Source organism: Helianthus annuus, chromosome 17, assembly GCF_002127325.2.
Source record: "Helianthus annuus cultivar XRQ/B chromosome 17, HanXRQr2.0-SUNRISE, whole genome shotgun sequence".
Lineage (NCBI taxonomy): Eukaryota > Viridiplantae > Streptophyta > Magnoliopsida > Asterales > Asteraceae > Helianthus > Helianthus annuus.
The window spans coordinates 82,223,991-82,368,169 of NC_035449.2; positions in this window are offsets into that span (position 1 = coordinate 82,223,991).

Below are 144,179 nucleotides of genomic sequence, written 5' to 3' on the forward strand. Positions count from 1 at the left end.
GAGACTATCGCAGCGTATAGCCTTTTTGAAGTGACAGCGCATGAGTTGTTCACTGACGCCGCCTATTTCCAGACATTCTTTGTTAAAACGCGTGATGAAGTCCTCCAGACCTTCACCATCTCTTCGCCAAATATCTTCTACTTCGGCTGTGTCGCGTTGGTAGCGACGTTGTTGGCTAAAGTAGCTTAAAAATTGCGTCTTGAAATCTGTCCATGATTTAATCTTCCCAGGCGGAAGGCTGTTAAACCAGGCGCGAGTCGCTCCGGTAAGAGTTTGAATGAACAGGTGGCACCACATGGGCATGTTCCAACCTCCCATGCAGCCCACACTCGTGAAAGTTCTGACGTGATCGTCTGGGTCAGTCAACCCATTGAATTTCCCGACAGTTGGGGGTAGCTTCTCTCGTGAAAGCAGCGCGAGCGCAATTTTTGGGATAAACTTGGAGTGTTCCGCAGCTTCCGCTGGTCTGTATGCCAGGCGGAAATCTCTTTCAGCTTCTTCTGTGTAGCCAATGTGTTGTCTTGGCTTGTAGTACTCATGGTTTTTTGGTAAACGATTGAAGACTGACGATTCCTCGTCACCTTCCCATGTGGGATCATACGGGTCCGTTTCTTCCCATTCGTTGTTCATGTTGCGCGGCGTGAGCCGGCTGTGAACAGGGCCTCGTTGAAGGTTCGACGGATAGTCGTAGTAACTATCCGTTTCCCCTCTTGTATCGCGCGTGTCTTGTACGCTTAAACGTCTTGTAGGGGAAGGCCTGTTGGTTCTGCCTTGTAGATTGGCTGGCGGGGGCATTTGGCGCACCCCCTGACTCTGAGGGGTGACCAAGGACGGTTCTGCCGTCAAGACTGCTTGCTGCGCGATCAGCGATTGGTATGCTGCATTGATGGTGGCGATGTTCTTGGCATACCACGAGGCTGGGGTTTCGCCTTCTGGTAAGCCTAGTAATGCAGATACATTTTGAGGTGGCGCTGTGTTCGACGGTCCTTCACCGTTGTTCCCTGGGGTGACCACTTGGGTGATGTGGTTAATGCTCCCGCGCGGACCCCCAGTATTGGTAATTTCAACTTCGCCGATTTCTTCGATTTGTTGGGCTTGGAAGTTTTGGATTCCTTCACCCAACGCCATGTTAGAGTTGGTTCCGAAACCGAACTCTGGAATGGTTCCTTGACCAGTCATAGTCGAAGGATGAAAAAGATGTCAAAGGCTCAAATAAAAGAAGATGAGGGTGGTTATAGAAAAAATCGGTGGGCGCCAATGAAGAAACAGTGATCTAATTAGATTGGTTTATGTTCCTTTCATGATGGTTAATCTTCTTAAGGATATTTGAGCTCCGACTTGGTGATCAATCCTGCAAAACAGAACAACGTTACTCGTTAAGAGGGGAATGTGGGGGTTTCCCTCTTAACCAGGCTCCGGCGTGAGAATAAGCGACAGCTTTGAGAGTAATTAAGTGTAAGGAGTGAGAGTAGAGGGAATAGAATGTTTAACCTGTGGAATGAGGTCTCTATTTATAGCCGGAGAGGTGTAAGGGGTTATGGGCTGATGGGCCTTGGGCCAGAAGCGGACAACAAAACGGATATGCTCTTTGTCTCACTGGCGTCGACCGCTTAGTGGCTTCTAGACGTTCATCGATGCTGGCGCACCTTAATTGGAGCCACGTGTCATTGTTGTCGGCCTTGTTGTCCTTCTGTCATCAGCAGACAAGTGGAGATCGTGGGACAGTTGTCTCCGTCCTCTGATTGGTGCCACGTAGGCGTCCTTGTGTACTTCTCGTCAGGCGATCGTGGCGCACGATTGTCCAGAGCCTGCTAGACGCTCATTGGCTCCTTTTACTGCCACTTGTACCTTATGTACCACTGTGGGTAGCTGTGCGCTTCCCTACTGAGTGGCTCTTGTTGGACAGCAAACTAATCCGCGCGGGGTTAGTATGCTCATTTGTTCCATTGTTTTATGCTAAGTGCTGATATGTGAGCCTCTTGTGGGCCTTGCCTCGCGCGGGATAAACTACAACGCGTGTAGGCCGCGCGTGGATAGTATTAATAAGCTTTCTGAAATAAGGAGTATGGTTTCGCGCGCAACCTGGGCGGAGGTTTGCGCGACTTTTTGGGACCATACCCCTTCACGATGATAGGCACTTACTTCTTTCTAACCGAGGAATGAACTATGTGCAAGAACAAACAGTTAACGCATTGAATGCGTTGAATATTGGACCTATCAAAGCTTTAATATTATGAGGACACTTTATGGTGGGTTAACCAGGTTGGGGCAACAAAAAACTGATTTTAAAAATTTTAAAAGAGATCTGAACAGGTATATATCGGAGTTTGACGCTGATATGATGATTAAACGGAGGAAGAAAGAGTACATGTCAAATTTTTCCATGTGAGTATATAACCATAGAAGATGGTATTTTAACGGCTTTATTTTGGGCAGATGAGGATGCCAAGAGGAGTTTTTCAGTGTTTGGTGACGTTGTTTCATTTGATGCAACATATCAACGTAACAAGTTCGTTTACTATATATCTTTCGCTTTTGGTTTTACAACTATTTGATTTATCAATCTTTGAGTTTATGATGTTTTTAATGTTTTGTTGTTAGGTACAAACTGATTGTTTATACCATTTACTGGTATTGACAACCACAATCGTAATGTTACTCTTGGTACGGCTATTATAGGCAAAGAAACGGTTGAAACTTATAGGTTTGGTTGATTAAGGTGTTTCGTGAAGCATTTGGGCGCGCCCCTCTGGTGATAGTTACCGACCAAGACCTAGCTATGAGGAAGGCGGTTGAAGACACATGGCCTGAGAATAGGCACATTTGATGCAACATATCGACGTAACAAGTTCGTTTACTAACTATCTTTCGCTTTTGGTTTTACAACTATTTGATTTATCAATCGCTGAGTTTATGATGTTTTTAATGTTTTGTTGTTAGGTACAAAATGATTGTTTGTACCATTACTGGTAATGAGAACCACAATCGTAATGTTACTCTTGGTACGACTATTATAGGCAACGAAACAGTTGAAACTTATAGGTGGTTGAATAGTTGATTAAGGTGTTTCGTGAAGCATTTGGGCGCGCCCCTCTGGTGATAGTTACCGACCAAGACCTAGCTATGAAGAAGACGATTGAAGACACATGGCCTGAGAATAGGCACAGGTTGTGTATGTGGCATATAATGGATAAGTTTACTACTAAGGTGTTGACTTATTTTAGTTCTTATGATTTTTTATTTATTATTTCCATATGTTTTTGTACGTCTTGTTTTATATGTTGTTCAATGGCGTTTTAGGTTGGTGCTACAATATGTAATAGTACACATTTCAAAAAGAGGTTGTGTGCTATTGTTTTGACCGATTCAATCCTACCTGAGCAGTTTGAAAGCGATTGGGCTACCATACTGAATGACTTTGATTTCAGTGAGCATGATTGGTTACATTCAATTTATCAGATTAAGGATACCTGGATACCAGCGTATTATCGCGAGGAGCACATGTCCGGGCTTATGCGCACCTCATCTCGTTCCGAGAGTGAGAACCAATCTTGGGCAGTTTTATAACCCGCAGTGTACCCTTGTTGGATTTTTTTTGGGCATTTTGATTCTGCCATTAAAGCTAAAAGACATGAGAATAGGAAGAACGATCATAACAACAGAAACCTGAACACTTACATATGGGCAGTAGACTTTATATTGGAGAATCAAGCGGCGAGTATACACACACACACACACACTATTTTTTGATGTCCAGTTGGAGATACAAATTGTCTTCACAGATGTGCTACAGGCAAGTGGGAAAAGATGGATGCTTTTGTTAATTTTTTTCTGAAGGATCGGGAACAACCGTGCACAACATTCTTCAAGGTAAATACAAAAATTAAATATCTAAGTTTATTTTTTTATTGCGTCTTAAGGTGTTATGTAAAAAAAAAATTCTTACAGATTTACATAGAGTATAATTGCGAGAATGATAAAATATTTTTTTGTTTGTTGGTTTTATAATGTAATAGGTTATGATCTGGGAGGATGACACGACTGTATACTATACATGCAAAACATATGAACAGTTCAGATTGTTGTGCTCACACATCTTTTGCGTTCTTAGGATGCTTGATGTCAGGGAGTTCCCACAACATTATATACTACGACCCTGGACCAGGGAGGCTGTTCCCAATAGTGCTCCTGGAGGTATTTTAGGTCTGAATGAGAGTGGCGATCGTTATGATGATGTTAACCGTGTTGTACGTGAGATCACATACTCTACGGAGTCGGTTATTAACAAGCTAGTTAATAACTACGTTGCGTTACGCTCGTTTAGGGATCATGTAGTTAAGTTTTTCGAAAAATGCTGATAACCTAGTGCTTAATGCACCACATAAGCGTCGACCTTAATACACAACCATCTTCTGTAACCGTTCGTGTTTCCTTTGGAACTAGATACAAAGGTATGGGTGAGCCCAAATGGATGAAGTCTAAACGTAAAATTGCGATAAGCCAATCAGGGAAAAAGAGACGTCAGTGTCAAAACTGTTTTAAGTATGGTCATAACATACGTACTTGCAAATACCCCACAAAGACAAAAAGAAGATGCTAGTTCGGAAGAAGAAGCCATGAAGGGGCTGAAGAGGAAGAAGAGGAGGACTAGGAAGTTCCAGAGGACGTCTAGCCTGTGTTTTTAATAACATTTTTTTTGTTTCGTACACTGTTTTTTAATGGTTATTGTGATAGGTTGAACACTCATAGCTTGATTTATTAGTCAACTTTTTAGCCCTTATGCCAAATGTCTTATATTTGTGTTTGTTTAGCCATCATTGTTTTCAAATATACAAATGACAGTACGTAAAGTTTTAAACTCACAGATTGACGAAAAAAAATTAGTACATTACATGGCGTTGACACTATTTTTCTTGCTTATTTTTAGAGTATTTAACTCCGAATTAACTAAATACTGAGTACTCCTTCATAAGTACCTAGTTTTCAATTTCAACTGGATTTTTTATTAGAAACGAACATACAAGTTAAACCTTTCAATTCATGCCGCAGTTTTTTTTACCTGTTTAACCTTACTAATTAATGGTGTAGTACATTATATGATATTGAGTGCTTTATATTTTATATACGATGTTGTGTTACGTTATAAAGTGATTTCCCAATCAGTTTTACGATTCAGTAGTCGGTAGTTTATACTTAATAATCTAAGAAACATGTAGTATTTTTTATACGTCGACAAATAAGTAGATAAGGATTATACTATATAGACACAATCCTGCTAAAAATTGTATTCAATCAGTTAACTACATCAGCATAGTAGGTGTTATTTAGAAAAAAAGCCAAAAACAATAAAACGTTTGACGATAGTTAAAACCATTAGCAACAAAACAAAACAAAACAAGAGAAACAAAATGTTAGGTCACGAAAGTTAAATTTCATAAATTGTTGTTCTAACAAAATAACGATGTTTTATCCGTCCACCTACAGGTGACCATCCAACCTTTGACAAATCCTCCAGACCGCATTCTCTTCAAGTTTCACCCTGTTATCCTCGTCTAAATCTACAAAACGTTTTACTTGTTACTCTACCTTTGCATGTACGGTGTTCACGTCACTAAGAAGCATTTTAGAGATGTACTTCCTACGCAGATCCGTGATTTCCTTTGCCGGATGTAACACCCTTAGTATTTGGACGGAATATAATTAATAATTATATTAGTTAAGGTACAAATTAGAGTTTATAAAAACTTTTTCTTCTTTTAAGGACCATACATACTTGTTGAATTACCAAAACCTTGTACAATAGTGCATAACAAGTTAAAAGTTAACCCTTGCTAGTAACTAATCACTAGTTTAAGGGATTTAAAACATGATTAACAAAAGTATTTACAGCATAATAAAGTTCTAGACATAGTTATATTTAGTTCGGAAGCTAAAAAATACGTGTTCGGTTCTTGACAACATACTTGATCACCATCCGGGGGAAACTCATCCATACCTAGGGTCAAACACTAAATACATTAGTTTTGGCATTGATTCATTACATATAAATGGATTCTAACAACACAAAGTAATAAACAAAATATGATTTTTGTTCTGGGTTCCACCGTAACTTACGGTGTCACCGTAAGTTACGGTGGACCTGGAATGTCCCTGGTTCTGCCGTAAAACAGGGGCTTCTCACCGTATCATTTTAATCTCCACCGTAACCACCGTAATTTACGGTGGACTCTGCATTCTTTCCCTTTAATTATTTTCCAACTTTTAAAGATCATAACTTTTTACTCGCTTGTCTGTTTTAGCCGATTCTTTTTCCTATGAGTGCGTAATAAAATTACGGATTCAACCATGTAAATTTTTCATCGCAGAAACCGAGATACCGACAATCGGTTCACAATTTCCTTGTCTCAATTATCCAACCCATTAGTGAAAATGCATAGCACCTCCTCTCCATTCTTAAAAACTTTTAGACATAATTACCCAAATTCCCGGGCTCATATATTTGGTGTATTCGCGCCATTCCATGGCTTTGCGTTCCCTTAGGACTAATTACTTGTTTCTTCGGAATTCAAGCATTCCGTTTCAAACGACACTTTCATAGAGCTTCTATTGTTTGACCCGATATCCCGGGTTCTTAGTATTAAAATTAATATAGCCAATTTAATAGCGTGGTACAATCCACCACTTAACGAAATATGAGACTTTCAAGTCTCTATTCTCATGATTCTTTTTATAAAAGCATCTTTTGACCTGTTTGGCTATTCAGTGAAAACTATCACTTTGTTGACATGCCAAACTAATTTCCAAGTCCTTATTTTGACCCGTTTAATGGTCGAGTGTACTTCGTCACTTTAACGACACATCAAACGCATCCTTTACACTACAACATCAATTACATATCAAACCAAAGCATTTAAGCATAATTTAACGAGACTAAAGTCACGTACCTTTAAAGCACACATTTTCCGCGGGTATCACTTCCGGCGTGTCCACTTGACGTTCCGGATTCCTTGCCTAAAGAGTTCAATTCATAGCAAGATTAGAACTCTTTCATAAGCTGTTGATGCACGAAATGTCTGTTGACTGCGTCTACAAAAAGTCTGAAGTCAATATTGGTCAATAGGGGGTCAAAGTGTAAATATTAGGCTAAACATAGTCAGGATCGCTTTTGTGTCAATGTGTATATGTGAACCGCTTTTATGTCAATACCCTGGATCGCTTATTAGTTAGGTGATCAGGATCGCTCATGTGTCATGTCTTAAGAGCGACCCAGAGTCACTATATATAGGGGTAAGCGGTTCATAGTTGTCATAGGTGTATGTGTGTGCTACGGTGCTGAAACTCTGCCAAATTTTTATCAGAAAGCAGTAGAAACAATCGGAATTGAAAGGATATGCTGTTGTAACTTCATATATGTTGATTCCGCCTTCATACATGAAGATGAACTACCTTGACTGACTTTTCGGGTCTTAGAACGGTCCAACAAGTGGTATCAGAGCTCAGGACGAGGAGTTCATACTACTACAGCATAGATCTGCAGAAATCTCTCTTTTCTACTCACTTTCTCTCATACTTTTTCAGTTTCTAGTGGTTCCTACGGTCAAAATTGTCTGAAATTCGATTATAACGTGTAAAACACACTAATTTCAAACCCTAGAAAGAATCAGGTGAAAATACGGACTAAAAATGGTAAAAACAGGCTAAAACAGTGGGTCGCGTATTCGAACATTCAGGATCGCTCGAAATTAAACCTTAGGATCGCTCGAAATTTAGTTTTTGAATCGCTCTTTTGGACAATTTTACCATCAGAATCGCTCGAACGGACGTTTCTTGGCCCGCTCGAACGATTATCTTCTGGACCGCTTATACAAAATTGACTGAACGGCTCGAACGATCATATTCGGACCGCTCGAACGATTACAGTCTGAACCGCTCGAACAGATTCTTGTGACTCGCTTTTTTGACACTTTGTGGTACGCTCGAAAGGACATTGTTGTCTGGACCGCGTATTTGGACATTTATTGATCCGCTTTTCTGTCAAGCTGTACAAACAGGATCGCTTTTGTGGTTCTGTTATTTTTTTAAAAAATCAAAGCTTTTCTAAGTGTTGTCTGATTTTGCAGGTACGTTCACGATGGATGATATGTTCTTGAATCCATTTAGCGATATGTACGCATTCACGGGAAGTTCAGGAAACAACGATTCGACATCGAACAATACGAACGAGAATCAACCAAAAGAGAAAAAGAAAGAAGCTTGGGAGTCCGAAAGTGCATTTGGAACGTTTAACAAACCTCCTAAGCTAATGTCTATAGAAGATTACAGCAGGTGGGCAACAAAGTTTGAGGATTGGTTGATGGCATTCGCCTTTCCAAGCTGGAAAAGTATGAAAACTGGATATGCTAATGGAAAGAAGAATGGCGAAGCATTGAGATCAGCTGAAGAAATTGAAGGTTTTGTCGCCGAGCAAAAGTGTGTGGCATTATTGTTTCAATCGGTGCGGGAAGATATCATTTCGTTGATAGACTACTCCAATGCTAAAGATTTATGGGAAAAACTCAAGAAAAAGTGTATAGGGAGTAATGAGATTATAAAAAATAAGACGAAACTGCTTAAAAAAGAGTTTGACATGTTTAGTTGTCTTAAGAATGAGTCGGTGAGTAAAATGATTGAAAGGTTTGGTCATCTAAAGCTGGAGCTTGCACGACATGACATCACTTATCCAAAGGAAGAACTTGTTGACAAGTTATTTGATTCATTACCTGATGATATGGATTGGAGGTATTATGCGTTGATGTTAAAGAACACTATTGCTCCAGCAAATCTGACTCCAGTTGTGGTGATTGAAAGACTTGAGAGTCATGAGCTAGAGTTGAAAAAGACGTATAAAGTCAATCACTCATCCTATCAGCAGAATCTGGATCTGTATTATCCAAAAAGCTTGATCCCGAAAGCTACCTCTCCGAAAACTGCATTTTCTGCTGAGAATGTTTCTTCAGCAAACAAAGAAAGTCAAAGCAGTTCAAGCAGCGGAAGCCACAGTGGTTATCACAGTGGATCTACGTCTTCTGCAAATCGTTCTGATGCGAAGTTTTCTTGTAACATCGCGATAGATCTAAAGAACGCACAGAATTTTGATGAAGAGTCGGCCAAGCAACAAATGGTTTTTCTGGCATCTGTGCTAGAGTCCTATGAAGGTTTGGTGGCTGGAAAGATCGGGAATACAAATCTGACAAAAGAAGACTACGATCAGATAGACCCCGAGGAAATGGAGCTTATTGACATTCGTTGGGCAATGGCAAGTGCTGTTCGACGTGCTCAACGTTTCATGGAAATTACTGGGAGAAAAACGATTGGTGGTCCATCCACAAAGTTGGGGTTCGACAAATCAAAGGTGACATGCTTCAAGTGTAAGCAGAAGGGTCACTTCAAACGGGAATGTAGAAATACGTATGCTGATGAGTCAGAGAATCCATTTCGAAACGACTACTACAAAAAGGCAATCTACCATCAGAATAAATCCGAGCCACCTAGATTGAAGCAGTCTGAAGATAACAGAGATAAATCAAGGGCTTTGGCAGTGATTTATGATGACGAGGGGTACGATTGGAGTAAAGAAGTGTTACCGGAAGAAGATGCGGTTGGTTACGCATTCATGGCAAATGATGATGAACCAATTCCATGGAAAGAAGATAGAACAGAAGAGCAAAAATATTGTTATCGAAAGATGATTGCTGAAAACAGAATTTTGAGGATCTCTCGTGTTTATCTGGAAGCAAGACGAGCAAATAGATGGGATCCAGATAGGGAATGTTATCTTGATTGTTATGGAAACATTGCGATTGATGACAGCACACTTGATATGGAAGCTATAATCAAGGAGATTAAAGAAGATGATGAGTATTGGCAGCACAAGTGGTGGGGAACACCAACGTCAAAGATGATTGAAGAAGAAAAAGAGAAAGAGAGAAAGGAGAAAGAAGAGAAAGAGAGGAAAGAAAAAGAAGAGATTGAGAAAGTAAAGAAGGTTGATACTGGTTTGATCGATACTATACAGGAATTGACAGCTGAGAACCTGGGAAATATGGCTGACAAGGTGCTAGCTGCAAAAGCACTCGAGGTAGATCCTGTTTCTGTTACTGAGTCAAAGGATCAGGTCAGTCAAAATGTGTCAACGAATGTGTCAGGTATAGATGGAAATGCTGATTGCAAAAATTGCACTAAACAATGCAATTTTTGTAGCACTGTCACGTACCTGAACAGTGAGAAAATTAAGAATCTGACAACGAAGGTTAGAAATGTTGAGGATCAGATTCTCAGTCGTGACAGAACAGTAAAAGCTTCAACTGAACGAATCAAAGAATTAACAAATCAAATTGAAAATGATAAAACTGAACGAGAGAAAATTAAATGTGAAAATGAAAAGCTAATTCTTGAGAATCGACAAATTTCTGAAAAATTTGAAAAATTAAAAAGCATTGTCAAAGATAGTGATGATCGAAATGGTAAAACGTATAAAGAAAATGAACATCTGAGAGCTGTTTTGAGATTAAAAGAAGAATCAATTAACAAACAATTGGATGAAATTGCTAAACTAAAACTTAAAGTTCAAGAAATTGAAATTGAAAATGAAAGAATTCAGTTAAAATTAAACAGCTATAGCTCAGCTAGCTTTGTTTTGCAGCATATTGTTCCCAAACCTATAGGGAAAAACAAAGCTGGTGAGGATGTGTTTTCTGATGGAACGGGTGTAGGGTTTCACAAAGTTCCACCGCCAATTTTAGACAACTACACGAAAAAGCAGTCTAGTTTGGTGGAAATAGAGGAAGAAAGTGATGTTACACTTCCTGAGAACATTGATGTCACGTTCACGTCTTCCAATGAAGAGGGTGTCCAAAATGATGTGGTGAAAAGTGTGATAGACAAAGTTCTTAAGTCGGATTGTGACACTTCTGAGGAGGATGGGTGTTTTCTAGATAAATACATTCCGAAGCAAAAGTCCAAAAACAACTTACATGATGAATCTGATCTTGTCATGTACAAGATGTCGGGATCGGATAAGTTGTTTTCGGATTCTGAGTTTCCCTTAGAGAATGTTAATTTGAACAAATTGACAAATGTTTTCAAACTGGTCGAAGTCGAGTTGTCAGCAGTGAACGATCTGAGTCGAAAGAAAGAGAGGGTTTACAACAAGAAAACTATTTATCAACCACGTTTTTACAATAACAACAGAAACAACTGGTCGGGTGGTTATCAGGGGGTAAACCATATCAGAAAAGAAATGTTTCAAACAAGAGGTTTGTCGAAAAGAAAAAGTTTGTGAACAGTTCAAGTTCACTTGCTGATGAAGAAAAGGAAATTTTTACAAAATCAAACAAAGAATTTTTTGAGAAGAGAGCTTCACAGGCTTAGTCTGAAGGCACGAGTAGGGTAGCTGATACTCGTACTTGTTTTAGATGTTAACAGGTTGGTCATATTGCACGAAAGTGTACATATGTGAAGCCTAAGACTGAAGCTGTGAAGGTTCAACAAAAGAAAGTTGATGTGAAGGGTAAAACACCGATGTATGTTGAGAAGAAAGTTGTTGGGAAGAAAAATGTTCAAATTGACAACTTGACAGTAAAAACTGAACCTGTAAAGAAGTTGGTAAATCAAAATGATAAATTTTATAAGAGGGTTGCAGTAGCTCAACAGGTGTGGAAACCTAAAATTGAACCTAAAGTTGAGAAGAAAGTTTCAACTTCTGAGGTGAAAAAGGCTGAAGAATCAATTACGGTTGATTATGATGCACAATTTCCACCTCTTAAGTCTAAGAATTTCAAAATTCAAATTGCTAAAGTCACGGTTACACCTAAGGCTGATGAGGCCTGGGTGGACACCATGTTTGACTAAACAGTTTGAATTGCCGGAGCTTCCTAGTTCGCGAAGCATGAATCGGCATCTTTCTTGAAGTTGTTTTAAATGATGATTTGTTATGTGCAGGATCTTCCAAAACTTGTATCCAGGTGGATAATGGATAGTGGAGCGTCAAGGCATATGACAGGGAAGACCGCATTGCTGTATGATGTGAATAACATTAATGGTGGTTATGTGGGTTTTGCGGGTAATCAAGGAGGCAGGATCATAGTTGAAGGAACACTGTCAAATGGCGTTATAACGTTTGAGAGAGTTAACTACATCGCTGAGTTGGAGAACAACCTACTGAGTATCTCCCAGATCTGTGACAAGATGTATACTACTCATTTCACCGACAAAGAATGTTTGATCTTGAAACCGGGATTTGTGATACCTGAAGAGTGGATCATCATGAGGGCACCAAGAGTCAACGATCTGTACGTGTTGGACATGAGCGTTGCTACTACAACCACGGGCCAGGCTCATTGTTTTGTGTCCAGAGCAACGGAGAAAGAGTCAAGGTTATGGCACCGAAAGATGGGGCATATTCACCTAAGGAAAATGAATCACTTATTGCATAACGACTTAGTCACTGGAGTGAATATTAAAGGTTTTCATCTGGAAGGGGAGTGCATAAGTTGTGTCAAAGGCAAACAGAAGAAAAAGTCACACCCTACAAAGCAAGTCAATTCAGTTTCAAGACCTTTGGAAAGACTTCACATGGATTTGTTTGGTCCGGTGAATGTCAAGAGTATAACAGGAGATTTCTACTGTTTGGTCGTGACTGATGACTTCTCCAGATTTTCGTGGGTCATGTTTTTGAAAACAAAAGACGAAACCTTTGATAGTTTGATGGTATTGTTTAAGAAAATTGAGAATCTGTACCAGAGACCGATTTGTAGAATTCGAAGTGATAATGGTACTGAGTTCAAAAACAGTAAGATGGAGGAATACTGTGATGAAAGAGGTATACTGCATGAGTTTAGTGCTCCGTACACTCCTTAGCAAAATGGAGTTGCAGAACGCAAGAACCGGACGCTAATCGAGACAGCCAGAACGATGCTTGCAGATTCTAAGTTACCAATTAATTTCTGGGCTGAAGCTGTTTCTGCTGCATGCTATACTCTCAACAGAGTTCTTACTGTGAAGAAGTTCAACAAGACGTGTTTTGAGCTAATCAATAAACGCAAGCCGAATTTGAAGTATCTAGAACCGTTTGGGTCACCCTGTACGGTGATAGAGCCTAATGGCAAGTTTGGTTCAAAGAGCTTTGAAGGAATATTTGTTGGATATTCAGGTCCTACATGGCGTGTCTTTGTTCCAAGTGAAAAGCGTATTATTGAAGCAGCAAATGTTGAATGTCAGGGTTACACTATGCCGCCTCAGAATCCCGGTGATTCATGGCGTTATCATTATGACAAACTTTGGGAATCGTTTGACATGAGAGAAGAATCAGAGGAAGAGGAAGATTTCTTTGATGAGCTGGATATTTTACGAGAGTATGAATCGTCGCTCAGGTTTCCAGCAGAGTATTCTAGAAGACCTAGGGAGACTTCAAATGATGATGAAGCAGGTCCTAGTAACGCTGGTGAACATGATGATGAAGTTGCTCCTGGTAATCAGTCGGAGGTGAATGATGATCAAGAAGCTAATAACATGCCAGTTTTTGACCATGGTGATTCAGACGTTGAGGGGGAGCAGATCCAGTTGTCAAGTTGCTCCAGCTACTACCCCACTTGCGACTAATCATGGGATTCACCCAGATCTCACCGGAGACAGGGTTGATGAGACACTTTATAGATCCATGATAGGTTCTTTGATGTACCTAACTGCTTCACGTCCTGACATCATGTACCCAACGTGCCTCGCAGCAAGATTTCAGTCTAACCCGAGAGAATCGCACATGATTATTGTCAAGAGGATTTTACGTTACTTGAAAGGCACACCCACATTGGGGTTGTGGTATCCTCGCAAAGGCGATTTTACACTCGAAGGGTTTTCCGATTCAGATTTCGGATGCTGCAAAATCAACGCGAAATCAACAACTGCAGGATGCCAGTTCTTTGGTCCAAGATTGGTTACTTGGCAGTGTAAGAAACAAGCATCTGTGGCGCTATCTACATGTGAAGCGGAGTATGTTTCTGCTAGCAGTTGCTGCTCTCAGATCCTGTGGATACAGCAACAGATGCGCGACTACGGTTTGTAGTTTCTTAACACACCTCTGTTTGTTGATAATGAGGCCGCAATTAACATTACTAAAAATCCAGTACATCACGCTAAAACTAAACATATAGAGATTCGTCATCACTTTATTCGCGATTGCTTCGATAAAAAGTTGATACGAATTGAGAAAATCCACACTGACGAACAAAAAGCTGATTTACATACCAAAGCTTTTGATAAAAATCGGTTTCAATATTTGTTAAAACTTAATGGTATGAAATTGCTTTCGGTGTTGGATGGGGTTGTGAGCGTTGATAAGAGTACTGTTGCGGATGAAGATGAGAAACAATCTGTGATGGTTTGTCGGTTTTTTACTTGTTTTGGTATTTAGGGGGAGATAGTTAGTTGTACATAGTTTATTTTCAGAAAAATACAAAAACAGTAAAAATTGCAAAAATACAAAAACATGATAAAATTGAAAAAGAGCTTGTGTATATAGGGAAAATGATAGTACATCAGCTAGACAATTACAGTATGCTAAAGATTTGGAAAGACAAAATGAGTTAAACAGTCTCACTAACGATGTGTCGATAGGTTTTCGTACACTTAGTAGATTTATTCGGGATATAAACCTAAAATTTCAAACTTGTGAAATTCGTGGGGAACACTACTTGGATATATAGGTAACCCCTGAAATCTCGTTTGAAAGGTCTCGTATTCTGATATACTAGGCGTTTGTACTCTATGATGTCTGGGGTATTATTCCGGGACTGCTGCTGAACGGTAGTTCTGACCTAGTCCTTGGCTAATACTTTATCCAAAATGCTTGAAATATAGCATAAAGCCCTCAGCTGATTAGACAATAAAATTGATAATCAGTTGTTGTAGCTGAAAAGATCCTCTAAAGGGGACACACTGCTAAGTCGAAGCTGATATCTCTCTGCTGAACGGAAGTTCTGACCTGAGATCACTCAGTTCTCGCATTTAACCCCTAATTTATGTACAGACATCATTGTAGTATTCTTGCCTGTAAGACTGAATATTGGGATTCTGGATACGGGAGTATATTCAAGAGGTGGGACACATGAATTGATCTAAGTTCTTAAAACACTTAAACGATATCTTGAATAGATTGAAGTTTGTATGAGAATTTAAGATGGATCAGTATATCGACAATCGAGGTGAATTGTTTAAATCTGAGTATGTAATGTAGCTTAACGGTACTTGTAATCTGTCTGAAAAGTACATATGATTCCCTGACACGCTCGCCAAAAACAAACCTGTAAATAGTTTATTTTCTGCAATTTAAGTTTTCTGTTATTTCATTTCTTAGTTTAGATCATTTTAAAATCCAAAAAGATTTTATTTCTGTTTTATTTTAGACAAACCAGAGTGGAAAGTTGATTGTCGAATTCTAGAAATATGAAGCAGATGCAGGAGATTCTGAGCTGAAGAATGAGGAGAGCTTACATTGTTGAAAATGTGTTTGTTTTCAAAGTCAAAAACAAGTTCATTAAGTTGATACTTGTTATTTTCAGAAAGAAAATTGGAAAATTGTTTTACTAAATCAATTTGTTTCGTCAACAGGTCAACCAGGGTCATTAAATTGAACTTGGTAGATTAATCAAGTATTCAGGGTCATTAACTTGAACTTGAAAACTTGAGTGGATTTCTAAAAGCTGATTGAATTTGTGTTTATTGTTTGAAAAGATAGATTATTGGTTGAGTAACAGGTTTGGACATTATTTCCCAATGGAGGCAAATTGTAAAAGCTTGAACCAGATATCTCAAGATTCCAGCATACTGAGAGGGGGAGTCAGTGAGAGGGGGAGTCTGGATCAACAGCTAATGGGAAGTTTATAGATAGAGCTAGGAGACAGTCCTGGAACCTGTGAAGAATGCTTATGAGGAGAAGACAGAGTTTGTGAATAGACAAAGACTGAAGACTATGGAACTGAAGACTGATAAAGACTACGTCAACATCCAAGGGGGAGTCTGTTGATGCACGGAATGTCTGTTGACTGCGTCTACAAAAAGTTTGAAGTCAATATTGGTCAATAGGGGGTCAAAGTGTAAATATTAGGCTAAACATAGTCAGGATCGCTTTTGTGTCAATGTGTATATGTGAACCGCTTTTATGTCAATACCCTGGATCGCTTATTAGTTAGGTGATCAGGATCGCTCATGTGTCATATCTTAAGAGCGACCCTGAGTCACTATATATAGGGGTAAGCGGTTCATAGTTGTCATAGGTGTATGTGTGTGCTACGGTGCTGAAACTCTGCCAAATTTTTATCAGAAAGCAATAGAAACAATCGGAATTGAAAGGATATGCTGTTGTAACTTCATATATGTTGATTCCGCCTTCATACATGAAGATGAACTACCTTGACTGACTTTTCGGGTCTTAGAACGGTCCAACATATGCTTTAACGCATTAATTCATAACATATACAAATCTGCGTTTTTAGCAATCTTTAACACTTTAACCCTCATTTAGGCGTTTTATCAAACACCTTGCGGGTTAGATTTCTACATGATCTAAACCAAGTTCATAACTTGAAATTATCACTCAAATTAACTTCAATTAGACAATATACACATATTTTAACATCAACAATTTCAGAGATTATCTCACAATTTCAGTTTTCACTAGAACAAGAGTCTTAATCCTAGTGTTTATCAAGTTCTACTAACTTACTAATCACCCACTATAGTGATTTTGATCCTTACAACTAACATGCAAGATTTTGACAAGAAATCATCCAGTGTTTGTCCCTAGACTTCACATTACATCCAATTTCATGTTTTACAACACATAATCAATCTCAACCTTCAATTTCAATCACATGCAAGAATTTGAGTTGTATCAAAACAACCTAATTTGACATACCTTATGAGCTCCTTGACGAGGAGATCACGATTCTATGTTCAGATTTCGATTACGACGTGATTTGAGCCTTCAATTTGAGAGTTTAGTAGAATTTAGGGTTGTGAAGGTGTGGGTGTCGCCCCTGTGGTTTCTTGATCGACCAGGAACTCCAAAATGGAGTGTTTGGTCTTTATTTTACTAATTATTAGTAATTTAAGTTTCAATTTTGACAACCTAGGCCCCTCCACTCTTATTTAGTTTATATCTTTGGCTTTTTAACTCATTCCTATGTTACTACAAGACTTCTAACTAACTGAGTTATTTATCCTAGTTAATTTATTCTTGTTTATTATACACTTTATAATTCTAGTATAAAGTTTTGAAATTTCGGGATGTTACAAGTCCACGCCCCTTAAAAAGGGTTTCGTCCCCGAAACCGTAATACGTACCAAATAGTTTAGGGTAGAGCCGTTGCATCTCTTCTTCGGATTCCCACGTGGTATCCGCACCCTTCCTATGCTCCCACTTAACCTTCACTTGGTTAATTATCTTGCTCCTCAAACTCTTCTCCTTACGATCTAATATCGCAATTGGCTTAACTGCATAGTTGAGACTGTTATCCACCTCGATATCATCATAGTGAATGCGAGCGGTTTCATCTGCCAAACATTTTCGGAGATGTGACACGTGGAATGTGTTATGAATCCCACTCAACTCATCGGGTAGTTCAAGACGATATGCCACTTTACCAACCCGTTTGGTGATTCTGAATGGCCCAATAAATCTTGGGCTCAATTTCCCTCTTTTTCTGAACCGTATTATTCCTTTCCACGGAGATACTTTCAGCATTACCTTATCGCCCACTTGAAACTCAATAGGCCTATTTCGCTTATCCGCATACGACTTTTGTCGATCCTGAGCTGCTTTTAGGTGAACTCGGACCATATCGATTTTCTCATTCGTAGTTCGGATTATATCAGTAGGTGCTAATCCTCGTGGTCCCACTTCTCCCCAACACACTGGGGTTCGACACTTTCTACCATATAACATCTCATATGAGGCCATTTTAATGCTCGATTGATAGCTATTGTTATATGAAAATTCGACCAAGGGTAGATGGACATCCCAACTACCCCTGAAGTCGATGATGCAAGCCCGCAACATATCTTCCAGCGTTTGTATCGTTCTCTCACTTTGCCCATCTGTTTGCGGATGATAAGCAGTGCTAATGAACAGTTTAGTTCCCATTTGCTCTTGGAATTCGCGCCAGAATTTAGAGGTAAACCGAGTATCTCTGTCTGACACAATAGATATCGGCACCCCGTGACGTGCTATGATTTCATTGGTGTACACTTCTGATGTCACACCCCCAAAATCCACCTGCGGATAACACCCGCTTCGAGGGCGTGACTGACCAGGATCCAGCCACCAATTATACCGAAAACTTAAGTTGATAACAAAAGTAATACTTACTATTCATAACTTAGCAAATATTAAGTCCAGAGTTTAAAGTTTTAAGTTCAAAATAGTAACAAGTAGCGGAAGCATAAGTAAGGGAGTTTAAAACAAAGTTCATGATTCAAAATAAGGTAACACCCAACACAAGGGTGAACAGACACTACACGTTCCCAAGCTGCAAGCTCCTTCGTCACTGGTTACCTGCAAAGCATGCAGTAAGGGGTCAACAATAATGCTGAGTGAGTTCACTAGTTGTCCAGTTTTAATTACTAAAAACTTTGTTTCACCGGTTAAATTATCCGTTTATACATGCCCTGGGGAGCTACCCCAAAAGTTAGCGACTAAACTGTTTTTCCAATACCGAACACTAGGTAACCGTTGCGTATCCGCAGGATGCCCCGATGTCAATGTTCTATCATCATTGACGGATTTCTGAGTACATTAGTTCACGACCGTCCCAAACCAGGGCACGGTGTGAGGCTGGTAAACACCTAAATAGCGCTATCAACTAAATACCCGTTCGCCTAACCCGACGACTAATCGGTATTTGTAGTAGGGACTTGAGTGATAGAGTTTCGTTTAGTGCCGTTAGTTGCAATCCGTATAAACAGTAATTAACCAAAAGGTTTCCCAATACCCGGGAAGGAAAAGTAAGTTTTGTTCCCAATAACTAGGGAAGGTATGTAAATGGTATCCCCTTTTACCAGGGGATAGGGTTGTTAGTCTCGTGTCCCAAACCACCGGGACGCATGCTTTTAAGTTGTGAACTCACCTTGGGTTGCTCGGTAGGTTTAGGTTACTTGTCAATCACGTTGGTCACCACGTCCTAACATGGTTACCGGTATAGGTCAGGTTCGGTATACAAGCATTCACGTAAAACACATACAGGTACGTAACACGCATACAAGTAACACAGTCAAACAGAACACAGCAACACATAGTCCACTTAACAGCTAGCCCAAGTTAACACAGAATGGCCCAATAACCAAAATGGACAGCCCACTCGCAACCAGCTGGTCTCGAGTCGCAACCAGGTGGTCTCGGCTTGTCACGCTGTGGTTGCGAGTCGCAACCGTGGTCTCGAGTTGTCACGTTTTGGTTGCGAGTCGCAACGGCGTGGTCTCGAGTCGCAATCTCGTGGTTTCGAGTTGTCCTGCTATGGTTGCGAGTCGCAACCGTGTGGTTTCGAGTCGGAGTGCTGTGGTTGCGAGTCGTAATGTCGTGGTTGCGAGTCGGAAACTGTCATTTTCATGTACACGTGATGATGCAGATGCATCAGTCCATTATGTACCAAGAATTCAGGCCCAAATCCGGAAATAACCAATAAGATTTCTACAAACACTTTTCCTAATTTTGACCATTAAACCATATAGATCAAACTTTGCCATTTTTACATCTTCAAACCATATTCAAACAAGTTCATGTAGTGTTCATAGTTTTCTAGGGTTTTTATATCCAACAAATCCATATATTCATGAACCAAAAATCACATATTTTTAACAAGATCATGATGCACAAACAAGAAAACATACATTTTATAATCTTGAACATAGTTTTGGTTGGCATAATCATTCCTAAATCACTATACTTTAGCCATCTTTAAACATGTTATATGAGGGTTTTCACATATGACCAAACTTCACAAATCCTCCTAAAAATCATGTAAAATACTACTAACCAAGCGTTTTTCTAGTTCATATACATATCATTCAAGCAAGAATACAAGGCATTTCTAGTTCATAATATTTCACAAATCTTATACACTAAGAAGATAACACTAACCGGTTATGAAAGGAGGGCCGAAAACAAAGAGAAGAGAACCGAGAAGATGGAGTATACGAGTGATGGTCTTGACCGAGTCCTTGTCCGAAATCCTTGCTTGAACCGAAAGAGGAAGAAGAGTGGTGTTGTTGTTGAAGGTTACTAGTTGAGAGAATAGAAGTGTTGTGGGTTTGTGTGTTGTAACAAATGAGGGAAAGTGAGGAGAAGGTGGGATATATACATGGGGTGGTTTTCGGGTTGGGCTTGGGGTTTCGGCCCAAGCCGGTTACGGCTCAACGGCCCACTCGAGACCGAGTGGCCCACTCGCAACCGCCCGGTTGCGAGTCATGGTCTCGGGTCGTGGTTTCGGCTCTTATATATATATATATAATACATACATACATCACATATCATGCACAAAGGTCACGTTTTCATTTAATAATATTTATATACACAAAATATTACAAGGTGATCGTTCGGAAAAACCTCGAGTGTCACATTATCCCCAAGTTTTAAGAACTTTCGTCCCGAAAGTTGAAGCAGCCACTGCCAAGCTAGCGTGTTTCAACGGGGTGTCACATCATCCCCCCGTTAGTTTGGAATTTCGTCCCGAAATTCGGTTGTAGCTTCAGTGCTGGGGTTTTCGTTTGGGAATAACTGGGGATACTTGGACTTCATCTGGTCCTCCCGCTCCCAGGTAAACTCTGGGCCGCGCCGTGAGTTCCAACGAACTCGTACAAGGGGTATCTGGCTACGTTTGAGGGTTTTGATCTCTCGATCCGTGATCTCAATCGGTTCCTCAGTAAAGTGTAGCTGTTCATCAATCGTCAGTTCCTTAAAAGGAATCACAAGTGTTTCATCCGACAAACACTTCTTTAGGTTAGACACGTGAAAAACGTTGTGCACTGCACTCAGCTCTGCAGGCAAGTTCAATCTATAAGCCACCTTACCGATTTTCTCGGTAATTTCGAATGGTCCAACATACCGTGGATTCAGCTTGCCCCGTTTACCGAAACGAACCACACCCTTCCAGGGTGAGATTTTAAGTAGAACCCGGTCCCCGACTTGGAATTCTAACGGTCTCTTACGCTTGTCAGCGTAGCTTTTCTGACGGTCACGAGCTGCCGCCATGCGTTGCCTGATCTGGGAAATCTTTTCCGTTGTGTCTACCACTAGTTCTGGACCTGTGAGTTGACTGTCACCTATTTCCGCCCAGCAAAGAGGTGATCGGCATTTACGACCGTACAATGCCTCAAAAGGTGCCGCCTGAATACTAGTGTGATAGCTGTTGTTGTAGGAGAATTCCACCAGCGGTAGATGCTTCTCCCAGTTCTTGCCAAAATCGATCACACATGCTCTAAGCATGTCTTCCAGGGTTTGGATGGTGCGTTCAGACTGCCCATCCGTTTGCGGGTGATAAGCGGTGCTCATGTCCAAACGTGAGCCAAAGGATTTGTGCATAGCTTGCCACAACTCGGAAGTAAAACGAGCATCTCGGTCGGAAATAATAGAAGTTGGCACCCCGTGCCTGGAGACTACTTCCTTTAAATAGATTTCTGCCAAGGTAGAAAACTTGTCCGTTTCCTTAATGGCCAAAAAGTGTGCAGACTTAGTCAATCGATCTACTATCACCCAAATAGTATCATTCCCGCGTTGAGATCTAGGTAGCCCTGTAACAAAATCCATGGAAATCTGTTCCCATTTCCATTTCGGGATTTCGGGTTGCTGTAGTAGGCCTGCTGGTTTCTGATACTCGATCTTGACTCTTGCGCAGGTCAAACATTTGCCAACATAGGCTGCTATGTGGGCTTTCATGCCAGGCCACCAGTAAGTGGTTTTCAAGTCGTGGTACATCTTATCTGCACCAGGATGTACTGAATAACGGGACTTATGGGCTTCGTCCCTTACAAGCTCTCGTAGATCTCCGTAGAGTGGGACCCAAATGCGCCCTGCCACATAGTAGGCGCCGTCCTCTTTCTGTTCTAGTTGCTGTCTCGATCCTCGCAGGGACTCAGCCCTGATGTTTTCTGGTTTCAGAGCTTCAATCTGAGCATTTCGAATCTGGGTAGGGAGACTAGACTGGATGGTAAGTTGTAATGCTCGCACGCGCCGTGGTATAGTGTCCTTTCGGCTGAGGGCGTCTGCCACGACATTGGCCTTGCCCGGATGATACTTGATGGCGCATTCGTAATCATTCAGGAGTTCAACCCATCGATGTTGTCGCATGTTTAACTCCTTCTGCTTAAAGATATGCTCGAGACTCCTGTGATCGGTGTAAATGGTGCACTTGGTACCGTACAGGTAATGTCTCCATATCTTAAGCGCAAATATCACTGCTCCTAGTTCCAAGTCGTGTGTTGTGTAATTCCTTTCATGTGTCTTAAGTTGCCGAGAGGCGTAAGCAATAACTTTCTCGCGTTGCATCAACACGCAACCGAGTCCATGAATAGACGCATCACAGTAAACCACAAAGTCGTCAGTGCCTTCAGGTAACGAGAGAATAGGAGCACTGCAGAGGTTATCCTTAAGCCTCTGAAAAGCAGATTCCTGTGCTTCATTCCACTTGTAGGTGACGCCTTTCTGAGTGAGTGTAGTGAGGGGTTGTGCAATCTTTGAGAATCCCTGAATGAATCTGCGGTAGTAACCTGCCAATCCCAAGAATTGGCGAACTTCAGTGGGAGTCTTAGGGGTAGGCCAATTCTTTATAGAGTCGATCTTAGCTGGGTCGACGTGGATTCCATCCTTGTTAACCACGTGCCCAAGGAAATGGACTTCTCGAAGCCAGAAGTCGCATTTCGAGAACTTGGCGTACAGTTGCTCATTGCGAAGGAGTTCGAGGATAAGGCGTAGGTGCTGTTCATGCTCTTCCTGACTTTTCGAGTAGATCAAGATGTCGTCTATAAACACAATCACGAACTTGTCGAGGTAGGGTTTGCATACTCGGTTCATAAGATCCATGAACACTGCAGGGGCGTTGGTCATTCCGAAGGGCATAACGAGGAATTCATAATGACCATAACGAGTTCTGAATGCAGTCTTGGAAATATCTTCATTACGGACCCTTAACTGATGGTAGCCTGATCGCAGATCAATCTTAGAATAGTAGCTTGATCCTTGCAGTTGATCAAACAAATCGTCGATTCGCGGGAGAGGGTAACGATTCTTGATGGTAACCTTGTTCAACTCACGATAGTCTATGCACATTCGGAACGTGCCATCCTTCTTCTTAACAAAGAGTACCGGTGCTCCCCAGGGTGACGAACTAGGGCGGATAAACCCTTTATCCATAAGTTCCTGTAGTTGAGTAGAGAGTTCCTTCAATTCTGCGGGGGCTAGTCGATAAGGCGCACGAGCTATAGGCGCTGCTCCGGGAGCTAGCTCGATTTGGAATTCGACCTGACGATGGGGAGGGAGTCCAGGTAATTCCTCAGGAAATACCTCGGGGTAGTCGCGTACTACTGGAAAGTCTTCAATCCTCTTTTCCTTTTCCTGCGTGTTGGTGACAAGTGCCAAGATAGCGGTGTGCCCTTTCCGTAAACACTTCTGGGCCTTCAAGAACGAGATAATGCCGGAGATTTCTCCACTTTTGCCACCTTGTACAATGAGGGGTTTGTCAGAACGGCGAGGAATACGAACTGCTTTCTCTTGACAGAGGATCTCAGCACGATGCTTGGATAACCAATCCATACCAATAACGACGTCGAAGCTTCCAAGAGTAACAGGGAAAAGATCGATACTAAATGTCTGACCAGACAACTCTAGTTTGCAGCTTTTGACAACATGCGAGGCCTCGATGTTTCTACCATTAGCTAACTCGACGATATGAGGAGAACTTAGTAACGAAAGCGGACGCTTAAGCTTCTTACTAATACGTAGGGATACATAACTAGCATCGGCACCGGAATCAAATAACACAGAAACATAACGATCATCGAGTAGGAACTTACCCGCCACGACATTGGGGTCATTCCTTGCTTCACCAGCTCCAATCACAAAAGCTCTTCCTCTAGCACCATTCCCAGCATTGTTGTTCTGATTGTTGTTCCCAGCTCCCTGATTATTGTTGCGATTCTGGTTCAGCTCAGGACAATCCTTCTTAAAGTGCCCCTCAGCTCCACACTTAAAACATGCCCGGTTGTTTCCCTGCTGCTGTTGCTGTTGAGGTTGTTGCTGGTTCTGTCTAGCTGGGAACTGACTTCTACAATCCTTGGCCTCATGCCCCATTTTGTTACATCGCTGACACTGGCCCTTCACACACTGCCCGCTGTGATGTCGATTGCACTTGTTGCACTTGGGGTGGTTTCCACGATAGCCACCCTGTTGTTGAGCGCCCTTGTTGTTTTCGGTTTTCCTTTGTTGTGCTGGGGCCTGAGTGGGGTTAGCATCCTTGCTTTGACTTCCTTCCCACTTACGCTTGCTGTCATTAGAAGTTCCGACAGTAGCACCGATCCTTTTGGGCAACCTGCCCTCTTCTACAGCCTGATCAGTAAGTTTGTGAGCAAGTCGAACAATCGGCTGAATGGTAGTGTGGTTGGCTGAAGTGACATGGCTTCGAATTTCTGGAGCCAAACCCTTGATGTACAGTTCGATCCTTCGGTACATTGGTCGAGACATGTTTGGGCAGAGAGCAGCATAGTCGTTGGACAGCTTGGTGTAAGTCTCAATCTCTGACCCAACCATCTTGAGCTCATAGTACTCATTCTCAAGCTTGTGGATGTCATCCCGGTGACAGTATTCATCCTTAATCATATCCTTGAAATCCTCCCACGCAGTAGCATTTGCAGTTTCCAACCCAAACATCTGAATCTGCGCCTTCCACCAAGAAAGCGCGCTTCCTTCAAGCGTAGCAGTAGCAAACTTCACCCAGTTCGCAGGGGGACACTTGCAAACAGCAAAAACAGCTTCAATTTTCTCAATCCAATGCAGAAGACCTATGGCACCCTCAGTGCCGTTGAAAGGGAGAGGCTTGCAATCCATGAAAGTTTTGAAAGTACACACTGGTGGTTGCGCAGGCGCATGCTGACCTGTTCGTGAGAAGCGAAGCGTATAGGTTTAGAGGCGAAAAGTCGATGTGGCGGTAGGATCTAAACATCCTAAAACAACGAGCTTACCTATAGGGTGAGCCGCAAAAGCCGCAGCCACTGTGTTGAGCAGGTTAGTGAACTGAGCCTGCGTCATGTTAATGTTTCCTCTTCCACGTCCACTCATTGTCTTCATAACCAGAAAACACAGTATGAGTGTGATGCCGTAGTGTAACGAGAATGAGATAGAAGAGAGAGGTGTATCTATCTAGTTTAGGCACACTAGTACGTATAGCATAACAGGAAACATAAAGTAAACAACAAGTAAACACTGGTCCGAGCTATGAGGTCAAAAGTGTCGAGCCTTGCACTTGGAGTGTAGTGTCGTCGCGAGTCACGGGTTATAGTCTGGTTTTCTCCAAAAAGATTTTCCCCTTTTTAAAACCAAGTTCACTATAACCAATGGCTCTGATACCAATCTGTCACACCCCCAAAATCCACCTGCGGATAACACCCGCTTCGAGGGCGTGACTGACCAGGATCCAGCCACCAATTATACCGAAAACTTAAGTTGATAACAAAAGTAATACTTACTATTCATAACTTAGCAAATATTAAGTCCAGAGTTTAAAGTTTTAAGTTCAAAATAGTAACAAGTAGCGGAAGCATAAGTAAGGGAGTTTAAAACAAAGTTCATGATTCAAAATAAGGTAACACCCAACACAAGGGTGAACAGACACTACACGTTCCCAAGCTGCAAGCTCCTTCGTCACTGGTTACCTGCAAAGCATGCAGTAAGGGGTCAACAATAATGCTGAGTGAGTTCACTAGTTGTCCAGTTTTAATTACTAAAAACTTTGTTTCACCGGTTAAATTATCCGTTTATACATGCCCTGGGGAGCTACCCCAAAAGTTAGCGACTAAACTGTTTTTCCAATACCGAACACTAGGTAACCGTTGCGTATCCGCAGGATGCCCCGATGTCAATGTTCTATCATCATTGACGGATTTCTGAGTACATTAGTTCACGACCGTCCCAAACCAGGGCACGGTGTGAGGCTGGTAAACACCTAAATAGCGCTATCAACTAAATACCCGTTCGCCTAACCCGGCGACTAATCGGTATTTGTAGTAGGGACTTGAGTGATAGAGTTTCGTTTAGTGCCGTTAGTTGCAATCCGTATAAACAGTAATTAACCAAAAGGTTTCCCAATACCCGGGAAGGAAAAGTAAGTTTTGTTCCCAATAACTAGGGAAGGTATGTAAATGGTATCCCCTTTTACCAGGGGATAGGGTTGTTAGTCCCGTGTCCCAAACCACCGGGACGCATGCTTTTAAGTTGTGAACTCACCTTGGGTTGCTCGGTAGGTTTAGGTTACTTGTCAATCACGTTGGTCACCACGTCCTAACATGGTTACCGGTATAGGTCAGGTTCGGTATACAAGCATTCACGTAAAACACATACAGGTACGTAACACGCATACAAGTAACACAGTCAAACAGAACACAGCAACACATAGTCCACTTAACAGCTAGCCCAAGTTAACACAGAATGGCCCAATAACCAAAATGGACAGCCCACTCGCAACCAGCTGGTCTCGAGTCGCAACCAGGTGGTCTCGGCTTGTCACGCTGTGGTTGCGAGTCGCAACCGTGGTCTCGAGTTGTCACGTTTTGGTTGCGAGTCGCAACGGCGTGGTCTCGAGTCGCAATCTCGTGGTTTCGAGTTGTCCTGCTATGGTTGCGAGTCGCAACCGTGTGGTTTCGAGTCGGAGTGCTGTGGTTGCGAGTCGTAATGTCGTGGTTGCGAGTCGGAAACTGTCATTTTCATGTACACGTGATGATGCAGATGCATCAGTCCATTATGTACCAAGAATTCAGGCCCAAATCCGGAAATAACCAATAAGATTTCTACAAACACTTTTCCTAATTTTGACCATTAAACCATATAGATCAAACTTTGCCATTTTTACATCTTCAAACCATATTCAAACAAGTTCATGTAGTGTTCATAGTTTTCTAGGGTTTTTATATCCAACAAATCCATATATTCATGAACCAAAAATCACATATTTTTAACAAGATCATGATGCACAAACAAGAAAACATACATTTTATAATCTTGAACATAGTTTTGGTTGGCATAATCATTCCTAAATCACTATACTTTAGCCATCTTTAAACATGTTATATGAGGGTTTTCACATATGACCAAACTTCACAAATCCTCCTAAAAATCATGTAAAATACTACTAACCAAGCGTTTTTCTAGTTCATATACATATCATTCAAGCAAGAATACAAGGCATTTCTAGTTCATAATATTTCACAAATCTTATACACTAAGAAGATAACACTAACCGGTTATGAAAGGAGGGCCGAAAACAAAGAGAAGAGAACCGAGAAGATGGAGTATACGAGTGATGGTCTTGACCGAGTCCTTGTCCGAAATCCTTGCTTGAACCGAAAGAGGAAGAAGAGTGGTGTTGTTGTTGAAGGTTACTAGTTGAGAGAATAGAAGTGTTGTGGGTTTGTGTGTTGTAACAAATGAGGGAAAGTGAGGAGAAGGTGGGATATATACATGGGGTGGTTTTCGGGTTGGGCTTGGGGTTTCGGCCCAAGCCGGTTACGGCTCAACGGCCCACTCGAGACCGAGTGGCCCACTCGCAACCGCCCGGTTGCGAGTCATGGTCTCGGGTCGTGGTTTCGGCTCTTATATATATATATATAATACATACATACATCACATATCATGCACAAAGGTCACGTTTTCATTTAATAATATTTATATACACAAAATATTACAAGGTGATCGTTCGGAAAAACCTCGAGTGTCACATCTGACATCTTCTCGGATGTATAAGTCTCACGAATCGGAATGAAGTGAGCACTTTTTGTCAATCTATCCACGACTACCCATATAGCATCAAATCCGCGATTGGTTTTGAGCAATTTGGTTAACAAATCCATCGTGATTTGTTCCCATTTCCAAACTAGGATATCCAGCGGTTGCAACCTACCATATGGCTTTTGGTGCTCCGCTTTGACTTGTAAACAAGTCAGGCACTTCTCCACATATTTCACAATATCTCTTTTCATTCCGGGCCACCAATAGTTTTGTTTTAAGTCATTATACATTTTGGTCGCCCCCGGATGAATCGAATAATGAGATTTATGGGCCTCGTCAAGTAGACGCACCTTGGCCCCACACGTATTTGGAACCCAAATTCTCCCAAATCGAGTTTTCAATCCTTGGTTATCATCCTCCAGGTCTTTTAGCTGCCCAACTATCCTTTCCTTCTTCACATTTTCTTCCTTGATTGCTTCAATTTGAGATTTTCGGATTTGTTCAAGCAAACCCGATGTCATAATTAATTGCATCTATCGTACTCGAATAGGCGTATAATCTGTCTTTCGGCTCAACGCGTCTGCCACTACATTAGCCTTCCCGGGGTGGTAATGTATTTCACAATCAAAGTCTTTGACAGTTTCTAACCACCGCCTCTGCGTCATATTTAATTCCTTCTGATTGAAGAGATACTTTAAGCTTTTGTGGTCGGTAAAGATAGTGCACTTCACCCCATACAAGTAATGCCTCCATATCTTCAAGGCAAACACCACTGCTGCCAACTCGAGGTCGTGGGTAGGATATCTCTTCTCATGAGTCTTTAGCTGCCTCGGGGCATAGGCTATAACTTTGCCCCGTTGCATCAAAACGCAGCCAAGTCCCGAATGCGATGCATCCGAGTAAACTACCATATCCTCCGTCCCATCCGGTAATGACAATACCGGTGCATGGGTCAATTTCTCCTTGAGCGTTTGGAATGCCCTTTCTTGATCCTCGGCCCAAATAAACTTTTCATCCTTTCATGTTAGTTTGGTCAACGGCATAGCAATTTTGGAGAAATCTTGTATGAATCTCCGATAATAACCCGCAAGCCCCAAGAAGCTTCTGATTTCCGAAGGATTCTTTGGTGGAGTCCATTTTGACACAGCTTCTATCTTTGACGGATCTACTAACACCCCGTTTGCACTAATAATGTGCCCAAGAAATTGCACTTCTCGTAACCAGAAGGCACATTTTGAGAATTTTGCATACAATTTCTCTTTCCTGAGCGTCTCCAACACTTCACGCAAATGACTTGCGTGTTCCGCTTCATTCTTGGAGTATATCAAGATGTCATCAATGAACACTATTACTGACTTGTCTAGCATGGGTTTGCAAACCCGGTTCATGAGATCCATCAAAGCCGCGGGTGCATTAGTTAACCCAAAGGACATCACGAGAAACTCGTAATGCCCGTACCGTGTACGGAAAGCCGTTTTTGGTACATCCTCCTCTTTGACTTTTAACTGATGATACCCCGATCTTAGGTCGATTTTTGAGAACCAACTTGCACCTTGTAATTGGTCAAATAGGTCATCAATCCGTGAGTTTATTCAACTCCCGGTAATCAATGCACATACGCATGCTCCCGTCCTTCTTTCTCACGAATAATACCGGTGCACCCCATGGAGACACACTTGGCCGAATAAATCCCTTATCTAGCAATTCTTGATTTTGGGACAACAATTCTTGCAATTCTGATGGCGCTAACCGATACGACGCCTTAGCCACGGGTTTCGCGCCCGGAATCAATTCGATTCCGAACTCTACCTCCCGCTCTGGCGGTATTCCCGGTAATTCTTCCGGAAACACATCGGCGTATTCACGTACCACTGGTACGTCTTCAATTCTCGGCGTCTCTTTATCAGGTTCGTTAGCGTATATCATAAATGCTTTACATCCTTGCCTCATAAGTTTATGAGCTTTTAATATTGAGCACATAACGGGACTGCCCCCTTTTTCGCCATAGATGGTGACTTGCTTTCCACTTGGAGATGTCAATTTTATCTCCTTACGGGAACATATCACTTCTGCACGATGTCGAGCTAACCAATCCATCCCGACCACTACTTGGAATTCTCCCATCGACATAGGGATCAAGTCTATTAAATATTCCTCACCATCAATGTTTATTTTGCAATCTTGACAAACATCACATACAAGGAAACTTTTATTATCACCTATTTCTACCTCTAATGGCATAGGCAATTTTGTTAGCACAAAAGAAGGATGTCGAATAAATCCATGTGAAAAAAAAGATTTATTCGCACCCGTATCAAATAGCACACGTGCAGGAATTGAGTTTATAGCAAATATACCTGAAACCACATCGGGTTCCACCTTTGCTTCTGCTGCTGTTAACTGGAAGGATCTTGCTTTTGCTCTTGGTGTCTCACTACGCGTATCCTTGTCATCTTTCTTTCCAATCAACTCCGGGCACTCAGATTTCTTGTGACCCAGCTGATAACATTTGTAACACACCGACACCTTCCCCGAGCACAACGCAGCCGTGTGCCCGGTTTTCCCACAAATAGGACACGGCTTGTCCTTAAACCGGCACTCACCCTTGTGCCCTTTCCCGCATATCTTGCAGCTTGATGACCCACTTTTTCCTTCTTGTCTCTTTGAGGATTCGTTCGGACGTGCCTTTTTCGTTGGGCTTGGGTTGACTACCTGTGCCCTTCTTTCGCCTCTTTCTATCTGTTTCTTCAACTCTATCTCCCGTTCCCGAGCAACGTTTATAATTTCGGTGAGAGTCTCATACTTAGACGGAGTCATAAACTCCCTATACTCGGCGCTCAGCATATTATAATAATAATATATTTTCTTCTCTTCATTCGTTATGAGATCATCACAAAACTTCATTTTATCCATGAACGTTCCCGTGATTTTATCGATAGATTCACCCTTGTGTCGAAGCTACATAAATTCTTCCTTGATTTTGTTTATGATTGCCTTGGGACTATGATGTTTAAGAAACGACGTCTTAAACTCGTCCCATGTCATAGCCTTAGCCGCTTCACTTCCGATCTCTTTCTTCTTGTTATCCCACCAATCTTTCGCCTGACCCCTTAACTGACCCGTGCCATAAGCCACGAAGTCATCCTCATCACAATGGGTCCTTTCAAATACTCCCTCCATATCACTTAGCCACCGTTGGCATATTATCGGGTCAACCTCCCCATTGTAGATTGGCGGTTTACACACCATGAACTCTTTATAAGAACAAGATTTTCGTCCTCCCGACTTCTCCTTTGCTAAATTGGTATTATCCTCCAATTTCTTGATCCTTTCTTCCACCACTGATAATACCGTGTTTTGGATTTTGTCGATGAAACCCGACAAACTATTTTCGATTGCCTTTCCTACCTCCTCAGCAATCACTTCTCTTGTTTGTTCGGTGACTCTTGGCACCGTATCATCATTACCTTTATCCGTCATCTTTAACTGAAATGTTTACATAGAGCGTAAAACATTTCATCTATGGCATATGATTTATTTACTTCGGTTTATTCAAGTTCATAACTTGTTTTCACCGTTCTCATTTAATACACTTTCCGGGTTTGAGTGTGTTAACACACTCTTCCCATGCATATCAATTCATTATTTCCCTTTTTATACTAAGTAATTCTACTTTAGAACAATTAACTCTTACCGGATGCTTGATCAAGCTTGAACCGAACACACTTGTTAACAACCTTGAGCTGTGATTACCAACTTGTAACACCCTTAGTATTTGGACGGAATATAACTAATAGTTATATTAGTTAAGGTACAAATCAGAGTTTATAAAAACTTTTTCTTCTTTTAAGGACCATACATACTTGTTGAATTACCAAAACCTTGTACAATAGTGCATAACAAGTTAAAAGTTAACCCTTTCTAGTAACTAATCACTAGTTTAAGGGATTTAAAACATGATTAACAAAAGTATTTATAACATAATAAAGTTCTAGACATAGTTATATTTAGTGCGAAAGCTTCAAAATGCGTGTTCGGTTCTTGACAACATACTTGATCACCATCCGGGGGAAACTCATCCATACCTAGGGTCAAACACTAAATACATTAGTTTTGGAATTGATTCATTACGTATAAATGGATTCTAACAACACAAAGTAATAAACAAAATATGATTTTTGTTCTGGGTTCCACCGTAACTTACGGTGTCACCGTAAGTTACGGTGGACCTGGAATGTCCCTGGTTCTGTCGTAAAACAGGGGCTTCTCACCGTATCATTTTAATCTCCACCGTAAATTACGGTGGAACCGTAATTTACGGTGGACTCTGCATTCTTGCCCTTTAATTATTTTCCAACTTTTAAAGATCATAACTTTTTACTCGCTTGTCCGTTTTAGCCGATTCTTTTTCGTATGAGTCTGTAATAAAATTACGGATTCAACCATGTAAATTTTTCATCGCAGAAACCGAGATACCGACAATCGGTTCACAATTTCCTTGTCTCAATTATCCAACCCATTAGTGAAAATGCATAGCACCTCCTCTCCATTCTTAAAAACTTTTAGACATAACTACCCAAATTCCCGGGCTCATAAAATTTGGTGTATTCGTGCCATTCCATGGCTTTGCGTTCCCTTAGGACCAATTACTTGTTTCTTCGGAATTCAAGCATTCCGTTTCAAACGACACTTTCATAGAGCTTCTATTGTTTGACCTGATATCTCGGGTTCTTAGTATTAAAATTAATATAGCCAATTTAATAGCGTGGTACAATCCACCACTTAACGAAATATGAGACTTTCAAGTCTCTATTCTCATGATTCTTTTTATAAAAGCATCTTTTGACACGTTTGGCTATTCAGTGAAAACTATCACTTTGTTGACATGCCAAGCTAATTTCCAAGTCCTTATTTTGACCCGTTTAATGGTCGAGTGTACTTCGTCACTTTAACGACACATCAAATGCATCATTTACACTACAACATCAATTACATATCAAACAAAGCATTTAAGCATAATTTAACGGGACTAAAGTCACGCACCTTTAAAGCACACCTTTTCCGCGGGTATCACTTCCGGCGTGTCCACTTGACGTTCCGGATTCCTTGCCTAAAGAGTTCAATTCATAACAAGATTAGAACTCTTTCATAAGCTTTAACGCATTAATTCATAACATATACAAATCTGCGTTTTTAGCAATCTTTAACACTTTAACCCTCATTTAGGCGTTTTCTCAAACACCTTGCGGGTCAGATTTCTACATGATCTAAACCAAGTTCATAACTTGAAATTATCACTCAAATTAACTTCAATTAGACAATATACACATATTTTAACATCAACAATTTCAGAGATTATCTCACAATTTCAGTTTTCACTAGAACAAGAGTCTTAATCCTAGTGTTTATCAAGTTCTACTAACTTACTAATCACCCACTATAGTGATTTTGATCCTTACAACTAACATGCAAGATTTTGACAAGAAATCATCCAGGGTTTGTCCCTAGACTTCACATTACATCCAATTTCATGTTTTACAACACATAATCAATCTCAACCTTCGATTTCAATCACATTCAAGAATTTGAGTTGTATCAAAACAACCTAATTTGACATACCTTATGACCTCCTTGACGAGGAGATCACGATTCTATGTCCAGATTTCGATTACGACGTGATTTGAGCCTTCAATTTGAGAGTTTAGTAGAATTTAGGGTTGTGAAGGTGTGGGTGTCGCCCCTGTGGTTACTTGATCGACCAGGAACTCCAAAATGGGGTGTTTGGTCTTTATTTTACTAATTATTAGTAATTTAAGTTTCAATTTTGACAACCTAGGCCCCTCCACTCTTATTTAGTTTATATCTTTGGCTTTTTAACTCATTCCTATGTTACTACAAGACTTCTAACTAACTGGGTTATTTATCCTAGTTAGTTTATTTTTGTTTATTATACACTTTATAATTCTAGTATAAAGTTTTGAAATTTCGGGATGTTACACCGGATTACCCATCACTTCTCCCCTGTTGTTTCTCTCAAGCCAAGAAACCACACCGTCACTCTTTCACACTTGTTCCTATACAAACAAAAACCACGATGTTCATACTTGTTCCTATATATATATATATATATATTATATACATTATATCCTTGATAGGTGATTTTTTATATATGAAGTGACATGTAGCTTACAATTGTAAGTTTCCATATGCCGCATCAGGAAAATACCACGGTCGATGCCGTTATAAAGCATTTGCCATGGGAATTTCAGTCTACCTGGTTTAGTAACCCTTAGTTTTGCAGCGACAACTGGTTGTATTTGACTAAGGAACGCATAAAATGCACTTATCTACAATGATACATTTTTTAAACATAAATATTATCAATTTTATAACTCTATACACACACACATATATATATACATATATATATATATGTATATATATATATATATAGATATATATATATGTATGTATATATGATAGGGTTCATTTGATAACCACTCTTATTGCGAGAACCATGAGAACCAACATGAACACAAAAAAACCTAAAAATACCTAAAAAACACACTATTTTTTTATTATTTTTAATTAAAAATCGCTATTTTCGTTACCAATTTTTTTTTTCTAGCAACAACTATCAATGCACATGTGCATATGTATCATTTCTTTGACAAATTTCGTAATACACTATCAGTATTAGACAATTGCACTTTCATTTAAACTACCATCCGTAATACACTACTTTTTACATTAGCAATATATAAAATACACATGTGCATCTATATGTATGAACATGATATAACGTGTTTTGGTACAAAAAAGTTTGCGATTTTGAATGATGAAGTAGGCCAATATACATGATATTTGGTTAGTTATATCTAGTGGTTGATGGTTTGGTTATATTTGTCACTTTATTATGTAATATGTTGTTTGGTATGGTATTCAGGGTGTTGATTCACATGTGCATAAAGTGAAAAATACTATACATATTGGTAATGGTAGTTTATTATGGATGGTAGGAGGTAGTGGTAGTGTATTATGGATAGTAGGAGGTAATTATAGTGTATTATGAATGGTATGACAGAAGAAAATGAAAGTGTATTCAAAGTAGTCTACCAAAAACACGTTATATCTTGTTCATACATATAGATGCACATGTGCATTTCTAATATTTGTAATGTAAAAAGTATTGTATTACTGATGGTAGTGTAAATGAAAGTGCAATTGTCTAATACTGGTAATTTATTACGGAATTTGTAAAAGAAATGATCCATATGCACATGTGCATCCATAATTATTACTCGATTTTTTTTAGAAACTAAAAGTAGCGATTTTTATATAAAAAATAATTAATTTTTTTTGTGTGTTTTTAGGTATTTTTGGTTGTGTTCATATTGGTTCTTGCGGTTCTTGCAATAAAGGGTGGTTCCTAACCATCATTATCCTATATATATATATATATATATATATATAGGGGATGGTTCAAATGAAAACCACTTTTATTGTGATAACTCGAAAACTAATTAAAAAAGCCTAAAAAAACCTAAAAAACATACAAAATTTTTTTTTTTTTTTACAATTTTTTTTAGAAAAACCGCTACTTTTTATATATGGAAAAAAAATTCAAAAAAAAAAAAAAATTTTTTTTTTGGTTGTACTGCACATGTGCACTAATACGGAAAGCCTAAACCACTTAACCCACCCCCCACCGACACCCCCCAAAAACCTAAACCCCCCCACCCCCCCCCCCCCCACCTCCCCCCCCAAAAACCTAAATTCACCCTCCCACCAAAAGCCTAACCCCCCCCCCAAAAAAAAACCTAAACCCCCCCACCCCCACCCTCCCGAAAACCTAAAACTAAACCCTAAACATAAACCCGAAAAAAACCTAACCCCCCACCCCCACCCCCCAAAAACCTAAACCCCCCTCCCCCCCACACCCAAAAACCTAATCCTAATCCTAAACCTCCAAAAAAACTAACCCTAAAAGCTAAACTAGAATCAAAAAACTAATTTTAAGCATGTAATGCACATTGTAGTACATGTTATATTGCACATGTGCACTACTATAATAATAGTATTGAAAACAAGACGACACCATAAATCTTTTTTTATGTCATATAAAATATGCTCGAATATACTTGAATGAAAGATAAGAAAATTTGTGATCTTATGGTGTCATTTTTGTTTTAAAATGATAACGTATGGAGAAATGGGAAATGTTTGAAAAGTTATATATTTTTTGTTCCAATTTTACCCCTCCTTCATTAAAAGTCTTCCCTCCCTCCTTTTTAGTGGGTTTTAGTTAGTTTTCTAGTTTTCACAATAACTAGTGGTTTTCATTTGAACCTTCCCCTATATATATATATATATATATATATATATATATATATATATATATATATATATATATATATATATATATCTAATTCAACCTTACCATCTTCTCCACATTTCCGCCGTATCTTTCTTCTGCTGGCACATCACCTTCTATGTTGTCAATAATCAATATTTGGGTTGTTGACAAGTTGAAAAAGACTAGATAGTAGTGATCCCATTCAAGATAGGTATAAATACCATCCGGAAACCTTTAAACGATTTTGGTTTCGTCCCTGCCAGTACAGAGTTCATGTTTTTAGTAAATTCTTTTATTCAGTCCTTCTCAGGTTTGTTAAATCTGCCTCTAGCTGTGTTTTAAAACATTTTTTTTACAACAAAATACATGTTATGGTGTTCTTATCACTTGGGCAATATATTGAATCAATGCTAATGAATGAATATCATACCAACATTCCAGCATTGCAGAACAATTTTGGGGCCGTTCCCATTTTCCTCATCTTTTCCTCGTAGTTTAAAATTACAGCCCAAGCATTAATCGCATCCACATGTATCGTGACGCCCGGTATTATGGACTCGAACGACCCCCTCCTTACCGAGGTGCCCCCGTCATTGCTAAATAAGACATCCCTATCATCCAAAACACAATTCAAATGAATATAAATTTGTATACATTTGGATTTATGAATCATAAACAAATAATGTTACCGTATCATACTATATATTAGATAGATACATACCACTTGTTACGTACTCCACAGAACATGCACTTTGCAACTTTTTCTTTAGCCTTTTCTCGCTTGTCTCTCAACGCGATAAAGTTAACTAAACGCAAATCGAACTAATCTAATCAACATCGCACTCGCAAACTCGAATTACGCATTTTGGTGATTATCATACGTGTGTGTGCCTTATGTGTTACTTGTGCATGTTTATTTATGAATGTATGGTGATCAATCGAAACGCAATGAAACTCAGTCGCAATTGAATCGCAAATGCAAAACGAATACGAAATAAGGATGATTGTATGTTGATATAGTACGATAATTAGTGGAGAAGAGATAGCGCGAGATATAAGTAGTTGGGATTAAAAGTAATTTGACTAGGAAACTCTATCGCATCGCAATGCTCGCAATCGAAATCGAAACAGCAAAACTCGTCGCACCGAACACTCAAAACATGCGACCGATCGATCAGGCCACCAGCCGATCAACCAGTCGTCCGTTCGGGCTGCCGTCCGATCGGACAGGCTGTCTGATCGAGCTGCCTGGCCGATCGGCCAGCCTTTTCCTCTTTTGGAACTCTATAAATACCCCTGTCACTTTCACACTTTCTATTTCTGGAAACTCTCTGTCCGAACAGCACGCTCTCGTCACCTTTTCTTAGATTTCTCTCGATTCCGGTAAGATTTCGTCCTAAATCTTGTACTTTCTTGACCTACACGCACTTCTACACCTTTCTATCTTTTGATTCTTAACTTTTAACCGTGAAATCACCCAGATTTAAGATCTTCTAGGATGACGTCATCATGTGTTCTTGAAGAACTTCATGTTTTGGCCTCAATCCACCAAGAACAACTTAGATCTAACCGATTTCCACATAAGCTAACAAAGATCTTTCATAGATCTAAAAATATTCACAAAGAAAAGGATTTAAAGACAATTTTCTAACTTTCTTTCAACTCTTTTACACTCAATGCCTTCAAAACCGATAGAATCGGAACTGATGCCAACTTACTACCGATCTGTGGTCGTGCTTGCTCAAGATGTATCCACGAGGTTTACCGATTTCGGGTTAAACGTGAAGCACCGTGTCGAACAGTTCACTAATCGGATTTGGGTGATTCCTGTCCGGTCAGGAGAACCAAGTACTGATAAGGTTCCCGTTGTTTGACTTGTTATCAAAATGCCTCGATAAAATGAACAAACAAAAACAACCAAGTGTGAGACGACCAGGACGAGGTGCCGTCCGATCGGACAACTGTCCGAACGGTCGGTCAGCCGAATGGCTTGCACCTTGGGTCCCACACATAATCAACTTTATCTGAAGTTTGAGTTTTGAACGAGCTGCTACCCGATCGGACTACCATCCGATCGAATTACCCTTCGAATCATGAGATACTTGGGCTTTAACACTTAATCGATTTTTCAACATGTTCAATGCACTAGGAATGCCACCCGATCGAACTGCTGTCCGATCGAGTGACATCCTGCTGTGAACTTGTTTTCACTGAAGTGCCCAACCGATCGGGTTGCCAGCCGATCGAACGACCGTCCGATCGATCGACCTGAAAGGTAGAGATACTTCTATGTTTTCAAACGCTACAACAAAAACTTCAAAAGTCAAAACCATTATACACAAACACATCCTTCCTAAAGGAAGAAGCAATCCACTCGAACGACCATCCGATCGGACAGCCGTCCGAACGGATTGTCACTCACACGGCCAACTGTCCGATCGGACTACCAACCGATCGACCAGCTGTCCGACCCACTAACACTTATTCTCGTTTTGTGCGTCACTTATCGTTATGCTATCGAACTATTCAGGCTAACCTTACTCTCAAGCGCTCCCTTCAATCCATTAACCGCTGTGAGTATACTCGATCTCTTTTTGCTTTACGCACTTTTGGGTGTTACATACGCTACTTATTCAAAATCACAATCGAACACACTACGCAATACTTTAAACGCTAACCGTTACCGCATGTTATACGTGACTTAATGAATGCTTGTTTGTTATGTTTACACATGGAATGCTGTCTACCTGCCTTAACGATGATAGTACTATTAGTTTGGACTCAGCACCCGTTCACTCGGGGGTTGTTAAGGATAATTATTTGCATGGATTACGGTGGTGATCATGTATTACGAACTGCCTTGGGCAGTCAACCTGCAGTCATTGGTATCGATAGGTTCATGTCGATAACTAACATGCTTCATTTTCCTATGTGTACGTGCTGGTTATGCGTAAACTATTTCGAACTCTATATGCTATTATCAAATTTGTATGCTCACCTTTACACTATGTGTATTGACTTTTATTTTAACGTATGTGACAGGATCTTAGGATGCTTATCTGCTAGGAATCGAGGCTAGAATAAAACACTAGAGGCCAACAAATAGTTGTCTGTACAAATGAAATCAAGAGTCTCTAGAAGCAGATAAACAATTGGGCTATTTGAAAAGTCTGAGTTGTCGGAATAGAACTATTTGCCTAGATTTTTTCTGTAATAATTTGTTTACCTTTGAGACATGGTATGGGACATCTTCCTTTAAATTGATTGGTAATAATAATTGTTATGGAAACTTCTGGACAATCTGTTTCGCTCAGTGTCGCGCCCCGATGATTCCGCCATCGGTTGGGGTGTGACACTTCGACAAGTTCGAAGCCTGAAGTCCTTAACATTTAACTGTGTTTCAGGTGTTTTATCATTATGTCCCTCTTCGATTGCTTTACCTACCTCTGCTGTAACACCCCAACCCGGAAGGGCTGACGTGTCACAATAACGGTAACATAAACAAAAGTCATAATTCCATTTTTATTTGATAAGTATACAACCACACGACCATAAAAATTTAGATTATTATACAAGCGGAGACAGTTGTCTTAATTAACTAACATCTTCAGATTTATTCCTAGACTTTATTCTTTCTCTCTTTTCCCCTCTCAAAGTAACCTGTGGACCTGTATATACAAAAAGTTTACGGAATGAGCCGAATGCTCAGTACGGAATTTAGACTCAAATAACAAATAATGCTTCATATGAAATCTTATCCGGATGGAACTTTAGGCGAAAATGATACGATGCAAGAACAAAATTTCATAATCATATCTTACGGATGTACCCATGAGCAAACTTAAAACGCGACAATACACAGGTAGCTACTCCTGCATAATTATCACATGAGATGGCGAATTGGCATACCCGTTATCCACCTCCTTATACTTAAATTCTAGGATCGATCCATACGCCTCCTAATAGCCTTATGTACCACACTTGTACTTAAGAGACGCCGTGAACTGATCTCTCCGTCACGGATGGAGCACATGATGTTGATGCCACAACAACATGCTCGTGGGACACTCCACGAGAAGCGATACTCAGGGTATCAGAGTACAAATGGTCTTATTCACATAACTTATAAAACTTATTTTCATAACAAAACAGAACATATATTGGAACATGCGATAATGAGTATAACAACATAATACTATCGCATGACATGCAAGTTAAATCAAATGATTAGGATAGGAATCGAACGGACTGTCAAATGAATCGATAATCAAAGACGTGAGGAGTTTTTAACAGATATAATAATTTAGTGGTTTTATAATAATTTGAATATGAAGCAATAAAGAGTGGGGTAAGGATCCGTACCTTAATAACTCCAAAGTGAAGCTACCTTGTGCTAAGGTTTTAGATTTATACGGGCAGAGTTTAGACTACTGATTAATCTTTTAACCTAATTTAAATAACATGCACACAAACTAGGTTAGTAACTTAATACAACATTTACGTCAATTCACGAGATTAAACCTTCACAACAATTAACAAGTGCAATACTTCAACTCATTTATCGAATTATCGACAAACGACAAAGTATAATACTTAATAATTCGATCGGATTCACAACGAATAACAGAGCATAGTCCGAATTCGAACAGCACTCAAATATTCAAGTCGAAATCACGATGAACAATAAAGTATAAGCTCAATTTTGAGCAGCACTCGGACAATCGTCGGATAGTTATAATCGATCGGATGTTGAATCGTAATAGCGATCGAGTTATTACCCTGATTGCGGCAGCGATTCGTGAATTGTGTGTGTTGTGAACGATTTCTGCTATAACTCAGCGTATACTGTGAGTTTTTTCGTCGTTCAAGTGCCCAATTTCAAGTCCCAGACTCCTCTATTTATACCCGAAATTTGACCCTGTCGCGTAGCGCGAGGGGTACCCCCATGGGCGTCGCGCTACGCGAGGGGTAACCTATGTTTATAGGGTAGCTACGTGTGTAACTAGGCTTGCCGTGTTGACAGTTTCTTAAATTTCAAATTTGACAGATAGTTATGAGGATAATCGTAACTAGGGTTTTGCCCCCCATGAGTTTTAGGGGCCCTGATCCTGATTCTGATGATTCTGAAAATTTTAGGGTTAGTGCAGAATTACTTGGGTGTCTTAATTAGGGTTTTCTTAGTGGTTAATGATTTTAAATTTAGGGGCATTACAACTATTACCCCCTTAAAAGAAATTTCGTCCTCGAAATTTTTGCAATTAAGCATATAACCTATCGCATAAGTACCAGAAATGAAAATTTTATAGCAGAGTTACTAACTTATATAACTAGAACCTCCTAACCACACATGTGTATCTGAAATTTATAACTAAGGTCATGACTATACTTGTCAATTATCCTATATATGTGCCCTAATGGTCCTTTTTTTAAAATATTCTTTCCGTATGAAAAGTTAATAGAGATTTACAGATACTTAGAGTGACTATTAGTACTGACATTTCCTACATAGATATACTTAGTCATAGCTAAAATATATTCACATAAGGTAAAGCGTAAATGACCGTAAACAGAAACAAATGAACATATGTCAAAGAGCAAGATTTACCGTTACTTGACTAAAATTCTATTGCGAGAATAGATTAGGGTATAAAGGAACGAATTGATTCTTCCCTATTTCTCTTCTTTATTATCCCCAGTTCGAGATAGGAATTCTTTCCTTTCGAATTCAAAAGTTTTGATTGCATCAGCAACTTCGGTGATATCCTTAAATTTCATGTACATGATCGACTTCCGAATTTGATCATTAACTGCCCACTTGCATTTTTCTGCCTGGACTTCTGCTGATCCTGCAACATCTCCTACAATACTAACCAACCTTGAAAATCGAGTAATGAACTCAGAGGCTGGTTCATCACTCCCCTGTCGAATTATTGCATACTCCCTGATATAAGCTTCTTTATCAGCGGTCGAAAAATACTTATCGTAAAAGATATTACGAAAGTCGACCCATGAAAGATTAGCGTCAAAATCATCCCCTCCTTTGACTTGCTTATATCCTTCCCACCAAGTTTGTGCGTCATCTTCCAATTTGTAGGTAGCTAGTCTAACTTTGTATTGCTCCGGAACTCCAAGAACTCCGAAGATCTTTTCAACATGAGCTATCCAGTTTCTTGCTTCGACTGGATTAGTAGCGTGACTAAAGGATTTCGGCTTTTGTTTTTGGAATTTACTAATCCATATGTCTATACTATAAGTAATATTGTTAGTGGTATTCTCACGAGTTTCACCACCAGAGATTGGATTAGTGTTAGTGCGTTCTGGATGAAGAGTTTGTTGAATAACGGCCTCAGCCGTTTGAGAAACCAGGTTTGGAAGCAACTCAGCAACAGCCTGGTTGATAGCATTAATTATGTTTGGATCAACTGGAGTTTCATTCGAAGAAGTGTTGTTACGTTCATGGTTAGTACGAGTATTCCTACGTGGCGGACGACGAGGAGGCATCTATAAGAATAGACATAGGAGTTAAACCAAATAAGAGATCAAGTTGAATCCTATCATAGATATCTACCCATTCCTCACAGGTCTTAATTACTATCTTCAAGTTTTCTACAGGAAAGAGCCTTTGCTCTGATACCATAGCTGTAACACCCCAACCCGGAAGGGCTGACGTGTCACAATAACGGTAACATAAACAAAAGTCATAATTCCATTTTTATTTGATAAGTATACAACCACACGACCATAAAAATTTAGATTATTATACAAGCGGAGACAGTTGTCTTAATTAACTAACATCTTCAGATTTATTCCTAGACTTTATTCTTTCTCTCTTTTCCCCTCTCAAAGTAACCTGTGGACCTGTATATAAAAAAAGTTTACGGAATGAGCCGAATGCTCAGTACGGAATTTTAGGCTCAAATAACAAATAATGCTTCATATGAAATCTTATCCGGATGGAACTTTAGGCGAAAATGATACGATGCAAGAACAAAATTTCATAATCATATCTTACGGATGTACCCATGAGCAAACTTAAAACGCGACAATACACAGGTAGCTACTCCTGCATAATTATCACATGAGATGGCGAATTGGCATACCCGTTATCCACCTCCTTATACTTAAATTCTAGGATCGATCCATACGCCTCCTAATAGCCTTATGTACCACACTTGTACTTAAGAGACGCCGTGAACTGATCTCTCCGTCACGGATGGAGCACATGATGTTGATGCCACAACAACATGCTCGTGGGACACTCCACGAGAAGCGATACTCAGGGTATCAGAGTACAAATGGTCTTATTCACATAACTTATAAAACTTATTTTCATAACAAAACAGAACATATATTGGAACATGCGATAATGAGTATAACAACATAATACTATCGCATGACATGCAAGTTAAATCAAATGATTAGGATAGGAATCGAACGGACTGTCAAATGAATCGATAATCAAAGACGTGAGGAGTTTTTAACAGATATAATAATTTAGTGGTTTTATAATAATTTGAATATGAAGCAATAAAGAGTGGGGTAAGGATCCGTACCTTAATAACTCCAAAGTGAAGCTACCTTGTGCTAAGGTTTTAGATTTATACGGGCAGAGTTTAGACTACTGATTAATCTTTTAACCTAATTTAAATAACATGCACACAAACTAGGTTAGTAACTTAATACAGCATTTACGTCAATTCACGAGATTAAACCTTCACAACAATTAACAAGTGCAATACTTCAACTCATTTATCGAATTATCGACAAACGACAAAGTATAATACTTAATAATTCGATCGGATTCACAACGAATAACAGAGCATAGTCCGAATTCGAACAGCACTCAAATATTCAAGTCGAAATCACGATGAACAATAAAGTATAAGCTCAATTTTGAGCAGCACTCGGACAATCGTCGGATAGTTATAATCGATCGGATGTTGAATCGTAATAGCGATCGAGTTATTACCCTGATTGCGGCAGCGATTCGTGAAATGTGTGTGTTGTGAACGATTTCTGCTATAACTCAGCGTATACTGTGAGTTTTTTCGTCGTTGAAGTGCCCAATTTCAAGTCCCAGACTCCTCTATTTATACCCGAAATTTGACCCTGTCGCGTAGCGCGAGGGGTACCCCCATGGGCGTCGCGCTACGCGAGGGGTAACCTATGTTTATAGGGTAGCTACGTGTGTAACTAGGCTTGCTGTGTTGACAGTTTCTTAAATTTCGAATTTGACAGATAGTTATGAGGATAATCGTAACTAGGGTTTTGCCCCCCCTGAGTTTTAGGGGCCCTGATCCTGATTCTGATGATTCTGAAAATTTTAGGGTTAGTGCAGAATTACTTGGGTGTCTTAATTAGGGTTTTCTTAGTGGTTAATGATTTTAAATTTAGGGGCATTACATCTGCGACAATTAACAATGTCATGGGTGAAAAGGGTTCTGTTTTTTTAACAAACCTTCATTATTTTTCATGGTTGCAGGAGTATTTTCTCCATCAAAGGCTACCCTCCCTTGTTCACCATTAATGCTTCCATGTGCTTTCTCTACATCCAGACCTACATTTTCTCCATCAGCTCTCACGCTTGAATGTCTCTTTTCTCCATCCACACTTACATTTCTTGTTCACCGTCAACATTAAGATGTTTCATAATTAACTCATTCCATTCCAATTCCTTCTGTTTCAATAGTTCACTTTCCAGGTACATAACACATGATTCTGTAAGTGTGTTTTTTTTATCCTGCATACGCAATCTTCAAAATCCTGAGATGGTGTGTTCCCGTACTGTGATATCGTTGGCACTCGGAACTCCCCACCAGTACCTATAAACAATCCCCACGTTTGGGTATCAGTTTGTGATAGTAAGTAGTCTACAAAATGTTTGTATATACCCAGGTACACGTCATCATCTTCCATTTCTTCAGGAGCTCCATCCACAAGCTCATTTTCCATTTGTATGTCCTTGTTTGCCTCTTCAGCACAGTCCGATGGTAGATGACATGAATCATTGTCCCTTGGTGTTTTCATTCTTATATTTGTCTTTTCTGACACCAGCTTGCATTTTCCATTAGGATTACTCACTGTATCTTCTTTTTGTCTAGCAATTTTGGTTTTCCTTTTTTCTTTTTTCCCTCGAATCAACCTCTACAAATGCTTTGGTTTTTTTTTCCGACCTTTCCTTTTGGTTTCATTTGCGGATATAACACTGCATTTCCTTTTAGGTGTTGTTTGAGTGGATGGTGTCCATCTCGGTACTAAGCTTTTCCAACACGTCGTCGTCTACCAATCCGGTAAGAGGGGAACTACGCGGGGGAACTATGCACCGAATGTATTGACTTCTTCTCAATTGTGTATGCAATCTGGCACAATAATTGCAAGATGATTATTACATTCATATATATGTATGTTTTGTATGAACTTAAATGATATGTTAATGAGTAGCAACTTACCTCGAGTAACACCATTGGTCCTCTATAAGCATCATCATCACCGTGCCATGCCCTTTTTGTTCGGTTTAGGGATGATACCATGTAGGAACACCAATCAAAACTTTTAATATCAACATTTGGTTGTATACACAGAACATAGCGCACATTTACCGAATTGTTAGTCGTAGTTTCACCCATTAACGAGAAATAGAAAACCAGGAAATTCAAGATGAACAACCGCCCATAATCGTGTCGATCCGACATGTAAATCAGTAGCCGTAATGGTGACCACCTCTTGCGATTAATATTCTTAAATTGATTTCTGAATTCTTTCACAACTGGATCTTTCTTCTAGTTTGCTTTTTTCTGCTCAACCAGTTTAGTTTTTCCTTGAGGGAGTCCGAAGTCACGGTACACCAGATCCGATGTAATGTGTACTGGCCGACCGCCGACCTTCACCAAGATTCAACATACATGTATTCAGGTCGTAATTTGAAACAAGTGTCCTAATGTGGTAGGAACACCTGTTACTTTAAAACTGAATATGGAGCCAAACCCAATTTCTAACACTTTCTACCGTTGCTCTTTATTCAGACCATTTGCTAGATGTAACAAATTATCTATCGACACCTTTGGCCTAATTCTAGCACCCGTTAAAGGCATATAAGGTTTTATTAACACTATTTGCTACCTCGTTCGTATTGGCAACCTTTTTGCCACTGATTTACGATGCTTCCCAGGTGGGGTGTCAACGAAATCATCGTCCGGGTCGGCATGTGAAGAAGGGTTTTGGACAGGGTGTACCACAACAGGTTCGTTTGATTTGACTAGCGAATCTACAATAAATAAATATAGTTTAGTACACCATAACTTAGGAATTTCACTATAATATTAAATAAATAACTACCATTTTTTGTTGGTAGTCGCGATATTACACTCACTACTACCACCTGCCACATCTGTGTAATACAATACAACCCTTATCACACAGAATTAAAAAAAACCACAAATATTAACACAACCTTATTTGGTATTTACTTAACTTTTTTGTTTGTAATATCGCCGCTCTCTTAGGTTGCCAAGCATCTTGCCGTTGATTTATACTTCCTCCCGGGAGGGAGGTCTACGATTTTTTTCCTGCCTCAGGGTGTTTTGGAGGAGGATTTTGGTTTTTTCGCTTAGATGCTTACGGTCCGTAAGCATTTCAAAATTCGTATATAAATAGCAGACTTTGGGACTGGAATTTGGGAGATTGAACGACGTAAAAACTCGTAATACACACTGAGTTACGTTCTGTTTACTATCAAAATCACTAATTAGTATAGCGGGGTGCTGCTACGATACAGGGTATTAACTCGATCGCTGCTACGATTCAATGTCCGATCGATGGAAACTATCCGATGGATGTTTTAGTTCTATCATTTGTCATTCGTCGTGATTCCGACAGGATGTTTGAGTATCACCCGAACTTGGTGAATACTCTGTCATTCGTTGTGAATCCGATGGATGTTTAAGTGATTGCACTTTGCCATTCGTTGTGAGGGTTTTAATCTCGTGAGTTATCGTAATTGCTGTATTAAGTTACCTACCTAGTCCGTATGCACTAGGATACAAGGTTAAATCAATAGGCTAAGCTCTGCCTGTATAAATATGAAATATATCAAGGATTATCTGTAGACTAAACTTTGGCCATATGAATCTGCATGCTTATAATGTGAGTCATTCTCTTTTTATCAACTGTTTTACAAAACTCCAAATATATTTTCAAAGTTATAATTACAGGGATTAAGTCTTTGTAGTCACCATATTACAGCCGGTATGTGGGGTTTTGTATACATTACTTGATAATCTTCACCATTGGGGCAGCCAATGGGTGATATGACCATAATCACAGACACCATTGGACAATTAGAGGGCCAATGGGTCGAGTGACAAAGTACCGTGGGTAGTTGGTTTGATATCAGAAACATTGTAATCGCTCTTAATACTGTAAATTCTAACAAATGTGTCGTTTTCAGTAATCTGAATGATTCACTTAGTATTTTTCGCTGACAAAACCTTTTTAAAACGCGTTTCAGGTAATTACAGTAGATTGGTGTAAAAAGATGGATACGGCACTGAAAGGCATCAAGAAGTGGCATATTTTATTAATTGAATCAAATTAAGAAATCTTGTTTTATAAAATCAAATTTATTTATATTAAAGCTACCATTGTAAAACATGGGTTTTATCCCATCTATTTAATAAATAAAATCCGGTGTTTTTAAACTCTGATATTTTTCCTAACTCACGGTCCTGATGAAATTTCCGCTGCAATGTTTTTCAAAATAATCACCGGTACCACTAGGCTGTTCGCGGCTCCCGATTCCGTCCAGGGTGGGTCGGGGGTCGTGACAGAAGGTGGTATCAGAGCCACTACTTTAAGCCTATAAGTGTTGTGATAATTATACTTAAGCTTAAATAAAAGAGTTAGGAGATTGCTATTAACTGGTAGCACATCTGATAGCATTTAGACTTGAACATAAGAAAAGATGCCTTAGTATAAGCTAAGCCACTTGTTTAAACAATTAGAGGTTAATACCTAAGTTTAAACGTAGAGTTAGGAACTTAATATTATCTGGTAGCACCCAGGATGATAGTTAGACTTGAACTTAAGAATTTTGCCTTAATATAAGCTTCAAGATAAAATTACTTATATAAGTCTAATGTAATGAATATTGGTATGCCATAAGAACGACGATTAGCAGGCAATAACACTTAATTACTATTTATTATTGTTTATTGATATTACTTAATCCAGAATAAAGATATGTATGGAAATACAAATTTCCTTGATTCTAGATAAAAGCTCTAATAAAAGAGGCATTTATCTTGAAAAGATACTATTTATGGGAAATAGAAAATTTTCTCCGGCAAAACTGGGTATAGAGTAGCAGACTCTCCAGCTTGTCCGGATATATTGAGATTACCTCTCCGGCGCGAACCGGATAAGACGGGGTACATAGTATGTCAAACAAGTGACAAGATTTCCCTAAATAATATCGTGATTTGATATCTGATTTGTTTTTGGAAATATGAATCTGTTAAATACATTGACCTGATAAATGGTATGTTTATTTCAGCATGTGAAATATGTGATTATATAGATAGGTATATCTATAAGGAAATCCAAAAAAAAAAAAAAAAAAAAAAAAACCATAAGGATTGACAATTTGAAATAAAGCACAAGCATCTGTGTCTAGATTTCTTTATCAGGAATCTCTTTTCCAATATCAGACATTATTTTGTTTGATCATTTACCTCGTAACTCGTACGAGAACCCTTTAAAGTTGGGATATCATCAAAAGTATAAGAATTTCCAATACATTACCATAAATTATTAACACAAGTAAGAAGCATATAAAGTTGTGCTAATATACAAGAAAACCCATGAAACTTAAATTATACGTCCACAAAGGTCAAAGTATATCACATACGACTTCCAAGCAAAGACCTTTGGAAAATATAAATTAGGCACGATGACACCAATGCTAATTCCGTTAGTAGAAAAACTACTAATCAAAAAGAAGCACTTTGCCATATGATCCTACAACTGACATAAATCTCGCTGAGGTACGTTGTAACAAGATTTCACAATTATCGGTACACAGTCTAATCAAATTCATAATTATTATCACTACGAGTCACATACCTTTGCAAACTTCCCTATTTCATTTTATTCGACATTCCCTAGTAATGTCACTTAACAACAGTTATCACACAAAATTCCAGATAGAAGTTCTTATATTTCTTTCATTAAAATTCTGACTTCTGCATATAAAGAGTTGACTTTCGTGTTTCTATTTCCTCTAATAGTCATCATACCATGAGGATTTCTTTCATAATAGCAAATATTGATCTATTTCATTTCTTGGTAAATCCACATGTTACACACATGCACTGTTTGTTACACATGTGGTTCATTTGATTTATGAAGACCACTGGAGGACTTCATTCCGATTTGTTATTTTATCCAAACTCAAATATCATTCCGCTTTTTGTACTGTGAACCGCATTATTGCAAAACAATGACTCTTTAATATCGAATCAATGAATTTCTTGAAAAACTTGATTTTCTTTTAAAAGGTATACATGGTTTCTGTTATAATCATGTCCAAACTTCCTTATTAAAACTCGTTTTATTCAAACCCAGTTAACTTGCTCGCAATATGTATTCAATTCAAAGTCCCATATGATATTTTCAGGCCGTCATATTTGAAATAATCCCAACAAGCACTTTGATTTTCTTTAACTATAACATGCTTGTTTGGTCTTCGATTTCACTGAATCGTTTCTTTGATCACGATCACTTTGTGGTGACGTTTTCACAAAATCTGAAGCTTATGCTAATTTCGGATTTATTTATTTATTTATTTATATTGAATCTGCTTGGATTTATTCTATAAAAGCAATCGTAACACAATTGTGTGCTAAGATAATGATACACAAATTTATTTTTCAGTATATCTCTTAATGATTCTTACAACATCAATCGAGCCTTTCGTGATAATTATTGCTTCAACATCTTCAATCGAAAAACATTATATAAAATTAATTATATATAGAAACTTACATAAATGATTACGTAATTTACAATATAGTATGACTGTATTCTTATTAAAACATTGAGGTAAAGAATTTATATTTTTATAAATATGTATAAAAATTATGTTTGAGTTATACTCTCATTTAAGTGTATGTTTAGTTATTTATTACTAATATTAGTTTTATTATTAGTAATAAAATATTAATAGTAATAGTGTTAGTATTATTTTAAAATATTAGGGTTATTGTCAGGGGCAGGTATTAAATATCCTAGCCTTAGTTAGGCATGGACTGGCCACCTATGCTTAAACAAGGCAGCACTAACCAATATCCGCCATGATAATCACTAGTTAATTAAGTCATCATACTTATTTAGTAAATCTTAATTATATATAAAAATATTTTACTTTGTACTGTAAAGAGAAGACATATTTTCATAAAATAATATAAGAATTAGAGGGACAAATAAAACTATATAAATAATAGTCTAACACATGTTTTGTGGTAACTATGTACAGTAACGCTCTGGCAAGAAAATGACTATATAAGAATAATATGGTTGTCATCAACTACGTTGGGTTAGGGGAACATGGTAATATATAAGAATACTCCCCGTTTTCACTTATTTACAACATTTGTAAATACATTCACAACATTATATGATTTCAAAATGAAAATAAGTAATCACATTGAATCAACCCATTAAGTATTATATATATTTACAAAATATTTCACAAATACTTTTGTACAATAAATATTTTTACACCTTTATTTACCACTTTCATTTAACGTTATAAATAAAAGTGAATTCTTTTACAAAATAATAATACTAAAATATTTTGTAATGTAATAACTTCATTGCGGTATTTTGTAATGTATATTACATAATAAATATAAGTTATTTTACATAGTATAGTAAAATACTATAATATTTATTTAAAAGTAGTGACCATTTACATATAGTAAATATAGTAAAAATGTGTAATAAATAATATATATTACATTTGCTTTACAAATATAATATAAATTGGTCATGCCAAAACAACTTGTTCTTATTATATTTCGATCTATAGGACATAGTATGAAAAAAAAATATGGTCACTAATAGTGTACTATCACATTGTTAAAACAACTTGGAACTTTAAACAATAATACACTAACTCTATTTTCTTTCCGTATATCCTTACGATTCACTCATGTCAGCACATTGATTTTCTCATATCATAATTTAATATTTGACAAATCATTTTTCATGCCTTTATTTCAATTGGAACCTGTCAATTCTAAAGTCTTACTCAGTTGCCAATCAAAGTAAGCTTTCTTTTGACAAAGAATTTTTATTGATTCTAAAAGTCCTTCACATTCATTCTAAATATCTATTAATCATATATCTTTTGGATTGAACCTAGTCACCTTAGAAATTATATCATTTCATCTCATTCGTTTGTCATCAATTTCTTGAACTAATTCAGTTGAATCTTTGAATTCTACTTATGGTACAACTCGTATTCACAAAATTAGATATTTTGATTCTGTGACATCTATCTTAATATTGTTTTATTGACTAAAATATAACATAAGTCTAAAAGAAATATCATAAACCAAATCTCGAGGACGAGATTTTTATTAAGGTGGGGAGAATGTAACAACCCTCATCAAAACTATTATTTATTGTATTATTTCATCCAATAGGAAACCCTAATTGAGACACCCAAGTGATTCTGCACAAACCCTAAAAATTTCAGAACAATCAGAATCAGGATCAGGGTCCCTAAAACTCAAGGGGGGGGTATTCCCTACTTAACGATTATCCTTATAAAACGTTGTCAAAATTGAAATTTACAAAAAAATGTCGACTCAGCAAGCATACACCCACACGTGGCCACCCGATTTCGTGTCCCTTACGGACCGTCAGGAAAAAAATGCTTACGGTCCGTAAGCATTTCAAAATTCGTATATAAATAGCAGACTTTGGGACTGGAATTTGGGCGATTGAACGACGTAAAAACTCGTAATACACACTGAGTTACGTTCTGTTTACTATCAAAATCACTAATTAGTATAGCGGGGTGCTGCTACAATACAGGGTATTAACTCGATCGCTGCTACGATTCAATGTCCGATCGATGGAAACTATCCGATGGATGTTTTAGTTCTATCCTTTGTCATTCGTCGTGATTCCGACAGGATGTTTGAGTATCACCCGAACTCGGTGAATACTCTGTCATTCGTTGTGAAGGTTTTAATCTCGTGAGTTATCGTAATTGCTGTATTAATTTACCTACCTAGTCCGTATGCACTAGGTTACAAGGTTAAATCAATAGGCTAAGCTCTGCCTGTATAAATCTGCAATATATCAAGGATTATCTGTAGACTAAACTTTGGCCATATGAATCTGCATGCTTATAATGTGAGTCATTCTCTTTTTATCAACTGTTTTACAAAACTCCAAATATATTTTCAAAGTTATAATTACAGGGATTAAGTCTTTGTAGTCACCATATTACAGCCGGTATGTGGGGTTTGTATACATTACTTGATAATCTTCACCATTGGGGCAGCCAATGGGTGATATGACCATAATCACAGACACCATTGGACAATTAGAGGGCCAATGGGTCGAGTGACAAAGTACCGTGGGTAGTTGGTTTGATATCAGAAACATTGTAATCGCTCTTAATACTGTAAATTATAACAAATGTGTCGTTTTCAGTAAACTGAATGATTCACTCAGTATTTTTCGCTGACAAAACCTTTTTAAAACGCGTTTCAGGTAATTACAGTAGATTGGTGTAAAAGATGGATACGGCACTGAAAGGCATCAAGAAGTGGCATATTTTATTAATTGAATCAAATTAAGAAATCTTGTTTTATAAAATCAAATTTATTTATATTAAAGCTACCATTGTAAAACATGGGTTTTATCACATCTATTTAATAAATAAAATCCGGTGTTTTTAAACTCTGATATTTTTCCTAACTCACGGTCCTGATGAAATTTCCGCTGCAATGTTTTTCAAAATAATCACCGGTACCACTAGGCTGTTCGCAGCTCCCGATTCCGTCCAGGGTGGGTCGGGGGTCGTGACATGACCCGCGAATCTACATTAAGTAAATATAATGTAATACACCATAATTTAAAAGTTACAAGTAAATATAATGTAATACACCATAATTTAAAAGTTACGACTGTAATATTATCCTAAACAAATACCATTTTCATTTGTACTCGCATTAACACCCTCATTCATCCTAGCAGTCACATATGTCGAATTCAATGCAAATTTTATCATATGTTATTCATAAACAAATATATATTCACAACTTCTTTTTGGTGTTATTTACCTTGGTTGTTTGTAACATCATGCACAACATCTGTAGATTATTCACTAACTAGATATATTAGTACAACCTAATTTTGAATATCGCACCGTATCCGACCATAACATAAACACAAACAATTACCATTTACATTTGTAGTTGCATTATCGCCCGTATTTTTCCCGGCAGCCAGATCTGTTGTATTCAACGCAACTTTTATCATTTAAGTTATGACCATAATATTATCATTAACAATTACCATTTTTGTTTGTACTCACATTAACACCCTCATTCATCCCAGCAAACACATCTGTGGGATTCAATGGAAATTTTAACATACGTAATTCATAAACAAATATATTTTCACAACTTCTTTTGGTATTATGTACCTTGTTTTTGCATAGAATCCTACACAACGTCTGTAGATTATACATTAAGTAAATACATTAGTACAACATAATTTTGAATATCTGACCATAACATAAACACAAACAATTACCATTTATGTGTGTAGTTGCATTATCGCCCTTATTTTTCCCAGCAGGCAGATCTGTTGAATTCCAAGCAGATTTTATAATTTAATATTTTAAAAAACAAATATATTTGCACAACTGGGAAACATAGCATAATGTAGTCTGTTTTTTGTTTACCAATGATGTTAGTAGGCTCATGTATATAAAAATTTCTAAAAACAAAGATATTTGCAAAAATGGGAAACATAGCATAATGTAGTGGGTTTTTTGTTTATCATTGATGTTAGTACCCCCTGTAGATTAACCGTAGACATCACAGGATTGGTTGCACCTGGTAAAATAACCATGAGACAAAATCATATTACATACAAACACCCGACATATTCGTGAAGTAACCAAATAAAAAACTTGTGCAACCAATCATGGTGTAATGATCACTCTATTAGATAAAAGCCTACTTCACTACGCTGCAAATACCTTCGTGCTCACTATTTGATGTATCCGAATCGCTACATAGGAGCGGTGTTTCATTGGTGTTTTTGAACTTTGATTTGTACATTTTTCCTTTTAGACGTTGGCTTGTCCTAACTATAGAAAACATTAAAACACTACATTTCCAACCATTTTACATATTATATCCTATTTCAAAACCAAATACAACTATACAAAACCATTTACAAAACCCACTATTTTCAGCACTTACAACACCATATAAGATCAAAAACATAATACATCCTATCACAAACCCATTTACAACACCATACCACACAGTACCATTTACAACACCATTTTGCAACCTCATTACACCCATAAAACACCATTATCATCATCACATCTAACAAAACCCTCTGTTTCATATAACGTAACAAACAAAAAACAACCAATAACACCATAAACACAATACATCCTCTCTCACACCCATTTAAATTTTAGATCCTATTTTCAAACCTGGTATCAACACATACAATCCCATATGACACACCGCCATTTACAACACCCAATTTACAACCCCATTACAACCTAAAAACACCATTATCATCATTGCATTTTACAAAACCTTCCGTTTCATACAACCACCTACCAATAATGTAATAAAACCAAACTATATCCGATTCTCCTATTTTGGGTGTAAGCACCACTTATTCAGTTTAGATAGGATTAAATAACAAGAACATTGTTAAGTATGTTTATACCCCTAAAAAGTCCCAAAAAAAACGAACCTTTACGTTTCTAAACTAGGTTTTTGGTTTTCTTCGTCGCCAGCAGATGTTTTCGGCCGTCCGGTGTGTCAATCGGAGCCATAGGGGAAGCTTCGGTTGTCTTTTTCATTTTGTTTCACGTAAGTTGTATAAACTTCAAGAAATAAGAACAAAAACGGAGCAAAAAACACAATGAAGATTGAAGGAGATTGATAATGAGTATAGAAGATTCTGTATTAAGGTTGATTATTTGTGAATTCCGATCCAATCTTTTGAAGAAACACCCCTGATTTTTTGATTGAAATGATCGCAAGTGTGGAGGGCTTCGTGGGTTTTAGATACGGTTAATGATTTTGAATATTGTGAAAGCCCTATTATACCCCTAAATAGTCAAATCAGTCACAAAAAAATGCAGAACACTATTTACAAGTTTGCCATTAAGATATCAACCATTAGATTAAAGATCTAACGTTTTAGATTCTTTCTTACCCTTCTTGAGGAAAAAAAATGTATGGTCTAGAATGTTTCTTAACCTTTTCAATTAGCTCAGTGGTTCTCACATGATCCTAACTCTATATATAGTAGTAGGCTCATGAGAAAACTTCTTTTCACGAGAAAACTAAATAATTTCATCTGAAGTTCTATTACATGTATGTAATACATATATCCATAGTTCAAAAAACACATTGCGGGCAATAATGAGAAAGTGTTTGTGGTCCGTAATGTAAAAAAGTTGTATTGCGTATATGCAATGTACCAAGTATTACATTATATGCAATACATGATATATTGAATATATGCAATACAACTTCTTTTTTAATTTTTTTATAATGCATATATGAAGTATATTAAAAAAAATACTATTGCATGTATGCAATATATCTTGTATTGCATATGTGTAACACTACTTCTACTCATTGCGGACCGGAAACACTTTCGTATTGCGCTCCACGACGTTTTTTTCAACACTGAATAAATGAATTACATATATGTAATGCAACTTCGGATAAAATATTTAGCTTTCTCATTAAAATGAGTTTTCTTATGATCCTCTCCTTATGTGTGTATATATATATATAATTCTTATTAAAATAATCGTATTTATTTCAGTAAAATTTTCCATAGTTAATATGATGATTAATAGTTTACTAAAAATGAGGGAGAATAAAAGAAAGTAAATAACACTAGAAGAACACAATTTTGTAAAGTAGAGTGGGACATAAGTAACTTGTGGATGTCAATTGTTGCTTGTATCCAAAAGAAGGGTGATATGTGTGGGTGAGGTTTGTTGCTTGTTTGGAACTGTAAAGTTTGAGATTCTTTGGTGCTTTTTGTTCTTATTTGGGTAACGCTAAAATTTCTTTCATGTAAAAGAACCTTGTTTGATTAAAAAAGTTTGTACTCAATCTATATCAAACTAGTTAGTTGGTTCATGCATAACTCTTTCTGATGTAAACACATTATATATAGATAAATAGCTCAAACACCATCGATTAATATGGTGAATTTATCAAATCACACAACTATATATTATGATCTTTAATACAGGATTAATATCTTTTTCTTTATTGACCCATACAAAGTAAGGTGAAGCAATTTATGTCCCGTCTCTCTACCTTAACATATTAAATCAAATTATATACTTCATTAGCTTATAATCATGTATATTATACCCGTTGAATAATGAAAACTGTTTATTTTCATTACACAATAAAACGAGTAGATATACCTGATAATCATACCCTAAGCTTGCTATCTTTTACTCATAGTAATCAATACCCAACCCGCTTCTAAAGTGTTTAATAATCAATTCTTTAGGAAGCTTCTTAATTATTTTTACACCATATAATAAAACAATGAAAAAGAATATATTTATATAACCCATAAATTTATTTATCCTTGTTTTGCCATGCAGTTAAGTCATATTGCCTCTCACATGTTTCAAAAACTGTTGGGAAATATTGATAAATTTATAAGTCTCAAAATAAGAAGATTAATTAAGTTGTTGATCACGTTGTAACACCCCAATTCGAATAGGGCTAACGTATCACAATTTTAGAGACTAAAGATATAGTTTCATTTATTTAACTAAAAGTCACATGCTACAAAGTGAAGGGTATTTCACGGCCTAAGGGCCAAAATACTTAATATTATACATAAGGGATAAACATCTTCAGATAACATCCTATGATTTATTCTACTCTCTTTACCCCGCCTAAAGTAACGTGTAAACCTGTAAGGAAATAAAGTTTATGGAATGAGCCAAATGCATAATACAAAATAATAGGCTCTAGTAGTATCAACAATAACAGTAACAAATATAGCAAGAGTAACAATAATAGTATCGTATCATACATATGTACCCATAAGCTAAAAAAGGTGGCTACCACAAAGTATGTCACATAAGATGGTGTGGGTTGGCCTACCTGACATCCATCTCCAAAAATGTTCCTAGGATATATCCATACGCCTCCTAGTAGCTATGTACCTAGGGATGTCGTGAACTGATAACTCCATCATGAGAGGAGCCAGAGAGCTAGGGTAAATGATTTTTGTCATAAACAAATATAATAGTAACATTAACAGATGAGTACAATATAATCATACACCTATTGCATGCTATGAAGTCAAATAATAATCATGTAATTGGAGTAAAAAACGAACAGATGGTCAATTAAGTTGAGATTCAAAGACGTTTGGAGTGACCAATGTGTGTGTATACATATATGATAAAAAGTAAGGGTTATAACAAACAAAGTAGATAACAAAAGGAGAGGAGTTAAAGATCCATACCTAGTTTGCCGATTAAGTTGTTTCACACAATGGAAGATGTTCGTTACTTGCTTTCAAGTCCTACATCGAGTTTCATTGGTATCATATGGTCATGCTCAAAGGTAAAATCTTATAGTCTTTTAACCCATACTTCTTATTTTATAATCCCAGAACTTATATAATAAATCATGTTTATATAAAGGAATTAACTAATCATTTATATATTGAGGTTTATATGTTTACAAAACCATATTTGTTTAATAACCACTAATTTGGTTTAAAAGAATTAATCTAGGTTTTAGACGTTTAATAAAACTATGAAAACATCATTCAAAAAGGGTCTGTACAAAAAATGTTAAAAGATTTATAATAAAAATGTGACGCTTGTAGGATATGAACTTGTGAACTATGGTTTAGGTATCGCATAACTTAACTAGTGGACCAGAAAATATGTTTGTTAATTACCTAACATCTATTTTAATTAACTAGAGATAGGGCTGGATTTTCCTGAGTTTAGATAATGGTTTCGTCGTCTGCAGATGGTCGTCATATGCAGATGATGGTTAGCCAACTGCAGGCGATGGTTTAGACGATGGTTCAATGATGGCCCAAACGATGGATCAGTGGTTCAGACGATAGTTCAGGCGATGGCTCAGTAGAGTGTAGATGATGGCTTAGCAGGGTGGGAGCAAATCGAAAAAGAATGGATATGAATTAATTGTTGTTGAGATTTGTTGGTAGATAAAGAAAAGAGGGTGTTTTAGACTTAAAAGGGTATAATTGGAACAATAGGTGAAAAACAAAAGATGGATACAAAGAGTCAAAGACTGACATGTTTACGACCTGTACCCGACCTGGGGTTATGAATCGTATGTGCCGCCAAGTGATTAATTGACAGGATCTGCAGTGGGAAGTGGGCCAGGGTGGTTTCAAGGGAGTTATGAGCCATAGGCCTAGTCCATGTTTACAGCCTGTAAACAAGTCGAAGAAAGGGTTTGGTCTGTAATATAAGAAGAATACGACTGGAAATCCTAAGAGAGGTTGGAACTCGAGAACTTGCAAAAAACAAAGGCTTAAGAAGAGATGAAAAGCAAAACCGAAACAGAAAAAGGACAAGACTGAAGATTGGAGGCAAGGGGGAGCAGTAGACTGATTCCACGAGTTCTTCATTACAATTTTTTATTCTTTGAACTTTCGGTAATGATGATAAATTTGATTTTGATGTTTAATTTGTTTGTCATGATTGGCTAAACTTGGTTATAACTGTCCAGATGTGATGATACAATGTTTTTTTATGATTGGTGATTGATTTCCTACCTGTATGATTTTAGTAGTGTAGTATGGTAAAGTTCTTATGATGCATATATGTGTATGTTGAAATTGGTTATGATGTTAGCTATCCATGTTTGATTCAACATTTACTATCTCTAGGGTTTATTGACGTCCATTTCCTAGGTCTTGACACTTTAATCGGTAATAGATAATTAATCATGATAACTGGGTTGACATATGTTCTACTTACGGGAAGGGTTTGACTAAAAGGATCTAGAAACTAATTAGGGTTTTCTAAACACCTTACCTTGGTAGTCGTAATTCGCTCGGTTCGTTAACCGCCTCGAGCACTAGGTTAGAAACCGTAAATCATAAGGATTCATACTATCATTAGATTTATTGAAATAGGTCTAAAGGTGTGTTTATAGCCTTAACCCTAGTTTGATATGATTAACCTTAAGTGGCCATCTATTTTAGCACTTCATACACCATAGGTAAGTTAGGTCTTGGAGTGGTTTAGCAGGATCGTCCGTCATCAATCTAAGCAATCTTCGTTGATTCAATTCTAGGATGGTTATACATTCTCAACTCTTGGTAGTAATTCTTGGTAATTCAAGTTGTTAGATCTTAAGTATTGATTTTCACTAGTTCATAGATTGCATATTAAGTAATAGGTTTAGTACTAGTAGATTGTAGTGTCCACTGATGGATATTTTGGTAAGTACCTAGGTTATACTATATACTGATAGGTACGCTTGCCTAGAACGTGTGTAGCTAGTAACCATTTTTTATGTTTTCTGTTTTTTCTATTTTTATTTTGTGTTTTTTTGTTTATGTTTTATTTATTTTTATTAACAAACAAACACTCTTTAAATTCAACCACAGGGATCCTCCTATTGTGCCAGGCTGCTCCTATGCTCTTGTTGACATTTAACTGACTTCTGGAGCACATGCAGATTCAACTAACTCAATTACTTGAATAATGCAACCTAGGCCTGTTTGACCTTGGGTATTGTGACAAAATACGAATCATTGAGTTTCGGAAAATCTTTTTCATTTTAACAAAAACCTTTTCATTCTTATTTTCAACCTTCTTGGTTGAATCTATTTTTCTTTTATCACTCACATAAGTATTTTGTTTTTTGACCACCCAAATTTTTTTCGTTTGAAACATTTCTTTGATAAACTATTGAATCATTTTGAATGTTTCGTTTTGATAAAGCAATCTTTGTTTTCCAGATTTGGTTTGATTCAAACTTGGTTGTTTTTGGTTTCCAAGTTTGTTTTGGCTTTTGATAAATCAACCTTTGGTTTCCAATTTTGTTTTGACTCAAACTTGGGTGTCTTTGGCTTCCAAGTTTGCTTTGATTCAACCTTGGTTGACTTCTGTTTCACAACATCAACATTCTTTTTCTCTTTTTCAACATTAACATACTTCAGATTTTGTGGACATTTACGACCAACATGTCTAACTTGTTGACATTTAAAAAATGTTTTCTTTGAAACATCTTTGGCCTGTTGTTGCTATTTCTTCTGAGCAAAGAACTCTTCATTAGTATGTCGACTAAATCGGATTTCTTTATCTTCTTCAGAACTTGTTCCATGAACAAAGTTCATCTTTTTCTGAAAATTTGTCTTTTCGGCCCTTTTCTTTTGGTTTTGTTTCTTTTTATAACTCAACACAGCCTTTGTGTTTTTCTTTTTGTAACTAGGTTTGTTATAAAAAGTTTTCTTGCTCTTACCAGAAAAATTTGCAATTTCAGATTTTTCGATTTCTACCAGTTTAAAAACTTTTTCAATCTTTTCCGCAATCAAATTTTGAATCGGAACATCAATATCTGAGAATAATTTGTCCGATCCAATCATGTAATATGCCAAGATTATCGGATCATCATTCGCATTTGTCTCATATTTTGAATTTTTCAAATAATTTTTATGGAAACTTTCCTCATCTTCATCATGTGATTCGGATTTATCATTTTTGGTAGAATCATCATTCAGAACACCTTCAACAACCTTACCTACCACCTCTGATTCACTAACATCATCAGATTTGGAGTAAGTGACGTCAGTGTTATCTGGTAATTGATCAACCATGTCGAAAGCTTTTGCCACCTTTTCGTCATCCTAGAATGCAAACTTTTTCTCAAACGGTGGTGGAACCTGATGATATTCTGAACCAATTCCCTTCTTGTTTTTCTTAGAATCATTATCATCCAGTTTAATGTTGAAAATACGTTTAAGAATGTATGAAGAAGCATGATAACTGTGGCACCTGAGGAAAATCCCCAACAATCTTGATTTCTTACTTCATTTCTCTATGCTTACTTGTCAAATTTCAGGACGAAATTTCTTTCAAGTTGGGGATGATGTGACAACCCAAACTTTCAAGGTCTGTATCTCTTCGTCAGGTGATCCTGTTTCTTGATATTTCTATTTCATATCCTTTATGACGATAGAAATCAGTAACACTTGTGATTGTGATGGTAATTTAATTGCTAAATGTTTTATGATGAATATGACTTTATGAGTTAGCGTTGTGTGCATGAAACTGTAAGTCTATTTGTTTATGATTATGTGCACGTCGATACGTATGAGAACAGTAACTATGATGATGATAATTTGGTAAGTTGTGATAACAAATTGTATTGCAATCTGGAATGTGTTCGTGGTGTATATTGGATGTGTTAGCACTATGGTTCCTAGTTTTAATATTGCATGATGATTGTTAATAATTCATAACTAGGGTGCATGTTAGTCGAGGAGGGTTGTTCTTGTTAATATATTGGCATTAAATTGTTACATCTCTTGTTTAGTGTTACTGAAACAGAAATTAGTAGGAATATAGAACTCGATGGGCTTGTTATAATAAGTAAGAAAACCCTATGAGTACATTGTTCACATGTTAAGTAGAGGGTTAATTTTACTTAATGATGATTGATTGTGAATTAGGGTTTCAAATTGTTGTCATACAAATCAAACAGTATGTAACGACTCTACTACGTTGAACGGATTGGGTGTAGTATGTGTTTAAAAGTTGGGCCGCACACATCATTCAAGTATCATTAAAACACGTTGGGCCCAATCCATTTGTTACTATTAAATTCGGCCCAACCTCCCATCACAATTAAACTCGGCCCAGCCTCTATTATGTATACGTATATCATGTATGGGTTCTTTAAACTTGTTGCAAACCCTATATTGTTCCTCAAAGATCATCTACGGCAGCACCTGGAACCTCAACACCGAAGTCCCTCTCCTCTCTTGAATCACGACGACAGTGGACCCCTACCCCCCTCATCAGCGAGACCTCATCTCTTTCTGGCGAACCTTGGTTAGTAGATGTTGTGTTTATTATTAGTTGTGTGATCTGAGGTAACGAATTATGTATATATATGGAAGTATGATGATGCTGTGTACTTGTTATGTGCAAGTATTGTGTAAATAATAATGGTATTTGGTACTTCAGATTGTGGTTGATGTTTTAGACAATGATATGTTGAAACTTGATTAATTTATATTGAAATCTTTAGTGTTATGGAAACTTTTGAGCAATCTGGACGCTTAGTGCCGCACCCCGATGTTTCCGCCATCGCTTGGGGTGTGACACACTAGGTGCGCATAAGCAAGTTAGCGTAGTGAGGATGCCTTAAATCCCTATAAAGATGTTCCATTGGCTTTATGGTGGGAATTCCATCGCTTTACATGTTCCATGGGCTTTATGGTGGGAATTCCGTCGGTATGGATTCATGGGCTTTATGGTGGGAATTTTGCCGGTATGGATTCAGTTCGTGATGGTATAACCATAAATGCATGTACCTATGTTGTTCCGTCATAATCGGTTTGGCTCATAACAACTCCAATACGGTACCGACCCTAAAAACCACTCTGCTTTGAATATCACTCCGCTTTCAAGATTGCTCTGTCAAAGGCACCTGTATGGTATGGGCACTCACTATAACTTTGGATACAAAGAAACAACCACTTTCCAAATACAGCTTAGTTTTATATTTTTTTTTTATGTATAACCTGATTGGTATCTATTCAGTTTGTTAGGGTATTGGAATGGTACAACAATCAAAAGATAAAACCTAAAAATAAAGTTGTGAGATTCTTAATATTGACACATGTTTTACATCATTCTAAAACCAAAGAGACGAATATCGATACATGTTCGGATAATACTAGTAGATGTTCATGATATCTTTCGTTCGGAATTGGTTCAATTCAGAATGGCATAGGTACGGTTGTCAAAAACGAAATTCATTCTATGTTTTTTTAGCAGCTAAATGCTACACTCACCGAGTATTGAACTCATGACCTCCTACTATCTAAACACCTAGAGGGTTTTCCCTATACCACTAGGCAACCTGAATGGCAAATGCATTCTATCTATATGCTCAAAAGTAATTAAAAGAATATATAATTTACTTTTTTTTTTCTTAAATTTGTACATTCCTATTTGTAAATTAGTTTTCAGTAAATTTATAGCAAGACATAGATAAATATAAGTAAAAATACAAACTTGGAATCTTAAAAGACATATTATTTTAAGAGTTATGAGAGAAAAAAATATATAATAAAATACTATGTTTGTATTTTGATGACTTGTAGATTAATATTCGCAACTCGGTTTTGAGTATCGTTTTTATCAAGACACACATAAAATTACACACTTTACAATGACATTCTCACAATTTTATAAACTTCATATCTTAAAAGTCTTAAAAAAACAAAATATATTTATCAGCAGCGTAAGGCTGAAATGGCTCCTTCATTGCCTGAGAATTCTATTGGTTTGCAGGCCAAGAATTCTTTATAAGAACAACCAAATGAGATGGTTCTTCTTCTTTTTGGGATTGGAGGTTGGATGAGTGGTCCGTGATCTCCATTCACACTGTGGCTTGGTTCATTGGTTGCACGTTTACTTCCAATTATAGAATTATTATTTTATGCTTCTTTAATAGTCTTGATAATATATGGCATAACATCTATGATTCCTTGTGCTACGATATGTTCGATGGCACTATTATTCACTTGGTTACCGTTATTATCATTATTCTGGTTTTCCTGATTTACTTCATTGTCCATGTAAATTGTAAACATTTATCAGGTATTAATATCATAGAATAAAATTAACACAAACAGCCATTAAAACAGATTGAACCAAAAACGTCGAGCATTGTGACTTACTCTTTTTCATATATCTATATGCATCTATTACAAATTACAACTGAAATTTAAATATTAATAACTATGCATCGATATATATATATAGGTGATATATCTATTATAGTTTATATATATATATATATTTATATTATATTATATTATATTATATTATATTATATTATATTATATTATATTATATTATATTATATTATATTATATTATATTATATTATATTATATTATATTATATTATATTATATTATATTATATTATATTATATTATATTATATTATATTATATTATATTATATTATATTATATTATATTATATTATATTATATTATATTATATTATATTATATTATATTATATTATATTATATTATATTATATTATATTATATTAGGTGCTGGCTTGTCTAGAACTGCATCTCACACTCGTCATACTTCCAGACGAGTTTCTCTCCTATCTGACGGATCCGATTTCCCTCTTCAACTAACTCTTCACCATATTGGCGAAGTTCTTCCACATTTTCTTGGTTTATGGGTGGTAGTCGGGCTTGCACTGGGTCAGGGTAACGTGGTATGGGTTCTCCGTAAGGATATGGGTTGTTCAATATATCCTGAGTTGACCTGTTGTCGTACCACCACGGGTCTAAAGGGTTCAGTGTTGTATACTGCTCTATAGGGTTTGGTGCAGGAATTCTAGGGATCTCATTGGGGTCAAATGTTGGGACTGGGAATTGGTCCTCCTGATTCTGTTCTAGTTCCATGGGTTGGTTAGGAAATAAAGGTAGAAGTTGTGGTTTAGCTACTTGGTTAAGATTAATTCCCCCCTCTACATTTTCAATTTCTACATTCCCCACCATGTGAAAATCTGCTAGTTGCCTGTCTAATTCCTCTTCCCATAAAGGTCTACCTATTTGGTTTTGGGTATTTCTTTCTCTATTTGCTATCATGCGTTGTTGGAGTTTTTTCTTTCTTTTCCTCCTTTCATGAGCTCCTCTACTAAACCAACCTCTCTTTTTAGGGGGATATGGTTCCTCGGATTTTGCTTTGAAAACAAAGACTTCCTCAGAATCAGAAGTATATCCTGGGTTTGACTGGGCAGTTCCTTCATTCTTTGGGGAATGAGGTAATTGACGGTAGGCGTCAGAGGTACCTTGATAACTGATACTGTAAACTAGAAATTGTCAAATAACACAAAATAATAATATACATATTTACACAGAATAACACATAAGTTATTTCCTAACACAATTGGTTAAAATTTAGGTATTAAGAGAACACCTAAATGGTTTAAACCAGTGGCTTGGCTCTGATACCACCTTCTGTCGCAGCCCTGATCCCTACCCCGGGAGTGGGAGCCGCGGACAAGCAGCTGGTGGTATCGGTGTTTGTTAATTTGGCAGCGAAATTAAAACATCAGGATCGTAGTTAGAAAATCAATTTCAGAGTTTCAAAACACCAAACTTTTATTGGGATAAAACCCTTGTTTCATTGATAATGTATTTATAGGGATAAACCCTTGTTGGTGAAAACATAAACTTTTATTTTGGTAACTTTTATAGCCACTCTCTTTAAACCTTCAGTGCTCCATAGCGGGCTTCTTATAGCTTCACATTAAGTTACCTGAAACGCGTTTTAAAAAGATTTTATCAGCAAGAAATACTGGAGAGTGCATCCCAGTTTAATCAAAACAAGCTTTTACAACTTTATGGTATTGAGAGCGATTACAATGTTTATATCTACCCATATACTTATTCAATACTTGTCACTCGACCGGATCTGTGACTATGGTCATATCACACATTGGCTAACCGTTTGTCCAATGGTTACGCTTATCAAGTAACGTATACAAAACCCCATAATATCGGCAGTAATTGTAAAATACAAAGACTCAATCACTGTGAGTATATTTGAAAATATTTAAGATTTTGTAACACAGTTTGGTAGAAAAAGAGAATGACTCACTTCGTAGATTTAGGTAATTCTATAGATTCGTGTTGATTATTTTCTATTAAAAACAGACAATGCACACATGTTAGTAAGATAACCCAAGTCACTTAGCCATACCACATGAGACAGACCTCCAACGAACTTAGTCAGGTAGAGCTTCGACATGCGTTACGGAGCCCTAGATCAATCGGGTAGGGTAACGAATTAGTGATCGAGGGTTAAAATATTTACAACGAGGCAGAGCTTCATGTTTTAGGGGTATAATACCGAGCTACTTTTAGCTATAATAGAGGATGAGAGAATAAAGAAATGAACGAATTGTAACTGAGGCTGAAGGCCTCCTTTTATACTTGAATTCGTCACTGGCTCGCGCCCCGCGACCCGCTAGCCTGGTCCATTTGCGCCCTGTGAGAGACCCCCTAGCTACGGCTAGGGTGGCCTTCCCACCACCTAGACTCGAAACATACCTGGACACGTGGCGCAAGGAGAATCTGGCAATCCATGGGTTGTCGCGCCCCACGAGCCACCCTCAAGACCTAGTCGCGGCCCGCGAGCGACACCTATTTCTAATTTTATTTGATTTTTATAAAAATTAAGGTTAAATGGGACTAGTTATGTATGTACGGGTATAATTAGGGTGTTTTATGAGGGTTGTTGTAGGGGGCTGGTAGTTCTGTGGTGGTTGTTGACGACAATTTGGTGTTGTTTGTGAGCAGCAATTGACGGTTCGCCTTCATTTGATGGTATATGTGTTAATTCCTTTTACTCAGTTTTCACTTTGTGCAGTTAATTGTACTAGAAAATTTATAAGTTTTTTTGTAGTTGGCGTAAGATGTTCATGGTCCACCTAACATACAAGGAAGAGGGCGTGGAAGAGCGGTAATTATAAAGGACGTTGGATTGTGGAACCTTAGTTAGATGAGTTATGAGAAGGGACTGCACCATTTTTCTGATGATTCTGGATCAGGTAGATTGAGATGAGGCGACTTTGGGTAATCATTTGGATTATAGGACCAAGTTTCTGGATCTAACAGGAACTTTCTGTATGGTGTTCTGACCTGTGTGTTTCTTCACATATGGACTATAGTTCTTTAACCAATTTGTCACACCCCGACCACGTAGAACAACCAGACGTGGCGGAAACGTCGGGGAGTGTTGTAACAGAATCATTGTTTCATAACCATGGAATAAATAAATTCTGTTTTATTGAATAAATGAACTCATTGTTTTAATACAATCAAATAAGTACAACTATGATCTTCCAAGTTTTAAAGTTGCTAAGGCACGAGACCATCCTAAATGTAGCATGTATTAACAATCATCTCAATACAGCACCTGAAACATGTGTAAAAATAGGTACGTCAACATAAAAATGCCTGTGAGATACACAGGTTTTGTGAATATAGGATTCATGACTTATAAGTTTAGAAAGAGTTGTTCAACAAAAGTCAGTCATGATCCTTGTAAAATGTTTTGTTTTATAAATCATTCGAAAAGTGATGGTAAAGTAGATGATACGTAAAAGAGTAATGTAAGGTTAATTGAATAACCAAGTAAAAATGAATTTGTATAAGATAAGTTGTTGTAAAACAATGTCTTATGAAAAGTATGTTATTTGTATAAAATGTTATATGACTTAAATTGAAATGATTCAAATAACGCTACGATATGTAATACCATACAAACACTTATATATAGGAAGTACCAGCGGCGTATCCACCATGCTTGTATCATATTACACACGCCTCGTTACTTAAGTCACTTACGCAAACCAAACCACCAATATAGAGTGTTCATGTTTAAACCAATAGTCCAATGTTATTGTATAACTCAAGTTAAATGTAAACCATGTAATGTATAAACAAAAGTTATGTATGGTAAGTAAAATGAGTTTTCTTAAACCACAAGTAAAAATGTACAAAACAAAGTGTTTGAATAAATCAAAAGTTATGCTTTGTAAAATAATGTAAGGTTAAACGAATAACCTTATAGTAGCATATTAAAAGTATACTTTGGATTTGTAAATAACATATTAAAAATATGTTTTGGTTTGTTGATAAAATATATATGTTGGTTCTGTACAATACCACACATGAGAGTATATCAATCTATACTTTTGGGAGTATATCAAAATATACTTTAAAGGTGTGATTTAAGAATTCATTCAGACCTAGTGCATCAAACTACACCTTTGAGACTATAAGGATACCACAAAGGCAATCCCTATTTGGATGGAGAAACAAGTTGGTTTCAGACATTCCATGACAACAGGAATGGGGTGTCTAGTCCTATAGCGCTATATCATACTACCAATCGGTCTGGTGAATGTATAAAATAAGTACAATCCAATAATTCATTTTATAATTTTTGAAAAATTAGTGTTTAAACCATAAATAATCATTCAGTTTGTCAAAAGATAAGTACTAACATGTATAATCAATTTATACTTTGAAATCATGAACATAAAAAAATAGGTACACTTGCTTCACCCCAAAACATTGAAAACAGTAAAAGAGGGGACTATGTACTCACCTGAGATTGCTTAGTAGTCCTTGAGTAACAACCAAACCATGCTAGAGATCACGAATATCAAACGGCACCTAATATGGGTAACTATGTTAATAAACCGGACCTAAGTCGGAGGATTTAGATAGAATGAGGGTTCGTAAACCAAACGAGTATAGAGGCTCGTGTCATATGGTTTAACAAAGCCTACATACTAAATGAAACCTAACCTAAGTGCTTACGACCCATTACGACTCGTTTAGGTAGCTTATGCTACTTTAACGCGTCGTTCGCGTAAAACGCGTTCGGACCGCCTAACTAGCCCTATGATAAGTAAAATATGCCTTAACATGTCTAATATTGTTGCCAAATCAGTTTAGATATCAAAAGTTATGTTACATATGCTTAATATAAATTTTGGCGTAAAAAGGGCATTTTGGTAATTTACCTAAGGCATATAAACTACCTATCATACAACTACTTAAACGAAGCGACCATAAGGTATAACCTCGGAAGGTTATTCCCTATAAACTATGGTCACCTAATGTGCTTGGTCGGATCCTAATGATCGACCAAACGGGTCGGGTTCGAAAGTATAAGCGATTGTTTAGATCGCTTACCTTACGACCCTATATAAGCACTAAACTAAAAGTGACGAGCTAAGCATATTAGAACATGCTTAACTATGTTTAGAAAACATGTTTGGTATCAAAACAAACGGTTTTGATACCTAAGAGTAGTTTGGTTACAAAATACGCAAGAATGCGCATTTTGGCCGAAACTACGACTCGTCACTAAGCCTAGATAACGTGGTAATCAGTAGGTATAGTCACTAGGGACTATAACCATCGTAATTACGCACACGTTATGAAGTTCAAACGAACTTCGCATCGACCATAAACTGGTCAATGTAGAAAGTCAAACATAGTTCGACTTTCGGACTAGAAAGCGATAAAAGAACGAAGGAACATTTCAAAGGGTCCCCGCTAGTAAATCTTGATCGAGTAGCTCAGGTATGAAGTGATTGGCTTCAACTTATAGCATTTTTTATCAGATTTGTGAGGAATGAGTGAAGTTGAGGTGGCTATTTATAGTAAATGGACAATCGTTAGGATCGATTCTTGGATAACGTGCCTTGATCTCGCCCGTATACTTGTCGGAATGTTGTGGTAACTCATTTTGCCCCCACCACAAGAGTTTGACATGTTGCATTGGCCCTTGGAGGGTTTATGGGCTGTTAACAGCTGAAAAAATGACTTTTGCTGATCAGAAGGGGCCTCGCGTGACGCCAAGGGGGCTAGGTGTCACGCTAAGGTCCCCCTGATCAGCAAACACTTTCCAATGTTTTCATTTCAGTCCTCGTTGTGTATTAAGGCCATTTCCGACATGTTTAAAGCTCGTTAAGCCATTTTCAAGGCCCTAAAATGATGTCTAAACATTGTGGACATGAACATGCTCAAAAATATGCCGGATGTTGGCTCGTTTAGTCGTACGACCGCGATGTTCGGTTAATTACGACGGAATGCGCATAAGCGCGAAAAACAATCCAAATTGCGTGACGAATGGATTTTTCTTATGCCAAACACTAAAATAAAATATTTTAGTGCTTACATAAATTTTTGGATGTCCGGATGTATTCAGAACGTAAGTTATGCGCGAAAGTGCAAACTTGTGCACTTTTTGACGCTTTTAGTCATTGAATGACCCAAAAGTTTATTTTAGCACACCGAACCCCTCAAAGCCTATTTCTAAGCTATGTGAAGGATATTTATGGTATGTTTAACTCATGGTCATGTTCCGGAATGTCTGTTACAGTTCAAATCGGCATACTTTCGCAATTTGTCGAATTTAGTCCTTGTAAGCGATTTAACTTGATTTTGTCATACCAAAGCCTTCAAAACTTATTTCTAAGTTATGTAAAGGTTATTTAAGGTATGTTAAGCCTATGTCACTGTTCTGGAGTGTTTGTTGCATTAAACTGGTTATATTTATGCATCGGTGCGCGTATAACCTTCCAGAAAGCGATATAGAGTTTGAAATCGAACAAGAATTTATATGTGCAAATGATACACACATTTGTACAAATCCCAAGTATGAAATACAATATTTCATTGGTTTGGCATTTGTTTGATGGTTGAAGTGACACAGGTGTCACAGTCTCCCCTACTTTAGGAAATTTCGTCCTGAAATTTAATTCTAGAGGAAACCTGTGAAGACAGCTGTGACGGTTTCTCCTTCTAATAGATCCATTGAACCCTTAAGTAAAACTCTGGGCCATGTTAGGACTCTTAGCGAATTTTTAACCTTCAAAGTGAATTCCTTGTAATAGTAAAACATGGAATTTTGAACTACGGACAGAAGAACGTTTCTTATGAAGACTTATCATAGGAAACTTGGTGTGTGATTGAGATCAGAATTGGGGAGTGTGAAAATAAATGACATTGGTCGAGGTCCAAGACTTCTCCCGTATCATTATTCTTGTCACTATAGGTCTTAACACATGACAAAGCTTCCTGTGGTTTCTGTGCACTGAATTCCATAATTATGTATGTAGGATCGAGGACTGACCCGAATGAGTCGATTAGAGCCGTTCTTCTATGTTTCAGGGGCGGAATTACAAGAAACACGGATAGAAATAGCTTGTTCTTCACCTAATCTACTGTTTTATTGATTTGACAACGATTACAGCTCAATCTTCACACCGGCAGCACTTCGGTATGGAATTCGATCACGTTCACTACTCCTGTTTCGCTTCAAATGACCTGCTATATATAGATGATGATGTTTCGCTTATGTGTACATGACACATAAGCGAAACCTTATCATGACCGAATAAGCGAAACTAACATCTTACGGTCATATAAGTGAAACTTCTACCTAAAACACATACACTCGCCTATTTCCTCGTATATTAAGCCCTAATCTATACAATGCAATGTTTGACTTGATCCAAGACGAAATCAACAGATGTAGTGCACCAACAGACTCCCCCTCAGATGTTGATGGAGTCGTTCATCAAGTCACGACAATGCTGTGTCTTCACCTCTTCACTCTTGATCTGTCTCTGGGCTTTTCTCTCTTCCTATCTTCAGACTCCCCCTCTCGATTTACTGGCATTATTTTGTTCTTCAGTAACATCTTCAGGATCGTAGTCTGACCTTCACAGGTTCTCAGAATCGATCAGCCTGGCTCAAACAGAGGTCTTCAGGAATTGAAACCTGGCACTCTATCTTCAGATCCAAGATCAAACCTAACTATACCTGCACATTCTTAACTCAGCAATAAGATTTCTAAATTTAACAACTTGAGTGCACCAACACTAACTCCCTCTCAAATTCATGTACACCATCTTCAACTCTTCCTCAGATTACTTTCTCTAAGATGAACCACTTGTTCATTAATCAAAACAAAATTATTTTGACAATTTAGACACACTCCACTCCCTCTCACAACAAGATCATCATGTCTAGCACTTTGAAATTTTGAAAATCAGCTTTCCAACATCAGTTGTCAAAAATATTTTTGAATTTTCTGAAACTTTATGCTAAAACTCACTGAAAATCTTTTTGGATTTTGTAATAAAGAAATATGAAAAGCAGTAAAGAAATATTTACAGACAATATTTTTGTGAGTTCGTGTAAGAGGGTCATATCAGTTTATGAGACATGTCACTAACACCGTTAAGCTTCATTACATTTTCAGTTCAAAACAATTCACCTAGATTGTCAGTATATCGGTCCACTGAAATTCTCACACAAAGTTCAATTGCTCCGAGATACGATGTTAATATCTTAGATACTGACTTATTCATGTGTCCCACTTCTTGAATATACTCCCGTATCCAGATCCCAATATTCAGTCTTACAGGTGAGTATACCACAGCTGATATCTGTATAGGGGTTAGATGCGAGGGCCGTGAGAGCTCAGGTCGATACTTCCGTATACGCAGAGAGATGACGGCTTCGACTTTTGGTGTGTCCCCTTTAGAGGATCTTTTTTATTTCAACAGCAGCGACTATCAAATTTATTGTTTCATCAGCATGCTGAGGGCGAAGCTATGTTTCAAGCTTTTGCGGAAAGCATTATCCGGGGACTAGGTCAGTACTTCCATACAGCAGAAGTCCCGGGATAATACCCCAGATATCACTGAGCATAAAGACCTAGTATCTCAGAATAAGGGACCTTTCAAACAAGATTTCAGGGGTTACCTATATATCCAAGTTTGTGTTAACCCACAGAACAAGCAAGTTTGAAATTTAGTTTATATCTCATCACAATTTACAAAATGTGTAAAAACCTACTGACATATCCACAGTAAGACTGTTTATCACATATTATCTTTCCAATTCTTTAGCATGTTGTGACAGCCTACTGACGTACTATCATTTCCTCTTTTCACAACAAAACTCATTTTTGAATTTTATCATGTTTTTGTCTTTTTCAAATTTTCAAATGTTTTTGGATTTTCTGAAATTTCCCTACTCCCCCTAAAATGCAAACACATTTCAAAGAAAATTTGAAAACTACTAGACTTTTGACCCATTTGAAAAGTAAAAAATAAAACAAACTGTACAGAAACTTGACAACCGACATCGAATCATATCAAATCGCCATTTACGCGGCATAAACAATCTGAACTCCCCCTTTCACAAACCATTTTCTCATTATGATTTCAAAACACTTAAGTTTGTTTTAATCAAAATGATTTTTTCCGGAAAATGAGTTTGTTTTTACCACTCGTAAGTTAGCATCATATTCGGGGATGTGGTTCATCATCTTGTCTATTTTAACCATATTTAGTAAATCAAGTACAACTTAATATCCCTGATTTACCATTCACAGTTCACAAACCTCTGTACCACTTGTAAAAAATAACCACTTGTAAGATCACAACCAATACCACTTGTATGTATAGCAAACCAATACCACATGTAGGAATATTACGTCTACATGTATCATGTTACCAATCAAGATGCCGATTCCTGCTTCACACTTACCAATCTGGAAGCTCCGGCGTAGTCATTCAACCTGTAAACATTCAAACACTTATCAAAAATTTTCATACACAATCATCAAAACACGAATGATGCCGATTCATGATCCACGATATAAACTCGGGATCTCCGGCGTAGTCCTTCGACTATCATGGAAAGCAAACTTCCATCCAAGTCTTTTCAGACTTGATGGCTTTCAATTCTTGCGCAGTGGGGTTGTATGTTGCCTTTTTAGTTGCATAAAAATCTTTAACCCCCTTTGCTTTCCCATACAACATTTTCCCAAAAATTTTCTTTACACTTCCATTAAAAGTTTTCTCGACATCAAATTCATTTTTCTCAGTGTAAAACTGTTTCGAGATATCAACTTTTCCAATTTTCCTTTTAACTTCTTCAAATTTCAGTGATGGAAATTCATCATCATTCACCGAAATTTTCTCCTCAACCTGTGGCTCTTCTGGCTTTGTGGAACCAGATTCATCGCCGATATTCACATCACTTTTCTTAACCACCCACATTTGGTTGTCTTTTCCTTTCTTTTCATACATATTCTTCTTCGATCATTCACCAACCTCATAAGTTGAATTTTCAAAAACTCTAAGTTTTTCAGTTGGTGGTTCAATATCAACAACTTTTTCTTTTAATTTCTGAGAAACTCCCTGTTTTGTTTTTGCATTCTTGGAACAATTCCATGCAATGTGACCAGTTTCATTGCATTTGTAACAGGTTCTAGTCTCTCTTTGATACACACCACTTCAGCTCCATTCTTTCTCTTCTCAGCAAGAAACTCTTGATTTGACTATTTCCAGAATGGTTTCTTCTGTTCCTCATCTGAGCTTCCACCACACTCTTTATTCTTCTTCGGCTTCTCGTCTTGAAAAACTTCCATTCCTGCAACAGTTGGGTAAATACGATCAATGAGATAATCAGAACTAGAATAACTTTGAAGTAAACGTCTAATTCTTTCATTCTCAATCTTTTCTGTTTCCAACTCTTGCTTCCATTTCGCACTTTCTTCGATGTAGAAATTTATGGCTTTTTGCTTTGATATCATGACTGCATTCATCATCGTCAGTGCTTGTTCTCTTTCTGAGTTTGTCTTTTGGAGACCAGTTACTGTTTTATTCAAGACATCGTACGACTCTTTCACGTAGTTGAGGTTGAACAATAACTGCTCCTTCTTCTTCTCATATTCAGCAATTATTTCGTCTTTTGCTGCACATCCCTTGCAAGCTTCCAAACATTTCTCGCAAGGCTTTATAACTTCAACAATCTTCTCAACCTCGATTGTCTTTACCACTTCAATCACTTTTTCTTCTTCTTTCACCTTCTTAGCTTCAATTACTTTCTCAACTTCAGTAATCTTCTCAGCAACACTTTCAACATTTTGAACATCATCTTCAGATTTATTTTGTTGTTCTTTAGCAGCTCTTTTCTCCTTCAGTTTTTCCAATCGATCTGCAAAATAGAAATGAAAACTTTTAGGAGAAAGATGAGATTTTGCAATATTGATATGTTTTTCTTCCTCATCATCACTGCTACTATCAACTGGAGACTGATCAAACTGTACAGATTTTTCAGAATCAGCATCTGATGAACAAGAATCTGACGGTGTTTGATCAAATACAATTTCTTTTTCTGAATTAGCAACATTTTCAACACTCTCATCTGAACTCTCTGAAATTTCATCAGACGTAACAGACTTTTCATCCTCACTCGTCACATTCACTCCAGTAGACTTCATCCATGTAGCAAACATGTCTGGCTCTCTGACAATCTTTGCAATAAAGGCTTTGAACTCTCCTTTTTCATCAACGAACATATCCCAGCTGAAGCCTTCAGGTAGTCTCTCATCATCTTGATCAACTATACAGGCTTTGCTGTCAGGAGATATGTATTTGTTCCAGCTAAAGTCCACTAAACATGCTCTCTTAGAATCTTCAATCTTCCTACCATGAGCCGTCTGTGAGTCTTGTGATTGACCAACCTGCTGATAAATGGCTTTCCGGTAGTAATCATCTTTTCCGAATGGATTCTGAGCACCGCTAGCTTCTCTACCCTTGCACTCCCGTTTGAAATGGCCTTTCTCCCTGCAACGAAAACAAGTAACTTTAGATTTATCAAAACCTAAAGTAGATACATGAGCATCAAGAAAGTCATTTCTCCCGGTAATAGTCTTAAACTTTTCAGCACGCCTAAGAACACTAGCAAGACACCATTTGATATCCATAAGTTCCATTTCTTCGGCGTCTATTTGATCGTAATCCTCTTTGGTGAGCATGGGATTCCCGATCCGACCAGCTACTAGACCCTCATAAGATAACAACACATAACCAAGAAGTGCCATGAGGTCTTTAGCAGTGTCTTCTGAAAAGCTTTGTCCTTCTGGAAGGTTTAGAGCTATGTTGCACTGAATCACGTATCCATTTCCTGTCTTTGTGCCCTGAGACTGAAAGCCTGTGTTAGATTCTTTAGGATTTACACTTGGATATGATGAGAATCCACTGCTGCTTTTGGTTGAACTCTGATCAGCTTTTTCCGTTGAATCACCAGCACTGAAAGCAGTTTGGATTTTCGGACTTCTCTAAGCTTCAGGAACTGGAATGCTACCTTTATAGTACATCTTTACATCCTGTTGACCACTGGGACTGTTCATCCTAGCAATCTTCTGTTGTTCCAAATCCTGACTCTCGATCTTCTCGATGAACTGTGAGATTGTTAACCCATCATAAACACCCGTATTCTTCAGAATCATCAGATAAGTTCCCCACTCTTTTTGCGGTAACGCATCAGCTAACTTGTCCACCCCCTCCTCACGATCTTTTGTAATGCTCAACATGGACATGGATCGTACAAGGTGACAGTATCTCTCAATCAGCTTCTTTGTATCCTCTCCCAGTAAGCTGCTGAACAGATCAAACTCCTTTTTAAGCAGTGCCTTCTTGCTCTTTATCATGTTCTCGCTTCCCTCAAATTTTACTTTAAGAGCATCCCAGATCGACTTTGCAGTTTTGTCATGCTGTAACAGAATGAATATATCTTCTTTGATCGCTTGTTGCAACAGACTGATCATCATCTTTTCTGCTTTGTACATAACTCGTTCCTGATCAGTAAATTCTGATAACTGTTTGATGACCTGCAATTCTGTTCGAGGCAACACATATTTCTTCAGTATACATTCCCATGATCTAAGATGGTTTGCCTGAATCCAGTTCTCGAATCGATCTTTCCACCCGTAATATTCTTCGATACTCATCAATTTCGGGGGCTTTTGGGTGGTTCCCGTCTCGTTCTCTAAGTTCATAGCCTGAGCAATTGCAGCTGGAGTAGACGGTGTTGCAAACGCATTATAAAATTCGGTATCCATGATCACTTTGCACGTTTTTCAAAAACAGTGACGAATAAGCGAAACTACTGATGTCCACAGAAGCGAAACTAGGGTTTGTCCAGATAAGCGAAACCCTGTTATGCACTTGGAGCGGAACCTTAGATGTTCAGATAAGCGGAACCTTGATGATCACTGGAGCGAAACCTTGATGTTCACTGGAGCGAAATCTAAGTGTTCACTAAAGCGAAACCTAATAAGCGAAACTCCAAATATGTCCTTTGAAGCGGAACCTTTCAAGCGGAACCTTGATGATTTTGAAGCGGAACCTCACTTAAAATGACACAAAAGCGGAACTATGTTGCAGTTTGGAGCGGAATCTCTTAATTAATGTGACACAGAAGCGGAACTATGCTATTCAGATAAGCGAAACTATCAGATGTCCAAATAAGCGGAACCTATTCGAAGGTCAATTTGATCCACTTTTAGTCCATATTTTGGCATGAAACTTTCCAGTGTTTGTTAATGCCCAGTAACACACAATCTGTGAAATTTTGAGACAATTCTGACCGTCGCAACTTTCTGAATTGAAAATAGAAGGTGTAGAAGTAGAAACAAAGATGAAATCCAGCTAAGTTCTGTAGAAAACCTCCACCCAAGCTCTGATACCAATTGTAGGATCGAGGACTGACCCGAATGAGTCGATTAGAGGCGTTCTTCTATGTTTCAGGTGCGGAATTACAAGAAACACGGATATAAATAGCTTGTTCTTCACTTAATCTACTGTTTTATTGATTTGACAACGATTACAGCTCAATCTTCACACCGGCAGCACTTCGGTATGGAATTCGATCACGTTCACTACTCCAGTTTCGCTTCAAATGACCTGCTATATATAGATGATGATGTTTCGCTTATGTGTACATGACACATAAGCGAAACCTTATCATGACCGAATAAGCGAAACTAACATCTTATGGTCATATAAGCGAAACTTCTACCTAAAACACATACACTCGCCTAATCAGATTTTCAAAATCAATCTGTTTAGCCAGACCATTCAAGAGGTCCAATTATAGAATAATACTTTATAACCCGAGGGACTTAACTACAATGTTGAAGTCCATTAAGGATTTAAGATAGTATCTTTGGATATCTTATTATGAATCTCTCGTATGAGATATGGAAGATTCTATGAGAATTTGGATGGATCACATACAACCACAAAACATGTAAGAAAACACATAAGCACAAATTTAGTTAACTTGATTCTTTAATTTGTGATCTTTAGGTATGGATATTTAAGGCACACTAGGAATCCAATCCATGGATTTTATTTGGCACTTTAATGATTTTTAAGGATCTATCTATAAAGATAGAGGGATTCTCAATAAGAGTTTGGCTTTGTTTCTTAAAAGAAACGAGTGTTTAAGGTTCTTGGGGAGATCACAAGTGATCATAAAATGACAGAACCACACGAGTAGTTTGTCTTTGGGTTGACATCATAAGATTGCATCAAGCATTCACACAAACGCATAAATTTTGCAGAAATAAAAACAACAAATCTTCATTTATGTAACAACCGAATTGTCTTGAAGTTGAAAGATAACAACCAAGGAAATACAAAACACTAATTGTTCACTGCTGCATCATTGTTCATGTTTGCCTCATTGATGTTAAACACTCATCCACACGTTGAAGGTATGTTAACAAGTCTTGGGAAATTGTTCCTGTAGTGGGTAAGGTCACCACAGTTATAACATGACCCCGGAGGGAACCGTGCTTGAACAGCAGCAGGGTTTGCAGCAGCTTGATTTGCATAACGACAAACATTGATCAAATGTCCCAACCACCCACAGTGGGTACATTTGTGACACTGCTCTTGCTCTAGATGATGACGGTTGCACTTGTTGCACAAAGGTGCGGTACCAACATAGTTTTGTCTTTTGCGAGGTTGTGCTGGCTGGTTTGGTGCAACCTATTTGTCTTGAGCAGTTACAGCGTAGTTTTGAGAGGCTTTGCGCTTCTTCTTCTTGGACACCTTAGCATTTTCTTCCTTTGGTTCCACATGAGCAGTCTTGTTAGATGGTCTTAAGTCGCCCTTCCGAAACAGCTTGCGCTTCCTGATATGGGATTCAGTCAGAGTGGCAGCCAATTCAATGGCTTGTCTGACAGTAGTAGGGTTGCTGCCAGTAACGATATCCTGAACTACGTCAGGAAGACCATCAATGTATATCTCAATCGCCTTATCCAGAGGCGTAACCATAGCAGGGCATAACAAGCTCAATTCCTCATAGCGGTCAGTATAGGCTCGATGTTCCCCAATGTCTTGCTTCAAATCATCAAATTCCCTTTCTAGAGCCCTTAGCTCATGACGAGGACAGAATTCCTTCATCATAAGAGCCCTAAGCTCGGCCCAAGTCTGTGCTAATGCAACCTCAGCACCGCGGTCTCTCATAACCCCGTTCCACCACGTAAGAGCCCTCTTTTGAAACATACTCGAAGAAAACTCGACCTTGCGATTTTCAGGACACTGAACATGACGGAAAGTATTCTCAATGCTCTCGAACCATTGAAGAAGCCCAGTTGCTCCCTTAGAACCACTAAACTTGAGCGGTTTAGCCGAGTTAAAATTCTTGAAATTGTATGGAGCATTGTTGTTGTTGATGGCTTGAATCTTTTGAGCATAAAGATTTGGGAAGGCGGCAGCCATTTGCTGCGCGATGATTTCTGCCAGTTCGGCATTCGCCATCTGATTGTCGCGTCGAGGAGGCATTCTAAAAGAGGAAACATGAGAGGAAACGAGTGAGAGAATTAGACGAAAAGAATGAGATGAAACAAATTTGATGAAAGCAAGGATAGTGGTCATTTGTTTGTTACTACAAAGCAACAAACGACCCCAGTGATTAATCAAAGTAAATAGGTCAAAAATGATGTATCGCGAAGACATGCTCGCCTATAAGTGGAAACTCACCCCAAGAGTTCCCAGGTAAGAGTGACTGGTCCGATTATGTGGATTTGTACGAACACTCTAGCCTTAGACAGAAAACTCAGGGTACAGGCACCCACCCTTCCAGTTTGCATGTGTTCACATTATTTAGACCAACTTTGACGGGATTTTGAAAACTTAAAGGGTTCAAAACCATATAATAAATCATCCTAGAACAGATGATTAGTTTTAAAAGCAGGATAGAAATTTATGTTCTTATTGTGGTTGTCACCTAAGAATAAGTGACGGTATTGTTTTAAAACTAAACACAAGAAAACTTGTGTTAGGGTCCTAGGAAGGTTATAGTCTAGGTCAAAGCATTACTAATAACCTAATTCCCTATAACCATTGGCTCTGATACCAACTTTTTCTGTCACACCCCGACCACGTAGAACAACCAGACGTGGCGGAAACGTCGGGGAGTGTTGTAACAGAATCATTGTTTCATAACCAAGGAATAAATAAATTCTGTTTTATTGAATAAATGAACTCATTGTTTTAATACAATCAAATAAGTACAACTATGATCTTCCAAGTTTTAAAGTTGCTAAGGCACGAGTCCATCCTAAATGTAGCATGTATCAACAATCATCTCAAGACAGCACCTGAAACATGTGTAAAAATAGGTACGTCAACATAAAAATGCCTGTGAGATACACAGGTTTTGTGAATATAGGATTCATGACTTATAAGTTTAGAAAGAGTTGTTCAACAAATATCAGTCATGATCCTTGTAAAATGTTTTGTTTTATAAATCATTCGAAAAGTGATGGTAAAGTAGATGATACGTAAAAGAGTAATGTAAGGTTAATTGAATAACCAAGTAAAAATGAATTTGTATAAGATAAGTTGTTGTAAAACAATGTCTTATGAAAAGTATGTTATTTGTATAAAATGTTATATGACTTAAATTGAAATGATTCAAATAACGCTACGATATGTAATACCATACAAACACTTATATATAGGAAGTACCAGCGGCGTATCCACCATGCTTGTATCATATTACACACGCCTCGTTACTTAAGTCACTTACGCAAACCAAACCACCAATATAGAGTGTTCATGTTTAAACCAATAGTCCAATGTTATTGTATAACTCAAGTTAAATGTAAACCATGTAATGTATAAACAAAAGTTATGTATGGTAAGTAAAATGAGTTTTCTTAAACCACAAGTAAAAATGTACAAAACAAAGTGTTTGAATAAATCAAAAGTTATGCTTTGTAAAATAATGTAAGGTTAAACGAATAACCTTATAGTAGCATATTAAAAGTATACTTTGGATTTGTAAATAACATATTAAAAATATGTTTTGGTTTGTTGATAAAATATATATGTTGGTTCTGTACAATACCACACATGAGAGTATATCAATCTATACTTTTGGGAGTATATCAAATATACTTTAAAGGTGTGATTTAAGAATTCATTCAGACCTAGTGCATCAAACTACACCTTTGAGACTATAAGGATACCATAAAGGCAATCCCTATTTGGATGGAGAAACAAGTTGGTTTCAGACATTCCATGACAACAGGAATGGGGTGTCTAGTCCTATAGCGCTATATCATACTACCAATCGGTCTGGTGAATGTATAAAATAAGTACAATCCAACAATTCATTTTATAATTTTTGAAAAATTAGTGTTTAAACCATAAATAATCATTCAGTTTGTCAAAAGATAAGTACTAACATGTATAATCAATTTATACTTTGAAATCATGAACATAAAAAAATAGGTACACTTGCTTCACCCCAAAACATTGAAAACAGTAAAAGAGGGGACTATGTACTCACTTGAGATTGCTTAGTAGTCCTTGAGTAACAACCAAACCATGCTAGAGATCACGGATATCAAAGGCACCTAATATGGGTAATTATGTTAATAAACCGGACCTAAGTCGGACGATTTAGATAGAATGAGGGTTCGTAAACCAAACGAGTATAGAGGCTCGTGTCATATGGTTTAACAAAGCCTACATACTAAATGAAACCTAACCTAAGTTGTCACACCCCGATTTCCACGTGTCTCACCGGTGGGCCCGGTGGGGGATTACCGTGACGCAGTTGGCAACAATATAGTCAAACCACACAATATATGAATGCACAGCGGAAGCATAAAGATAAATATATTTCAACATTAAGTGTAATATCAATGTATCACCATAGTTGAAATAATAATCCACAGGGGATCTAATAATAATAACAAAAGTATTGTTCAACAGACTTCAGGCATCTTAAGCTTGCGAGACTTCTAATGATGCTAAGGAGAAATCCCAGCCAATTACGCATAGTACCTGCATTTAGTCTTTTGGGGAAAATACGTCAGTTTACACTGGTAAATACATTCAACTGACACTTTTGTAAATGTTTGATAAAATTTGGTTTAAATGCTCAAGGCACAAACTCTTTATAACTTGGGATAATTTATAATCAAATCTTGTAAAGAATTACATGTTACTATGCGTTCGGTCGCCCGAGTCGTATCGGGTTAAAGTTTAATAGACACACCACATAGTATAAAACCGTGGCGGGTAACCAACGGCTACACTTTTATAGTCATAGACCTAATGTCGGGTGTACGCCTACACCGGGATGTCAAGGTCGTGGCCATTCATAAATGCTGCCAAGGATATCCGGGACATGGTCATTAAGCCCCCAAAGGCGTAAAGCCAACAAAACAAGTTTTTAAACGGGTCACATTGATAATACCCAACTACTAATGAGTTGGGGTCAATTGCCCGACCAAGCGGTATTTTAGATACCGTAACCCAAGCCCGTATAACGGAAAATAAGTTAAAAGTATTTACCTTTGCAAGTATAATTCCTTAATTTGAAATAAATTGCAGATAGCTTTTACTGGTCCCCTAATCTGGAACGAAGGTTTAAATTAACCTATTAGAATCCTAACGGGTCTTTAATTTAGCCGTAGCCTAGACCGGTCAGTTTCGAAGGATAGTTACGGTTTAATAGCGTGAAAGGCGAAAACCGTGAATGGAGTGTGAATTTGACCCAACAAGTTGGAATACACGTTTTATATGGGTATAATAATCATACTCCGGATTTTGGGGTCAAAACAATATGGTTTGACCCGTTTCGGCTAATTTATGTAAACTAGTTACATAAGCCGAACCGTGCGCGCAAAAGGCGCAACGGGTAACCGTAAGAGTCCTAAACTGTTTTCCTAATTTAACATGCCTTAAAGAGGTTGTGGTATCAGTAGGATACCTTCCGTAATGCCCGTAACAAGTTTAAGTTCATATTATGCCCCGTATGGGTATTTTGGTCTTTTTAAAGATTATAAAAGAGGTTTTAGAGTTCTACAGGAAATCTGAGTTTCCCGAATAGTTTATAAAGTCTAAGATACTTTATTTATTATTTAAAATCAGTAGCAACTGGAATCGGGTCAAAAGACCTTGTAGAACTTAAGTTATGGCCGAAAAGGGCATATTCGGTATTACCGAACCGTTGCCAAAACCACAGATTATGAGCAGGTTAAAAATAATTAAAAATCTTTAAAAATCCCAAAATATTATTTTACAACAGTTATTAAAAGGTTTGGTGTCGAAATCCGGGTTTAGATAGGCGTTATGCTAATTGCGCTATTTAATTACTAAAGTTTCGCAATTTGCGCTATTTAGCATAACTCCTATTCTGGACCTCGGATTGACATGAAATTTTAGGGACATGCTTAGAAATCAGTAACCAAGGTCATGATCCTTTCACGTGTCCGAAATTCTCGTTTTAAATTAAAAAGGGCGTTATGGTCAACTTTTAATCATTTAATGGAAATGTGTAAAAGACTCAGACAAACAACGAACCGGTCACATAGGGTTATACCATCATGTAACCTGGTCCTAAGAGAGTCCTAAGGCATATCTATATCAAACTTTAACGGGTCAGAACTGAAGTCAATGCAAAAGTCAAACTTTTGCGACTTTCGGCTCCGAACCGGGTCAAAACAGAAAATGGTCGGATCAAACAAGCTTAGACTAGTTTATATACTTATTATCATGTTTTATGAGTGTTCAAACAGGTTACATATCATCTACATTACAGATTACGCAAGAAATCGCAAAATGACATTTCTGTTGACTTTTTCTAAGCACGTTTGACTCGACATTTGGACTAGTTAGAGTGGGAATCAAAGGGTGCCCTTTTAGGGGTTTAATGCCCACATGATTTCCATTATATAACTATCTTTGATTCGACAAACCACTGGACCATTCGTGATTTATCGCAAAGTCAATCGTTAATTGCGACGGTTTGACTTTTAAGCTAAACTAAGCAAAAACTAAGCCATAAAAGGGTTGGCATACTTACAGAAGCTTGGTGCACGACTTAGGATGTTAGAAGAAGGCTTGAGAGCTCCAGGAATGATCAGAAGGAAAGTTTTGAGGTGTGTTTCACTTATGCACAATGCCTTGCCTTATATAGTGAAAAAATGGGCTTAAGATCATTGCACATCACCCTACCATGGAGCATGGATGTTCAGCAGGTGGCCCTGGGTGCTAGGGGTCATGTAGAGGGCGCCCATGCTTCATTTATTGCTCAAATGATCGTTCACAACTTCAAACAACAAGTCTGTCCAAAGTTTTTGCATCTGGGACTTTCACGCGGCCCGCATGAGAGATCAGGCAACTTGTATGCGGGCCGCCTGAATCCTCAAGTCAGAACGCGTGTTTGCAGGTGGCTCGCAACCCGCATCAACTCATGCATAACCTTTACGCGGCCCGCATTAGACTTAATTTTCAAGATTTCTAAATCTTTTGTAATCATTAACCAAATCTTTGGTAATTAATAACCTAACCTTTCGGTTTTGAAGGGGTAACTTTGCGATTTGGCCCTCGATTATTTACCGTTAAGGGCCTCGTGACTTTTACTCGCATTATTAAGTCCCCGGTTAGTTTAATTATTATCTGAAAAGCCTTAGCTTTCATTGTTGACGCTTTTAACCCCTCTCATACGAATTTGATCATAACTTTCTCGTTTTAAAACGGAACTTCGCAAAATTTATATAGTACATTCTAGTGAGCGTATTTTACTGTTATAAAGCCTCGGGTTCGTCAAACGGTCACTCAGAGGTATTAATTAAACATGTTGACACAATTAACCCCTGTAGCTTGTAATCTCTCACTTTCTTCCGCGTTTCGCTCCGTACGATCCATGATTTATTCGTTTGAAGGTACGAGCATCGTTTAGGGTTACTATACAGTATATTTACCCTTTGTTGACATTTATATCCCTCGAATTTACATACTTTCAAGGTTTGTCAACTTTAGTCCTTTATTTAATATCTAATGCCACGTGTAAACTCATGACACGTGTTAGCACATTATTGGACACAAAATTTCGAGGTGTTACATCCTCACCCCCTTAAAATAAATCTCGACCCGAGATTTACTAAAAAAAATAAGGGTATTTTTCTTTCATCGTGGCTTCAACCTCCCACGTGAATTCGGGACCTCTACGGGCATCCCACTTGACCTTTACTATAGGTACATGCTTCCTTCGAAGCTTCTTTACCTGTCGGTCTTCAATCGACAAAGGCTTCTCCACAAATTTCAAGCTCTCATCTATATGCACATCTGTGTGTGGGATCACCAATGATTCATCAGCGAAGCACTTCTTTAGATTGCAGATGTGGAACACATTGTGAATTCCATTGAGCTCCTCCGGTAAGTTTAGCTTATAGGCAACTGACCCGACACGTTCGATAACCTCGAAAGGTCCTATGTATCTCGGGCTTAGTTTGCCTTTCTTACCGAACCGCATCACCCCCTTCTAGGGTGATACTTTAAGTAACACTTTTTCACCTACTTCGAAGTGAAAATCTTTACGCTTTGGATCCGCGTAACTCTTCTGCCTGTCTCGGGCAGCTTTGAGACGGTCTCGAATCTGGACAATCTTGTCCGTCGTCTCGAAAACTATCTCTGGTCCAGATAATTGGACATCTCCAACTTCCGCCCAACAAACTGGCGATCTACACTTTCTACCGTATAATGCCTCGAAAGGCGCAGCCTTTATGCTGGTATGGTAGCTATTGTTGTAGGAGAATTCGATTAATGGTAGGTTCTTATCCCAAATACCACCTAAATCGATAGCACATGCACGTAGCATGTCTTCCAACGTTTGAATAGTACGCTCACTCTGACCGTCTGTCTGAGGATGGTAAGCCGTACTAAAATTCAAACGTGTGCCCAAAGATTGCTGGAAACTCTTCCAGAAATGCGATGTGTATCTAGTATCCCTGTCAGAGATAATAGAAAAAGGTATGCCATGCAAGGCTACAATCTTATCAACGTATAACTCGGCTAACATGTCGGAGCTATAAGTCTCCTTGATGGGTAAGAAATGAGCTGACTTAGTCAGTCTATCGACTATAACCCATATTGTGTCATTTCCTTTCCTTGTCTTGGGTAACTTGGTAATAAAATCCATAGTTACGCATTCCCACTTCCATTCAGGAAGTTCAGGCTGTTGTAGCAAGCCAGATGGCTTTTGATGCTCAGCCTTGAGTTACGCACAAGTTAAGCATTTTACTACATAAGCGGCTACAGACTTTTTCAAGCCTATCCACCAATAATTTGCCTTTAGATCCTGATACATCTTATCATCTCCCGGGTGAACAGAATACTTGGAACTATGGGCTTCCTGGAGGATAACATCCCGTAGTCCTCCATAAATCGGAACCCATATTCGTCCATTCAAACGTAAAATTTCGTCCTTGCTAAGAGTTAACTGCTCCTCAGTTACTCCCATCTTCTCTTGAGGATAGTTAGCTTCCAACACAGCTTCTTGCTGTGCAGCTAAAATCCTTTCAATTAAATTATTCTTCACTTCAATGCTCTTGGTATTGATTCGGATGGGTTTCACCCTTTCCTTTCGACTCAGGGCATCAGCGACTACATTCGCTTTGCCGGGATGATATCTGATTTCACAATCATAATCATTTAAAGTCTCCATCCAACGGCGTTGCCTCATATTTAGCTCCTTCTGATTAAACAGATGTTGAAGGCTCTTGTTATCCGAATAGATCACAAACTTGATACCATACAGGTAATGCCTCCATAGTTTTAGTGCGAACACAACGGCACCCAGTTCCAAGTCATGGGTGGTGTAATTCTTCTCGTGCACCTTTAACTGTCTCGAAGCATAGGCAATGACTTTGCCTTTCTGCATGAGCACACATCCCATGCCAGTGTGTGATGCGTCGCAGTAAACTACGAACTCTTCGGTACCTTCAGGTAATGTCAGCACAGGGGCGTCGCTCAGCTTTTGCTTTAGAATATCAAAGGACTCTTGCTGCTTAGGGCCCCAAACAAATTTTATCTTCTTCTTGGTCAGGGAAGTTAAGGGCGCAGCAATCCTTGAAAAATTTTCAATGAATCGCCTGTAGTATCCTGCTAACCCCAGGAAACTACGAATCTCAGTAGGCGTCTTTGGCTCTTGCCAATTCATGACAACCTCTACTTTAGCGGGATCCACCTGGATACCACGCTCGCTGACAACGTGTCCTAGAAATTGGACTACTCGTAGCCAGAATTCGCACTTAAAGAATTTGGCATAGAGTTTCTCATGATGTAGCAGTTTGAGAATACAGCGAAGGTGTTTCTCATGGTCAGCTCGGTTCTTCGAGTATATACGAATGTCGTCGATGAAAACGATGATGAATTTGTCCAAGTACGGCTTGCAGACGCGATTCATGAGATCCATGAACGCAGCCGGTGCATTTGTGAGCCCAAAAGGCATCACTAGGAACTCGTAGTGACCGTAACGAGTCCTAAATGCGGTTTTATGTACGTCTTCATCTCTGACTCTCAGTTGATGGTAGCCTGACCTCAAGTCAATCTTCGAGAAATAACTTGCCCCTTGTAACTGATCGAACAAATCGTCGATCCTCAGCAAGGGATATCTATTCTTTATCGTGACCTTATTAAGCTCGCGATAATCGATGCACAGACGCATCGATCCGTCCTTCTTCTTAACAAACAGGACAGGTGCTCCCCAGGGAGACGAAGTAGGTTTGATGAAACCTTTAGCTAGCAATTCATCTAGCTGGGTCCTTAGCTCCTTCATTTCGGTTGGTGCTAGCCTGTAAGGTGCTCTAGCAGTAGGTGCTGCTCCTGGGATGATATCGATCCTGAATTCCACTTGCCTATCTGGTGGAAACCCAGGTAGATCTTCAGGGAAAACTTCTAGATACTCCGAAATGACGGGAATGTCTTCTATCTTCGGTTTAGGCTCTTCAATAATCACCTGTGCCATGTAGATGACACAACCTTTCTTTAGACATTTTGAAGCCTTGAGCATAGTTACTTGCTCAGGCAATCCGTACTGGGTATCTCCCCGAATGGTAAGTGATTCACCAGCCGGAGTTTTTATCACAATCTGCTTTCTGTTGCAGACGATTTGGGCCTGGTTGTGAGATAACCAGTCCATACCCAACACTAAGTCAAAACCGGCCAATTTAAAGGGAAGTAGAGATAGAGGAAAAGAGTGGTTCTTAATGGATATCACACATCCATCTAATACAGTAGAGACGGTTTCTAAGGTACCATCTGCTAGCTCTACCTCGTAGTTCACATTTAACGTTTTGACAGGCATGTTCAGCAATTTACAAAATTTATGATCTACGAAAGACTTATCAGCGCCCGAATCAAAAAGTACTCTTGCAAAGATATCATTTACGAGAAAAGTACCTGTGATCACGTTGTCATCCAGCACTGCTTCTTTCGCCTCCATCCTGAAGACTCTAGCATTGTTCTTCTTGGCCTCTTCAGGCTTCTTGGCATATTTAGGGCAGTTGCTTTTAATGTGCCCCTTCTCGTTGCAGTTATAGCAAGTTGCATCTTTTATCTTCTTGCAGTCCACAATCTTGTGGTCTTTGGACTTGCACAACCCGCAAGCATACGACTTCGACTGAGTCTGCGAGTTTAAGTCAAGCCTACACTTTCCAAAGTGATGTCTCTTGCAAGTCTTGCACTTGGGCTTCTCACCAGACTGTTGCCCATCCTTCCTTGACTCCGACCCCCTCTTGTTATCACCGTTTCCACGGTGTTTCTTGCTCGACCTCCGTGAAGTTTCATCTTCACGCTTTCTCTTTTCAGCTTCTTTGTTCCTTAGCGATCTTTGTCGGACCGCATCCAGAGTAAGGGACAAAGATATCTTCCTTTCGTATATTGTTGTTTTTGTGTTTGTTTTTGTTTTTGTTTTTGTTTTTGTTTTTGTTGTTGTTGTTATTGGTGTTGTTGTTGTTGTTGTTGTTGTTGTTGTTGTTGTTGTTGTTGTTTTTGTTGTTGTTGCAGATAAGCAGTTATAAAGACTTACAGTCCTTGATTGGTGAAAATTTGTCGTCTCTTTAGTATCTTAAACCAAACAGTGTGGTCATGGTAGTATGGTACATATGCAAATTTAACCTTTATGGATTACTAACAATTAAATCATGTTCTTAAATTTTAATGTTCCAAAAGGATGTGTAACTCAAGTTTAGGGTTCAAAACACTTGATTATAGAGGTCTTAACTGACTTGTGTTCATGACTTAGCGGGTCGAATTTAAAGAATAGGTTAATCGGGTTGACCTAGCAGGTTCAACCTGTTTAGCTAAATATGTCCATGGAGTTCGGCTCTAAAGAGACCTAGACCCATTTAAACTAAACAACGTAGCTAAAGTGCCAAACCCTTGTTGGTTTGGTTCAGGCCAAAAACTACACACAAAACTCACGTACAGAAGTATATATACTTGCTGCAACTCTATATGTAAATGAACAATGAAAAATAAAAATAATGATTCACAGTAAGTAATAAAGTTTAATTAAAAGCCGCTCCACTTTATTCAATGTTGAAATGGCTGTTTATAGCCTTACAGGACCCATACGTACGAATAGAAAACAACCAATAAAAATACTATTTCTCCTAAAGAATTGGTAAAACCCATGACTTCTTCTTTATCCAATGTTCATATCCTAAATGTTCACCTCAAGATTCGGTCAAACCCAAGTACCAACTCTAACTTATTAAAAACTATTAAATTAATGAGTAAATTGCCATTTTAGTCCCTGAGTTTTGTCCAAATTTGCCATTTTAATCCAAATAGTTTTTTTTTTTTGCCTCTGGGTCCTGACTTTTACATTTTGTTGCCATTTTGATCATTTTGTCTAACTCCATCCAAAAACCCTGTTTGTAACAGGGGTATTTTAGGGATTTCCTTAAAAAATGTTTTCAGTTGCCATTTTGATCCAATTCCAAAAAACCAAAACAATTCCAAAAAATCAAAAAAATTAAAAATAATAAAAAAATCTAAAAATAAAAAAAAATCTAAAAAATCATAAAAATTCTAAAAAATCTAAAAATAAAAAAAAATTCTAAAAAATCATAAAAATTCCAAAAAATCAAAAAAACTCTAAAAAATCCAAAAATCATTAAATGTTTCGGCACGAACCGTTTCGACCCGTACCGTATCGAACCGAACCGTTTCAACCTGTACCATATCGAACCGAACCGTTTCGGCCCGTACCGTTTCAACCCGTACCGTATCGAACCGAACCGTTTCGACGCGAACCGTTTCGAACCCGTACCATTTCGAACCGAACCGTTTCGACCCGTACCGTATCGAACCGAACCGTTTCGACGCAAACTGTTTCGAACCCGTACCGTATCGAACCGTACCGTTTCGACGCGAACCGTTCGAACCGTACCGTTTCGACCCGTACCGTATCGAACCGAACCGTTTCGACGCGAACCGTTTCGAGCTCGACTGTTTCGACTCGAACCGTTTCGACCGGTACCGTTTCGAACCCGAACCGTTTCGACGCGAAGCGTTTCGACCCGTACCGTTTCGAACCGTACCGTTTCGACGCGAACCGTTTCGAACCAAACCGTTTCGACGCGAACCGTTTCGAACCGAACCGTTTTGACCCGTACCGTATCGAACCGAACCGTTTCGACGCGAACCGTTTCGAACCGTACCGTTTCGACCCGTACCGTATCGAGCCGAACCGTTTCGACGCGAACCGTTTCGAGCGGAACCGTTTCGACGCGAAGCGTTTCGACCCGTACCGTTTCGAACCGTCCCGTTTCGACCCGTAGCGTTTCGACCCGTACCGTTTCGACCCGTACCGTTTCGACGCGAACTGTTTCGAACCGAACCGTTTCGAACCGAACCGTTTCGAACCGTACCGTATCGAAGCGAACCGTTTCGAAGCGAACCGTTTCGATACGGTACGGGCTCGAAACGGTTCACGTCGAAACGGTTCGATTCGATACGGTACGGGTCGAAACGGTTCGGTTCGAAACGGTACGGGTCGAAACGGTTCGTGCCGAAACATTTAATGATTTTTGGATTTTTTAGAATTTTATGATTTTTTAGATTTTTTTTTTATTTTTAGATTTTTTTGAATTTTTTAGAATTTTTATGATTTTTTAGAATTTTTTAGAATTTTTTTGATTTTTTGAAATTTTTTTGATTTTTTGGAATTGGATCAAAATGGCAATTGAAAACATTTTTTAAGGAAATCCCCAAAATACCCCTGTTACAAACTGGGTTTTTGGATGGAGTTAAACAAAATGATCAAAATGGCAACAAAATGTAAACGTCAGGGACCCAGAGGCAAAAAAAAAAACTATTTGGACTAAAATGACAAATTTGGACAAAACTCAGGGACGAAAATGACAATTTACTCTAAAATAATCCATAAAACAATAAATGCCATGTGCTTTTATGTCTTCATGTATCCAGCAAGCAAACGTGACACAAGAATATCGATGCAAACAAACAGCTTATTCCATGCGAACAAATGAACACCTCACAACCCATGAGCTGCGATCCACGAACAAACCCGAATAAAGCCAACAATCACCCCCTTAATCAATGTTTGTTCGTACCGCTTTCTTCACAACAATGTCGGTTCATCGCCTTCACATTGATTCTAGTTGCGTTCCTCCTTTTTCTCCCACATTGGAGACTCCGAGATATAATGCCCGATCTGGTTGCACTTGTAGTACTTAACACGACTCTTGTCCCATTGTAATCGACCGTCTCCTCGACCTCTACCCGGACTCCCGACCTCCACCTCGGCCACGCCTATGGTCTTCGCGGTTTGATTTACTACAACCACAATGCTCACACTTGTGCTCCTTTTCTTTTTCCTTCTCTTCCGCACCTGCAAACACGAGTTGGTTTTGATGCTCAGCTTGAGTCTCCTCATCCTTGACATGTTCCTCATATGCCTTTAGCTGGCCCACAACATCATCAAAGCCGATGGTCTTCAAGTCTACAAGTTGCTCTATAGATGCCACCATATGAATGAACCGTTTAGGTAACCCCATATGAAATCTCTTCACCAACTTTGTTTCTTTTATTTCCGAGCCGAGTGTGGCGACTCGTGAAGCATATTCTGACAACCTCTTAGCAAAGTCATCAACAACTTCTTGATCCTTCATTTACAGATTATCAAACTCTCACATAAGAGTATGAAGTCTTACTTCTCGAATTCGTTCCTATAACAACCCTCCTAAAACCTCTTAACATACCCCTAAACGTTCCTATTATACCTCGAATACTCGTTAACAGACCTAAAATACCTTTATATTAATAAAAAACAAATAAAACAAGAAACAGGGGTCGCTCACGGGCTGTGACCCACTCCCGTGGGTCTGTCGCTGGGCGCGAAGTAGTGACACCAGGCGGAACCAGCTTGAGCCACGTGTCTGGTGTGCATGTGAAGCCTATGCCTTGACTCGACCAAGCTAGATCCTACCCAGCCCTGCTCACGGGCCGCGAAGGAGATGCAAGAGGGCGTCGCGGGGCGTGAGCCGCCCTTCGATCAGCCCTATAAAAGGGGCCGAAGGCCTCAGTTCAACGTCGCTCATTTCTTTTCTTTCCTCTGACATTATAGTGCGAAAATTTCGAGTATAATACCCCCTAAAAAGCGAAGCTCTGCCTCGTTGTAAGTATTATAACCCCCAATCACGTATTTGTTACCCTACCCTATTGATCTAGGGCTCCGTAACGCATGTCAAGGCTCTGCCTGACTCAGTCGTTGAATTTCCTGTCTCGTGTTGTATGGCTAATGTGATTTGGGTTATCTTACTAACACGTGTGCATTGTTAAATTTTAATAGATAATAACCAGGAGAACCGTCAGGAAGCTATAGTATTATCTAAGTCAGCAATGTAAGTACATTCTTCTTTTATAAACCCTTTTTGTAAGTCAAATATTTTACAAAACCCTAAATATTTATCAAGACATTTACAGTGATTAAGTTTTTGTAATTCTACAATTATCATCGGTATGTGGGGTTTTGTATACATGACTTTACACTCGTTACTATTGCGAATAGTAGCATGACCGCAAGCGCAGGGGACAAAGGTTGCCCAGTAGCAATACTGTATTGAATAACTGGATAGATATAAACATAGTAAATCTTAATACTGTAAAGTTGTAAAATTATTTTGATTAACTGGGATGCAGTCTCCAGTATTTCTTGTTGATAAAACCTTTTTAAAACGCGTTTCAGGTAACTTAATGTGAAGCTAATAGAAGCCAGCTGGAGAGCACTGAAGGCTTAAAGATGTGGCTATAAAACTTACCTAAATAAAAAAGAGATTTTGCTTTCAATAAATTTGGGTATATCCCTATAAATGTATTGTAATGGAAACTTGTGTTCTATCCCATTTATTAATTATAAAGTTTTGGTGTTTTAACTCTGATAAAATATATTTCCTAACTACGGTCCTGATGTTTAAATTCCGTTGCCAAATTAATAAACAGTGATACCACTTGCTCTGAGTCTCGCTGCACCCGCTCCTGGGGTAGGGGTCGGGGTTTGCGACAGTTCCGCACCCAAATGACGGGTTGTGATAGCACCTCACATCTCCTTTGCCGTTTTGAGATTTCCTATTTGCAACGTTTGTTCCTCGGGAATAGATTGAAACAAAAGAGCGATTGCAACATGATTCTTCTTCGCATCCACGTTGGTTCCCAGTTCGATTTGCTCCCACACCCCGTGAACATTGAAGATAACCCGCATCTTCATGGCCCATACCATATAATTCGTGGATGACAACACTGGGCATTGAAGAGAAAGGGTGTTGTTCTCCTTAACGGTGACCAAAGCTTCATTCTCTGTATTAGCCATAGTTTGTAAAATCCTGCTCTACCAAAGATTAATAATCAACCAAAACACTACTAAAAGGTTTACCTGCAAACGCCTTTTGCTACCTTTCTCCTGCTATTTTACACCCTTGATTATTACCTTCTGGTCACTTAATCTCTCCTTCGTTCTTCGATCAACAACTGGGTTAACAAGCCCGCTGATTTGGCCTTAATCACGACTCGTCTCCGCTACCCTCTTGATCCCCTGGAACATAAACCTTCGAACCCGCCGACCTGCGATCACCTAGTTCTCTCTGATCACTACTAATCTATCACCTCCGATCACTACACACCAGTAACTTCTGATCGCTGCAGCCTTAACACCTCCGATAACTCCTTCTGGCGATTAGAATTCAGCCCAGTTTCACTCGATCTCCGCTATGATACCAAATGGTTATTCATAGTAAGTAATAAAGTTGAATGAAAGGCTGCTCCACTTTATTCAGTGTTGAAAGGGCTATTTATAGCCTTACAGGATCCATACGTACGAATAGAAAACAACCAACAAAAAAACTATTTCTCCATAAGAATCGGTAAAACCCATGACTCCTTCTTTATCCAACTTTCATATCCTAAACATTCAGCTCAAGATTCAAGATTCGGTCAAACCCAACTACCAACTCTAACTTATTAAAAACTATTAAAGTAAACCATAAAACAATAAATTCCATGTGCTTTTATGTCTTCATGTATCCAGCATGCAAACGTGACACAAGAATATCCATGCAAACAAACAGCTTATTCCATGCGAACAAATGAACACCTCACAACCCATGACCTGCTACCCACAAACAAACCCAAATAAAGCCAACAACCCCTACTCTTAATCGAGTGGGAAAAAAAGTAGTTACTCGTCTTTAAACCTTTTACTTGGCTTATTATTGCATACCAACAGTTAGTCATGTAATGTTGCAAAAAAGATATTAAGTTATTTGCGTGTTATTTTTATAGGCAATGTGACCTGCAGCAGAATGGTTGAGGAATATGTCAAGCTTATCTTGGGAGAACTGGAAGAGTTTCCAAGGCTTTGTTTTGTAGAGTCATTCTTTATGTCTGCTGGTTGATTTTGTTCCCTGCTGTTTTTCCAGCCTCACTTAGTTCGTTGCTAAGTTGGGTTTGTTTTGATGTATAAAGTCCTTTTTGCTATTAAAGAAACAAGAATGTCATTGGGCTACTACTGTAGCATTGAGTTTTGCTATCACCATATTGTATTTAACCCAGTTGTAGAGTTGCATTCTCATCACCTATACCATACCTACAATAACCAACACCAATCGAATAAATGTCCACTAGGTTTATCTATATGTTTCGTAACTTAAATCTTTTACGTCCACTAGGTTTATTTGTATGTTTCATAACTTAAAGATCCCTTACATTTTCCTATTAAGTTAAGTTGGAGGATAATTAGATGTGATTGGGATTTTTGATGAAGAAAGATGTTCTTCACCTATTTCTACACATATGGCCTGCATTTTTCCCTATGTTTCCATTTGTTATATTTCATATGGATGGTCTATTCGAAATGTCATCAATTAAGGAGTTTGTTTATAAACACAAACATCGTACAATTGAATAACACTTTATAGCATTTATGCTTACGTCTAAATTTCTAAGGCCCCCCAGCCGCATCGCGGCGGGGCTTCCATCTAATTGTGTTATAAAACACATTTCAAAAAAGCAATGGACTAAAAACTAATAAATTGTGTTTTATTATTAAAAACACAATGGACTAAAACACAATAAACTATGTATTATTATTCTATTATTAAACACAACTGAAAAACGCAATGGACTAAAACACATCAAATTGTGTATCATTGTGTTTTAGAACACAATTCAAAAAACGCAATGGACTAAAACTCAATGAACTGTGTTTTACCATTTTGCTATAAAACACTATTCGAAAAACTAAATCCACTAAAACAGAATAAAATGTGTTTTTTCGTTGTGTTATAAACACAACTAAAAAACGCAAAGACTTGATTAACGCTCTAATTGCGATGTTTTCCACGATCATCAAACCACTGAAAAAAAAATCTTAACTAATAAAATTCCTATCTTGATTTCCAACTTAAATTGTATATGATGGAACTTTAAGTGTCACTACAAGAATGGAAGGCCTTTAGCAGCGATGGCTGTCGCCGCTATTGATAACAAATGTCGCCTATTGACTTTTAGTGGCGACATGTCGCCGCTAAAGCATCGCCGGTATTGATAGGTCGCTATTGGCCTGTTTGTTGCCGCTAAAAGTCATTGTCGCCGCAATTGGTCTTAGACTTTTAGCGACGACATACCGTCGCTAAAAGGTCGTCGGAATTAAAGTTGGTCGGCAATAGCGGCGATATGTGCACCCAGCCAGATTTACGGCCGAAAAACAGAACCTGCCTAATTAAAACAACGCAAACATACACGCCATGAACATATACTAAAGGTAATATAATTACAAACTACATTTAAGTCCTACAATGTTTAATAAAATCCAACATTAAAAACAACAAGTCACTCGTCAGAATCATCATCATCTTCTCTATCGAATAAGTCGTCAGAATCGTAGTCGTTTGACTTTCCTTTTCCTTTTCCTTGTGAAGCAAGATAGTTGTTAAGTTGTTTTAAAAAGGACGGGGTTTGGAACAAGCTGTTAACAAAATCCTACAATAATAGATATCAAAATGTATATTAGCATATTAATTAACGCTACCAACATATATTTAACAAGGAAACATGCGTTCGTTTGTCATTTTATAAATTGCGAAGTTTACCTCGGAAAAGGGTTCTTGCTTCCGAGCTTGCAAAGAAGACATGTTCGAGGACGTGTTAGAAGAAGGTTTAGGCCCCATCCCTCGGTACCATCCTCGCTGCTCTCCCAACGCTTCCTGATACGGGGCAATTGGAGGACCATCACCGCTCCATTCATTTGTGGCCTGTTATAAGTTCCGTTGTATTTTACGAAGATGATTAAATATATATATATATATATATATATATATATATATATATATATATATGTTATAGAAAATTATACTTAAAAGAAATACTTACGTAATTTTGTTCAGCCACTGGATCAACCCAATTCCCTTGATTATCCGTGTGGGTTTTAGCATACGTAGGTACCCAATCCATATGATGTTTAACATTAAACTTAGATTAGACATTAAATAAACAAAAGCTTACACACACGCACACATACATAAAACATTACATTTTTATAGGCGGTGCTACCATACGACGATGTCCCCCCGCGGTATGGGAATTGTTGTTTCTCGCGTACTTGTTTGTTGGTCTCGCTTCTTTTAATATATTTTTGGTCCTGGAAACCTTCGATGGTTCTCAACCAGTTATCATAGGGCATATCCGAGGGATGGTATGCCCTTGCCCTCTCAATATCATTGTAACCTCCCTTGCTCTTAAATAATTTTTTAGCTTCGTACTTGCGGTCAGAGTACCGCTTCATAAGCACACTCCTAATACCACCCGTCAAGTTTTTCGCCTCTAAATCACGTTCCACTTCATCAAAATTGAAATTTTCCTACGAATTAAATAAAAAAGTTAAAATATTATATATAAATTAGATTTATCGATTTCGCACATGTATGGTAACGGCGCATTTGCATGTGCTTAAATATTTGATAAAATTTTATGCATATAACTTATTACCCGTAAGTGGTTCATGATGGCATCCTTATGCGGTGGTGAAACGTTATCCCATCCAATTTTATCAAACGGGATAGTCCGCCACATATACAGGCCGGCCTCCCTTGAAAACATATCTCTTGTTTTACCAACGGGGGTATACGTGACCTGTCTGTCAAACGTAAGCGATACGCCCCCCCCCCCCCCGCTTTTACCAGACGCCGTAGTTTTTCATTTTTGGCTTTCCCCCTAACCCTCTTCGGGGGAACCGCAACAATTAAAACAAAAATAATTAGCTCCCAAGTATATATGTAATGATATATATACCCGAGGAGCAAAGAGAAAATGATAACCGAATCCTTGTTAAATAAACAATCATGTAATACACATTCACATCCTAAATGAGATAAAGTATTCAAAAAGCAGTCCCAAGTTAAACGGGGACAACTGAAATTAATTTCTAAATCAATTTCGGGCGAGTATTTCTAAGCTCGTTATGTTTAAAATGATGAATTCAAACACGGGCACCGTTTTTTAAGCTTGTTATGTTCTTAATGATTGTTTTAAATTTTGGGCGGCACGTTATGTTTTAAATCATGATTTCAATTTCAATTGGGTATTTTCTTGCTTGTTATGTTTGAAATGATGAATTCAATATCATGCATGATTTTTTAAATATGTAACGTTCTTCATGATGGTTTAAATTTCGGGCGTGTAGTTTCTTAGCTCCTTTTGTTTTAAATGGTGATTTCAATTTTGGCAGGTATTTTCTACGTTTGTTATGTTTTAAATAATAATTTTAATTGAAGGAGGGTATTTGCTAACTAATATATATTTGTCAAAGTTAAATATAAATGTTTTCATTACCTTAACACAAACATACAAATTATCATACTTAAACTTTTTTTTTTTCAAACCTACACATAAACAACATTCAAATTATCATCTCAAATATATTTTTTTTTCAAACATGACCATAAAGATAGAAATTATCAACTTACACATACATACTTACAAACACACATTTTGATCAAAACCACAAAATTTATACATACTTACATACATATTTGCATACTTTATACAAACATACATACTAATATACACATTTTTCACCAATTGCAAACATTTACATGCACAATTGTTCATCATTTACATACACCTACATACTAACATACATACATTCATAGACTTACATACACATATACATGCTTACATACACAAATACATAGATTTTCATATACACATTTTCCCCACATACACCTACATTATACATTTGACATACTAACATACACCTACATACATACATTCATAGACTTACATGTTAGAAATAACCCGTTGATGTGGCCTTACAGATCATTTTGTAACATTAACAATATGACATAACTAATCCCTGACAATTACTTGATGGTAGTAATTGTAATTATTGATTAGTTTAAGGGGCAATTATGATTTCCCTTTAGGTACCTTTAATAGAGAATGTAAAGAGTTTTCATAACCTACCATCACTTATGATCATTATATATTGATCATTGGTATTGATAAAAAGGTATGAAAAACTCCTTAAGAACACCAACACTAAAATTCTCTCTAAGGTGATCCATCAACTCAAGGTACCATAACGGGAATCATGGCCTTATCTTCGTCTTCAAAGATGATCACTCCCACAAGTAAGTGTCTCTAACTTGGTATCTATATTTACGTTATGATTGAATAAACATGATTAGGTTCTATATTTCGACCCATGTTTATAGATATAATCAACATGTGGTATCAGAGCAATGTTGATTATATCAGGTTGATCATATAAATCGATTTGTTGCCATGTTTTATGTTTCATGATCTTCTGACCTGCAAGTTGATTTAGAAGTTAAATCATGTAAGTCAATTTGTTAATAATATCACGAGCTCTTTTGAACAATTCAAATAACTGGCAATCATGATGTAGTGGCTTTCTTATGGAAGTAAAATATATTCATTTTCAAATGTTTCATTCTGACACTCTTGATAACCGAAAATATATGGCATACAATCCAAAACAAAGAATTGTCATTTTAACTATATTTACATCATCTTGAATTGCAATTGATGGTGATTTTAATTAGTGACATATTTTTAATTGTGTTTTGTCTATTGGGTTTCACAATACTCTATTGCAATTCTTTATTCAATGTGATTAATTAGTGAATTAATGGTATATTAATTTTATATTTATGGTATATTAATTTTATAAATGCATGAATCAATTCTATTAATTCTCACATAAATAATTTTAGTCTAAGCAACGTTTTAGTTGCATTTCATGAATTGAATGCATGAATCAATTCTATTAGTTCTCACATAAATAATTGATTGGAATGATTTTTCTTATGAATTATTAAATACTAATATATATCTGTCTTCATTCACGATTATGATTATTGGCAATTTTAGTTCATATATATGAACTATGTGTGTTGAACCTTAATTGGTGGGTTTAGATTGCTATGATGTGTTTTATATACGGTTAATTGATCAGTCATTATATTTAAAATTTAGTGCCTTGCCTTATGTCGATGGCTATCAAAACTAAATTGTATATATTTGTTGGTGTGAATCCTATCTCCAATTTCGCATGGCTCATTTAATTTATGAAATTATGTAGGATCGGATTCTGACCCGAACGAGTCAATCAGAGGAGTTTGATCAGATATAGGTGCGGAAAACAAGTACCTGACGTAGAAACAGCTAGATATCTTCTTAATACTCTTTGTTGATTAATTTGACAGTGTTTACAATCGATTCTCACACCGGCATCACCTCGGTATGGAATTTCGGAATTACAAATGAGGTCCTCTTATACGGTATATATAGGTGAGGAGGTCCCCTTATACGGCATGTCCGTATAAGCGGACCTGATAGGTTCCCTTATACGGCATGTCCGTATAAGCGGACCTGATAGGTTCCCTTATACGGCATGTCCGTATAAGCGGACCTGACACAAAAGCGGACCTCTTATGTCCGTATAAGCGGACCTAGTCTCTAAAACACCTATACTCTCCAGTTTTCTCGTAAAACGCGCCCTAATCTATACAATACAATGAATAACATGATCCAAGACGAAATCAACAGATGTAGTGCACCAACAGACTCCCCCTCAGATGTTGATGGAGTCGACTATCGAGTCACAATAATGTTGTGTCTTCACATCTACAGTCTTGATCAGTCTCTGGGCTTTCTTTTCTCTCTATCTTCAGACTCCCCCTCTCGATTTACTGGTATTCCTTTGTTCTTCAGTAACATCTTCAGGATCGTTGTCTGTCTTTCCATCTAACAGCTTCTCATCTTATCCTGCAAATTCTCTACCCAAAACATAAGTTTTACAATTTTAGAATAAAGATGTATGCACTAAAACAAACTCTTCCTCAAACCAAACTGAAACTTTATCAGTGACAATATTGATGAACCACCTGAAAGGTTAAATTATGAAAACATTTGATTCCAAACATACACTCCCCCTCAAATATTTCTCATCATGTTTAGCACTCGGAATTTTGAAAATCAGCTTTCCAATATCAGTTGTCGAAAATCTTTTTGTCTTTTTCAAAAGTTTATGCTAAAACACACTGAAAATCTTTTTGGATTTTGAAATAAAGAAAATGTAATGCAGTAAAGAAATATTTACAAACAATATTTTTGTGAGTTCGTGTTAGAGGATCATATCAGTTTATGAGACAAGTCACCAACACCGTTAAGCTTCATTTCATTTTAAGTTCTAAACAATTCACCTAGATTGTCAGTATATTTGTCCACAGAAGTTTTCACACAAAGTTCAATTGATCCGAGATACGAAATTAGTGTTTTAAGAACTTAAACTTATCCGTGTGTCCCACTACTTGAATATACTCCCGTATCCAGATCCCAATATTTAGTCTTACAGGTGAGTATACCACAGATGATATCTGTTCAGGGGTTAAATGCGAGGGCCGTGAGAGCTCAGGTCGATACTTCCGTATACGCAGAGAGATGACGGCTTCGACTTTTCGGTGTGTCCCCTTTAGAGGATCTTTTGAATTACAACAGCAGCGACTATTAATTTTATTGTTTCATCAGCTTGCTGAGGGCGGCGCTTATGTTTCAAAGCGTTTGCGAAAAGCATTATCCGGGGACTAGGTCAGTACTTCCATACAGCAGAAGTCCCGGGATAATACCCCAGATATCACTGAGCATAAAGACCTAGTATCTCAGAATAAGGGACCTTTCAAACAAGATTTCAGGGGTTACCTATATATCCAAGCAGTTTTGTTAACCCACAGAATAGCAAGTTTGAATTTTAGGTTTACATCTCGTCACAATCTACTAAATGTGTAAAAACCTACTGGCATATCCGCAGTGAGATTGTTTATCACATTTTTACTATACATTTCTTTAGCATGTTGTGACGGTCTACTGATGTACTATCATTTCCTCTATTTACAACGAAACTCATTTTTGAATTTTATGATGTTTTTGACTTTTTCAAATTTTCTAATGTTTTTGGATTTTCAGAAATATCTACTCCCCCTAAAATGCAAACACATTAAAAAATTTGAAAACTATCTAAGCTCTAGACCTATTGAAGAAAATTCAAAACAAACTGTACAGAAACATGACAACCGATATCTAATCGCTTTAATTTGCCATTCACTAGGCGTAAACAATCAGAACTCCCCCTATCACAAACCATTTTCTCATTTAGATTTCAAAACACTTAAGTTTGTTTTAATCAAAATGATTTTTCCAGAAAATGAGTTTGTTTTTGTCACTTGTAAGTTTACCACTTGTTTAAGTACGGGGATATGGTTCATCGTCTTGTCAGTTTTATCAAATGTAGTAAATCAAGTACAATTTAGTGTCCCTGATTTACCATTAAGCAATTAAGTACCACTTGTAAAAATAACCACACAATATCACTTGTAGGTATGACACCTCTACACAAATCATTTTACTAATCAGAATGCCGATTCCAGCTTCGCACTTACCAACTTGGAAGCTCCGGCGTAGTCGTTCAACCTGTAAAGTTTTAACAATTTTAAGAATTTTTCATACAAACTCATAATACATGAATGATGCCGATTCCTGATCCACGATTACAAACTTGGGATCTCCGGCATGTCAAGTTTTTCAAGCAAAGAAAATGTCCACCCAAGCCTGACCAGCCTTGGGTGATTTCAATTCGGATTTAGTTGGGGTGTAAGTTGCTTTATTTTTAGCGTAGAAATCCTTTACCCCTTTCACCTTTCCATCAACCATTTTTCCAAAAATTTTCTTTACATTCCCATTAAAAGCCTTCTCAACATCAAAATTATCCTTATCAGAATAAAACTGATTTGAGATTTCAATCTTTCCAACTTTTCTTTTAAAATTCTCAGTCCTTAATGGTGGAAAGTTCTCATCATCCATTGAAGGAACTGAGTTTTGATCACTCTCATCAAACTGTGGCTCCTCTGATTTTGTGGAATCAGATTCATCGCCAGATTTTACCTCAGATTTCTTAACAACCCATTTTTGGTTGTCAAGTTTTACACTTCGCTTGTAAAATCTCTTCGAACACTCACCAACTTCAAATGTTGAATTTTTGAAAACTTTAAATTTTTCAGTTGGTGGTTCGGTTATATCAACAACAACTTCTTTCATTTTTCCAGAAACTTCCTGTTTAGTGTTTGTCGCTTTCGGACAGTTCCATGCAATGTGACCAACTTCATTGCATCGGAAACAGGTTCTGGTTTCTTTCTTCACGTAAGCTCCATTCTTTTTCTTCTCGGCAAGAAATTCTTGATTAGATTGTTTCCAGAATGAGCACTTCTTCTCCCCTTCCGAGCTTGTACCTGAAACAAGTTTTGTATTTGTTTTAGAAAATTTTTCATTTTTATAGTTTTCTTGTGGAGTAAAACCAAGTCCTTTTTTTTGTAGCTACGATTTTGGTTTGGTTTCTTTTGAAAACCCGAACCAGAATTGTAACCTTTTTTCTTGTTTAGTCGTTGTTGAACTCTTGAGGTGTAAAATTTAGGTTTCATAATAAGATTTTCATCTTTTATTGCAGAAATATTAATTTCTGTTAGTTTGAAAACCTTTTTGATCATTTCTGGTTTAACACCTCTTATTGGAAACTCTTTATCAAAATATAATTTGTCAGAACCATTCAAAGTATATGCAACTTCAAACGTTTCGTCATTCAAATTAGATTTTGACAATAAAAACTCTTTACTGTAAACCCGTTTTCCCGATGATTTAGAACTCTTTTCAGACGAACTCGAACTTCTGACTGACTGACACGAACTTTCGGACTCGGACTTTGACTCTGACTCCTCATCCTTATCCAACACCTGATCGACCACTCGTTTTATCAGTTCGGACTCATGATCTGTGTCGGACGCTGTGAACGTGACGTCAATATTGTCTGGTAAAACATCGGTTATCTCGGATTCTAACTTAATATTGACCGCCTGTTTTAGTTCTTCCTCGTTAGGTTTTCTAGGCGAGTACCCTTCCCAAATCGGAGGCGGACACTTATTATAACAGACACCCTGTTTCTTACCAGTATCCTTCTTCTTCTTTGATTTTGTTTCTTCATCTTTAAATGCCTCGAAACCTTCAGCTGTTGGATAAATTCTGTCGATTATGTAGTCACAACCTTTGTAACTTTGCAGCAATCTTCTGATTCTTTCATTTTCAGCTGCTTCACTATCCAACTCTTTCTTCAATTTTGCACATTCTTCTATGTACATGTTGATCTCTTTCTGCTTTGTCATCATTGTAGCATTCAACATCTTCAAAGCTTTCTCTCTTTCTGAGTTAGTCTTCTCCAGACCATTTACATGCCTATTCAATACATCATACGACTTTTTCAAGTTTTTTACATCAAATAACAACTGTTCTTTCAACTTTTCTAACTCACTAAACCTCTCGTCTTTCTCTATACATTGTTTACAAGACTCTAAACATGTAAGACAAGGTTTTGTGACTTCAACGATCTTCTCGACTTCAACTTCTTTTCAACTTCCACAATCTTCTCAATCACTTTGATTTCCTTCATTTCTTTTGCAGCTTTCCTCTCTTTCAGTTTCTTCAGTTTTTCTACAAAATAAAATTCAAAGCTATCAGAAGATAAGTGAGTTTTTCCAATATTAATCTGTTCAATCTTTTCATCACTATCACTTGTTTCTGATGAACTGTTTTTAGAAGAAACAGATCCTTCATCTTCACTCTTCTCTTCATCAGATAACACTTCCATCCATTCCTTCAGCATTTCTGGCTTTCGAATAATATGTGCAATGAACGCTTTAACATTTGAATCAGCTGGAATAAACTTTTCCCAGCTAAAACCTTCAGCCATTTTCTCATCGTCTTGATCAATGATGCCATAATAAGCTTTCCTGTTTGCATCCTCGATCATTCTTCCATGTGTCGTTTGAGGTTCTTTTTGTTGATGCGGTTGATGAGTGATTTGCTGATAAATGGTTTTCCTGTAATAATCATCTTTCCAAGACGATTCCTTTTCTCTTCTTGGCTGCTGATTCTTGCACTCTCTTTTAAAGTGACCTTTCTCCCTACAACGAAAACAAACAACTTTAGACTTATCAAATCCTAAGTTAGAAAGGTTTGCATCCAAGAAATCAGTTCTGCTTGTAACCAATCTAAACTTTTCAGCTCTCCTCAAAACACTCGCTAATGCCCACTTGATGTTCATCAATTCTAGCTCCTCTGCATCGATCTGGTCATAATCTTCTTTTGTCAGCATTGGATTGCCAATTCTTCCTGCAATCAACCCTTCATAAGCTTCCAATGCAGTGACCAGTAATCCCATATGACTCTTTACAATTTCTTCAGTATAATTCTGTCCGTTTTGAAGATGTAGAGCCACATTGCACTGAATCAAATGTCCATTTCCAGCAGATGCACTTTGAACACTTGGAGGATTCACCGTTGAGAACCCACTAGTATTGACTTGTAACAACTGTCACTAAAATCCATAATTAGGATGGTAATTAGCTATTAAGGAAACCCTAATTAAGAAACCCAAGTAATTCTGCACTAACCCTAAAATTTCCAGAACAATCAGAATCAGGATCAGGGCCCCTAAAACTCAGGGGGGGGGGGATAAACCCTAGCCAACGATTATCTTCATAACTCTCTATCAAATTCGAAAATTGAAAAACTGTCAACACAGCAAGCCTAGTTACACACGTAGCTACCCTATGAACATAGGTTACCACTCGCGTAGCGCGACGCCTATAGGGGGTACCCCTCGCGCTACGCGACGGTGTCAAATTTCGGGTATAAATAGAGGGGGTTGGGACTTGAATTCTGTCTTTGGAACGACGTAAATCCGAGTTACGTAGAGCGAGTTATCACAGAAACAGTCCAACACACACACACAATTATCGAAACGCTGCCGCAATCAGGGTAATAACTCGATCGCTATTACGATTCAACGTCCGATCGATTCTAACTATCCAACGATAGTCTAGGTGCTGCTCAATTGAGCTTGTACTTTGATTATTCGTCGTGATTTCGACTTGAATATTAGAGTGCTGTTCGAATTCGGACTATGCTCTGTTATTCGTTGTGAATCCGATTGAATTATCGAGTATTGCACTGATTAATCGTTGTGAAGGTTTAATCTCGTGAATTGACGTAATTGCTGTATTAGTTACTAACCTGTGTGTGTGCATTGTGTTAAAACTAGGTGTAATCAAGGCTAATCAGTAGGCTTATATCTATTGCTCGTTAATCTGCAATGTGAGTCATTCTCCTTTTTAAATTGTTTTCTCACAGTTTGTGAGTAAGTATTACAATACCTCAAATTATTTTCAAGGTTATAATTACAGGGATTAAGTCTTTGTAATCACCAAATTACAGCTGGTATGTGGGGTATTGTGCACATTACTGTTATTATCACTCTATGTGAGTGAATATTACTCTATGTGAGTTATTATTACTCTGTGTGAGTACACCGTCACTATTAGGGCAACGGGACCCAATAGTGGTATGACCACAGTCACAGAAATGAATCGAGTGACAAATACCCATTCTTGATAATTGGTTGATAGAAACATTGTAATCGCTCTTAATACTGTAAATTATAACTAACGGGTCGTTTTAGAAAACAGAATGATTCACTCAGTATTTCCCCGCTGACAAAACCTTTTTCAAACATGTTTCAGGTGATCTGTGTGATCCAGGAAAAGTGCAGTAAAGCACTATCAAGCTCAGAGAAGTGGCTCAGTGTAAATAAACCAATAAAACGTGTTTTGAAAAATAAAGATTTCTGTGTGAAATCCACTTATTGTAAATTATGGGATTTATCCCTTAAACTTTGTGTAATATATTAAACGAGCATTTTACGGTGAAAAGATCCTGTTGTAAAAGACTTCCGCTGCCGCATAAATTAAATACCACGGGAACTGCCTCGCGGGCCCCGACTCCGTCCAGGGTGGGTCGGGGGCCGTGACATGACTGATCCTTGACTGCTAGGCGGAGACTGATTTCCAGCACTAAATGCAGTTTGTATCTTTGGACTAGCTTCAGCAGTTTGAACATTTTCTTTATAATACAATTTAATATCTTGTTGATGAGTAGAACTGTTCATTCTAGCAATTTTCTGCTGCTCCAGATCTTGTGCCTCCAGCTTCTCGATAAACTGTGCAATTGATAGCCTGCTAAACTGTCCGGAATTCTTCAATATCATCAGATATGTGCCCCATTCCTTTAGCGGTAATGCATCAGCAAGCTTTTCAACCCATTCGGCTGGAGTTTTTGTAATTTTCAACTGTGACATAGTGCGAACAAGATGACAGTATCTTTCAATGAGAGTCTTTGTCGTTTCACCAGGCATACACGTAAACAACTCAAACTCCTTTTTCAGCAATGCTGCTTTACTCTGAAGCATCTCAGTACTTCCCTCAAATTTCTTCTTAAGAGCTTCCCAGATAGAGTACGCATTGTCATCATGTTGAAGCAACATAAATATATCCTCCTTTACTGCTTGCTGTAACAGATTGATCATCATTTTTTCACCTTTATAACTTTCCCTCTCTTGATCAGTGAATTCAGAAATGATTTTATCGACTCTCATAGCGCTTTGTGGTCTAACATATTCAGTTTCGATGCTCTCCCAAGCTTTTAGATGATTCGCCTGCACCCAATTCTCGAAACGTTTCTTCCATCCATGATAATCTTCAATTCCCATAAGTTTCGGGGGTTTTTGCATTGTTCCGGTTTCATTCTCCATTGTCATGTTCTTAGCAATGTCGGTCGGACTAGCAGGAGTTGTAGCGAACGCGTTGTAAAACTCAGAATCCATGCTTCAGACTTGTATCACCTGACGATCTCGAATTACCTGACAATCTTGAAATACCTGACGTTCTCGGTTTACCTGACGATCTTGAATTACCTGATGATCTTGGATTACCTGACGTAACACAAACAAACACAACACAATCAGTTTAAAAATTTGTCAAATAACAGTATAATACTGATACTCGAACCGATGAATATTCTGTGCTGACCGAATGTTGACAAACTGTACAGACTGAAATTGATGCGAATTGAATTTGTTGTCAAAACACACGAACTACTGTGACCCGAATTAAACTCAAACAACCGGATTTACTACGGACGAACTGATGGACTTTCAAACGACGTGATGAACTTTTGACAACTTGTGAACTCCAAATTGTACTAACTGCAACTAACTTCCAAGCGAATTGATTTCTATCAAACGAATCGAATCTATTCAAGCGTCCTGAACACACTAAACAAACTGGAACAAATTTGGATACAAATAGACTGAACTAACACAACCAAATCCTTTACCCAAGAGCCGATAATTTTTTTTTTTTTTTTAAATGAAACACACTAGACAAATTGGCCGATGGTAAAGAACAACAATAATTGGGCCTTTTATTATTTGGGCGGCAACTATGATTGGTTCAAGTATGTTAATGAACGATTTGGCCAAAAAATATCGTTCACATGGGCTGCACGTTATGGGGCGGTGGAACAAAAAATTAGGATTGGGCTTGCTAGTTTAGTGGCGCGGTGGAATATTAAATGTAATCAATTGGCGGTTGTTATCACATGAAATCGATTGACAAATGTTATTTACTCGATTCTTATTGGACCTACTATTACACTAGGCCGACAACTGATATTCAAACATTTAATTTCATTTGACCCTTAAAATCTATATGGCAGCTAACAAACAAATTTAATAAGACCGTTCCTTTTGTTAAATGGGTGACAACTTGTGCAAACGGCTGTTAAACGACACTAACCACACTATGATTGGGCTGTCAAAGTGTATTGAATGGGCTTTTATTAATAGTGACTTAATAGTGGCAACTGACAAATTCTTTAGCATTCAATGTTCATTGGACCATAAATCCACCTTTAATGTGACAAATCATTTGACCATTTTTAGTGGCAGCACATTTGATTTGGCCGATACCCCTTAGTGGGTCGGTGGCAACATTAATTCAACAACTATTAATGGACGGTGACCAAAAGCCTGTTGATTGGGCCAATTATCTATTGGGTCGGTTATCCTATAGGTTTCTTTGATTGGACCTTCATGTTATAATGGGTGGCATTGGTGTATGATGATTGGGCCGCTGACTGAAAAGCGGACCTATGTTGTGACCAGAGCGAACCTAATGAACTTTTTTTTTCCCTATAAGCGAACCACAACAATGTTTTAAGAGCGGATCTGTTTGACCAATAAGCGAACCAATATAGTGTTTGAAAAAGCGAACCACACTAATATTTTTGAGCGAACCACCACACCTGAACCAATAAGCGAACCCCCAAATTTACTCTATGAGCGAACCACTTGAACGTAAAAGCGAGCCTGATTTTACCATATAAGCGAACCTGTGTTAACTTTTGAGCGGATCTATGAAAATATGTCACTTGGAGCGAACCGTAAAAGCGGATCTATGATTTTTTTGAACGAACCCATGATTTTTGGAGCGGATCTAACACAAATTGTCCTAAAAGCGAACCTGAACTGAAGTTTTGAGCGGATCTAACACGGATTTGGAGCGGACCTATCACGATGCCGTAAAAGCGGACCTATTTGTTTGACGCGAAAACGAACCGAAAAACCTCGATTTCTCCTAAACGGCTAGGAGTTTCGACCTGAAACTTGTTAGGATTGTAGATCAGGTATACGCGCACAACATATCCAAAAATCAGCTGAAACGGACCGTGAAATCTCGGTCTGACGAAGAAAGAAGGTGTAGAAGAAAGAATACGTGACGAAATCCAGCAAATCTATGTAGCACTCCTCCTCCTGAAGCTCTGATACCACTTGTAGGATCGGATTCTGACCCGAACGAGTCAATCAGAGGAGTTTGATCAGATACAGGTGCGGAAAACAAGTACCTGACGTAGAAACAACTAGATATCTTCTTAATACTCTTTGTTGATTAATTTGACAGTGTTTACAATCGATTCTCACACCGGCATCACCTCGGTATGGAATTTCGGAATTACAAATGAAGTCCTCTTATACGGTATATATAGGTGAGGAGGTCCCCTTATACGGCATGTCCGTATAAGCGGACCTGATAGGTTCCCTTATACGGCATGTCCGTATAAGCGGACCTGACACAAAAGCGGACCTCTTATGTCCGTATAAGCGGACCTAGTCTCTAAAACACCTATACTCTCCAGTTTTCTCGTAAAACGCGCCCTAATCTATACAATACAATGAATAACATGATCCAAGACGAAATCAACAGATGTAGTGCACCAACAAATTAATTAATTGACTTTTTTGTATGATCCACAAAAAAAAATTATATATTAAGCTTTCGCATGTGATATTTTGTATAAATTATTTCTGCATAAATTTTCGCATAACGTTTATACGAATTCGCATGCCTTATGTTAACTTTTGGAAGCCTTATTTTATTTGGTTTCGTATGACCATAACTTGCGAATGGCCCAACTTTAATTTATGTCATTTTATGTTATTATGTGTATTATTGGACAATGAACCCAACAACTAATTGTTTAATGACATACATAATGAATTATTAGCCTAATTTACATAAATATTTGGCCCAAAGGTGTTATGTTATATTTATGTGTTTTACCTTATTGTGTATGTATGTTCATCATGATACATGAATTTTGGTCAAAGCCAAAGCGAAGCTAGAGTTCATGTAGAACATTAAGACAGTCTATATTTATGTGTGTTCATAATATGTGAATTTTGGTCAAAGCCAAAGCGAAGCCAGAGTTCATGTAGAACACTAAAGACGGTCTATTATTTATATCGTTCATAATGCTGAATTTTGGTCAAAGCCAAAGCGAAGCCAAATTTAGGTAGAACATTAAGCCAGATTTATTATAGAACATCAAGACAATTTGTTATTTATGTACGTTCATAATGTGTGAATTTTGGTCAAAGCCAAAGCGAAGCCAAAATTCAGGTAGAATCTTAAATTAGTCTGTTATTTTGGTGTTATAGTAGACTATATCTTCAATATAATAATTTGTGTGTGCCTTACTTGATTACCCCATAATGTAAATCACTCCAAGCTTCTTCTTAGGTTTGTATCTCATCTATTTCATCCACTCTAATTTCAAAACCTAAAATGTTTTGCTTACTAAAGAATTTCTACAAAATTTGCTCTTGTTATTTTGTTGATTATTTCTTAAGATATGATAATCCTACTGCTCTTTTCTAATAAAAGTTTTCCAGAAGACAACTAGAATATGACTAGTGGGATAAGTCAACCATTATATCTTTTATGATAATCAAGAACTAACTTAATTATTGCTATCATGTGAGCTATTCTAGATTCTAAATTTCCGAATACTAATTTGTTTTCTTTGGAAGAATCAAAATAACTCCTAAGAGGCATGCATTACTCTAGATTCTTACTATAAAGTTAGTGGCATATGCGAGTACATCATGGTGTACAATACCATGACCCATAATTTAAAGGTTTACACATGGAAATCAGTACACTTTTCCGGTGCATTACATATAACTTTTCCACCAATACCATAAGTTACCTTAAGAATCAACTATACCACTCAAGAGTACCAAAGGAAAACGAGTGTGTTGATTAGCAGCATATGTACAGGAAAAGGAATGCATGAAACTGGAAAATTAGATGTTGTTCATCTCACCGCCACTAAACCTTAAAGGAGGATACTTTTAAGATTCAGCGATAGTGTACAAGTACTATTTCTAGCTATAAGTTTCTTCAAAAGGAAAGTCTCGCTGCAAATTTGTGTCATTAAACCAGGCATGAGCATCGAGACTATCCATTATTCAATGGGACAGCTGGCTAAGATAAGTAGTCAGAAATTTATGATATTGAAGTCTGCTAATGATGATATTCCAATCAACACATGACGAGTTGACTCTAGTTCTTTGTGTTTCCATACCAGAAATCAACAAATAATTAATATGAGAGTTAGTGGCAAAATTTTATGTTAAGACTATAAGAACCATAATAAACTGTTTTATAATTAGGCTTTATGATACCTTATATATTCTGTAGATTATTCAGAATTTAGTATCAATATGAAAGCTACATTATGACAGTTGTGAGGTTTGCATGGTTAAAACAAAGTCACTCTTACCTTAAACTCTCATATTATTTGTCATCTCAATCTGGATAAAAACCTTATAAGATAGCACTAGATGATGCTACACTTTTTCACAACCTTTTGTTATCATGAAAATGAAAATTTAACAAAAGAAAAATGAGACTTACAAATTCCATCCATTAAGACCAAATTTCATGAGAAATCATGACTAGGTTAATGAAGGATGAAATATTATCAAATCTCATTCTTAGTGACTTATGAGCATGTGTTATAAGCCTTAATATTTAAATGGCTAAGGGAATAAATTAAGTTCCATTAGAAGTTATATTTCATTGGAACTTATCCCAAAATGGAATATTCAGACATAATTCATTTATCATAATATTTACTTATATTTAATATGTCTTATATGAATAAAGATATTAAAGAAATTAATTCATGTATACTATGATTCCTTCTAAATATGTCCTCAAATATTTTATAACATCTGGACATTAAGGAAATCAAGTCTAACATATATGAAAGGTTCCCACAACACGTACATCACTGAAACTCATCTTGTAGCATTCCTAGAGATCTAAAAGGTTAGTGGGAGCATTAAGTGTCTTTATCTTAACTTGCGAGAGTTGCAAGAGGTAGGGGAGTGAAAACTTGTTGTTACATCAATTTGTACCTCTTGTACAAGACACTGCTCCTTCACAACTTTTCTCTTTAAGAATATACTGCTACTTTAACAAAAGTTTCATTGTTGCTTAGACATGGGCACAATCAGATTTCTTGCCATAATTGGAATCCTCAAACAGAGAAACTACAAGGAGTAACTTCATTAATTTGTTACTCTATTAGAATTTATTGGTCTCCTAATGTTGACCATAAGCATGCTAAATTGTTAAAGATTTCTAAGTCAGTGGGAGCAGTAATAGTCCTTATCAGGACTTGCAAGAAGTACAAGAGGCGGGGGGAAGAGACTTATTAATTTTTACTCCGATTGCACCTCTAGTACACCATACTCCACCAACTCTTACACACTTAGAATCTTGAAAGCGATAGCAACTTAATCAAGAGTTAATCCATAAATCTGAAACTCATTATACAACCCAATAATCAACTACGGAGGTCATATAGGTTTAACTTTGATGATTATGTATCCTACTTGACTGAAGTTGAAATGGATATTGGAAAGTTTACTGATTCTACCTTTCCTAATTAAGCCATTTGCGTTAATAAATTTTCTAAATGGAATAAAAATTATTTTAGTAAAATTAATTTTTTGTTTAGAATAACGTTTGTTGTCAAAGAATCATCTTACCTTTTTGCAAAAGTTTTCTTTGAGGATCATTGTTGTTCTAGTAGCTTATAATCTTTTGTAGCTACATTAAATGGATATTAAAACAACTTTCCCTAAACAAAGACTTACATGTTCAAAACAACCTGAAAGTTCTAAACTGAAAGGTCAAGAACACTTAGTTTCTAAGTCGATGAAATTCATATATGGGTTGAAGCAAACATTAAAATGTGACGAAATCTTAATGCAATTCTTTTCATCACGAATTAAGTGGATTTATGTGTACCAACCTCAGGATGAGTGGGAGCAATTAATGTAAACTTATCCTTATATAGATGACACTCTTTTGATAAGTATATGTTACATAAGTCAAATAATTTCTCACACATATTTTGATATAATGAATCTCGGAAATACCACTTACGTGAGAGATATCAAAATATACCGAGATAGACCCATTGGGGCATTAGTTTCATGCCATAAGCTTTACTCTAAAGTGGGTCCTTACATATGTAACAAACAATATTGCTCTCATTAAGAGGATAACATGATAAATGAGATTACTTCCTTATTCTTCGTTAATTAGAAGCCTTACGAAGGTTCAAGTCTATACTCGTTTAGATATTGCTCACATTGATGAACATTAGACCACTATAGATTATTGTGAAGTATCTTACGATATCTTTTAGAAATGAGAAAGACTGTAAGACGAAGTGAGAACTCAAACAGGTTAATTATTTTTCTTTTGAATGTCAATTTCGGGGTATATCCTTACGTCAGCAGATATAATTGTCTCATGGAGGAGTCATAAGAAACTGATAAAACAACATAAATTATAATGACATAATATGTTGTTAATTAACAACGCAATTGTCACTAAGTGTTGTTGAAAACTAATCAGTGGACTCATAAACTTATGAACTCCATATAAATACTATATTGAAGACTTACTGTGAAAAGTCAGCTACCTTATTTCCTCGAACAGTAACAGTTCGAGAGGTGCTGCATTAAACTTCGATACAAAATTATTGTTCGTTTATGAACAAGAAGAGGAAACTAATTATTTGTATCGAATACATTACATTCATGATATGCTTGCGGATCCGATAACTAAGGTCTACACCCAAAGTCTTTTTAAGAGCTCATAATAAAGACGGGTTTTACTAAAGGCCTTACATAATAGCATATCGTACATATGAATGATTAGTTATTTTTTTCCTCAGTTATACAATTTGTTTGTCTATAAATACGTATGTGCACCTAATGACGTATAGACAAGAATTATACAAATTAATTTTAAAGGGCTTACCTTAGTCATTTTGGTCTTAAATTTACGTATGTTTTGATTTGGGGTTGTAACATGATTAATGGGGGTCTTGAGTTGAGAATAACTCAATGACTGTATTTTTCTTTTGCAATTTCAATTTGAAACATTAATTAATGTTTTAACTTAGCCAAACTTACTTATACGTATCACAAATGATCACTCGGCCAAGTGGGAGAATGTTAGAAATAACCCGTTGATGTGGCCTTACAGATCATTTTGTAACATTAACAATATGACATAACTAATCCCTGACAATTACTTGATGGTAGTAATTGTAATTATTGATTAGTTTAAGGGGCAATTATGATTTCCCTTTAGGTACCTTTAATAGAGAATGTAAAGAGTTTTCATAACCTACCATCACTTATGATCATTATATATTGATCATTGGTATTGATAAAAAGGTATGAAAAACTCCTTAAGAACACAAACACTAAAATTCTCTCTAAGGTGATCCATCAACCCAAGGTACCATAACGGGAATCATGGCCTTATCTTCGTCTTCAAAGATGACCACTCCCACAAGTAAGTGTCTCTAACTTGGTATCTATATTTACGTTATGATTGAATAAACATGATTAGGTTCTATATTTCGACCCATGTTTATAGATATAATCAACATTACATACACATATACATGCTTGCATACACCTACATACACAAATACATAGATTTCCATATACACATTTTCACCAAATACACCTACATTATACATTTGACATACAAACATACATCCTTACATACACATTTACATACCTAAACAAAAACTTATACAATTTATAAACTTTGAAAAAAAATACATATAAAACTAACCGTATTTTCAAGTTTCCAAGAGATGTAGACCGCGTAGACGAGGTGGTGACTGGAGAAGTGACGGTGGTGATCGGAGAAGTGACGGTGATGATCCGATTTCATTACTATAAACACAAAAAACACACAAAAATATACAAAAATTAAAGCCTATCACATGTATATAACAAAATAAAGAAGAAATGTAACAAAAACAAAGCTTTACTTACCCATTTGGTCGAAATTCGCTGAAATCCGGCGGTTGAGGGAAGGTTTTGGGGGAAAAAGTGAAGAAAGAGGGAAAAAAGGCGCTGATATGGGTCTGATATCGTAACACCATTAGCGGCGACGAGTTGTCGCCGGTATTGATCTATGTCGCCGCTAAATCGTTGACCAGAGATAAGGTTTGTGTGGTTAGGGTTTAAAGTTCTGACGCCTACTTTTAGCGGAGACACATGTCGCCGCTAATGACCCTATCCTTGTCGCCGCTAATACCTGTTAAATGTCCAACCGTTAGATCAGGATTTTGATCAACGGCTGGGGTTTGATCTCAGGGTCTGTGACGCGTATCGACCAATAGCGGCGACAATACGCCTGTCCTGCTAATGGTGTATACTTCTTGTAGTGTGTGTGAATATGTGGGGTGTAGAAAAAAGAAATACAACAGTTCTTCAAACCAAGCTCCCCCGTATTAATATCCTTTTTTCTCGAAGTGATGAACTAGCCCCATTGAATATTCCTAAAATCATCTTTTGAGCATTGAAATAGAATATCTATAATTGTATATATACATATAGAATTTAATATATGGTTTTAGGCCTGGCAAAACAAACCCATTAACTAAATTTTGGGTCAAAATGGGTATTTAATATAACAGATTGGGTTGTCTTGGGCCAGAAGTAAATTGTGAGTAGGTCTAGATGGGCCAATTTAAATAAAACAGATAAAATCACGCGGGTCAGGATGGGTGATACAAAATTACAGGGCGGGTTAGGATGGGCGATCTTCATCCTTATCGCACAGCCCTAATCGCCAGATTGCAAGATAAGGACTTCACTCGCACAGTCTCACAGCCGCTGGTTCTTCTTCTTAATCAACGATTCCTTCAATCGCAGATCCTTAATCTCGCTAATTCAACTTGAGATGCAAATTATTTCTGGTTTCTCGCTACTTCAACTTGAGACAGAGCCCTAATCCCGCTGGTTCTTCTTCTGCTATTGTTCTTAATCAATCTTGATTTTGTTTTTTTAACTTTTATTCTGTGATTGATTGATATTAATGTGATTTTGTTTACTCTAATTTTTACCAACTAGATTTACATAGGGCAATATAGTCTTGGGATCTTGGTTATTAACACAATACACTAAAAAAAGAAGTCATGGAGGCTGTTGAAAAGAGACCCTTTTATCTTTATAGTAAGCCTCAGATAACAAGAAATGTTGAGGCCTATAAGGATGCTTTGGAGGGGTTGAGTTCGATTATTGGTTATGCCAATAAGGCTAATAATAATTTTGTGATTTAAAGCATTTGAGACGGTTGGGTTTAGTTGTGGGGCTGTTTTGGTTAGTGGGAATGAACTTAGATTGGTCCTGCGTGCTGGTTTTGATCCTACAGTATTAAAGTTGTATTTTTTTTAATCAAGATTTGGTTATAAATGTTAGAATTAGGTGGTGTTTGGTATTTGATTTTTATGGTAATTATGTCGTATGGTCTTCTTTTTAAGCCTGAGCTTAGCTCAAGAGTAGTTTTTTAAGCTTGAGTTCTGCTCGTTTGGTGCTGAGTTCGGCACATAGATTCTTGGTCGATTCTTCTTTGCATGTCTGATACACTCGATTTTTCGTTTGATTAAAAGTGATTGTTGTGCTTTTGTAGGCGTCAAACGCTTGTTCATTTGGTAGTGATGTAACTGTGACTGTGGTTTGTCATTTGCATGATCTTTCATTGGTCCTTGCATTTAATATCACAGTCAAAACCAATGTTTTAAAACCCGGTAAATACTAGCCGGTTATACCGGTATTACCGTTTTCAGATATAAATCCGGTACGAAACACCCCGATAAATAAGTGAAACGGCATAAGGTTTGTACCGACGGTAAAATCCGGTATACCGGTTTGAAACGTAATACCGGTACGGCCCAGGATTATTTTAGTTTGAGTTGTTACTTATTTTTTTTATATATATTACTTATCTTACGTAATTTTTATATATTATGATTATTCGTAACTAAAAGTTCTTATTTAGTATTGTATGAAACGAAAATAGTTATCCTCTGATGAGGATGAAAATAATAGTGAATTTCATATTTAATGCGATCGTGAACTTGATGTATTCAACATATCGTACACTTTCATTTAAAAGAGCTTGTTGAAAAATTGAATGATTTTCGATTATCTTTTGGATTATTTTTTATTATGGATTTAATTTTGGATCATCTTTTAATGTGTAGTCATGCATTTTTGGTTTAACTTTTGAATTGATGTTGTAATTTATGAGATTATAGAGTTAGCTAGTCAACCCGGTTGAACCGCTCGGTACAACCTGGTTTGACCGATTGAACCATTTTTTAGCCTAATCCGGTTTGATTTAAAAACCGGTTTTTAAAACATTGGTCAAAACTCTTGATGAAATTTGTATAGCAAACCACTGATTGCTGAGGTGAACCTTTATTATATCTTTTCCAAAAGAAATAGACTGCTTACCACTATCCTGAACGTCTTTGATATGAAACATTTGGTTGATTAGTATTAGTTAGTATGTAATTTATGGATGATCAACATTAGTTAACATTTATCGAAAAAGATCGGAGGCATTGTTTCCTTGTCGTTCTTGTTATTTCAATATTTTTGCACGTAATTTTTTTATTTTTTTTTCTTTTTAATTTTTTAAAATTTTTTCGTTTTTAATGTTTTTTTTATTTTTTATAATTTTTTTTCATTTTTTATTATTATTGATTTATTCTCAACCCATCCCGACCCAAACCCATCCTGACCCAAACCCATTCTAACCCAAACCCATTCTGACCTTCTTCTTTCTTTTACCCATCTTGACCCAAACCCATTCTAACCTAAACCCATTCTGACCCAACAACCAATCCAATCCAACCCATCCATTTTGCCACCTCTATATGGTTTGATAGAACCTGGCTCACAAATCCGAGCTCGGCAAAGTGTGATCAACAACTTTTTTTTCCTTCAAAAAACTAACTACTTAGCTGTGTTGTGTTGAATTCCTTTTTTCCTCGACATCCCAATATAATTTTTATTGAGAACGGGGTTGTATTTAAAATAGAGTAATTTTCTGCTATCGTCAACTAGTGAGTTCTAGTACCAAACCAATACGGTGACAAGCCAGACCGTTATTTGCCGAACAACATTGGCACCACCGACAACGATATTTGTTTTTAGAGTCATCTATCCTTTTGGCATATTAAAAATTTGAGTAAATTGTCATTTTAGTCCCTAAGTTTTATCCAAATTTGTCATTTTAGTCCAAATATTTTTTTTTGCCTCTGGGTCCCTAACTTTTACATTTTGTTGCCATTTTGATCATTTTGTCTAACTCTATCCAAAAACCCAGTTAGTAACAGAGGTATTTTAGGGATTTCCTTAAAAAATGTTTGCAGTTGCCATTTTGATCCAATTCCAAAAAACCAAAAAAATTCCAAAAAATCAAAAAAATAAAAAATAATAAAAAAATCTAAAAATAAAAAAAATCTAAAAAATCATAAAAATTCAAAAAAATCTAAAAATAAAAAAAATTATAAAAAATCATAAAAATTCCAAAAAATCAAAAAAATTCTAAAAAATCCAAAAATCATTAAATGTTTCGGCACGAACCGTTTCGACCCGTATCGTATCGAACCGAACCGTTTCAACCCGTACCGTATCGAACCGAACCGTTTCGACCCGTACCGTTTCGACCCGTACCGTATCGAACCGAACCGTTTCGACGCGAACCGTTTCGAACCCGTACCATTTCGAACCGAACCGTTTCGACCCGTACCGTATCGAACCGAACCGTTTCGACGCGAACCGTTTCGAACCCGTACCGTATCGAACCGTACCATTTCGACGCGAACCGTTTCGAACCGTGCCGTTTCGACCCGTACCGTATCGAACCGAACCGTTTCGACGCGAACCGGTTTCGACCCGTACCGTATCGAACCGAACCGTTTCGATACGGTACGGTCTCGAAACGGTTCGCGTCGAAACGGTACGGTTCGAAACGGTACGGGTAGAAACGCTTCGCGTCGAAACGGTTCGGCTCGAAACGGTTCGGGTTCGAAACGGTACGGGTCGAAACGGTTCGTGCCGAAACATTTAATGATTTTTGGATTTTTTAGAATTTTATGATTTTTTTAGAATTTTTTTTATTTTTAGATTTTTTAGAATTTTTTAGAATTTTTATGATTTTTTAGAATTTTTTTGATTTTTAGATTTTTTTGATTTTTTTTGAATTTTTTTGATGTTTTGAAATTTTTTTGATTTTTTGGAATTGGATCAAAATGGCAACTGAAAACATTTTTTAAGGAAATCCCCAAAATACCCCTGTTACAAACTGAGTTTTTGGATGGAGTTAAACAAAATGATCATAATGGCAACAAAATGTAAAAGTCAGGGACCCAGAGACAAAAAAACTATTTGGATTAAAATGGCAAATTTGGACAAAACTCAGGGACTAAAATGACAATTTACTCTAAAAATTTATTTTATTAGTTTTCTATTTCGGTTACTATAGTGAGTGCAAGTACTAATGTACTTGTACCATACCGATATCGATAACGTAATGAATCCATGTCACATTCCTTAACTTTTATTAAAAAAGGAAAATATTAAGTTATGTTTATTGTTTTCCCAATATTCCAATTCCAATGTAATTCAATTAAAAACGGAGTTGTGTTCGGAATAATATTTTTTTTTTTTGTTTTGTAAGTTATATCAGTCACCATTACTGTACCTGTAATGAAACAAACTGAACCGATACCGATCGAACAATGTTTATACTAATATCGTATTATAGGAAGCACGACATTCCTTTTTCAGTCAATGTAAAGTCTACACAATCGATCTATGCATAATGTGTGTCTCCATAATCAATCGTTGATGTGTAATACACTTTTTCATGCATATTTACCCTCATATTTGACTTCTTTAGATGCATTTCACACGATTCGATACTTAATAGCTTCCTTAGTTAAATTACAGTGGCATTTGACATTCTGGTGATAAACGAGCCAAAAATTAAAGAATTGTATAAGCACAACCATGCCGGCCATAATCGTAGTCGCATGTCCGTGCGTGCGGGCATGCACGATCGTGTCAACTAACTCTGAAGCATTGTACAAGTGTGGCAAGTGAATAGATAATGGAAAGGCCGTGCCTCAATATGCACGATCGTGCTTGCTAGAGTTTTGCCCATAGATTGAGAGCCTCACCCATTGGCGGACCCAAGCTTTGGCTTGGGTGGGCGGGCGCCCCTCTTGAAAAAAAATTTAGTGTATTTTCGAGGTAAAAATCCCGACTGCACCCGTTAAAAATTTGGTTAAACCCTTCGATCACCCCACTTCAGGCATCCCCCAATACCACGACCTTTCATCACTCACAACGTATATCATTCTCCAGGTAACGATCATCATGCCTCGCTCTACACTATTCTACCATCAAGTCGAAAAAAAGTTTTTCTACTTTGATTCAAGAAGTACTTTTGTAAATAACACATGGTTTTCGTTGATCACATGTGATCACACCATGTAGATATTGTCAGTTGATGATCAATCTATGTGAATCGCCACTTGTGGCTAGTCTTGTATTACTTTGGTGTACATGTACCTTGATGTTAACTATTAATATTTAAATTGTGTTTAAATGGTGTGTTTATGCTTTTAATACTTTGTACAGTCTACCTGGTTGTTACAATAGAGATAGTGGATAGAGTTTTCAAAGCCTAAAGCTGTTTTGATTAATGTACTATTTCAAGGTCACAAAAGTCATAGTAATATATTGGTTTAAATCTCTTTGATTGGTAGCTTATGATTTCTACACTTATGTTACCGGGACTCATAGTAACCGTTGAATTGAGTCTTGGGATATTCTAAGTACATTAGGACTTTACACTTAAATTTGGTTTTGGTTATGTTTAAAAACATTTTTAATTCCAACGTATGCAGTGGCTAGAGAGTCTTATCTCGCCTAGTTTTGCAAGTAAGTTGCGGGAAATGTTGCCTGATGTGGTCTTTCATGCGAAAGTATAAAGACTATTGTGAGTGCTCGACCAATATGGTCTTTTCATTTTATAACGAAAACCCGTAGTTATCTCACCATTTAACATTCACAAGAATTATATTTCGTCAAGGCGTTTCGAAGAAAAAGTTATATCAGTCTTAGATTGATTGCCTTCATAAATTTCCTTTTTATTTTTATTTAGATTAGTTATATTTATTTTGACTTGCATCAAATGTTACATAATACTTATATGATTAACTAAACAACAACAAAAATTAACTATTGAGAGCTACCGTGTGTAAGCATTGATACTTGGTTCTTTCCTAAACTATACTACGTCACGATAGGTGCAGTTGTCTTATTGTGTGTAGTAGTGTTAAAAGTATTCAACATTTTTATAAACTAAAACAACGTTTGTGTAGGAAAAATCTCTGAAAATCATATACGCTCTCGCACACATCAATCCTCATCTCAGATAAGCTATGCACAATTGGGGAACAGGAATCGTAGACGGAAATCACCAGTGGCGGAAAAGGTGGTGTTAACCTGTCAAACAGAGAAGCGATGGTACAATGTAAGGTTGAAGTTTCGATCGGAGTGTTTGCAGGCGTCAATTGGAGTTTTGAGAGACTAAGGGGAATGGGGGTGGTCACTAGTGATAGAATTTCATCACTCACAAGCATCCAATCAACTCCTGTCATGTCATCGGCCACTATTCTATCACTCACAAGCATTTTGTAGTGGCGGTGGTCATCACTAGTGATAGAATTCCATCACTCACAAATTTTTTTAATTTTTTTAAATTAGAAATTAACAATAAAACACTAAAAATCATAAATTTCATTAAAATCAAAACATACTAGTTCAATTTAACATACTAGAAATATTTTAGGCTACAATTTAAAAAAAAATACTAGAAAAACTCTACTCCTCGTCTGACTCATGAAACTCCAAACCTAAAAAATCTCTACTCCTCGTCGGTGTAGTATACCACATCTACCCTTTAAAATACCAAAAGCCCTCTCAACATCTTTTTTTGTCGATTCTTGCAATTTTTTGAACACGATTTCTTTAGCCTCGACAGGTAATGAGGGAGCTTTCACAAAAACAAACCATGACGGGTAGATACCATCCACAATGTAAGATCGTTGTACGACCTGAATGAGTCGTTCAGTAGAGTTTGGATCCGAATCAAAGGCGGAATTCAATGAAACAGACTTGATAACAGCTTGATTCACTTTAAGTGTCTCTTGTATTGATTTAATAGTATTACAGCACCTGGAGACAACTCGGCAGAGCTTCGCTACCGATTTCGAAAACTTTACAAATGAGAAACCATGCTCCCCTACATATAGACCAGGATATTTCGCACGAAATGACACAAGTTCCATTTCGTACGAAATAAATATGTTTCTTTCGTGCGAAATGACCTTTGTTCATTTCGTGCGAAATGACCAACATAAACACAAACCTAATATTCTAGCCTATCGAGCACTGGTTTGTCCTATCTGGTTACAAGACTTGATACAAGACGAAGTCCACAGACATATGCACTAACAGACTCCCCCTTGGATGTTGACGAAGTCTTCAGTGTCGAGTCTTCAGCATGACACGTCTTCAGTCTTGATCAGTCTTTTTGCTCTTTTCCAAAGTATCTAACATTGTAAGCATCCATCAATCTTTATCTTCTTCTCTCTATCAAAATCACTATCTTCAGGCTCCCCCTTTCGTTAAGCTTCCGTGCTTTTGGGATCGTCACCTTGCTTTCCATATACAAGCTTCCTCTTGCATTGAGCTCGTCTTCAGACTCCCCCTTAGACTCGGCTATCGGGATCATAGTCTAGAATCACATCTGCAATTTCTCAAACATTTATAACTAACAACGTTTTGAACATTCAATTTTCCAGAAATCGTAATCTGGCTCTATTCAACTTTCTAAAACACTTCCCCTATCAACAATCTTCACAGATTTGGCAGTATTTAAGAAATCCAACATCGAAAACTGACTCTTTTAAACAGATTTTAACAATCTAAGAATCCAAATCCCTCACAGTTAATCATCCAAGTCCAACTTAATGACCTTGGAGATATCACAAATTGTTTTTGATTTTTGATTAAAACTTCAAGTTTCAAATTAATGAACTTGTTTATTTTTTAGAAACACAATCAGCATATTTAGATTTTAAAACTCAGTTCTCAGACATCGGTTGTCGAAAATAAATCGAAATCAAAATCTTTTTGTATTTTTCTGAAATATAGAGCAATAAAGAAATATTAACAAACATATTTACAGACAATATTTTTGTTTGAGTTTGCGTCAGAGGATCATATCAGTTTCTGACAAATCACTAGCACCATTGAGCTTTAAACACTTTCAGTTCTAAACAATTCACTTAGATTGTCAGTATACTGATCCACTTAAATTTTCACACAAACTTCAATTGATTCGAGATACGAGATTACTGTTTTAAGAATTTAAATTTATTCGCGTGTCCCAACTCAGAATATACTCCCGTATCCAGACTTCTATATTCAGTCTTACAGGTGAATGTACACTAATGATATCTGTAAACGGGTAAATGCGAGACCATGAGAGCTCAGGCTAGAACTTCCGTTCAGACAAAGAGATGATGGCTCGACTTTAGGTGTGTCTCGTTTGTGGATCTTTTCTTTAACAGCACATGATTAGCATTTTTCAATGTTTCATCATTTTTATGTTGAGCGTGAGCTTTAAGAATAATGCAGTGCAAAGCATTATACGAGGACTAAGCTATTGCTCCCGGAAAATCAGAAGTCCTGGTATAATACCCCAGATATCATCACGCACAAAGACCTAGTATGTCAGAAATAGAAAATCTTTCTAACAAGATTTCGGGGGTTACCCATATATCCGAGAGATGTTCCCCACGAGATAAGTAAAGTATTTATATTTAGGTTTATATCTCGAAAACAATCTACTAAGCGTGTAAAAACCTATTGGCATATCATCAGTGAGACCGTTTATCACATTAAAACATTCCATTTCTTTAGCGTGCTGTGATTGTCTACTGATGTACTATCATTTCCTCTTTTTACACAAAAACTCTTTTTCATTTTCTCATGTTTTTGGCTTTTTTCAAATTTTCTAATGTTTTTGTATTTTCTGAAATATTCTTACTCCCCCTAAAATGCAAAACCATTTAAAGAAAATTTGACAAACCGATGTAGATAGCTTTGTCTCGCCATCCATTTTCTGCTTTTCATGCTCTGTTTTGTAGAAAAAAAAGTATAACGTACCCCATGATTTACAACACATTGATATTTTACAGTTTGAAAACCTTTTTTCAATCTTGTGAAATTAATCATGTTTGTTCCGCTGTGAGGGTTTCGGCATATTCAAGTAACATATTTTTGGATTTTTGAATAATTGACAAAATTTAAAAACAAACACATTTTTGGTTTTTCAAAATTTTGACAAAATAAAAACATATTTTTGGTTTTTAAATTTTTCAATTTTTAGGGTTTTGAAATATTGTTTATTTATGTACAGAAAATCAAACAAACTTCCAGTTTCAACCAACACAGGGATCAACAGCCTCCTTTTCTCCTCGTGCCAGGCTGCTCTGACACTTTTCTTGTTGACATTCAGATTTTTTCGGAAGCACCTGCACATTCAACTTAATTCAATCACTTGAACAATTTAGCCCAGGTCTGTTTGACCTTAGGCATTTCAACACAATATGCTTCATTCAACTTCGGAAAATCTTTATCATTTTGTACAAAGAGTTTGTCAATTTTGAGTTCATCTTTTTCTTCATTTACCGAAGCCACTTGTTTCTTGACACTCCATGTTTGACCTTTAGGAGTACCTCGTTTGTAAAAATGTGACGCTTTTTGAACATTTTGATTTTGAACAACAATTGATTTCCAAAACTCGTTTGGTTTTGTTGCATCGACAGTTGTTTTCCAACTTTGTATTGTTCTTAATCTGGGTGTGTGAGAATTCCAGGTCTGTCTAGAATCGAACCTATTCGGGTTTGATTTCCAAGTTTGATTCGAAGCAAACTTGTTTGTGTTATACCTCCAAGTTTGTTTTGAATCAAATCTGGTTGACCTTTGTTTCACATCCTCAGATTTCTGTTTCTCAACATTTTCAGACTTCTTTTTCGACTCAACATCAACAGGTTTCAGATTTGGACACTTGCGTGCAAGATGTCATGTTTGATCACATTTAAAACATGTTCTTTTTGAGACATCTTTGACCTGTGGTTGTTGCTTTTTCTTTTGAGCATAGAACTCTTCATTAGACTGTTGTCTAAATTTGAGTTCTTTCTCTTCTTCGAAACTTGTTCCGTGAACAAAATTCATCTTTGCCTGATAATTTGGCGTTTCATTTTTATTCCAACTTTGTTTCTTCTTATAACCCAACCCAGCTTTCATGTTTTTCTTCTTGAAACCAGCTTTGTCATAAAAAGTTTTGTGACCTTTTCCAGCAAACTTTGGAATCTCAGATTTTTCAATCTCAACCATTTTGAAAACTTTGTCAATTTTGTCTGAAATCACATTCTGAATCGGGAATACAATATCTAAGAATAATTTGTCTGATCCAATCATGGTATAAACCGATCCTTTTGAATCATCATTCAAAATTTTCTCGGATTTTGAGTTTTTCAGATATTCTTCATGAAAACTACCTTCATTTTCATCCTGTGATTCAGATTTACCTGTTTCAACCGACTCTTCTTTCAACACACTTTCAACGACCTTACCTACCACCTCTGAATCACTAGAATCATTAGATTTGGAATAGGTTACATCAATGTTATCTGGCAATTGAGCTACCATGTTGAAAGCTTTTTCGACCTTTTCATCATCATAAAATGCAAACTTTTTCGGTGGAGGAACTTGATGAAACTCAGAACCAATGCCCTTTTTGTTTTTCTCAGAATCATCATCACCCGGTTTTATGTTGAAAATTCTTTTAAGCACATATGATGACGCATGATAACTTTTTAACTTGTTATTATCCTGTTCTAAATCAGCAATCTGACGCTTTAACTTAGCAACATCCTCAATGTAAGAATTTACAACTTGTTGCTTTATTTCATACTGTCGCTTAAGCGTATCAGTTATTTCAGAACAATATTTCAATCTGGATTGAACAAGTTTCATTTGACTTTTCACATTTTCATATGACTCTTTTGTAATGTGATATGTCAATTTTATTGAATCATATTCTTTTTTCATTTCTTGACATGCATTTTCTTTTTGAACGCATTCTTCTGTCATTTTTGAAACCTTTTCTTTCAAAACTTCATTTTCTTTTTCTAATTTTTTATATTTTTCTGAAAGTTTTTCATCATTGTCTTTCAAAATCTTTTTCATTTTCTAACATTTCTTTGCATTTATTTTTGAAAACATTTTTGATTTTAGTAAATTCAAGATCTCTTGTTCTGAATTTTTCATCTTTTTCAGTAGAAGCACTGCATGGTTCCATGCATTTCTTGCACTGTTCAACGATTTTGATTAGGATTTCAGAATCAGAATTTACCTCAGTGATTGACATCTCGGTGTTTGCTGGAGTTTTTGTCTGCTCTGCATCTTTCTGCTTTCTTTCTTTATCAACACCAGCATCATCACCAACATGACTAGCAATCTTCAAAATCTAATTTTTCACTACTTCTTCTTCTTTCTTCTTCATCTCATCAAACTGCTGTTCTTCGGTAATAGCTTTCTCAACCTTTTCTACCTTCACATCTTCTTCTTTAACAGCTTCAACTTTTATTTCCTCAATGACTTTCTTCAAATTATCAACCAAATTCTCAACATTCTTCTTCATTCTTTCTTCATCCCTCTTCCTCAAACTTGATATCATGACATCTCTAATGATTTTATCCAGCCTTTTCACATATGTTTTATCTTTTTCAACATTTGTATAGTATTCGACGGATCGAGGAATTACTAAAAGAACATCAACAAAAATTATGTCCTTCTTAGGAACAACAGGTTCACGCTCTCTGTTGACATAGCACTCTCGCTTCTTGCCCATCTTTTGTTGCTTACAGCACTTTCATATTCTTCTTGCATGTCATCAATTCTGTTTCCAGCAATGTTTCTTTCTCTGTATGTTTTTTCATTCAGAATCTCTTCTCTGGTTTTCTCTTTGATTTCAGCAACAAAAACATGATGTTTGCTCTTTGATATAGTTTTGCCATGAGCTGTAAATCGATCATCAACACGATCTTCTTCTGGAAGAATCTGACTCCAATCATACCCTTCATCATCATGGATTACAGCACATGCTCTTGACTTCTCTTTTGGATTATTTTCAATCATTTTCGGCTCTTCTTTGCTACGGTGGTAAATTGCCTTTCGATAATAATCATCATTGAAAGGTTTCTCAGTTTCGTCAACTTCAGAGTTTTTGCATTCCCTTTTGAAATGACCTTTTTGCTTACATCTGAAACAGGTAACTTCGGATTTGTCGAATCCCAGCTTTGTTGACAGACCACCTATTGACTGCTTTCCAGTAATCTCCATATATCTCTGAGCTCTTCGAATGCAACTTGCTAGACACCAGCGTATGTCAATGAGTTCCATTTCTGCTGGATTGATCTGGTCATAGTCTTCCTTTGTCAGCTCTGAGTTTCCAATTTTCCCAGACACTAGACCTTCATATGACTCTAACACAGATGCCAGAAAACTCATTTTTGTTTTGCTGCATTGATGCTCATTGCCGGAGAATTCTTCAATTTAAGAGCGATGTTACAGAGAACTTCTTCTGATTCTTCGGAGTTTGCTTTTGATGAAAATGAATGATATCCTGGATTGTAACTAGATTAGCTTTTCTGTGGTTCTTTTGTCCTCTCACCACTAAATGCTGTCTTTGGTGAATCACCAACTTTCACCGAAGGTATGTTACCTTCGTAATAAAGACCCACAATTTGTTGATGTGAAAAACTGCTCATCTTGTTTTGCTTCTGCAACTCTAGTTCATGACTTTCAATTTTTTCTATCAAGACATCAAGAGAAATTTTATCATATAACACATCATTTTTCAATATGAACACAAACGTTTGCCACTGATCAGCTCGTGGTAACGCTTCTATGATTTTATCGATTATTTCTTCTCGAGTTTTAACAATTCCAAAACGATCAAGTTCAATTTTTAAATGACCAAATCTCTCTATCATTTGTCGAACTGATTCACCTTTCATGCTATCAAACAAATCAAATTCTTTCTTTAATAACGCAATTTTATTTTTCTTGATTTGTTTACCCCCCTCAGCTTTAACCCGTAAAGCTTCCCAAACAGATTTTGATGACCCATCATGTTGTAGTAAAGCAAACATGTCATTTCTAATTGATGATTGGATTAAAGCAATCATTCTCTGTTCAGCTGCAAACTCTGATTTGTCTTCTTTGGATAAGCTTTTGAGTGGGGTTTCTTCTCCTTTATCATTGACCGACCTTTTATAACCAAATTCCAAACAGAGCCAACTCTCGTGCGCGTAAGCTTTTGCCCAGTTAATGAAACGTTCTTTCCACCAAGTGTAGTCTTCAATACTTTCGAGCGTTGGTGGTTTTGAATGTGTTCCATAGAAGTTATCATGTTTAATGTTTTCATTGATCGCTTTTGTTATGATTTTTGGTGTAACAATTGAGGTTTCGGAAGACTCGGATGTAAACGCCTTGTAAAACGTGTTGTAAAACTCTTCAGCCATATTGTAAACTTCTTGAATTACCTGAAGACAAACAACCAAACAAAATCAGTTTAAACACTTATCAATTAACTGAATTGAAATGGTACTCGGTTGGTGCGAGATGATCTTTGATGCGAAATGACTTTGGTGCGACATGACTTTGGTGCGAAATGACTTTGGTGCGAATTGACCACTTTCAAACGAAATGGATTCTTCAAACGAAATGACTTTGGTGCAAAATGAACTCTCTTCAAGCGAAATGACCTGCTGGACAACTTCGTACGAAATGACTCATACGAAATGAAATCTTTCAAACGAAATGGATGATTTCGTGCGAAATGGAACAAATCTCAAGCGAAATAGACCACAAAAATCATTTCGTGCGAAATGAAATGTTGATTTCGTGCGAAATGAATTTTTGATTTCGTGCGAAATAATGATGATGTCACACTTTCGAGCAGATTTTTACAAAATTGATCAGGTTTTAAAATTGATCAAGTTTTAGTTCGAATTTAAGTCTGATTCTTTCAAGGCTTTGTTAAAACAGTGTTTCACACGTTATGTGGAAAAATCAATCCATTTTATCCGTAAAATCTTGTTAATTTTGAAAAAGAAGGTGTAGAAGACAGAAATCTCGATGAAAACAAGCTGAATTGGTATGAACTCTTCCTCCCGAGCTCTGATACCACTTGTAAGATCGTTGTACGACCTGAATGAGTCGTTCAGAAGAGTTTGGATCCGAATCAAAGGCGGAATTCAATGAAACGGACTTGATAACAGCTTGATTCACTTTAAATGTCTCTTGTATTGATTTAATAGTATTACAACACCTGAAGACAACTCGGCAGAGCTTCGCTACCGATTTCCAAAACGTTACAAATGAGAAACCATGCTCCCCTATATATAGACCAGGATATTTCGCACGAAATGGCACAAGTTCCATTTCGTACGAAATGAATATGTTTCATTTCGTGCGAAATGACCTTTGTTCATTTCGTGCGAAATGACCAACATACAAACCTAATATTCTAGCCTATCGAGCACTGGTTTGTCCTATCTGGTTAGAAGACTCGATACAAGACGAAGTCCACAGACATATGCACTATCACACAAGAAAAAAGCCTCGTCTGTAATATCGTCCGTTAACATAGAATGGAGAGGAAGGTGCGGTACCATCCGTTACGGTTTGAATCAACGACGACGTGTGCAACACATTGATGTCGTTATTTGAACCTGGAACATCGAAATATGAATTCCAAATCCATAAATCATTCGACGCCACCGCTTCTAGTATGATGGTTGGTCTTTTGATGTCACCCCTAACATACGCCCCTCGCAACTCTCTTGGACAATTTTTCCACTCGATATGTGTACAATCGATGCTACCGAGCATCCCTGGAAAATGCCATATAGCCTCATGTGCGGCGTAAATACATGAGATGTCGTGGCCTGTCGGTTTACGTAAAAACTCTTTACCATACAACTTAATGACCGCGTTGAAAAAAATTGCAAACATTCACGGGAGGTTCTGGATGCCATAGCTAGGTATTCATCATATTGATCGGGAGGGTTACCTGTCGCTAGTTGGTGAATTGCGGACGTGCATTTTTGTATCGCCTTGAAACTTGGTTTACCCCTCGCATCGTAACCTTCTTGAAACCATTCCTCGCTTGCTTCGATGTCTCCAACAATATTTAAAAATAATTCTTTTGGTAAACGAAACTGATCTCTAAACGTTTCGATATTGTAGAGCGGATTCTCCACAAAATAATCGTTCATTAACACTTCGTTGGCACGTATACGATCACGGTCTACCATCTTCTTCTTTGGGCGGGACGAACTAGTATCAAGTTCGTTATACACAGACACAAAATATTTTAGCGTCTCATTGTCGGAAGACGACTCGGTATCGCTATCGCTAGACATCGGAAACGTCGAATCCATAGGAAACTCCATTTGAGAATGATGTAGATTGTGTGAAATGTGTTTCTGTTTTGGTGTGGGTGAAATGGTTTAAAATGGAGAAGTATATATAAAAGGTTTAAAGTGTTTTTTTAATATATTACCGTTGAATAACGGTCAAAAAGCATAAACAACGTTCGATTTTCAAAATTTTCAACGCGTGATATTATCAACGAGTCAAAACATTAACGCGTGATATAGGTGGTGGCGGCGGTGTGCTACTTATGTTCAACGCGTGATGGGGTGGCCATCACGGGCCCCCCACTCCCATAAGGAGGATTAAACTTCTAGAAATCACTTAGTCTGTTAGAGTTTTTATTTTCCTATTACGTTGCATTCCCTATTACTTTATAAAAAGAGACGTGAAAAGAACCTCGAAAAGATTTTGTTCTCGAGTTATTAAATGGAAGGAAGTTGAAAGAAGATAAATTATAAATTTCAATAACCTTTCATCCCAACTTTCCTAAAAAATGGACAATTAGAGAGAAAGTAATCAAATACAAGTGTAATGTTTTGCCATTTGTCGACTTTACCTTCCACTTAGTGTAACTCAAATTTCTTAAAGGATTTAATTTAAAATTATATCGATCCATTCCTCTCTCTCTCTCTTTTTTTTTCTTTTCTTAATTCTCTTTTCCCTTCTTTTTCATTAATTTATCAAACTAAGAAACACAATGCTAACATCATTTCAATAGCTTAATCTAGAGGGGGGTAATCTTAACCTAAAACCTTCTAAGTGGGTCACTTTGGGTTGCTTTTAAAATTATATGGGTTGTTTTGGGTAAGATATTTTAACTAAATGGGTCACAATGGGTCACTTGAAATTCATCTTATTATTTTCAGGTCAAAGCGGGTCGACAACATTAAAGAAATGGGTCGATGTGGGTTAGTGTCTTAAAGAAATGGGGCAGGTTTCGGATCGGAATGGGTTTCGAGCCGGCACAAGTATCCGCACGAGACGGGATACAGCACGAACCTGGTTTTGGATCGGAACGGGTTCAGTTCCAATTGAGTTTCGGGCCCAGACGGGTTTCAGCACGACGTAGGTTTCGGATCGAAACGGGGTTGGTTCGGGTTGGGTTTTGCGTCGACACGGGTTTTTGCACGGGACGGATTTTGGGCCGACACGAGTTTCCTCACAGGACGATTTTCAGGTTGGGACGTGTTTCGTACCGTTTCAGCGTGAACCGTTTCGACGCAAACTGTTTCGACACGAACCGTTTCAACACGAATCGTTTCGACGCGTACTGTTTCGAACAGTACCGTTTCGAAGCGAATCGTTTCGACCAATACCGTTTCAACCTGTACCATTTCGACCAGTAACTTTTCGGGGCGAACCGTTTCAACGCATAGCGTTTCGACGCGTACCGTTTCGACTAGTACCGTTTGGAGGCGAACCGGTACTGCTCATATTTAACGTGAATACTAATGGCCAAACAACATGGTGAAACATAACTTTAGCATATTTCTAACAAATATGAAAGTCAGAAATACTGAAAGAATAGGTTCCTTGACCTTTCTCTATTGAATATCATCACTATAAATAATACAATTGGTTCGACTATTTTTGGTACAGATAATCACAAATTGATATGCATTTACATCACATAATCAATGCTTAATATATACGCTATTATACCCCCGTAGTCGAAGCGGGAGGGGACCGTATGCTGAGACTTGATCTGAAATCTTCAAATAGAACGCGTGGTAACCCCTTTGTAAAGATGTCCGCTATTTGATACCTGAAAGGGACATGAAGAACACGCACTTGACCCCGATGAACCTGTTCACGAACAAAGTATATATCTAGCTCTATGTGCTTGGTTCGCTGATGTTGAACTGGGTTACCCGACAGATATATGGTACTAACATTGTCACAGTAAACGAGTGTAGCACGAGATAAAGGCAACTCAAGTTCAAGCAGTAAGTTGCATAGCCGGCAAATTTCAGCGACTACATTTGCCACGCCACGGTATTCGGCCTCCGCGCTAGAGCGGGAGACGGTAGACTGCTGTTTGGAAGACCAAGAGATAAGGTTATCGCCCAAATAAATGCAGTAACCGCTGGTTGAACGGCATGTGTCAGGGCAGCCAGCCCAGTCCGCGTCCGTATAAGAAACCAAGGATGGAGATAAAGAACCTGTGAGCATCAAGCCTAGAGTCGCAGAACCCTTAACGTACCTGATGATTCTTTTTAGAGCATTCCAGTGGTCTATCCGAGGAGCATGCATGTGCATGCATATCTGTTGTACCACGTAAGTAATGTCCGGATGGGTGAATGTGAGATATTTAAGTGCCCCAGTGAGACTACGATATAGAGTGGGGTCATGAAATGGTTCACTGGATGTGGCATTAAGCTTCGAATTCGTGTCGACTGGCGTGGCTACTGGGTTACAGGATTGCATTCCAGCTCGAGCAATGATATCAGCAGCATAAGATTGCTGCGAAAGAAACATAGTGTGAGCAGTTCTGGAAACGGTGATCCCCAAAAAATAGTTGAGAGGGCCTAAATCTTTCATTGCAAATTCATGAGCAAGACTGGACATTAAGCGCTGACGAAGGAAGTCGGATGATGTGACTAAGAGAATGTCGTCAACGTAAAGAGGTAAGAAGGTTGTATCACTACCATGATAGAACGTGAAGAGAGAAGCATCACAGCGACTATGTCGAAAACCCAGAGTGAGAACGTAGTCTGTGAACCTTCGGTACATAGCCCGAGGTGCCAATTTAAGCCCATAGAGAGACTTATTGAGGCGACAAACGTGATCGTGGAACTGTTTGTGTCGAAAGCCCATAGGCTGATACATGTAAACTGTCTCATTTAAGTTCCCGTGGAGAAAGGCGTTAGTGACGTCTAACTGATGAACCGACCACCGTTTGGATAGAGCAATGGACAATACTGTACGAATTTTCGCGGGTTTCACAACTGGACTAAAAGTCTCCCCGTAGTCTATACCAACCTGTTGCGACCTACCGTTGCATACCAAACGTGCTTTGTATCTTTCCAATGACCCGTCCGATTTGAATTTATGCTTATATAACCACATACACCGAATGATATTCATATCTGATGAACGAGGTACTAACTCCCAAGTTCCGTTTCTAATTAGTGCATTGTACTCCGTAGTCATGGCGGAGTACCATTCCGGTATATTAAGGTCATCAGTGGGGTTTTTGGGAATAGGTTGGATAGTAGGGGATGTGGTGGTAGTATGTAAGTTGAGTGGGTTTTTAGGTTTGAAAATGCCGCTCATAGAGCGTGTGTGCATTGTGCGTTGCGGCTGGGCGGTGGCCGGTTGAGAGGCTGGAGGTGGGTCTGGGATCCGATGGGTTTGAGAGGGGCCAGACGAGTCGGTTAGTGGGTGGGTGGCGGGTTCAGTGGTCAGCGGCTGAGAGGACTGGTTGCGGGTAGAAGGTGTGGTTGGGTTGTGGTGTAGCGAGCTAGATGGATTGATTGGGCTGGGAACCGAATGATGGGGCCCAATAGAATATGGAGAAGTTGGGCTGGTGGGATAAGGTGGGTCAGTAGTTTGATGTGAAGGAGGAGGTGTAGAGAAATGGATTGGGCCGAGGGGGGTGGTAGAAAGGTTAGGGCCTGGTGTAGGAATAGAGTGGGCCGAAGAGATGTGGGGATATAAGTGATATGGGAAAGGGTGTGAAAGAAAATTGTAAGTAGGTGTTGGGCCGAATTGTTGACTAAACGGGAACGTGGTTTCATCAAACGCTACGTGACGCGAGATGAATATTTGTTTGGTTTGAAGGTCTAGACAACGATACCCGCGGTGAGCGGCGGGATAACCTAGAAAGACACACGGTTGAGAGCGGTATTGAAGTTTATGTATGGCGGTTGATGGAGTAAGAGGGTAACAAAGGCACCCAAAAACCCAAAGGTGATCGTATGTGGGGGTGGTTTGATATAATATTTCCGTCGGTGCGGCGGTTTTGGAATGATAGGTAAAATGTTGAGGAGATAGGTGGCGGTCTCGAGAGCGAAATGCCATAAATGGGTCGGTAGGGAATCACGAGCAAGTAAGGTACGAATCATATATTTTTATTGTGCGGATTTTTCGTTCGGCTTTACCGTTTTGAGAGGAAGTGTAGGGACACGAGAGGCGGTAAAGGATACCATGGGTGGTGAAAAAATTTTGAAAGGAGGAGTTGATGTATTCACGTCCATTGTCGCATTGGAACGTTTTGATGGTTCGTTCGAATTGGGTTTTGATGGCAGATGCAAACTGTTGAAAAGATGGGAAAACTTTGGATTTGTTTGAAATAGGATAAGTCCACAAAAAATTGGAATAATCATCTAAAAACAAAACATAATATTTATGACCAGATGAGCTAATAATTGGAGAAGTATATACATCACTATGAATAATGTGAAAAGGTTGAACAATATAATTATTTGATGCAAAAAATGGTAACTGAATACTTTTACCAAAAACACAAGACTGGCATACATTATTATGAATTTTATTAAAAACAATAGAACTAGAAGTTTTTAAGGATTGCAAAGAAGAGCGTCCAAGATGGCCTAGACGGTGATGCCAGAGTTGTGCAGAGATAGCAGCAAGAGCAGTAGGCTGAGATGGAGATGACCCGAGCACCAGAGGGTAAAGATCACCGCTGATGTTGCATCTGAGAAGCGGCTTCTTGGTCTTGTAATCCTTCAAAAGAAAACCAAATGGGTCAAATTCCATAGAAACAGAATTATCCGTTGTAAATCGGCGAACGGATATTAGGTTTTTGACAATTTTCGGTGAGTATAGGACGTTTTTAAGTATAAAGGGTGGGAAGGGTTTGGGTAAGTATTTTGTGCTCTGTCCTAGTACCGGAATGGTGTCGCCATTTCCTACAATATTTTTTTAAGACACGCAAGAATTAGAAAAAGAATGGTAGTTACCTGATTCATGAGATGTGTTGGACGTTGCTCCCGTGTCCATATACTGTGTAGGGTCAGGCTGCTGCAAAGACATGGTATACATGGCTTGTTCGATACCCGTTGTGCTGTAGGCAGTGTAAGCTTGAGTGGGGCGTGGGCCGAGAATACCTGAACTTTGGGCCGAAGTGTTGCTGGGCCGATTGGTAGACGGAAATGGGCAGGGCGGTATGGGCCAGTAGTGTCACACCCCGACCACGTAAAACATCAAACCGTGGCGGAAACGTCAGGGAGTGTTGTAACAGAATTATTGTTTCACAACCATGGCATACAAATTTATATTTTATTGAATCAAACAAACGAGTTACATTGTCTTAAAACAACTGAAATAAAGAGTACATAACAAGTTTTATCTAGTCTAGCTTCATTTTATTGTCACTAAGGCCCAAGTCCACCCTAGCATGTCACGAACGTCCTATGCATTAGCTCCTGAAACACATGTGAAAATAGGTACGTCAGCATAAAAATGCCTATGAGATACATAGGTTTTGTGAAAATAGGATTCATGACTTATGTTTAAGAAAATGTTTAAGAAAAGTTAGTCATGAACCTTGTAAATTTGTTTTGTTTTGTAAATCGTTTAAAAAGTGATAAAATCAGATGATATGTATAAGTAAAAGAATAATGTATGGTTAAATAATAACCAAGTAAAATAAGTTGTAACAAATAAACTGTTTTGTAAAATAATGTCTTGTGAAAAATATGTTATTTGTAAAAAAATGTATAAATCCAAAATGAATGATTTAAATAACGCTACGACATGTAATACAATACAAGCACTTATATATAGGAAGTACCAGCGGCGTATCCACCATGCTTGTATCACATTACATACGTTTCGTTACTTAAACCACTTATCCAAACAAACCACCAATGTAAATTTGCCCATGTCTAAACCAAATTGTCAAATGTCATTGTGAAAACCATGTCAAAATGTCTATGTCAAATGTCAATCATGTAGTGTGTAAACAAAATGTCATGTATGGCAAGTGAAATATGTATCTACTAAACCATAGGTGAAAATGCACAAAACAAGGTATTGAAGTAAAACTCAGTTTAAATCAACGTTATGTTTTGTGGAAATGCATGCTACACTGAATACAAACATTTATATGGTATTGTAAAAATGCATACATTCAAGCCTTGTGACTGTGGTGATAAACCTTTAAACAAATTAAAGGTCTATCGGTTTTTATGTTTAAATCGAATTCGGTCATTCCTTCCATCCAAACATACCCAGGATGTCAGGAACGGGAGTTGTCAATTCCTATGGTACCACTACCTACTAACGAGCGGCGTGATCAAAGTTAATGAATGTATATGGTCCCACTTAAACAAACCAAATGTCATACCCAATATGTAACCATATGATGAAAAACAAATGCACTAAGTATGATGAACATACATAGCGTGAAAAGGTAATGTAAACAATGTACTAAGTATGCGCTAAACGAACATACGCAGCAAAAAATGTCATGTAAAACGATGTACTAAGTATGCACACAATGGACATACATAGCAAGAACACGATGAAAGCATGTACTATATGTGTACTATTGAACATAACAAGCATATGATATGAAAACATGGAAAGCATGAAAGTAACAAGTAGGCACATGTGTTTCACCCCAAAATGTTTGAAAAACAGTAAAAGAGGGGTACTATGTACTCACTTGAGATTGCTTAGAAGTCGTAGGATAACCACCAAGCAATGCTAGAAGATCACGGAAATCAAACGGCACCTATATAGGTATCTACATTAATAAACGGACCTATCGGAGGATCGGGTAGTACGAGGGTTCGTAAACCAAATAAGTAGGGGAACTTATGTAATATGGTTTAACAAAGCCTACGTACTAAAGCGAAACCTATCCTAAGTGCTTTTGACCCGTTACGACCCGCTTAGGTAGCTTATGCTACTTTAACGCGTCGTTCGCGTAAAACGCGTTCGGAATGCCTAACTAATCCTATGACAAGCAAGATATGCCTTAACATGTTTAATATTGTTGTTAAATCAGTTTAGATATCAAAATTTATGTTGCATAGGCTTAAAATGAATTTTGGCGCAAAAAGGGTATTTTGGTAATTTACCTAAGGCATAAGAACTACTTATCATACAACTACTTAAACGTTGTGACCATAAGGTATAACCTCGGAAGGTTATTCCCTATACACTATGGTCACCTAAAGTGTTTGGTCAGATCCTAATGATCGACCAAATGGGTCGGGTTCGAAAGCATAAGCGATTGATTAGATCGCTTACCTTTATGACCCTAAACAAGCACAAATCTAAAAGCGACGAGCAAAACATGCTAGAACATGTTTAGTAAAGTTAGAAAACAGGTTTGGTATTAAAACAAACGGTTTTAATACCCTAGAGTAGTTTGGTTACAAAATACGCAAGAAAACGCATTTTGGCCGAAACTACGACTCGTCACTGAGCCTAGATAATGTGGTAATCAGTAGGTATAGTCACTAGGGACTATAACCATCGTGATTACGCTCACGTTTTGAAGTTCAAACGAACTTCGCGTTGACCATAAACTGGTCAATGCAGAAAGTCAAACGCAGTTTGACTTTAACGCTAAAACGAATCAAAAACGCGAAAGAATACTTACAGAAGGTCCCCGCAAGATTTAACCCGATTCGCTTTCAGGTAGGAAGTATACACTTCCACTTAGAAAGCTTTGAATCAGATCAAATGTGAGGAAGATGGGCAAATGGGTTGGGTATTTATAGAAATGGTAGAACCGTTAGGATCGTTTCTCGATAATCGAGCTTAAATCTTGGCTTTCCACTTGTGCCCATTGTTTTGCAATACAAGGGGCAGCTAAAAACCATCAAAATTTGCCCCTAGATTGATAAAAAACATGTCCAAGTTCAACGAATACCAGCTGCTGTTTCAGAAAATGGTTTTTCTGTTACTGGGCATCTCAGGCGGCCCGCTTCAGATATGCACATGGGCTCATGCGGGCCGCATGGCTAAGTATTCAGAAATTGCATTTAGTCCCTGCACTTCAGAAACATGTATTTTGGCCCATTTTTGGCACGTTTAAGCCCCGTTAACCTCATTTCAAGCCTCTAAAATGAAGTTAAAGTGTAGGGAACTCAAAACATGCTCAAAAATAGCTCGGATGTCGGTTCGTTTGGTCGTACGGTTGCGTTATTCGCTTAATTACGACGGAATGCGCATAAGCACGAAAGACGATCCAAATTGCGCGACGAATGGATTTTTCTTATGCCAAACACTAAAATAAAATATTTTAATGCTTGCATAAATTTTTGGATGTCCGGAAGTATTCAGAACGTAAGTTATGCGCGAAAGTGCAAACTTATGCACTTTTTGACGCTTTTAGTCCCTGAATGACTCAAAAGTTTATTTTAGCACACCGAACCCCTCAAAGCCTATTTCTAAGCTATGTAAAGGATATTTAGGGTGTGTTTAACTTACGGGCATGTTCCGGAATGTTCGTTACAGTTCAAATCGGCATACTTTCGCAGTTTATCAATTTTAGTCCCTGTAAGCGAATAGACTTGATTTTGCCATACCAGAGCCTTCAAAACTTATTTCTAAGTTATGTAAAGGTTATTTAAGGTATGTTAAGCATAAATTGATGTTCCGGAGTATTTTTCGTGTTAAACTGATTGCGTTTACGCACCAGTTTGCGTATAACTCACCAGAAAGCGATATAGAGTTTGAAATCGAATAATATGAAAATCATCAAACACAAAAAAACAAACATTGGGATCAAATAACTTTATTTCATTGATAACTGAATTGTTTACAATGATTACAAGCACAAATGTCACAGTCTCCCCTACTTGTGGAAATTTCGTCCCGAAATTTGTTTAGAGGAAACTCGTGGGAAAAGATGTGGATATTTTGCCTTCATTTGATCTTCACGTTCCCAAGTAAACTCAGGTCCACGTTTAGATTCCCAGCGAACTTTAACCAACGGAATGCACTTGCGTTTAAGCCATTTGACTTCACGATCCGTGATTTCCACAGGTTTCTCAACAAAATGAAGTGTTTTATCGACACGGATTTCGTCAAGTGGTATGTGGAGGTTCTCATCAGCTAGACACTTTTTGAGATTGGATACGTGGAAAGTTGGATGAACATTTCCAAGTTCGGGAGGAAATGCAAGTCTGTAGGCTACCTTACCGATTCTTTCGACGATCTTGAATGGTCCAACGTATCTAGGTGCAAGTTTTCCTGTCTTTCCAAATCTGATCACACCTTTCCAAGGTGAGACCTTAAGTAATACACGATCACCGACCTGGAATTCCAAGGGCTTGCGTCGTCGGTCCGCGTAACTCTTTTGACGGCTTCGAGCTGTCTGTAGGTTATCACGAACTTTCTTAACCTTGTCGGTCGTCTTTAGAATGAGGCCAGGGCCAGTAAGCTGAGCCTCACCTATTTCATTCCAGGAGACTGGTGAACGACATTTTCGACCATAGAGAGCCTCGAAAGGAGCCATATTGATGCTGGAGTGATAACTGTTGTTGTAGGAGAATTCAATCAATGGAAGATGTGAATCCCAACTACCACCAAAATCGATCACACAAGCTCTAAGCATATCCTCCAAAGTCTGGATTGTTCTTTCAGCTTGGCCATCTGTTTGTGGATGATATGCTGTGCTCAGATTGAGTTGGGTCCCCATAGCAGATTGCGTGGTTCTCCAAAAACGAGAAGAGAAGCGAGCATCCCTATCAGAAATAATGTTCAAAGGAACACAATGTCGAGATACAATTTCATCCACGTAAATTTTTGCTAGTCTTTCAGCAGAAAATCCTCACGGATTGGCAAGAAATGCGCTGACTTTGCAAGACGATCAACAACTACCCAGATGGCATCGTGACCTTTCTTTGTGCGCGGAAGTTTGGTAATGAGATCCATAGCAATGCTTTCCCATTTCCAAACTGGGATCTCTGGTTGCTCCAAAAGACCATAAGGATGTTGGTGTTCAGCCTTAACCTTGAGACAAGTAAGGCATTTTGAAACGTATAAGGCAATGTCTTTCTTCATACCAGGCCACCAATACTGAGTACGAAGATCCTTATACATCTTGTCTGAGCCAGGATGAATAGAGTTACGAGACTTATGGGCCTCATCCATAAGTAAAGTGCGAAGATCATCTTGGCTTGGGACCCACAAACGGTCCATGAAATAATACGATCCATCTTCCTTCAGCACAAGATCAGGCTTAATGTGATAGGGTAATTCCTTATCCATCAAGTCTTGTGAAACACAAGCATGTTGAGCCTGAGTAATGCGTGCTTGGATATCAGATCGAGCTTGAACATCAGATCGAACGCGAACACAATGAAGCTTAGTACGTTCCTTATGACTCAATGCGTCACCCACAACATTCGCTTTACCAGGATGGTAGCGAATTTCGCAATCATAGTCGTTCAGGAGTTCGACCCAACGTCTTTGCCTCATGTTGAGTTCTTTCTGATTGAAGATGTGCTGAAGACTTTTGTGGTCAGTGAAAACCACGCATTTTGTGCCGTACAAATAATGTCTCCAGATTTTGAGAGCGAAAACAACTGCACCTAACTCAAGATCATGAGTGGTGTAGTTTCTCTCATGTACCTTCAATTGTCTAGACGCGTAGGCTATGACTTTGTTCCTTTGCATCAGAACACAGCCAAGACCCAATTTCGATGCATCATAGTAAACGACGAAATCATCATTGCCCTCAGGCAAGGTCAGAATAGGTGCATCACAAAGCTTCTGCTTCAAGGTCTGAAATGCTTCTTCTTGCTTATAACCCCATTCAAAGGGTTTGTTCTTCTGAGTTAGAGCAGTTAGAGGAACTGCAATCTTTGAGAAGTTCTCGATGAAGCGGCGGTAATAACCCGCAAGACCAAGAAAGGAACGAACCTCAGTTGGAGTAGTAGGCGTATCCCAATCCTTAATCGCACTGATCTTGGAGGGATCTACATGAATACCTTGTTCGTTGACAATATGTCCCAAAAATTGAACTTCCTTAAGCCAAAATTCACACTTGGAGAACTTGGCAAAAAGTTGCTCTTTCTTTAGGAGTTCCAGAGTAAGACGAAGATGGTGCTCATGATAACCTCGCGTCTTAGAATAAATCAAGATATCATCAATAAAAACGATGATGAACTTATCTAAATAAGGCTTGCAGACCCTATTCATTAAGTCCATAAATACAGCAGGAGCATTGGTCAAACCGAATGGCATGACTGTGAACTCATAATGCCCATATCGAGTGCGGAATGCTGTCTTGGGAATATCCTCTTCATGCACACGAAGTTGAGGATACCCAGAACGAAGATCGACCTTCGAAAAGCAAGTAGCACCCTGTAACTGGTCAAAGAGATCATCAATGCGAGGTAGGGGATATCGATTCTTGATGGTAAGTTTATTCAGCTCACGATAATCGATACACATTCTGAAGGATCCATCCTTCTTCTTGACAAAAAGAACGGGAGCACCCCAAGGTGAAAAGCTAGGACGAATGAAACCTTTGTCAGAAAGCTCTTGAAGCTGCTTAGACAACTCTTGCATCTCAGATGGTGCAAGACGATATGGAGCTCTGGCAATAGGATTTGCACCAGGTACAAGATCAATACGGAACTCGACTTGGCGTGCAGGAGGTAGACCAGTTAACTCTTCGGGGAACAGCTCCGGATAATCCCGAACAACAAGGATATCTTGAATAGACTTACCTTGGCCCTTATCTGCTGTAACATGTGCCAAGAAGGCCACATAGTTCTTTCGCAGATACTTTTGAGCTTGAAAACAGGACATAAGCTTGAGGCTACTAACAGGTTTCTCACCACGAACCTGTAGAATCTCACCAGACGAAAGCGGAACTCGAACAATTTTCTCAAAACAAACTACCTCTGCGCGATGCTTGGCTAACCATTCCATACTCACAATAATGTCGAAGCTTCCAAGTTGCATAGGTGTGAGGTCAATGGGAAAAAGATGGTCGTTAAGGTTCAATTGGCAGTTGCGAAGAACCGAATCAAGAACAACGGGTTCTCCATTAGCAACTTCTACTGTCAAAGGCTTACCTAGTTTTGTTCTAGACACGCGAAGCAATGGCTCAAAAGACAACGACACGAAACTCTTATCGGCCCCTGAATCAAAAAGAACAGACGCAGGTTGATTATTAACAAAGAACGTACCGTTCACCACCTCATTGTCTGCTTGTGCCTCAACAGCATTCATGTTAAAAGCTCGTCCACGAGCCTGAGC